Here is a 101,980-nt window from a genome sequence, read left to right on the forward strand (position 1 = left end):
ATCAGCGTGGAGCCTCACACAGGGCTTGAACTCAACAAACCGTGAGATCATGACCTGAGCCAAAACCAAGAGTCAGATGTTTAATTGAACCACCCAGGCACCCCTATTTTTGTTTTTTTTTTAAGTTTTATATTAATTCCAGTTAGTTAACACAGTGTAATATTAGTTTCAGGTGTACTAAAGAAACCATTTTAAAACGGTTAGAACTAATTACTGCTTTCAGCAAAGTTTCAGGATACAAAATCAACATGGAAAAATCAGTTGCATTTTAATATACTAACAATGACCAATTCAAAAAAAGAAATTAAGAAACCAATCCAGTTTACAGTAGCATCAGAGGATAAAATACTTAGGAGTAAACCTAATTAAGGAGGTGAAAGACTTGTACACTGAAATTTTCAAAACGTTACTAAAAATATCAGAGAAGATACAAAGAAATGGGAAGACATCCTGTGTTCTTGGATAGGAAGACAATATCATTAAAATCTTCATATTACCCAAAGCAATCTACAGATTCAGTACAATTTCTATCAAAATCCCAATGACATTTGTTTGCAGAAAAAGAAAAACAATGCTAAAATTCATACGGAATCTCAAGGGATCCCAAATAGCAAAAATAATCTTGAAAAAGAAGAACAAAGTTGGAGACCTCACAATTCCTGATTTCAAAACACACTACGAAGCAATAGTAATCAGGACAGTGTTATACTGACATAAAGACAGATATATAGACCAATGGAACAGAATAGAAAGCCCAGAAATAAACCCTTGCATGTATTGCCAAATGATTTGTGACAACGGTGCTATGACTACACGATTGGGAAAAGACAGTCTCTTCAACAGATGGTACTGGAGAAAACTGGAACTCCACATGCAAAAGAAGGAAAAATGACTCCTACACCATAAAAATTTTAACAAAAATTAACTCAAAGTGGATTTAAGACCTAAACATAAGACCTAAAACTAAAAGGGGAACATAGAGGGGAAACTTGAGGACATTGGATTTGGCAATGATTTCTTGGATATGACACCAAAAGCACAGGCAACAGAAGCAAAAATAGACAAATGGAACCCCATCAAATTTTGAAGAGTCCTTCTTTCAAAGGAAACAGTCAATGGAGTGAAAAGGCAACATATGAAATGGGAGAAAATATTTAGAAATCTTACATCTGACAAGGGATTAAAATCTGGAATTTATAAGGAACTTCCACAACTCAACAACAAAAAACCAGATAACCCAATTTAAAAATGGGCAAAAACTTGAATAGACAATTATCTGAAGAAGGTAACACAGATAACCAAGAAGCACATGAAAAGATGCTCAATATCACTAATCATAAATGAAATGCAAATCAAAACCATAATGAGATACCACTTCACATCCATTATGATGGCCACTATCAGAAGAACAGAAAATAACAACTGTTGGTAAGGATGCAATCAATATCTGACAAGGAACACTTGTCACTGTTAGTGGGAATGCAAAATGGTACAGCCACTATAGAAACTAGTATAATGGCTTCTCAAAGAATCAAAAATAGAATTACCATATGATCTGGCAATCCCACTTCTGTGTATATATCCAGTAGCATTCAAAGCAGGATCTCAAAGAGATATTTGCACACCCATGTTCATTACAGCATTATTCACAATAACCAAGAGGTGGAAGCAACCCAAATATCCATTGATGGATGAATAAATAAAGAAAACATGGTGCAAATACACAGTGCAATATTATGCAAACTTAAAAAAGAAGGAAATCCTGTTACATTCTACAACATGGATAAGTATCAACCATTGTCCAACACAAAATAAGCCCATTATAAAAGGATGAATACCGTATAATTCCACTCATGAAGTATCTGAAGTAGCTAAAACCAGAGACAGTAGAAACATGGTTACTAAGTGCAGAGGAGAGTGGGTAGGGGAAATTAGTGTTTAGCGGATATGGAGTTTCAGTTGTGCAGGACGAAAAAGTTCTAGAGATCTGTTGCCCAACAATGTAAATATACTTAACACTATGAACTGTACACCTGAAAATGATACAGGTGGTAAATTTAATGTAATGTGGTTTTTCGTACAATAAAAAATAGACAAGATTCCAAGCAATACACAGGGAGAAGTGAAAGTTTAACTATCAAAGGAAGTCCCTTTCCCATTAACTGTTCCCATTAGGAACTGCTGCTTTGTTTGCTATGGTCTGTGGGACTCGTGGACACAAGCCCTGTTGTGTTGTTCAGGGTTAGGTGTTTTGGGGACCTGTTCCTGGTGTGGGAGCCTTAACAGTTGGGGCACTAGATGTGTGGTCCAAACCCCTCACTCCTGAGGAAGAAGTTGGGAGTTAGGGGTTCCCTCCCAATGGTATGGCGCCATGCTGAGGATGAGCTTCATGGCAACAGTGTGTCTCAGCCTTTCCTACCTTGTTTTAGGTGAGTGTTTCCCATTTGCTTGATGTGTAATAGGCACTCAGCTAGTTTCTGGACTTCTCTCAGAAGGAATTGCTTTGTGTGTGCATTCTGTGTGTCCCTGGGAGGGGGGGAGTTCAGGAGCTTCTGATGTCAGCATTGTGGTCCTTCTCCATAATAAGGAAATTTTTTAATTATAGAAAAATGAAAAGAACTGCTCAAAAATTGATGGGAACTTATGCAAAGACACAGGAGCCAGCTTGAAAAAGCTCATGCTGGCCAAATTTGAGAGTTTAATTATCAAAATTAATAATGACAGTAATGGATTATCACATTGATTTTTAAACTATATTTGACATATAACATTGTGTAAATTTAAGATGTACAACATGTTGATACACACACTGAGTTTTAGTAAAGAATCTGTGAGTCCATAAGATATTAAGAATAGACAAATACAGGGGCGCCTGGGTGGCTCAGTCGGTTGAGCGTCCGACTTCAGCTCAGGTCATGATCTCACACTCCGTGAGTTCGAGCCCCACGTCGGGCTCTGTGCTGACAGCTCAGAGCCTGGAGCCCACTTCAGATTCTGTGTCTCCCCCTCTTTCTGCCCCTCCCCTGCTCATGCTCAGCCTCTCTCTGTCTCAAAAATAAATAAACACATTAAAAAATTAAAAAAAAAAGAATAGACAAATACAATGGAATTGGAGAGTTTTGTACATAGACATGTGACAACTATTAAGTAAAAGGAATGCTAGAAATATAAAATCACTGTTTAACAATCACCATTGTAATACTGTTTCAGGGAGGAATCATCAGTGGATGCTAGAACCACTGGTGAACAACTGTGGGGAACAAGATATTTCCAGAGCCTCAAAGTATCATGCCACAAATTAGTTATATATTTTTTTGCAATAGAGAAATTCAGCAGGCATTACCTTAACAAAATGATCATACTTGATGTTGCTGTGAAGGGGACAAACTGACATAATATACATCATGATGTGATAGATATAAAAGGATACATTACACATGTAATATTTCTCTCCCAAATTAAAATTATTTTACCTAAATCTAATTGTGAGGAAACTATCTGGCAAATCCAAAATTGAGGGACATTCCACAAAATAATTGACTTGGATTCTTAAAAAATGTCAATGTCATGACAGACCGACAAAAAAAGGCTGGTGAACTATTTTACATCAAAGGAGACTAACAAGGCATGACAACGAAATGCAACGTGTGATCCTTGATTGGACTCTGAGTTAAAAGAAAAAAAGAAGCCATAAGGGATATTGTTAGGACAATTGGGGAAATTTAAATATGGACTGATGGTTAGATAATACAATTATATTTATATTTCCTTATGAACATTATATAGTAGATACATGTAAGGATACCCTTGTTTTAGGAAATACACGTTGAATGTTTATGTATGAAGGGTCACAGTATCTTCAAGTATCTGAAGGTTTGGGGAAAGATGGATGGATGCATAGATAGATACAATAGATCATAAATAGATGAGAGAGAAAGAAGGAGGAAGAGGGAGAATGTACGAAAACACTAACCAATGTGTGCCTAGATGAAGGGTAGAGGGTGTTTATTTACTATTTACTATTCTTACTATTCTTACTATTTATTTACTATTCTTACTTATTTACTATTCTTAAAACTTTTCTGTAGGTTTGGCATTTTTCAAAATAAAAAGTAGTGAAAAAGATAAGTGACACATATAGTGGAGAGAAAAGGTAAGTGACGGAATAATATCGAGGGATGGAATCTCGAACATGAAGGCCAGCTTTAACTTGGGACAGGAGAAGAGCACTCAAAACTGGAGGAAGTACCTCCTACGTACTCTACCTGCTAAGATACCTAAGTACTTTAGTACCTCTGCCTAAGGAAGTAGATCCTCTCTTGGGGGAATTTAGGTCTCAAGACATGAAGAGTTGAACAGTTATAGCCAGAGTAGAAGCCATACATAAAAGCAGGGGTGCATCTAACACCAGTCCTGGGGTAGGAATTGATCAAGAACTTCCTAATGCCGAGGGAGTGACAGCTACATCTACTTTGGGTCCTAAGCACCATTCGTATCCTGATACACATTCCGATCTCTGTAAGGCCCACAGGTAGTAAGGCCCTTCTTGTAGCGCCTAGTGGAGTTTCTGAGTTTCCATGGGGCCCAACTGTGTATCTGACATTCTTGTTTCCATATGTGTCCTTAGAGTATATATCCGGGTTTCAGTTAGGGTGCTTTCAGTGCAAACAATAAGGAGATGCATCTTGAATAACAGGAATTTCAAAGGTAGTGCAGTTCTATGCGCAGTACAATCAGATCTGAAGCTCTACATCCCTCAGTTCCCAACTTTGCCTTCTGTTGGCTTTGTCATCAAAGCCCCCAGTTGGCTGCAAACAGCAATCACAGCCAGAAGCTCCTTGTTCGCATCCACTGGAAGGAAAGAGGGCTTCTTTCCCAATCACTTAATAAAAATCCTTTGCTTCAGCATGATTGTACCAACTTTGGGCAGATGCCAACCCTTGGGTGGCCAAAGAAATATCACGTGCTGATTAGGTTCCTACAGAACTTCCCAGTAAATGCCAATGGGATGATCTAATCACAATGGACTTAAACTAATTGGGACCTACTCTTACGGCTGGAGATGGTTGGCTTTTCTGAGTGACATGAGATACATAATGGGAGATGTGAACACCTGAACAACATTGGAATTTTATTAAGAAGGAAGAACGAAGGAAATGGATGTTCTGCAGGCAAACAGTAGTATTCACGACACCTAATTCTCAAACACTTGACTGAGGTGGGATTACACAACTTGAAGCTACGTTTTAGAGTATAGGACAAGTGTCTTAATAATTTTTTCTAATTTTTCCTCAATTAACCCACTTTAATATTTCTCCATTCTCCTTTAATTTTTCCACATTAAAATATATAATATATACATTTGAAGGTATAAGTTTATGTTAAATATTTAAATATATATGCCTTCAAATTATGAAATGTAATATAACATAAAATATGGCCTATATGGAGCATATTTAAGGCAAAAGATTATTAAGATGGAACCCCTTTGCACCCCATCCCAATTTAAGAAAAAGAACATTACCCATAACTTTGAAACTTTCTATGTAATCCTGCCTGATGACATTCACTTCTCCCAACTCCACCCCACCTCTGAGGTAACAGGATTTTGTGTTTGTATTTGTCATCCTCTTGATTTTCACTATAGTTTTACCCATCATTTGAATACCTTGGCAATATGTTTGTAAGGTGTATGTTTGTGAGCTGCCTATAAACGAAATCATTTGTAGTTTTTTTTAATGTGGTAAAATACACAAAATTACCACTTTAACCATTTGTAAGTATACAGTATGGCGACATGAAGTGCACCCGTGTTGTGCAACCATCACCGTCAACCAACTCCAGAATTGTTTTTCATTTTCCCAAACTGAAACTCTGTCCCCATCAAACAACTCCCCATTCTCCTCTTCCCCCAGCCCCTATCAATCATGATTCTATCTTTTGGGTCCATGAATTTTAGTACTCTAGGTACCTTATTTAAGTGGAATCATACAGTATTTGTACTTTTGTGACTGGCTTATTTCACTTAGCATAATGTTCAAGATCCATCTATGTTGTAATGTGTCAAAAATTTCCTTATTTTAAGGTTGAATAATGTTCCCCTGTGTGTATAAACCACAATTGTTTATCCATTCATCTGTCAGTGGACACTTGGGTTGCTCCCACATTTGGTTATCATGAATAATGCTGCTATGAACATGGGAATTCAAATATCTCTTCACATCTCTGCCTTAGTTCTTTTGGGTATATTCCTATTATGTATAGTCTTTTTTTTTCTGAATTAAGTTTGTGAGATTCATCCATGTTAATACATTTAGCTGTCCTTCATTTGCCTTAATTGCTGCATGAAATTTGTGTGAATATTAAACATTTTGTTTATCCATTCTCCTCTAGATAGTCTCCTCTAGATTTTGAGTTTCCAAGTTTTGCTATTACAAACAGGGCTGCGTTTTTTTTTTTTTTACATGCCTTCTTGTACATATGTATAAGAGTATCTCTAGTCCAAGATATATACTTAGAAGTGAAGTTGTGTCATAAGGCATTATGTGTCTTCAGTTCTGTTAGATACTGTTAAATTACTCTTTAAGTTCACATTTGTATTCCCATCAACAGTGTATGAGAGTTTCTGTTGCTCCACAGCCTTATTAGAACTTGGTGTCGTCAGTGTGGCAGATACTGCCAGTTGTCCCCAGTATTCACTCTTTCATCTTCCCTTAATAATATATCTAATGAGTTTTATCTGGTTTCCAAACCTTCCTGAGGCTAAGCAGAGCCAACCAACTAAGTTATAGCCAACAGGATGTAACTGAAAGTGATATGTATCACTTCTGGGTCATGACCTTAAAAGGCATGCTCCTTAAGCGTCTGCTTCCCTAATCCATCTACTTGCCTATTAGCTAGATGCAGATTTGATGGCAGGATCCAGAGCAGCCACTTTGAACCTAGAGGCAGAAGCTTTATGTTGAAGACCACAACTTTGGGCTGCTTACCTCTGAACTGTTGTATAAATGAAAAATAAACTTTTATTTTGTTTAAGCCACTATACCTCAGTGTCTCATTGTTACAGCAGCTTAGTCTGCATCCTAATTAATACATGAGTTATTCAGTTTTAAAGTCATTCGCAATTTTACCCTTGCTCAAAGTGCCTGTATTTGTTCTTAAGATCTTCTTGGTGATGTTCTTTTTGCATTTGATCTATACTGCCTAACTCCTTTTTATGCTCCTGTCTTTAAGAATATTTGCCTGAAAACAGAGGCCCAGGGTAGTGAATGCTTGTTGTTTTTGCTTGCCCACATCCACTCCTCCTTCCTAACAGCACCCAAACTTTTTTGTTTTGCTCTGTTTTTGGAGTGTTACATTCTCCCCAATTGTGTGCAGCTATGATGAGATCAAAGTACCCAGCCTTTTCACTATAGAAGATGAGGGGGGCACTGGAGGCTCTTTCTTCCAGATCTTTCCTCTCACCATCCCACATATCTGAAAAGGCACTGAATGGCTAAAGGTGTAAAAAAAAAAAAAAACAAAGAGTTGAACTTTATTTCTTATAGAATTCAGAGCTTTGATGGTAGAATAGCTCCTGCCTTGGTTTCTTCCTACTCCTAGATCTAGTTAAATGACCTTTTGGTCTACTTTGTGACTTCCACAGTATCTTTTCAATACATTTCTTTAAGTTGCAGCTGTTGCTATGGATAACATCCAAAGAACTGTAATGGACACAACCATCCTCAAGGTCCGGGCTCGCCTAAACTGTGATCCGTTGGGAATGGTTGAAAAGACTGTCTACATGGCAATTGGGATTCCATAGGAACACCTATGGGTTTCTTTAGGATAAAATGAGAACATGACTCCATGGTAATAGGGAGGGGAAGAAACACTAACGTTGCCTAGGTTACGCATGACCAGGTTACTCTAAGTCTAGACACCATCCAAAATCCTTATGAAATGCCTGCCGAAGGATGCATAGGTCCAATAGTAGGTGATCTGCCTCTAGATCTTGTTGTTTAGAACAGGACATGCTGCAAGAGCCAGCAGAGATTTTTATTCCTCAAAATGGCATGTAAGCCATCAGCCAATCAGAATATGACCTCAAACCACTAACCAATCAAGTGCTACCTCCCAGACCTCACTCAAGTCCCCCTAGCAACAGCAAGAATGAAACATAAAAGAGAGAAGTATAGCTGGGTTATAAAACTACTTCAGAGAAGACTCATGCAAGTTGACTATGACAGCATTGACAGTTAAGAGCTAACCCCCTCTGGAATCTCCTACACAAAACCTTCTGTGTGATTTGTGCTTTAATTCATCCCTTAGTTCATTTTGAATAAGAGCGCTCTCTCTCTCTCTCTCTCTCTCTCTCTCTCTCTCTCTCTCTCTCTCTCAGAGAGCACAGGGGTGGGGGGAGAAAAAGAGAGAGAGAGAGAATCCTAAGCAGGCTCCACACTGTCAGCACAGGGTTGAACTCATGAACGCTGAGATCATGACCTGAACCAAAATCGAGTCGGATTCTTAACCAACTGAGCCACCCAGATGCCCCAGAGCACTTTATATTTTTATTGTTATTTGCTTTTTTCATGCTAGATTAGTAAAAACTTATCTCTGGAAAATTGGCCTGGGGTTGGTCACGTAATGTGAAATCAGTGTTATTAAAATGTCACCAGGCGAGCATTACACAATGAAGTTTCTTTTACTGGTATAGATAGGGGTTCTGCATCATAAAGGCGGCTGTGATTTTTGAAAATCGTGCAGGCTTAGAAGGTTTGAGTAGCCAACTATATCTTTGTTCCCTGAGAGTAAGAATCTAGGGCATAGGATTTCTATCGCATCTCAAACAATGCCCAATTGGATCTTTATCTTGAAACAATGAGGAGAAAGAATGTGGAATGGGCTGTTTAAACAAAGGTGCTGTCTCCCAAGTAGGTGCTGAAAGACGAATGGTGGTTGAGAGATGGGATGGTGGTCACGACAGCTAGAACCTACTATCCCTGAAACCTTTCCACTTCCCTCCACCTAATCTCATCCTTCTCAGCTTTCTGCTAATATCACTTTTCTCCTTCCCACCTTTTTTTAAAAAAACCTTTTTTTAATGTTTATTTTTGAGAGAGAGAGACAGAGCACAGGCAGGGGAGGGCGGAGAGAGAGAGAGGGAGACACAGAATCTGAAGCAGGCTCCAGGCTCTGAGCTGTCAGGACAGAGCCCGACGCGAGGCTCAAACCCACGCACCGTGAGATCATGACCTGAGCCAGAGCTGGATGCTTAACTGACTGAGCCACCCAGGCACCTCTTTAACTTAAAAAAAAAAAAAAAAAAAAAAAAAGTGAAATACATCATACAAACAAGAAAGCACGAAGGATAAACACACAGCTAAATAAGTTTTAACAAAGCAAATATCTGTGTAATTACTATTTGGTTCAAGAAATAGAACATTGTTAGCACTTCAGAAACCCTACTTGTACCCCCTTCCAGTCACTACCCTTTTCCTTCTCCCCAAAGGCAACCACTGGTGTCACTTTTAACATTACAATTTCATTTTGCCTATTTTTGAACTATATGTAAAGCCAATTATACGGTCAATATTCTCTTGAACTTCCATCTTTCAGGGTTTTCTTAGGTACATTCATTGAATTATACAAACAGGAAAGTGCATAAATCCTAAGTGGCACAGCTTGATGAACCTTTCACAAACTAAACATACCCATGTAACGAGCACCCAGATCAAGACACCAAACGTTACCAGAAGACGTCTTCACGCCCCACTTCAGTCACTATCTCTTCACCCCAAGGGTCTATCCTGAATTCTAACGCTACATATCAATTTTGTATATTTTTGAATTTATATATGTGAACGCATACAGGACATAATCTTTTTTGCCTAGCTTCTTTTGTTCAACATTATGTTTGTGAGATTCACCTGAGTTGTCGCATGTGGTTATACTTCGTTCATTCTCACTGTTCTGTATTCCATTGTATAAATATACCACAATTCCATTATCCATTCTCATCTAGGTGGACATTTGGGTTGCTTTCCAGTTTTCAGGCATTACAAGGAGTGCTGCGGTGAACATGCCTTCTGTATAACATCTACATGCATTATTACGGCATTATATGCCTAGTAGTGGGATTCCTGGGTCATATATGTGTCTGTTCAGCTCTAGTAGATGCTGCCAAATAGTATTTCAGAATGGTCATCCTAGTTTGCACGTGCGCCGTCAGTGTCTGAGAATTCTATCTGTTCCACTTTTTGGCTTGCAGCTGCATAACTCCAATCTCTGCCTTCAGCATCACGTGGGCATATCTGTGTCTTCACATGGCCATCTTCTCATAAGGACACTAGTCATATTGGATTGACCCGACTATAGGATGATCTCATTTTAACTAATTACATCTTCAACGACTTTATTTCCAAGTAAAGTCACATTCCCAAGTCACATTTTTGGTGGGGAGAGGGTGGTACGCAATTCAGTCCACAGGAGATGTGATGGTCGTGGGCATCTGTTGTTGATCCTAGTGGGAAAACTCGCAGCGTTTCACACTTAAGTATGATGTTTGTCGTAGTGTTTAAAAATAAGTGCTCTTGGGGCACCTGGGTGGCTCAGTCCGTTGGGCGTCTGGATTTGGCTCGGGTCATGATCGCACGGTTTGTGGGTTGGAGCCCTGCAGCTCTCTGCTGTCAGTGTGGAGCCTGCTTGGGTTCCTCTGTCTCTCTCTCTCTCTCTCTCTCTCTCTCTCTCTGCCTCTCATACCACCCCCCTCCCACCCCGCTCTCTCAAAAATAAATAAACATTAGAAAAAATACTCTTGAGGCACTGCTGATGTCCAGCCCCAGCAGGTCCAGGGGTTCCCGAAGGATGAACGACGTCAGCGAAACTAACAAGTGGACACAGACAACAGCAATGTGTTAGACTGGACGCTTTATTGTGGCAAATGTGGCATTATATTTGTTAGCAATTTCCCTGTAGCGTGCGTCATCTATGTTTCTCGGCTTTACCTAATTCTAAAAATGTTCCTTTGTGTAATCACCCATTAAGGAACCTCGTGGTTATTTCTTTGTAACGTTCCCTCCTGCCTTTTGCTTACTGATTAATTTCTTCATATTATTTTCATTATGTATCTATGTTTGTCTATAAAGCATTTGCCCTGCTATTTTTCATGAAAGGTCATCTATCTCTCAACACCTCAAGTGGAACGTTTACAGGGATATGACTTCTTTTTTTTTTTTAATGTTTTTATTTATTTTTGAGACAGAGAGAGACAGAGCATGAACGGGGGAAGGTCAGAGAGAGAGGGAGACAGATAATCCGAAGCAGGCTCCAGACTCTGAGCTGTCAGCACAGAGCCCGACGTGGGGCTCGAACTCACGGACCGTGAGATCATGACCTGAGCCGAAGTCAGACGCTTAACCGACTGAGCCACCCAGGTGCCCTGGGATATGACTTCTTAATTGTTCCTTTGAACCATTTGCAGTACAAGGAACAAAGGTATGCGCTTTGGTCTGGGGTGCCGGGAGGGAGCCAAGAGGGCCCTGGGAACCCATGCCTTATGCGTTCCCAGAGAGACAATATATACCTAGGAACTAATGAACCATTCTGTACCTTAACCCACCAGGTCCAATCATCATCTGGAATGCCTCCTGGGGGCCACGTGGGCCTAGGGGTTGGAGTAACTTGTATCCATAGATACATTCCTTTGTTCCCAGAGTGGGGATTTTGAACCCATTTGTCCCCTCCTTGTCTGGGAAATGTATGGGGCTATCCTTCCTTTAGGTAGAGGAATCTTTATAGGGGGTGGCAAGGGCTGGATGTAGGGCCGCATAATTTCCCTGCGGAATCTTATTTCTTTCCCCAATGGTTCTTTTCCTGGGGGTCCTGTCGTGGGCAATTCCCCAACTGACAAATCCCCAGGTACTTTCATTGGTAGGGTGGCTGCCCCGACCAATGCTAAGGCCACATTACATAAAAGCAGGAGTACAAGAAGCTTCACTTTCAGTGGACCACCATGCAGTCCCAATCCGTCCACTGCCCAGGCCCTGCCATCAGGCTGGTTGGATAGCTTGGCTTTCGGCAAGGCGCATGAGTGGCTCAGTCAGTTAAGCATCAGATCCTTGATTTCAGTTCAGGTCATGATCTCATGGTTTGTGAGATCAAGCCCCATGTTGGGCTCTGTGCTGACAGCTCAGAGCCTGCTTGGGATTCTCTCCCTCTCTCTCTGCCCCTCCCCCCCCTGCCCTGTGTGTGTGTGTGTGTGTGTGTGTGTGTGTGTGTGAGCATGTGCACTCGCGCTATCTCTGTCTCTCTCAAAATAAATACACTTTAAAAATAAGTAAATACTCAGGGTTGCCTGGGTGGCTCAGGCGGTTGGGCATCCGACTTCGGCTCAGGTCATGATCTCGCGATTTGTGGGTTCGAGCCCCACGTCAGGCTCTGTGCTGACAGCTCAGAACCTGGAGCCTGTTTTGGATTCTGTGTCTCCCCCTCTCTCTACCCCTCCCATTCTCATGCTCTGTCTGTTTCTCTATAATAAATAAACGTTAACAATTTTTAAAAAATAAGTAAATATTCTTCATAAGATTTGGGTGTTCCCTTTTATTTCTGGTTTGCTAAGCTTTTTAAAAATCATGAATGCCGGGCGCCTGAGTCAGTTGAGCGTCCGACTTCAGCTCAGGTCATGATCTCACAGTTCGTGGGTTCAAGCACCGCATCGGGCTCTGTGCTGACAGCTTAGAGCCTGGAGCCTGCTTTGAATTCTGTGTCTCCCTCTCTCTCTGTTCCTCCCCCGTGCATGCTCTCTCTCTCTCCTTCAAAAACAGATAAAAACATTTGAAAAAAAATTAAAAAAAAATAAAAATCATGAATGGATGCTGAATTTTATCATATTCTTTTTCTTCATCTAATGCAATGATCATCTGATATTCTCCTTTAGGCTATTACTATGGTAAATAACTTGTATTTTTATATTTTTCAAAAGAGAATTTCAATAGCAAATATTAAAATTGCAAGTAAGTGGGGTTTATGAGTTGGATAATGTTTTCTTCCTTTCTTTCTTTCTTTCTTTCTTTCTTTCTTTCTTTCTTTCTTTCTTTCTTTCTTCCTTTTCTTCTTCTCTTTTTGAGAGATGAAGGGGCACAAGGGCAGGCATCTGACCTGGCCCTAATGTTCTGTTTCTTGATCTGGGTGCTAGTTACACAGTGTGATTGGTTTGTGAAAATTCACTAACCTGTACACTTATGATGTTTCATTTCATGTATATATGGTATACTTCAAAAAGGAAAAAGAGAATGAAAATCTCTCCCCTCTGAAAGATCCTTGGATGCCCCACTTTCTACTCACATCCACCTCCTAAGAGAGGTGAAGATCTGGGTTTGCTAACATGGAAGAAAGGTCGAATCTTTAAGTGGTGCACGACTGACACACTGACACACTTAGCATTCTCAGAGTTAGGTTCTTCTTTTCTTTCCAGAATTCAGGGTGTATCAGCCCAGTTTTTCAGTAATTCACTCAAGCCAAAGTTGAGTATTTTGCTGACAGATTGGATTATTTTCTAGGTCACCCTCTCTAGACAATCTTTGCATCTGGTTTTTGCTATCTTTGCTTTAGCTGAGATTCCCCAACGTGAATTTTTATGTGTTGAGTTATTCTAAGGAATTCTATTTCTCACCTTTTACAATAACTGCAGATGTTACCTTTCATGTAAGTGTGCACCATACATTGGTGTAGTCTTACGTTCTGTCTTCAGAATGTTTCTACTCTTCACAGATTCGTTCCTAATTGGAATTTTTGTTAGAACTGAACTGAATCTATTCATTGAATTTGAGAGGAACTGACATCTCTACAATTTTTCCTCTTTTCATTCAGGATCATGGTAAGCCTCTCCATTATTTCAAGTCTAACTTATCCCCGTCGGATATGATCCTGTATGGTTCTGTAGTTTTCTTCATATAAATTCTACATATTTCTTATGAGAGTTATTGCTACTTGTTTCATGGCATTTTTGTTGTTGTTGAGATTGTTGCTATTGTGAATGGAACCTTTTTTTTTTTCCATTCAAAAATGAACCCGTGGAGCGATACGATCTCTACCACCCCTTTCGGCTGTGAGACTCTATGGTTCCTCGATTCTATGAGAACATTCTACTCGCGCCTACATTATCCGAACCCGAAGGAAGATGGCAACCGAGAGTCTCCAAGCAAAGGGTCGCTCTATCTCGCCTTTGTTCTCCTCTCGGTGGCTACTGCGCAGGCGTAGTCGCCCCAGTGCCGTCCCCGCCTTCCCGGTCGCGGGCCCAGCTCGGTAGCGCCGGCGCACTGGCGCGCTCCGTTTACACGCTCCGGGGCCTGTAGGCACCGCGAGTTCCGGCTGTCGCCGTCGCCGCCGCAGCTCCTGGAGGTCGGTTGCGACGAGTAACGGCGCCGGGACGAGCCCTGCGCCGCCTTCTCCGATATGTACCCGAATTGGGGCCGGTATGGCGGGAGCAGCCACTATCCGCCGCCGCCGGTCCCGCCGCCGCCACCGCCGGTGGCGCTTCCTGAGGCCTCGCCGGGGCCCGGGTATTCGAGCTCGACGACTCCCGCGGCCCCCTCCTCCTCGGGCTTCATGAGCTTCCGCGAGCAGCACCTGGCGCAGCTCCAGCAGCTGCAGCAGATGCACCAGAAGCAAATGCAGTGCGTGCTCCAGCCCCATCACCTTCCTCCGCCCCCCCTGCCGCCCCCGCCGGTGATGCCGGGGGGCGGCTACGGGGACTGGCAGCCACCGCCGCCACCGATGCCCCCGCCACCTGGGCCGGCCCTCAGCTATCAGAAGCAGCAGCAGTACAAACACCAGATGCTCCACCACCAACGAGACGGGTCTCCTGGTTTGGTTCCCATGGAGCTGGATTCCCCCCCTGAATCTCCCCCTGTACCGCCGGGGTCATATATGCCCCCGTCTCAATCTTACATGCCCCCACCTCAGCCACCACCCTCGTACTATCCCCCGGCCTCGTCTCAGCCCTACCTGCCTCCCGCTCAGCCGTCCCCTTCTCAGTCCCCACCTTCCCAATCCTACCTGGCGCCCACCCCCTCTTATTCTTCCTCTTCCTCCTCCTCGCAATCCTATTTGAGCCATTCCCAGTCCTATTTGCCCCCTTCTCAGGCATCTCCTTCCCGCCCCTCCCAGGGCCATGCTAAATCCCAACTGTTAGCTCCACCACCACCGTCCGCCCCTTCTGGGAATAAGACAACTGTCCAGCAAGAGCCTTTGGAGAGTGGGGCCAAGAACAAGAGTGCTGAACAGCAGCAAGCTGCCCCTGAGCCAGATCCCTCAACAATGACTCCACAGGTAAGAAAGCATCTGCCTGAACTGCATCTTTCACCTAGAGGGCCCTAAGTGAGCAGGCCTCAGTGCTTTAACCAGTGCTTAGGCTAATTCCAGCACAATGAGTAGCTAATTTACACTCCAAAGGATTCCTTGAGAGTCAGAAGTCTGACATCCCAGCTTTTCAAGTAGCTAAATGTGGATTATTAAAAGAACAGTTCTTGAAGATGTTCCTAAACACCATGGAGTAGTGAGGTGGGTTAAGAGTTACTTCTCAGATGTATTCTTTGGTTTCCTCAGACTGACCTCCTAGGTTTTGTTGCTCTCGCAAAGCGCTTTGTTTTAAAATTGTATTTTAAGCTCAAATTTCCATTTGAGAGGCAGCATAAAAAAGAAGCTTCCCAAAGGGCTGATACCTGAAGTGCATATGAACCTTATGGCCAGTTAGCTTCTTTAAAAAGTTATTTAGGGGGCCACCGATAGCTCTCAGCTACGTGAATTACAAGGTGTTAGCAAATGAAGAATGAAGTCATGTTCTAACAGAAGCATCCTAATTATGCTTATGGATACATATGCAATCCATAGGAAGTCTCTTCACCTTTTACCCTTTTGGGAGTATCTTGGTTATTTGAGGAATGGACCCATACATCCTTTCCTCACATCACTTAAAGTTGTAAGATATAGCCAGTTTGCTGCATTGCACTGTTACCATTCACTCCAGAGTAACTGCTGTGGAAAGTGGCCAAGGTGGAAAAAAGTTAGTGATATCTCTTCCTTTATAGCTGTTCCTCTAAACTTCTTTAAGTGATTCTTCCTACAGAGCAAAGATATCTAGGATAGCAGTAATAAATGAGTTCCTCCCTTAAGAAAAAAGACAGAACTAAAGTAAATATAGATAGATAACTTGTAGATAAGAGTAGATAACTTGTTATGATAACTTGTTATAGATAAGAGTAGATAGCTTGTTATGATTCCTTGAAATAGACACTTTTCGCAATTACTAATCCACCTTAGATTCCCTAATGAAAAAGGAGTCTTTTAATCTACAAGCTGAGATTTACATATAAAAGATTACCAAAAAATAGGGATATGGTACTCTAATTTTGTGCTGGTTTGGCATTAGAAATTAAGAACATAAGTAAGTTGTTTTAAGTTAGCAAGATGTTGTGTTTGGCACATGATCAGGAGAAAACTCTTGTAATGCTGGAGTAAAATAGAAGAAGGGATTCTGTTGGCTTTTCCCAAATTAGTACCATCCCACCAGGTTATTTCCCTCAGATTCCTCTATAATAGAGACAACATTTCTGTCCCCCGTTCCCAACCCATTCTGAAATTACCAGTGCTTTTGTTGTCAAACACTCTCAGAGGTAGTCCAAGCCAAAGTACGACGTCTATATCCTCCTGTTTACTAGACAAACGAATTGTTTTTGGAGGGAAAGGAGGAGGAATCAGACCAGTCCTTAATACAAATACCATGAACACTGGTTTCCTGGTTTTGCTTTTCTGCCTTTGTACCCTTGTTTGTATTGAACTTCTTTCAATGCTTTCAGTATTCATTGCCTCCGGTTTTTTGTGGAGATCCGGGGAAAAAAGTGGAAGATGACTTGAGAAGTGTGGGGGTCAGACCAAGAAGGACCTTGTAAGCTTGTTTAGGCTTCCTTCCCTCTGTCTAGAATTCATCCCAACTTCCTCAACCCTCTCTCCCTGCTTATATAGTTGTATTGCTTTAAAGGTACATCTCAAATGTCAGGTCTCTTTGAAGCCATCCCTGAGCTCACCCACCTGGTTTGGTTCTGTTTTTCAGATTGTAAGTCCCTTGCAGACAGGGACTATCTCACTCATCTTTTAGTCTTCTGTAGCACCTAGGACAGTGCTACAAAGTTATCATGTTCTAGACTTAGGATACTTTGATTTATTAGATTATAAAGGTTTTCTTCATGCCAGTGCCAATCACTTACAATGAACCCTTCTGCACGTGTATTATTCTTTGCTTCATACTTTACTTTTGGAATATGTCATTGGAAATTTTTATGGTGAAAGATTATAAACATACACAAAAGTAGAGACGATGGCATGGTTCGCCCTATATACCCATCGTTCAGATTCACCAACTATCAAGATTTTATCATGTTTACTTCATCTATACTTTTTTATTATTGCTGCTGAAATGTTTTAAAACAAATCTTAGATCTCATGTTGTTTCATCCCTACATTCTTAGTCATCTTTCATAAAAAAAATGGACCTTTTCTTAGGTAAATACATCATAACACCTACTAAAAGTAGCAACAGTTTCTTTGTATCATCTAATACCTGACCCATTTAGATTTCCCCTATTATCTCATCATACTAATGGAATTTAAAATAATTCTCTGATATCATCCATGTTAAAATTCCCCAGTGGACTCAGTCATGTTTTATTGGTTTGTTCAAATCAGGATCCAATATAGACTCTGTGAAGCAGGATAATTCTTTGTTGTGGAGGGCAGTCTGTGTGTTGTAGGATGTGTAAGCAGCATCTCTGGCCTCTAACTACTAGATGTCGGTAGCAGGCCCCAGTGGGAAACAGAAATGTTTCCAGACATTACTAAATATCCCTTGGGGGTTAACATCACCCCCAGTTGAGAACTCCTGATCTAGACCAGTCTCTTCTATTCTCTTTTTCTATCCCATGCCATTGAATTTGAGAAATCTATCTCAGTGGTCCTGTAGAATGTCCTGCATTCTGGATTTGTCTGCTGTCTCATAGTTTTCCAATCATTTGAGTTGTTGCATTCTCTTTCACAGTTCTGGTAAACTCTGAAAACTTAGGTTTAAGTTCACCTTTCTTTTCGCAAGTGTACTTCATAACCAGAATGGTCCTGTGTGCTTCATTTGCATCCCATCAAGAGACACACAATGCCTGGTTGTCCCACTATTAGTGGTGCCAAGATTGATCGGGAGGAACAGTCTGGTCCCTCCATTGTAAACCTTCCCATCAGTTTTGCCTCTAATGTTTCATCCATTATAGTCTCTGCCTGAGTAAATTATTTCTCCATTAAAGATTATAATGTAATTTTTTTTCTGTCATTTCTTCATTTTCTATATGGAATTCTGTAAAGAAAAGCTTTCATAAATTAGGACTATTTAATTAGAAATACGGTTGGTATAGGAAAGACAGGATAAGTGCTTGATATGCTTCCATTTAATTTCTAGTTTTCAGAGTAAAGCATTGATGATTTAATGGAATGTATCTTTTTTGAAGCATTAACTTTTCTGTATGTTTAAAGGACTGGCTAGGTAAAGTGCATACTAGCCTTTATTTCATAAATTGTGACTTTATCCTTTTATTCTCAAAACTTATTTAGGTAAAGCTGTTGACTTTGATTAGAATTTTTAGTCATTTATTTAAAATTCAGCTATTTATTGAGTAGCAACTATGTACCAAGTACCTTCCTTAGTTTAGTACCAGAGATGAAATGGTGAAGAAAATTTACATAGCACCTGCCCTCATTGACTTGTCCCAATGGGAAGAACAAGCCATTTAATAGGTAATTCTGAGCAGCACAGGGTGCTGTGGAATTGTAAAATATGCCTAAAATATCACTAGACTGTTTGATGAGGAGTGGGAAAAGGTGAGGTTTTTTTGCTTTTTTGTTTTAAGCTCACCATTGTATTTACAGTGCCCTGCTCAGGGTCTAGCACAGAGTAGGTGAAGAGCAAATATTTTTGTAAATGATTGGATATAGCTGAGAGCTGTAACTGAGTTGAAGAAGTTTCCCTTTGTAAGTGATATTTAAGTGAAACCTGAAGAATGAGTGGGAATTATCCAGATAGCATTTAAAGTAAGGCTTACTGAAAGCTCAGGGTGTGAATGGTAGACACAAACCAGATCAGGGTGGGCCTACGAGGACTTTTGGGAAGTAGGACGACATTGAAGGATTTTATATAGTCAAATGTGACAGATTGGCATTTTTGAAAACTCACTGTGCTTACAGTGTGGAGAGTGCAATTGAAAAGATCAAGGGTGATTTAGAGAGAGCACTTAGAATAATCCAGACAAGAGATAATAGTGGCTTGGACTTGGATGGTAAATAGTGGAGATAGAGACAAGTGGAAAGACTGGAGAAGTATTTGTACACTAGAATCTAATTGGAGATTGAGTAGTAGTGGAAAGGGAGGTGGCAAGGATGATTCCTGAGTTTCTGGAATAGACTGCTAGGTACATGGTAGTCCCATTTACTAATAAAATAGGAAAACCTAGAAGAGGGGGAAGAGCAGGTCTGGGGAGGAGGGGAAAGCATGAGTTTGGTTTTAAACCTACTAAGTTTGATGTCCTTGAGACACATGATTCCAAATGGAGATGTCCAATTGGAAGTTAGATACAGGTCTAGAGTCTAGAATCGAGACCTTGGAGACATGATAGACTTGTGAGTCATCAGCATAAAAATGGTATTTGGGGCACAGAAATAGCATCATTCAGACATGTCCTCAGTGACTCCAAAAGAAGGGTGTTTTTCACTCTATTGTAGAAAGGAATGAAACCTGTCTGGACTTCCTAATGAAGCCAAAGCCAAACTAGTGGTCAGTTCTTCTGGTTGTTCCATCGTATCAGACAACTCCATCTCACATGGGATGTTAGTTCCTCCTGAGGTCTCCCGAGGAGTGTGTGTAGAGTAAGGATAGAGTTTAAAGGATATTGAGCCTAGCCCCGCAGAGTCTCAGTATCTAGGGGAACCAACAGAAGAAAGACCAAGTGGATAGATGGAAAGTCAGGACAGTGCAGTCCCACGGAAGTGCAAAGAAGACTGTTTCTAGGAGGAGGGAGTGGTCAGCTGTGTCACTACCACTGAGAGGTCAAGCAAGATAAAGACCGTGAGTTATCTTTTGCATTTACTGACATGTAGATTATTGTTGACCTTGGCAGGAGCAGTTTCATAGTGACTGAAGCCATATTGCATTGATTTGAGGAGTGATGGAAGGTGAGGAAATGGGGATGGTGAGTATAGACAACTCTTTCAAGAAGTTTGACTGAAGGAGAGAGAGAGAGAATGAGGGCAGGAGCTGGAGGAAGAGGTGAAGTAAAGGAGCATTATTTTTTAATTTTTAATTTTTTTAGATGGGACTAAGATTCCTGGAGTAGAATGTGCACTTCAAGAATACTGAAAATAAACACTTTAAATAAATCTAAAAGATGGAACACCAATTCATTATTTTACCAGATTTCTCCCCACCCCTTGCTTTAGGATGTAAGACATAGGACATTTAGTGTTACAGGCATTTATAATAACCTGGATAGGAAAGGCAACCTTCTAAAATTAATCTCTAAAACATCTCTCTCTCTCTCTTTCTCTCCCCCTTTCTCTCTCCCTCTCTGTGTCTCTCCTTCCCCTCCCCACCTCACACACTCTCTTGCTTTATACTTCCCTGCTTGGAAAATCATTTAGCACATAGTTCATTACTGTACCAGCAAGTGGTCAGTAAGTGTTGAATAAATTAGCATCTTTTTTGGTAATGATATTTGTGACAAATAGTTCTTACATCCTTTTTAATGGTCTTCGTTCAGTCTCTTCTTGAATGTGACATGTGCAATGATTTTCCTCTACCTATGAACTAACATCCCATGTGAGATGGAGTTGTCTGATACGATGGAACAACCAGAAGAACTGACCACTAGTTTGGCTTTGGCTTCATTAGGAAGTCCAGACAGGTTTCATTCCTTTCTACAATAGAGCGAAAAACACCCTTCTTTTGGAGTCACTGAGGACATGTCTGAATGATGCTCATTTGTAGAGCTTTAAAAATGTGCCAAAGCCTAGTCCTAAGATTGAATTAGATCTGGCTTCTGCTTATTGTGTTCATATGAAGTAGAAATTGAAATTGACCTACAATGCATGCTATCAGTACATCAACAACTACTCAAGGTCCAACAAGGTTCTTTTTTTTTTTTTTTTTTTTTTTAGGTTTATTTATATTGAGAGAGACCGTGAGTGGGGTGGGGGGGGGGGGGGGAGAGAGAGAGAGAGAGAGAGAGAGAGAGAGAAAGAATGAATCCCAAGCAGGCTCCATACTGACAGCACAGAGCCCAGAGTGGGGCTTGATCTTGCAAACTGAGATCATAACCAGAGCCAGAATCAAGAGTCAGATGCTTAAGTGACTGAACCACCAAGGTGCCCCTCCAACAAGGTTCTTCACCCTAGACTAGGTCTAGGAAACATTGATAATAAGATGGGTATAAATTGATTTAGAATCTAGGTCTTGTACAGTCTGTAGCTATTGGCTTCTAGTTGATGTAAGGTGGTTTGCGTCTTTGTATCTTTTAGCGATGCTTTCAAAGCAACTAAAAACTAAAGGAAACTTTTAACTTCTGCTTGAAAGAGACTGAGTTTATTAATATTTTTAAGCTGAAAGATAAGACTGTTGCTGTTTTCATCAAATAGTGGAAGAAAGTTGAAAATGTTTTAATGGTACATTATTGTCACCTGCATGGTCAGTGTCCTGTTTTTTTGTTTTGTTTTTATGTTTAATAGGAAGAGTAATTATATCCCTGGAGCTGATGATTATGTGCATGGTAATTAAAAACAGAAAGGCCCAATCATGACCCAGACTGCAAGATGTAGTTAGTGACATGGAATTTATTCTTCCCAATGGTTTGAAGCAAGGTTCAGGTCATAGAAAGGAGTGGCCTAGAAGATCAATGGTTATTGATCTTCATTTGATCAATAACCATTTATTGACGTTCTCCTGTGCTCCAGCAGTATGTGTAAGCACCAGATAGGATATAAGAAAAACATGAGACAACTCTCTCCCAAGAAAATTCTATTCTGTGAGTGAAAAAACAGATAACAAAACATTATGTTTAGTGAGAAAAGAGTCTATATTATGTATATATTTTATGCATCTTGTTTGCATGTGGGAAATTAAAGAGGATGTACAATAAAATATTAACAATGTAGGAAATCCTGGTTATCCAAAGATGATGAATTCCCCTGAATCTAAGGAAAATGAATCCATTTAACACAGGAACCAAAAGTTTATTGTAAAAAGTAAAAAATTTGACTTGGAACACAATCTTAAAAAACAAAGCCCAAAATCATAAGAAATAGCTGAGTCTTTTTTTTTTTTTATTGTTTATTTATTTTGAGAGAGAGGGAGAGAGAAAGTGTGAGCAGGGGAGGGGCAGAGAAAGGGAGAGAGAGAATCCCAAGCAGGCTCCACTCTCAGTGCGGAGCCTGATGCAGGGCTCAATCTCACAAACTGAAATCAAGAGTCAGACACCCAAATGACTGAGCCACCCAGGCACCCTAGGAATAGCTGAGTCTTACAATGAACAAAGACTGGTGTTGATTTGGTTTCTGTACTATAATTTTTGTGACAAAGTCGTATGGCAGTATTATATATCATCTTGTATTTTGGTTTTGGATATGTTGAAAAAAATGTAGGGGTTTATCAATTTTCCCAGGAGCTGTTTTCAACCTTTAATATTCATGTCCTTCTCTTTTGCAGTTCTTATTCTAAAAAATGTTTTGGTTGTAATTGACAGGACTTAGGCTAGATCCTCAACTATCAGTAATGAGTTCCAAAGTTCTCCAACATCACTTTCGTAAAATCCTGCACCTTTATAATTATAGTAGAAATGCATGCTGTTGTTAATTATGGAACTATAAAGGGTATTACATTAGTGAATATTTTAGTGTTATGACAACTTTTTTCCTTATGCAACCTTGTAACCATAGGGAGTTATATAATGAATACTGGGAAAATGAAGATCCTGTAGTTATGTCTGCGTGGTGAGATTTTTTATTGATTTTAATTCATCAGTTACTGCTTATTTGTACAGTTGATTCTCCTTATTTGTGTTGCCAGGAACACTGGCAAAAAAGTGACCAGGAACATTGAATTAATGAATACTAAACCACTGCTCCCAGGGGAAATACAGGGTTAGGTTCCTATGAGCTTTTGGTCTCATGTTCACCAACCAGTTAATACATAACCTTGTTTTATATGTGTTCCTGTTTAATGACACCTTATTTAATGTATATTGTTGATTAACATTGAACTCACAGCCAATAGCACTATAACACATGGGTGTGAATGAAGTTAGTATCTACAACAGATTTTCTGTATTAAACACATCAGTCACAGCTTTCTTGCACTTAGGAACACTAGACAGCACACCACACTATACTTGGGGCCATTTTAAACAGCAAAATCACCAACAAAAAGCACAGAAATCTGAAAAATGTGGTCCTCAATACACCATGAAAAGGACACTTATTTACAGTATGAGAGCCAAACAAAAAGGCAGAGCATGGCCTTGTTCTGTCACAGCAGGAAATGTGCAAGGCAGGCAACTCAGATTTTTCACTGCTCTGCCACGCATGTCCACAAATGACAGCCAAAGATTCCTGAGGATTGATTTTGGAGTTAGAAATAAATTTTAGCAAGTGGGCAAATTTGCAAATATGGAAGCCATGAATAATGAGGATCAGGTGTATTTTCTAATTATTTCTGCATTAAACTTGTTTTTGTTGTAACTTTTTTAAAGTGGAAGCATAAAACAAGCTTCCAGAAAATTGAATTATTGGAAGTATAATTTGGAAGACAAAGCTGAGACTTTTAAAATAAATAGCATTCTAAAACACAGTATATTCTCATTTATGTGTATATAACTGGGATATAACAGGTGTTTAAAAGAGAGAAGAGCACTGGAGAGAGAGAAGGCAGAGAAGAGACAGAACTACTTGGTTATATTCGTTAACTACAAGACTCCTTGATAAATCCACACCAAGTAATGGCAGATTAAAAACAAGCAGCTGTGAATATTGAAAGCATTTATCAAAAAGACTGCTCTCACTTCCAAAAGCGTATGTGTTGAGAGAGTGGAGAAGTATGTTGAATTAATATATTTGCTTAACTTAAATGTGTAAATTTAGAGGAGGAATGGAAAGATCTCGTGTACTTATGTGCCTTTCTCAGTCCAGCTTTGCCTTTTCTTACATATAGACCTGTGAACACAGATACCAACGCAGGTCTCTGTCAACACCGAGTTTCAGATATGTAGGATTGTTAATTACAATTCTTAAAAATGGCTTCTGTTGTAGGAACAGCAGCAGTATTGGTATCGACAGCACCTGCTTAGTTTGCAGCAGAGGACAAAAGTACATTTGCCAGGACACAAAAAAGGTCCTGTCCTAGCAAAGGATGCCCCCGAGCCAGTAAAAGAAGAAGTTACAGTACCTGCCACCAGTCAAGTACCAGAACCCCCTTCATCTGAGGAGCCCCCGTTACCACCTCCTAATGAGGAGGTACCACCTCCTCTCCCACCTGAGGAACCCCAGGTAACCATAAAATTAATTACTTGGTGTTTACTAAATTATTCAGCTTTTTTTCCTGATTCATTTATATATACCTTTGTCAAAACGGATATATGTTTTTATGTATTTTTTTTTTTTTCAGTACATGTAGAATTCTGTTACGGAATAATCAGATGAATGCCTGATCAAGTTTAGAAAAGGCATTTTTTTCATGGTTTCAGTGAATAAAGAATTAGACACTCTTCTGAACTGAGAGTCTCTAAGGACTAACGGGCTACCAGGGTGTTTTCATACTGGCAGCACAGGGCAGTGTGTAAGAGCTTCAGCTTCTGTTGTCAGACTGCCCAGGCTGTAGTCGAGGCACTGCCACTTGCTGGTGGTGACTCTGCACAAGCTAGTTAACTGTTCTGTGCTGTGATTTCCTCATCTGCAAAATGGGTGGTAGCTATCTTACAGAGCTGTTGAAGCATGAAATGTGATAATCCTTGTCACTTAACATATTAACTGACACATGGAAAGTTCTCACTTTGATCCAAAGGCACCTTTTCTCCCAGAGGCCATGTGGAAACTTTATTGAGCCATAATGAGTACCTTGTCGTCTATTGGTGAAAAGTGGCTAACGTGAAAAAGGTTTCTCCTAGAGGGCAAAGGACATAGCTGTAAATTTGCTTTTTGGGGGAAATGATCGCCCTACTTAGGGACAGCGGGATGGATTATTATTCCAGTGAAGACTGTGGAATTTATAAACTCCTTTGTATTAGTATTTGTAACCCGTAGTCTAAATAGAGCCAGGTCTTTTATCTAAACATAAAATAGCTTTTCTCAGTCAGCCAGGGTTGTAGGGGTTCTGGACTTTATAGGATACTACTTTGTAAAATATTCAGGTTTCTTGTTAGTTTGGTTGCTGATTTGTTACTTACATAAGACTATATTCTCTCTTAACTGTAGTCTGAAGACCCAGAAGAAGATGCCCGGTTGAAACAGTTGCAGGCCGCGGCAGCACACTGGCAGCAGCACCAACAACATCGAGTCGGCTTCCAGTATCAGGGAATAATGCAGAAGCACACTCAGTTACAGCAGATCCTGCAACAGTACCAGCAGATTATACAGCAGCCGCCGCACATGCAGGCAAGTGCTTCCTCCGCTGACACGTGGGAAGTTGCCCCAAGTCATTTAAAGGAGTTGTTATTCCTGAGAGAGATTTAAGTACGAAGAAGGAAGGAGGTTAAATACTGACAGATAGATGTTTCCAAGGAGGGCCCAGGTAGTTAGCTATCTGTCACATCACCAGGGATTTGGGAAGTATGGTTTTATGGAAATGCTCTTGGGGTGGGGCAGGTATAGTGGAGTCTCCTGGTCATGTCAGCTGAGGTGGATGTTAGAGCACTGTTGCTGAGGATCTTAAGAGCCAGAGATTCTTACCAGGTAGCTTCAGGTTGCCTACAAATCACTACAGTGACAGACAAGCCAAAATCCATCAGAAAGATCAAAGCAACCACCATAAAAACCTAAGGAAATACACCATAAAAGATACTTGTTTTTCTTGTATCTTGAAGATACAAACTTGTGTCTGTGTGTCTATAATAATGGATCATTTCTCAAGTTCTTAAAATGATCCACGGTAATATTAAAAACCTGAAAAGTAATTATTGCTGAGATAGGTATTTGCTTTGGTATTTAGTTGGTTTCTCCATCTCGGTGATAACTTACAGAAACGAGTCAAAGGAAGAAAGATCATCACTGAAGAGATGTAACAAGCTTATCTTTAGTGTCCCAAAGTCTCTAGGGTTTTAATTTCCTAAGACTTCAAATGCCCTGGATTCATTAATATTTTAACTTTTGATGAATTCTCCTCTATGAATGTCTTGAATAATTGTTACCCCTTTATTCGTAGACCATGTCTGTAGACGTGCAGCTGCGGCATTATGAGATGCAGCAGCAACAGTTTCAACATCTCTACCAAGAGTGGGAGCGGGAGTTTCAGCTGTGGGAGGAGCAGCTCCATTCTTATCCTCATAAAGATCAGCTTCAGGAGTATGAGAAGCAGTGGAAAACATGGCAGGGACATATGAAAGCGACTCAGACCTATCTCCAGGAGAAAGTCAATTCATTTCAGAACATGAAGAACCAGTATATGGGGAACATGTCAATGCCACCTCCTTTTGTTCCATATTCTCAGATGCCTCCACCTCTACCAACAATGCCCCCTCCGGTATTGCCTCCATCATTGCCACCACCAGTGATGCCCCCTGCCCTGCCTGCTTCAGTGCCCCCGCCTGGCATGCCCCCACCTGTGATGCCACCTTCTCTCCCAACCTCCGTGCCCCCACCTGTGATGCCTCCATCTCTCTCTTCTGCAGGGCCCCCACCGGTTCTTCCCCCACCTTCCCTCTCTTCTGCAGGGCCCCCACCGGTTCTTCCCCCACCATCTCTCTCCTCAGGGGCACCTCCACCTGTCCTGCCCCTCCCACCATTGTCTTTAGCCACACCTCCTCCAGGATTACCTCCCCCTGGGGTTCCACAAGGGATACCTCCTCAGTTAGCAACGGCCCCAGTTCCACCCGCCTCCAGTTCTCAGAGTTCACAGGTTCCAGAGAAACCTAGACCAGCACTGCTTCCCACTCCTGTGTCTTTTGGTTCAGCCCCACCCTCAACCTACCATCCTCCACTGCAATCAGCTATTAGCCCATCAGAACAAGTGAATTCTAAAGCCCCTCTGAGCAAGTCTACTCTGCCATATAGTTCGTTCTCATCTGAGCAAGGACTTGGGGAGTCTTCAGCTGCTCCATCTCAGCCAATCACTGCAGTCAAGGACATGCCAGTGAGGTCAGGTGGACTGCTTCCAGATCCTCCTAGAAGCAGTTACTTGGAAGGCCCAAGAGGCCCAAGGTAGGTCTGCCTTTGTTTGGATGGTTGGTTGGTTTGGCTTGGCTTTTTTGTTGATTTAGGCTGCGTAGGCCTTGGTATAAAAAGCTTTTTTTATATGATTTTTATGTTCTCTCTGTACTTTTATATATATTCCTGGTTTACAATTAATAATGTTAGTGTTGTTCACTTACTCGATGTGACATAATAAAATCTAGAAATAGTAACATGCCCCATTTCTTTGATGTCACTGCTTTTATTCTATATGTAAAGATTATAATTCAGGGTGAACGTCATGTTTCAGAGTAATGCTTACCAATTTTTTATTGACCTTTTAGCGATAAAAGTAATATTTATTAAATTTATCTTTTTTTTTTTAATTTGACAAATAACTGAATTGGTAACTTCTCTTTGTTAGATAATATGCTAGCTGTTGGAGATAAAAATGAATAAGCCAATATTCTAGTGAAATAAAGCAACAAAATTTAGTGTAAGGGTAAATAGGACTTTTATCCATTTGCTCAGCAAATATTGATTCCTGCTCTGTGCTTATGGCAGTGAATATAATAGAACAGACAAATCCCTGCCCCCATGGAGCTTATTTCCTGTATATTTCACTTAATCTGGGAGATATTTTCCTTTTGTCTGAACCACATTTTTATTTAGAAAAGCACACAGAAAAATTAACTAGTAGTTTCTGAGTTTCTTCTTTGCTTTTTAAAAAGTGTTAAATTCATTTTTTCAAGTTTATAGAAGTGTATTCTTCTACCCAAGTTGACCTAAATGTTAATTTTCCTATAGAAAAACATTTTTAATCGTATTTTTTCCAATTGAAAATTGTGATAGAAATACATATTCCTTATACTAAATCTAGATAGTACAGAAAAACATTTTAAAAAGGAAGTCCCCTAATTTCACCATTTAGAAACAATAATTTAAAAACATATACCTCAGAAAAATTTGATCGTACTGAGTAAGTTGTCTTGTAAACGTGCTCTTTCCACTTAGTATGTTGATTAATTTTTCACCTCAGGGTCAATGTATCTACATTATCATTTTTAATTTAAACTTAATTTCAGCCTTTGGAAACAAAATATATCATTTGTTCCCCAAATTTGTAACTCTGAAAACAACATGGTGCAAAACTCCATCCAAAGTCAAAGCTATTTAGAGGCGAGGCAACTCCACCGTATAAGGTGTTGACAGTTTTCTAGACAGTTTATTTCTTGCATTAAACCTAAATGTGTTGCTGTAACTACTACCTGTTCTAGATCTGCCACTTTGGTGCAACACATAATTAACACGAGTTCCTCTGGGTACCAGAAGCCTTGCCAGAGGCTTTACATATGTTATCTCATGGAATCTTCTCAGCAGCCTGTGAACTAGGCAGGTTCATACCCTACATTTACCCTTTACAGACTGGGACTGAGCAGTTTGAGTAATTTGTTCAATATCACGTAACTGGGAAAGTAGAGCCTGAGTCCACACCCAGTGGGAGCAGAGTCCGGAGAGTCCCCAAAGTGAAAGCACTATTAGTTAAGCACTGTGTTTCATGCCATGATTCAGTGATATTCATACTGTCAGTGATTACAAGTGCATTTTGTAGTCTTGATTTATTTGGAATGTGTAACTTTTTAATTTGTATTCTTACTTATCTCTTGGATTAAGCATTGCCTTTTAGATCTGGTGACTAATTTGCTATCAGAAAAGTACATTCTTAACACCTTGTGAAACAGATTTCCTGCTCTCTTTTTTTCTCTCATATTAATATTTTCTGTCTTGCCTACCAAATCTTGTGGTAAATTTAGCACCTATTTTAAGTTTTTTCTTGCCTTAAGGTACCTTAGTAATTTCAGTGCTAGGAGGATCTTAGCAACTATCTAGTGCAGTATCTCCTCTGTAGCAACTCGTCTATGTGCTGCATATGGTGCTGTCATCCTGGGTCTTGCACCTATTATTATTATTACTTTTTATTGCCTGATTTATTCTTCTCGGTGATCTCATGAAGTAAACATAGACAGGAAGCTGAGATTTGGAGAGGTTATAAATGAATTGCCTCAGATGACGTAGCTAGTAAACGGTTGAGATAGAATTAGAATCCAAGGCCTTCTGATCCACATTTAAGTTCATTTTACTTCCTGTGACAAGTGGTTGATGGCCTCTGATTAAACACTGGCACTGTGATCAGGCGTACCACTATATAAGGTGTTGACAGGTTTGGGGGAAGTTTATTTATATTGAGTGAACCTGAATGTGTTGCTGTCACTTCTGCCTGTTGATTCGATCTGCCTTTGTGTGCAACACATAATGAATTACCCTGTCCCCCTACTATAGTGTGTCCCTGCAGTTATTTAAATGCCACGCTCTTGTCTCCCCGATCCTGCCTTACCTGCTCTTCTCTGCCGTCACGTAAACTCAGATTCTTCCTTTCTTTTCACACTAACATTGGTTCTAGCCTCCTCCTGCTACGTTGTTCGTTGTCTTGTGAAGGGCCTTTGGTCAGTCTCCTTCAGAACAAACACTTCAGACGCAGGGAGCCATAGAACCCATTACCAACTTTGCTATGAAGAACATAAATGGATAACTAAACAAATTGCTTTTGTTGGTCCTCACTCTCACAGCGTCGGCTTATGTTGAGCTTAATTAACACCCATTTGGCTTCCCTGGTCTTTTTCACATTAGCTGTTATTAAACCAGGTCTCTCTCATCCTGAACTTGTGCAGTTTTTGTTTTGTTTTGTTTTTCTCTTTTTCTAAGATTTGGTTTTTACACGTCATCTGGTTAGGTTTGGGCCAACATTCTGGCCTGCTGAAATCTTAAGAAACGTTGATTACATTGCTTTTAGATGTATGTTCCGCTCCAGCTTTTTCGCCTGAAGCTTAGATAAGGATGGCTTTTTTTTGTTGTTGTTTTTGAATTGGATCCTGCTCACATCTACCCTGTTTTTAAAACCTTCCCCCAGTCTAGCTTATGTCATTTCCATTTCTATTATTCTTCTGCTTTTGCTCTCTGGGCTCATATTGAGTGTAGTTTGTGACTATTTCCCAAGCATAGTTCTTTTTTCTCTTGTGTAACTAAGTAAAAAAAACATATATCAGTGGACACTGGTGAATGAAAGAGAATGAGGTAGAAATAATCCACACTATTAAGGAAACTTGTGAATTTTTCTTACTAGTTGAATCCAGAGTTTGCTATAAACACATAACTGATATGGTAATCCACTCTGTTTTGCCTTGTTTTTTTTAACACAGCTGGGTAGAAAAACAAGAATTCAGAACACAGATAACTGATTTACCAATAACACACTAATGAAATAACACACGATTGAGGGGTGCCTGGGTGGCTCAGTCAGTTAAGTGTCTGGCTCTCAGTTTCAACTCAGGTCATGATCTCACGGTTTCGTGGGTTCGAGTCCCGCATCGGGCTCTGTGCTGGGAATACGGACCCTGCTTGGGATTCATTCTTTCTCTCTCTCTCTCTCTCTCTCTCTCTCTCTCTCTCCCCCCGTCTCTCTGTCTCTCTCTGCCCCTTCCCCACTCACACTGTCTCTGTCTCTCTCATAAATAAATAAACTTAAGAGAAGTTTTAAATAACACACTGTTAAGATAGAGTTTTTGCAAAATCCAGATTTAGGCTGCTGTTTAAAAAAACTGAAGGTTTCCAAAAGGCAAGTGATAGGCCTGCATCATGTGTAAATATCATACTACATTGTTGAGCATCTGGAGCAGCTATTTTGAAATTGTGTGTATGTGTGTGTATTGTTGGATTCATCAAGTCTTCTAGAAGACTGCCCTGCTCCAAGAATCTATTAGGTCAGTGGATGTTGGTTTCCTAGAACCTTTTATTTTTCAATCGTAAAACTTATTTATTGAAGAGTAACATACAGAGATGTGCACAATCCTGGGTGTGCAGCTTAGTGAATTTTGACAAAGGAAACACACTCATGTTACAGTACCGAGATCAAAAAATAAAAATTACTGGTGTCTGAAAAGTCCTCCTCATGCCCCTTCTGATTTTCCCTTGCCCCAAAGATAATCACTATACTGATTTTTTATGCCATAGATTAGTTTTGCGTATTTTTGAAGTTTCTATAAATGGAATCATACTGTACATACTCGGTGGAGTCTAGCATCTTTCACTCGACATTATGTTATTGTGAGGTTTATCCATGTTTGTGTAGCTGTAGTTTGTTCATTCCCATTGCTTTACAGTATTTTGTTGTATGAATTTACCACTGTCTATCTGTTTTCATAGTGATAGTCATTTAAGTTTTTTGGTTATTATGAAGAATGCTGCTTTGTGTCTTTTGGTGTTGTATGTGTCCCTTTAGGTGCATCTGTGTGTGTGTGTGTGTGTGTGTGTGTGTGTGTGTGTGTGTGTGTGTATTTAATTTTGTTTAGAAATGTACAAAGGATTGGAATTACTTGATCATGGGGTATGTGCGGTCCTGCTTTGGTAGATGTTGTCAGTTTTCCAAAGTGATTGTATCCATTTATATTCTCACCAGCAGGTTTTTTGTGTTCCAGTTTTTTGGGGTTTTTTGTTTGTTTTTTGCATCCTCATCAACACTTGGTATTATTAAAATTTTAAATTACAGTAATCTTGGTGGATGTCTAGTGGTATTGTACTATGGCTTTAATTTGTATTTCCCTGATGACAAATGAGGTTAACTTCTTTTTCCATTTGATTATTGTTAAGTTGGATTTCTTCTTTTACGAGATGCTTATTGAAATCTTTTCCCCATTTTTCTATCGGGTTATGATTTTTTCTTACTGATTTGTAGGAGTTCCTTATGTACACGAGATAGCATCCTGTGTCTAGATTGTCTTGACTGTTTTCTCATTGTGCAGTCCTTTTTCTTTCTTATCTTCAGTATGCCAAAAAAAGTATCACCTAGATCCAGTGGGCCATTTTTATTTTTGAAATTTTAAAGTAATTTTACAAATAATGTACAGAAGTAACAAAGGGATAGTGAAAAACTGCTTATTCAAAATTTTAATAAAAATTTTAGAAGAGCAAAACCCTGCATCAGGTAAATTTTGGCGTAAAACATAAACATAAAAGATGAAATAATCCTGTCACTTATTCTTCTGGCAAAGCAGAATGGTCCAGGTTCTTGGCACAAAATATTATGTGATGACATTCTTGCAGTTTAATAACTAAGTGGATGACAGTACTACATTTCCTTTCTGTCCTTAGAAATATATTGTTCATTTACCGAATCTTGAATTTGAGAATATTCATCTAGGATACTGTCATCTGAGGACTTACAGTTGGAGATTTTACTTACATGATCAGTGTCACATCTTTATTAGAGCTTAGAGTCCTTCTGTCTCTGTGTTTATTTCTTGATTTGGACACAGCTTTCTCTCTCCCTTTTCTCTGCTGTTATAGTCAGGAAATGAAAAATTTTTAATTCTCAATTGTACTCAGTGAAGCCCAAAAGTAGGCTGTAGTATTTTGGGCAATACAAAGCGGGGTGAGGTGACAGCTTATTTCACTTTTGCCTCATCTTTAGGCGAGTCCATCATTCCTTCATTGTCTTTGTATTTTCATCTTCTTTAGCATAGATGGGGATAATTGATAAGTAATGATGAGTAATGATTTTGAGGGTAAGGAAATTGCAGAATGCTTTAAGATTCAGAGAAAAAGTCACTTAGGATCCCATAATGTGTCTTAGATTTATGAAAGGTTCTAATGGACCCATACAGTAATTGCAAGATAATGTAAGTTTCATTCTGTTTTTTAAGGAGTAAATTTTCTTTGTTCTTGGGGAGGCCTATGAGAGAAAAGTCACAAAGTTTCAATCCTTATGATGGAGCTGTTTATTTTTTAAAAGTTTTTATTTAAATTCTAGTTAGTTAACATGCAGTATAATATTAGTTTCAGGTGTACAATGTGGTGATTCAACACTTTCATACACCACCCGGTGCTCATCACAAGTGCACTCCTTAATCCCCATCACCTATTTAACCCATTCCGCACCCACCTACCCTCTGGTAACCATCAGCTCGTTCTGTGTATTTGAGTCTGTTTCTTGGTTTGTCTTTCTTTTTTTCTTTCTGCTCGTCTGTTTTGTTTCTTAAATTCCACATATGAGTGAAATCATGGTATTTGTCTTTCTCGGGCTGACTTATTTTGCTTAGCATGGTACTCTGTAGCTCCATCCACTTCATTGCAAATGGCAAGATTTCATTCTTTTAATAGCTGAGTGATATTCTGTTATATGGACACACACACACTACAACTTCTGTATCCATCTATTGATGGACCTTTGGACATTTGGGCTCTCTCCATAGTTTGGCTATTATTGATAATGCTGCTATAAACATGGGGGTGCCTGTACCCCTTTGAATACGTTTCAGTATTTTTGTATTCTTTGGGTAAATACCTAGTAGTGCAATTGCTGGATCACAAAGTAGTTCTATTTTTAACTTTTTAAGGACCTGCCATACACTTTTCCACAGCGGTTGCACCAGTTTGCATTCCCACCAATAGTGTAAGAGGGTTGCCCTTTCTCTGCATCCTCACCAACACCTGTTGTTTCTTGTGTTGTTGAGTTTAGCCTCTCTGACAGGTATGAGTATAATAGAACTATTAAAAAACAAACAAACAGTTCTTGGGGCACCTGGGTGGCCCAGTTGGATAAGCATCTGACTCTTGATTTTGGCTCAGGTCATGATTTCATGATTCGTGGGTTTGAGCCCAGCACTGGGCTCTGCACTGACAGTGCAGAGCCTGCTTGGGATTATCTGTCTTTTCCTTGCTCTCTGCCTTCCCCCCCACCTTGTGTACACGTGCGTGTGATCTCTCAAAACAAACGAAACCTTAAAAAAAAAAACAAAACAGTTCTAAAACTAGGATCTGAACCCAGAGGGAACCCCAAGGGTTAATGGTGTCTTTTTTTTTTTTTTTTTTTTTTTTTTTTTGGTGAGAGAGTGTGCATGTGTGTGCACATGCAAGGTGGATGGGGGAGCAGAGTGAGAGAGAATCTTAAACAGGCTCCATGCCCAGCACCCAGCAAGGAGCCCAATGCAATGCAGGGCTCCAACTCATGACCCTGAGATCATAATTTCAGTCAGAATCAAGAGTCAGATGCTTAACGGCTTAACCAGCTGAGCACCCAGATGCCCCTGGTGTCTTTTTTATTTTTTATTTTTTTAATGTTTATTTAATTTTGAGAGACAGAGAGAGCAGGGGAGAGGCAGAGAGAGAGGGAAACACAGAATCCAAAGCAGAGCTTCAGCATCCGAATCTGAGCTGTCAGCACAGAGCCCATCGTGGGGCTTGAATGCATAAACTGTGCTTTCATGACCTGAGCTGAAGTCAGATGCTTAACCGAGACACCCAGCCGCCCGTGGTGTCTTTTGATTAATAGAAATTCTTGATTTTAATTTAGCAGTCCAATTTATCGATCCGTTTTTCTTTTATGGTTAGTACTTTTTTGTGTCCTGTTTAAGAAATCTTTGTTTACCCCAAGGCCATAAATATATTATCCTATTTTATCTTCTGTCTCGTTTTACCCTTTATTTTTAAATCAACAATCCATATAGAATTGATTTATTTGTTAATGAGGTATGAGGTAAGGATCATGGTTTATTATTTTTCATGTGGCTATCTAGTTGACCCCAGCCCATCTTTTCCTTACTACTTCGTGCTATCTTCTTCATCGTGAGTCAAATGGCCATATGTATGGATTTGTTTCTAGACTCTATCATTGTACCAGTGTCATACTGTTTTAATTACTGTAGCTTTAGGGGCGCCTGGGTGGCTGTCAGTTAGGTGTCTGACTCTTGATTTTGGCTTACGGTTCATGGGATCGAGCCCTGCATCAGGCTCTGGGCTGACAGCAGGGAGCCTGCTTGGGATTCTCTCTCCTCGTCTCCCTCTGCCCCTCCCCCACTCGTGCTCCCTCTCTCTCAAAATAAACACTTTTAAAAGATTTTTTAAAAAATTACTGTAGCTTTGTAATAAATCTTGATACCTCCTAGTGTAAGTCCTCCAGTTCTGTGTTTCTAGATCAGAGGTTGGCAAACTTTTTCTGTGAATGGCCAGATGGTAAGTATTTTTAGGCTTTGCAGGCCATGTTTGGTCTCTATCACTTATTTTTCTTTCTTCCTTTTGTTTTTCACATTTAAAAATGTAAAAGATCACTCTTAACTGGATTTGGCCCTGGGGCCATGGTCTACTGACCCCTGATCTAGATTGTCTTGATTATTCTTGGTCCTCTCTATTTCCCATGTAATGCTTAGAATCAGCTCGTCAGTTTTCAGAAACCTGCTGGAATTTTGATGAGCGTTGCATGGAATCTGTTGACCATTTTGTAGAAGAATTGACATCTTTGTAATATCTAGGCTCCTGATTGGTCATACATACTTTTTGATTGGTTTTCGGATTATAATTGTGGACCTCTTCTATTCTGTAGCTGTCTTATTTGGATTAGCAAGGGACTGTAAACAATACAATTTTACTCTGTGCTTCCATTTGCCATGGTTGTTCCTATTTATAGCAATTACTTTTTGGAGGGAGAGTTTTGACTTTAGGGTTTTAGTTATACATATTAGAAAATACTTAGAAAAATCATCTCGCATGAAAACTAAAAGGGCAGGAATTTGACTCCAGAATTTAATATTTTGTAATTCCCATGGTCAGCTGATTTGAGTATGTTTGTGTAAATATTGTGATAATAAGACATTTGTATTTCTGCGCATACCTCTTAAGTTTTTATACCCACTTGGGGTCTGTTTTTTATGTTAAATCGTGAAATTTTTATACATACCTCTAATGTTTTCATACCTAGCTTTAGGGTTTTTGTTTTTTAGAAGTTTATGAAATACCTAACTGTATACAAATTTTCTAAATATTTAAACACCAAATATTTGTTTTACTTTTCATCTAACCAATGGGCAATACATGTGTTTTTCTGTGATTGTATTTAGTGAAAATATGCTATGTTTGTATTTTATTTCAAATGTTTTTATATGTTAAAAAGGTCATAGCATTTCATTGTATTAATGTAAACATGGCTAATTTTTGTGCATATTTTAAAACTGAGTATCTCTTAATATATTTATTCCAAAGGCTTTAAAATTCTTTTATGAATACAAAAGGTTTTGATAGTCTAACATTTTGTTACATCCTTGAACTTTGAAAATTTGAAAGTGCAGTATTGATAAATAATTGCCATTTATATGTAGTGTTGAAAGTATATTTCAGTTGGTTTTTTTCTGACCCCCAAAATAAAAATAAAATGATGACCCTTGGCTGTTGATCAGCAATTTAATCTGAAAGCAAAGTGCCCTATCCTGTCATGGAAATTGCATATTGTATGTGTAGGCATGAGGCTTGCAGTAGTGAGTTAATTACCTTTTACAACCTTGTCACCATGTTCTCTTTTCCTTATCAGTCGTTTAGTGCCTCTTGCTTCCTTTATCTTTCCCTCTGGCCATTCTGTATATGTGCTCTTCTCTTTGTTCAGAGTTCCTTTCCTGCCAGTTTTTGCTTTACTAATTCCTAGTGCAGGGAGCACTTCAGTAATTATGTGTTGAAATCCTTTGGTGAGTCAGACAAAGGGGATACCTCTGTAAACAAGGCCAGCCATCGTGTTCCATTTTATCAAGTTATGTTCTAAGTTTTAAGTAAATCAAATCGTTGGTTTACCTGTCTCACTCTTCCCTTGGACTATGAACTCCTTGAGTTAAGTATCCATTTATTTCCAGCACTAACATAGTGCCTGACAGATGTTCAGTAACTGTTACTTATGCTGGAATGTCTCAGTTATGGATGAAATTCTCAAGGCATTCACAAATTGGTTAGGAAGGCAGTTTGTTTATATTCAAAATTTGATTATAATATTAGGTAACGAGTTGACAAGGGTTCTTACTGACTCTACCTTGTGGAGAATAGTCTCCTCTTAGCACTTCCATGAACTGATCATTGCTGAATTGAATCCAAAGCAGATGGTTTTACACAACTTTAATGATCTAAGGTGTTTTTCCAGGCACTTTGAATTAATAAATGGCACTTCAAGAAATGGAACGAAACCCTCACAAGCCCTGAAACAGTATCATATATAGCTAAATAAGTAAATAAGTGATCTCCCTCTTTAGTATTGTGGTGTGTCCTCTGATAAGTCTCTAGTCAGCTCCTGTCCCTGTGCCCAACAGTAGCTGTGCCAAGCCTTCACTGCTGTGCAGAGACCATCTGCACTGTTGTCTCCACAAACATTTTTCTTTCGCTTTGTATCTTTAATTTAGATTCCTGCCTCCCAGAGGAAATCGAGACTTTCAGGCCCAGTGAAACTCACTTCCCACCCTTGTGTTTACCTTACCTTATTATCCTCATCTTTCTTCTTCTAGTCTCAGAAGATGCTCTTCTTTCTCCCAGTTAGGGCTAATCTCTCTGTGTCACTTAAATTCATTTTACATTTTTTATCAAAGTGGTACATACATAGTTTTCAGAAATCAAGAAAAACAGCCAGCCACTGCCCCAAGCCACCCTAGTTGTGTTTTCTAATGACATCTTTTCGTTCTTTAGCTATTTCTTTTGGTAGTTACCTTCCTGTCACTAAAAAATATGCTGCTGCTTTCTTGAACTCCCACATTTTAAATGTTATATATTTACTCCCAGTTCTAACAGAGATTTGCTTCTTCCACTACTCTAACCCCGTATGTCTAATACGTGTCACTGTTTTTAGATAAGTAAACAATGTCCACTGTAGAGATAAGCAGTGTGTTATAATTATATTTCCTTTAGTGTAATGACTTTTCTAGAATTTCCAATTGCCTTCTTGAAAAATCTTTAAAATAATTCTCCAACCCTAGTCCCAAAAGCACCATCTCTTTTTCTCTTGAGGTGATCTCTCTCCCATATTTATGCATCTTCTTGCTTTTCACCTGGCTGGGTTGGCTGCTTGGTTGCTTTCAAGATCTGCCATATGGCTGTTACTCCAGCATTTCCCTTGATTACCCTCCTGGATTGGATTCACTGTTTACTGAATGTCATGGCTTCCTGTTTGTGGTTTAGTGCCTCGTTTTCCCAGAGTGCATGCTCAAGTAACTCAGTAAGAAATTGTGGTTTGGAGGCAAATTGTCTGCGTCTTGTGTGTCTGAAATGTTTTTATTCTAACCTCACACTTGATTATAATTTAGGTATAGAATTTAAAATCAAGGATTAAAATTTTTTAATTTATTTAAACTAAAAACAAAATTAGTTCACCCATTACTCCTATGCCCACCCCTGCCTCTGGCAACCACCAATCTGTTCTTCGTATCTATGAGTTTGGCTTTTATCTCTCTATCTATCTATCTATCTATCTATCTATCTATCTATCTATATATTTTTAGATTCCATGTATAAGAGAAATCAGTATTTGACTTATTTCACTTAGCATAGTACCCTTGAGGTTTATCCATATTGTCATAAGTGGCAAGATTTCATTCTTTTTTGTGGCTGAATAATATTCGTGTGTTTGTGTGTCTGTGTTACACATACATACATATGTATACACATACCACAGTTTTTTTTATCCATTCTTCCATTGATGGACCCTTAGGTTGTTTCCATATTTTGGCTATTGTAACTCATGTGCAGTGAACATGGGATGCATATATCTCTTCAAGTTAGTTTTCTTGTTTTCTTCAGATAAATATCCAGAAGTGTAATTGATGGATCATCTGAGGGTTCTACTTTTACTTTTTTGAGGAGCCTTCATACTGCTTTCCATGTGGCTGCACCTGTTTACATTCCCCTCAACAATATACAAGGTTTCTTCTTTCCATATCTTCGCCAACACTTATTATTTCTAACCTTTTTGAAAACAGCCATTCTCACAGGTGTGGGGTGATACTGTGGTTTCCATTTGTATTTCTTGGCTGATGAGTGATGATGAGTCTCTTTCCATGTGTCTCTTGACCATTTGTACATTGTCTTTGGGAAAATGTCTATTCAGGTCCTCTGCCCATTTTAAAATCAGATTATTTGTATTTTTGCTAGAGTTATAGGAGTTCTTTATATATTTTGATCAGTAGCCCCTTATCAGTTATAAGATTTGCAAGTATTTTCTCCCATTCGGTAGGTTGCCTTTTCGTTTTCTTGATGGTTTTCTTTGCTGTGCAGAAGCTTTATAGTTTGATGTCATCCCACCTGTTTATTTTTGCTTTTATTCTCCTTGCTTTTGATATCAGATTCAAAAAACCATTGCCAAGGCCTGTGTCAAGGAGCTTACACCTATGGTGTTTTTCTAGGTTTTGTCCTAGGAGTTTCATGGTTTCAGGCCTTACGTTCAAGTCTTTAGTCCATTTTGAGTTAATTTTTGTGTACAGTGTGAGATAACACTGTAGTTGCATTCTTTTCTACATGACTCTTCACTTTTCCGAGTATCATTTATTGAGAAAACTGTCCTTTCTCCATTTTATATTCTTGGCTCCTTTTCATAAATTAATTGACCATATACACATGGGTTTATTTGGGGTGCTCTGTTCTGTTCCATTGATCTGTGTGTCTGTTTGTATGCCAGTACCATACTGTTTAACACCATTTATGTACTGTATAGTAAAGTTGAACATAATTATTCCTCAAAAGTTTAGGATCACCGTTCTATTTTCTTCTGCCAGTCAATATAGGTGCTATACTGTTCTGCTTCTCTTCCTTTTTAGATGATGTCTCCCTATTGCTAGAAACTTTATTCCCTCCTGGTATTCCAAAATTTCATAGTGGTTTTTTTGTTTGTATAGTTTTAATAGTTATACTGATTATTTACCAAGCTAGACCTTTTCTGTCTGAAAATTAGTCTTTTAACTCTTAAATCTTTCTATTTCTTCATTAATTTTATTTTTCTTGTTTTCTGTTTTTCTGGAACTCCTCATTAGTAGGTTTTTGGACCTGCAGGATTGATTATATTTGTCTCTTTTTCATTTGATTGTACTTTCTGAGATACTTCTAATCTTTTTATTGCATTTTATTTGGAGAATTTTTAAATTTTTGTGCAGTTTTCTTGGTTCTGATCAAGTTTTATTCTTGATTTATATTTACAGTATCTCATTATGAATCTTTCTGAGGATACTACTTGAGGGTTTTTTAAAAGTTATCTTCTGTTTTTTGCATTATCTCTGTTTTTTCTCCAGATTTATGACCCGTTTACCTTTGGTCTCTTCCTTCCATTTTGGAGACATTCCTCAAGTTTCTAGTGATCCTTGGTTGTCCATTTATATTTAAGAGCGGGGGACACTGACAAGCTAATTGGAAGCTCTGTGTGCATATGAGGCGCTCATCAACTGTTGATGCGCCCAGTCAGCAGATTCAGGCCTTGCTCGTGTGGTAGGGCAGAGAACTGCCAATGTTAGAGGACCCTCGGATTCAAGAATATAGGGACATTCATCCCAGAGAAAGTCTGGTTGATGGTTCTGAATATAGATTTTAATTTACACATTTTTAGCCCCAAGTCTTACCCCTGTCCTTCCCCAGCACCTCTGGTATCTGAGAATTATGACTCTCCCTGGGTTTCTGTGGGCAGACCAGCCCCGTTTTGATTGTATCTCCTTCTACCAGCATTCTAAACTCCAGCTTCTTCTTGCATAGGTTACCACTCATGTTTGCCCTTTGTCTTCCAGAATTTAAAAACAATTTGCTGGTGGTCCCCTTTCTGTTTATAGTCAATTTATGTATATTGACATTCCTTGTGGTGACTCTGTGTGGTGTCAACTTGGCTAGCCTATAGTACCTTTCATAGAGTTCCCTTATGTGTTTCTGATTAGGGTGGGACACAAAGAGATTTTTTCATCTGATGTGAAATATTTATCCCTGAACAACTAAAAAAAAAAAAAAAAAAAAAAGATTCTTACCTGTTTCCCAGAAAAGGATATATAGTCCCTTTCATCTTTTTGTCTTTGGGAAAATCTTCATTCTTCTCCTAGCTGGTTCACATTCTCTCTTTGATACTCTGTAATTGAAATTCTGAGATATAGGGGCACCTGGGTGGCTCAGTTGGTTAAACATCCACCTTTGGCTCAAGTCATGATCTTGCAGTTTGTGAGTTCGAGCCCCTCATCAGGCTCTGTACTGACAGCTTGGAGCCTGGAGCCTGCTTCACACTGTGTCTCCCTCTCTCTCTCTCTGCCCCTCCCCTGTTTGTGTGCCGCACCTCTCTCTCTCTCTCTCTCTCTCTCTCTCTCTCTCTCTCTCTCTCTCTCTCTTTCTCTCTCTCTCTCTCTCAAAAATAAACATTAAAAAAAATTAAATTCTGAGATATAAAATTAACTATTATTAATACATCTAATGTTAGAGGATGACAAAGAACGATCAACCAAGGACATTTAACTAATACATGTGTATGTATTTAAACATATAGTATCAAATTAAGGAAGAAATACTTGTAACTATTACAGTCCTGCTTTCTGCAACTGGTCATGTAACCATAGTTGGTATTTATAACTATATTCTTCCACTACACATTTCATAGTCCCTTTGTTCTCAACATGCATTTCAGTTGGTCCTCGTTTTTTGCCTAGTGGAGTGACCCAAACCTTCATTCTTGAAAGGTCTGGGCTCTTGGCAGTCCTGCCTGGATTGAGTTATTGTAGTTTTCTGTTGACTTTGATCACAGGACATGAAAGCGCTAAGAGGTGTTCTAGAGGCTCTCCGTTCCAGACATCTTCCTCCGTACCCTCATTGTGTACTAGTGACCCAATTTCCCCTTGCAACTGAGGACCAATCACTACCAGCCAATGTAGTTACTTCTTTCTTGGCCTGTTTATTCAGAACCCAAGTAGCCAGGTGGCAGTCTCAAGTTGAATTTAATGGAGTTACTGTGGTGTTTCCTGATGGAAGCATTCTTCCTTTGAAACTAAGACTTCTAGACCAGCAGAAAGCCTAATGTCAATAGGGATAGGAAATAAATATTCTCCTGAAACTGAATTTAGCATTCTTCATTGATTTCCCAAACAAATGAAAGAAAAACTCTGTTTCTCATTAAAAACATGAAAGGCATCATCATCCATTTAGTCACCTAAGCCAGGAAACTTGGAATTGTCCTAAATTTTTCCCTTTCTATTATCATTTTAATTTCACTTGTTAGAAAGTCCTATCCATTTTACCTTTCTTCACATCTCTCACTTTTATCTCCTCTACATCCTCATATCAGTCACTGCCTTAGAACAGGCTTCACTTTAACTTACTCAAATTGTAGAAACAACCTACGGTAAACTTCTCCTACCTATCTGCTACTTTTCTGCTAGAGGAATCTTTTAAAAATCAGACCATCTATAGTGGCTCTAAGTCTTATTAGGTAATGCCTAACTTCTTACCCAGCTGAATTAATTCATTGGTGGTAACCGAGATCTGAAGTCCTACGCTTTAATAAGTTAAAGGCTTATTCTCTTTTAGCACTTATGTGATGACTCTACAGTGTCAAGAATCCAAGTTCCTTCTGATTTGTTACTTCTCATCCCCTAGTATATTGCCCTTATCTACATGGTCCAGGATGCTTCACCACCATGTCAGAGCCAGCACGAAAAGGAGATGGTGAAGAGGAGGACGTGCCCTTCCCTTTGAGGCTATAACCGGGAAGAAGCTGTTGGTCATTTTCACTCTCAGCCCAGCCAGAACATGTCTACAAGTTTTAGCTACAGGAGAGTTTGGGAAAGAGAATCTTTAGTCTCGCCAGCTTTGTGTCCAGCTAAGAATGAAGAAGCTCAGATACTTTAGGAAAAGGGTTAGGGTTACCAGTAGTCCCTGCCACACAGAGTGTACAAGGTCTTCCGGAGCTCGATTCTTGCCTGCTCTTTACCTTATCTCTTTGTTCCCTACCTTTCTACTCCTTTCCCAGGTTTCCTACTCTCTTTGCTTGAGCCATGTTTGCACTTCCAGACTGCTTTGCTGGTGTGTGTTTCTCTGCCTTTCCTCATAATGCTTCCTTAACCTTAGGTGTCCTTGCCACCCATTTCCCTTCTCTCCAATACACTCTGTTAGCCTGGCCTCAGAGAATTTGTCTTTCAAGACTTAATTTAAGCATCATCTATTACATAAAGCCTCTATTGGACAGCACCCCCTCCCCCCTTACCCTGGTAGAATTGACCATCCGCTCCTCTGTTGCCCTTGTTGTATGCAGATAGACTTCTGTCATTGCACCTTTGGGCATTTATTTATACTTAGATTCTCTTTCTCCTTGATTGTAAACCCTTTGAGGCACAGATGACATTTCATTTGTATATCCCCTAGGTGTAGTATAGCTAGACAGACAAGGAATGTAAATATTTTCTGAATGGGCGAGTGGGTCCGTAGCAAATTGTCAGGGCACTGTCCAGACTTTAAAATATCAGGGCACATTCTTAAGATATAGCTGGCTACTGGCTTTTTGAATTTTTGTCCAGTAGTCCAGGTGATAATGTTAGCTCCAACAATATTTATAATCATCCTATATTATCTTGTTAGTTGTTTCCTACTTAGATTTTAGTTATATTTTAATTCTGAAAGTACTCTCAGAGTTAGCCGTGGCACTTTTTCCCCCATTTAAGATGAGTGGGCTTTTCTGTCTACTAAGTCACAATACTTATGATTGCTTTTTAACAATTTAGTGTATCAGTGACTTGCTGCAGGAGTTGTTTTGGAGTGGATGATAATAATACTGACATGATTTCCAAAGCCTGTCCTAAGACCTTCTGAGCACTGCCACTTTAGCATACCGATTCTAAGATAGATACCTCAGGATTTATTTAATGACTGAAAGAGTCATTTTTGTAAACAGATTCTAAGGCAAGATTGCCTTAAATATTCTTACATGGAGAATATTTTTTTTTCTGCTTTACTGTCTTGAGTAATATCTTTTGTTTTACTTGTAGATTTGATGGTCCTCGAAGATTTGAGGATTTAGGGTCAAGGTGTGAAGGACCGAGACCCAAAGGGCCTCGTTTTGAAGGAAATCGCCCCGATGGGCCAAGACCCAGATATGAAGGTCACCCAACAGAGGGCACTAAAAGCAAATGGGGAATGATTCCCCGGGGGCCAGCATCTCAGTTTTATATTACCCCCAATACATCCCTCAGTCCTCGACAGAGTGGACCACAGTGGAAAGGCCCCAAGCCAGCTTTTGGACAGCAACATCAGCAGCAACCTAAGTCACAAGCAGAACCTCTTTCAGGAAACAAAGAACCATTAGCAGACACCAATAGTAACCAGCAGAAGAATTTTAAAATGCAGTCAGCTACATTTTCCATTGCTGCAGATATAAAGGATGCCAAGGCGGCTCAGTCAAATGAGAATCTAAGCGACTCTCAACAAGAGCCACCTAAAAGCGAAGTCTCGGAAGGGCCCATAGAGCCTTCTAATTGGGACCAGAATTCTCAAAGTATGGAGACTCAAATGGACAAAGCCCAAGCTGTTACTCAGCCTGTACCCCTTGCAAATAAACCTGTACCTACTCAATCTACTTTTCCCTCAAAACCAGGGGGGATGGAGGGAGGAGCAGCAGTGACAACATCATCATCATTAACTGCAGATAATGATTTTAAGCCTTTGGGTATTGGTCTGCCCCATTCAGAAAACAACCAAGATAAAGGGCTGCCTCGGCCAGATAACAGAGATAATAGGTTAGAAGGCAATCGAGGCAGCAGCTCATCTTACAGAGGTCCTGGGCAAAGCAGAATGGAAGACACACGGGATAAAGGACTAGTAAATAGAGGTCGAGGTCAGGCAATCAGCCGTGGCCCAGGGTTGGTCAAGCAAGAAGACTTTCGTGATAAGATGATGGGTAGACGAGAAGACAGTCGAGAGAAGATGAGCAGAGGAGAAGGCAGCCGGGACAGAGGGTTGGTGAGGCCAGGAGGCAGTCGGGAGAAAATGCCAGGTGGTCTGCAAGGCAGCCAGGACCGGGGTAGAGCTGGCAGCCGAGAAAGGGGACTACCTCGGAGGGCTGGCAGTCAGGAGAGAGGACCTCCTCGAAGGGCTGGGAGTAGGGAAAGAGTACCACCACGAAGAGCTGGGAGTAGGGAGAGGGGACCACCTCGAGGGCCTGGCAGTAGGGAAAGGGGACTGGGAAGACCAGATTTTGGTCGTGACAGAGGTCCATTTAGACCAGAACCAGGAGATGGTGGGGAAAAAATGTATCCATATCACCGAGATGAGCCTCCTAGAGCTCCATGGAATCATGGAGAAGAGAGAGGGCACGAAGAGTTCCCATTAGATGGTAGAAATGCTCCAATGGAACGAGAAAGACTTGATGATTGGGATAGAGAGAGATACTGGAGAGAATGCGAACGTGACTATCAAGATGATACACTAGACCCATATAACAGAGAGGACAGGTTCTCAGCACCACCATCTCGATCTCATGATGGAGATAGACGAGGCCCTTGGTGGGATGATTGGGAGAGAGATCAGGATATGGATGAGGACTACAACAGGGAAATGGACAGGGACTTGGACAGGGATGTGGATCGGATTGGAAGACCCATGGATATGTATGATAGAAATTTGGATAATGAGTGGGACAGAGATTATGGGAGACCACTGGATGAACAAGAATCACAGTTTCGTGAACGGGATATTCCATCTCTTCCACCTTTACCACCCCTCCCACCTCTTCCACCTTTGGATAGATATCGGGATGATAGATGGAGAGAAGAAAGAAATCGAGACCATGGGTATGATCGAGATTTTCGTGATAGGGGTGAGTTGAGGATCCGAGAGTATCCAGAAAGAGGAGATACATGGCGGGAAAAGCGAGATTATATCCCTGACAGAATGGACTGGGAAAGAGAACGGTTGTCAGACAGATGGTACCCATCTGATGTGGATAGACATTCCCCCATGGCGGAACATATGCCCTCCTCACATCATTCTTCTGAAATGATGGGGTCGGATACAAACTTAGACTCTGACCAAGGCCTTGGAGGGGTAATGGTTCTCAGTCAGAGGCAGCACGAAATCATTTTGAAAGCTGCACAAGAACTGAAAATGCTTCGGTAAGTTGACTACTTAAGATTTTCTTTTAGTCAAAACCGCATTCAGACTGCTCTTTTTTAAAGTGATGCGATGTATGTAAATGGAATCGTTTTGCTTCAAGTTCTTGTAAATTTTAATTTATATTTCTGGCCATTCAGTGCTGCTTTAGGGTTAGGAAATGTATTTTGGAACTGTGTTAATTGTAAGCTTATGTCCTGAAATGTGAAAGTTTGGTAGCCATTCTTGGCTTTTATAGATGTGTTGCTGACATATCATGCCTGTACATGTTTCAGTGTCAAACTTCAACTCTCCAGTGCTCTGGATTTCACAGAGCTCATATGTAACATCCTTTTTTTTTCCCCAGGAGGCATTTTGTTCTTTGGTATTAGATCTTATAGACTTCATATTCACGTATCTTTGATAAAACTTTGGAAAGTGCTGTAAGGTTTTTCCTCTGTTGAAGCTCAGAATGGTTTACCTGAAAGCGTCCTCAGATTTGGCTAACTGCTGATACTTTCTTTCTGGGGTGTTTTATCTTTTCCTTATAACTAAAAGCAGATATCTCTACTTGAGGATGTTACTTATTTCTACATAATCAAATATTTTCTTTGTGAAATGGAGAATAAAATTTGGATTTCTTGATTTAAAATCACCTCTGTATAAGTATCTATCTAATGCTTCCCAGGGAGTAACAATTAAAAAAAAAAGAAGAAGAAGAAGAAGAAGAAACATTGCATGCTTATTGTGTGCCAGGAACTGTATTGAATACTGAATACTTTGTGTATGTTCATTCAATCCCTAAACCAACTATGTCCTGAGATAAGAATTTAGCAGTCATTGATAGATTGTAAGCTTTTTGAGTAAGTTCTTAGGAATGAGCAATGTTTTGAGAAAATAAATTAATGGTTAGGTTTTGACATATTCCAGTGTATTGTGTTTCCTTCATTTTGCAATTTTGGTCTATGTTTGTGGATTGTACCAATTGAAATCATAACTGAAGCTTTATGACTAGAAAAGTACAACGAGGAAAAATCCCCGTAGGTAAAGATGAAACATCCGGTGCCTCGGGCAGCACAACAGATTTCTGTCTATAGAAGATACGCTCTGAGAGATTTTACTTTTCCAGATTACTCGTGAAGAAGATGTGGAAAGCATGATAGAGAACGTTTAGTTACCACACCATTCACTGTTAAATTACAGACGCCTTTAACTTAACACCCACCATGTGCTGGGCACTGTGCTAATAATTTAGCCTACATTGTCTCAGTCTTCCTGTCTCAGATCCTTTTATCTCAAAGGCCTGCAATGATAAGTAGACATACCCTACTTCACAGATGACACTAAAGCTCAGAGAGGTTAAGTCCACTTGGCTAATCAGTGGCAAACCCAGAATTTGAACCCAGTCTGTTCAGCTCTAAAATCTGTTTTGTTTATGGAGAACACCAAGCTGGTTAGTGTTCCCAAACTGCCAAGTTTTCTTTCCTTTTCTTTTTAAAATTTCCTTTTCATCCGTTATTACTTGGTATAGAAAACCTTTTGATAAAAGGTGCTTCTTCTTCATCATTCTTTTTTTAAGCTCTTTCTAGGCAACATAAGCATAACTAAAATATATGAAGTGATGGATAAGAATTATCATAGTTGAATACAAGTAAGCTATGTTGTATTGGTGTGAAGTCATAATACGATTTACATGAGGTAGAAAAGAAACTTTTTTGACCCTTAGTTTGTGTCCATTTGGGGCACTACATCCAGTGTAGGAAGAAAATTGTAAAAAGTCTAAAGAGGTTGTAGAAGATGTACACCTGTTTATGGTGGGCATTGTAAGGAAAACTCAAAAAAAAAAAAAAAAAAAAGGAAGGAAGGAAGGAATTGGACCAGAGAATTCAAGAAAAGCATGAAGAGTTCCATGAATCCTTTTTAGGAATATGAAGTGTTGTTTTTAAAGGTATAGACTGACATTAGCTCTCACTGGGCCATAAACTAAAGTACCCACAAGAACCAGACAGGTAACTATAATGAGTGAAAGTGGGCCAGGGTAACTCTACCGAGTGTGGTGAGGACTATAGCAACCCGCTTCATCTAAAGTGGACGGCCATCACTCCAGTCAGCTGATTGTTGGCATGTGGGGACATAGACCCATTGTTACCAAATCTCTTTACAATTTGAATTTATATGTGAAATATTTTGCTTCGTAAATAACAGCAGCTAATTCAGATTTTAAAAACTGATGGGAAAGCCAATTAAAAAACAAACAAACAAGAAACTTTGTAGGCCGTATTTGGCCACCAGTTTGCAACCTCTCATCTAGCGAGAGTATTGAACAAGGAAAATAGTGAGAGAACTTTTTGTTCAATGAAAGAAAAAGGTGACCAGTAGATGCTATTTTAGAATACAGTAATGAGGCAGGTTGTGGCACCTGTCCTTGAATAGGTTTAGTAATTTATAGTCATTTATAGGTTGTAGAAGACTAGTCAGTTAGCTACATAAAGGCAAGAGAGTGTTACCCTGGAGATGCCCTGGGGGCACCATAGAGGGTTTTGGAACAGGGTTCTTAAGATCTCTTTGTCTTTGATATCAGTTGTAGTCACTGGGTCTGGAGTAAACATGCCTTAATGTACAATGGCAATTTTATTTGTTCACAGGGAACAGAAAGAACAGCTTCAGAAGATGAAAGACTTTGGGTCTGAGCCACAGATGCCTGACCATCTGCCACCCCAGGACTCGAGGTTGCAGAATGCATCTTCAAGGCCTGGAATGTACCCGGTATGGAAAAACGTGTGCTCGGGAAATGAAATGATTCCTACTTTGTATGTTTGTATGTTGTTTGATTTTTTCCCATTGTAATAGGTATAAATTTCCTCTATAGAAAATGTAAATTTGCGGTGCCTGGGTGGCTCAGTCAGTTAAGTGTCCGACTTCAGCTTGGGTCAGGATTTCATGGTCAGTGAGTTCGAGCCGCATGTCGGGCTCTGTGCTGACAGCTCAGAGCCTGGAGCCTGCTTTGGATTCTGTGTCTCCCTCTCTGCCACCTCCCCCCACCCCCTGCCCCACTCATACTCTGTCTCTCTGTGTCTCTCAAAAATGAATAAACATTAAAAAAAATTTTTTTAATGTAAATTTGGGAAAAGTAAAAAGCTAATGGTAATTGGCCTTTGAAAATCTTTTAAATGCGGTCAAAAGTGTGACAGCCACTTTTTCCCCCTAGGTTTTGATAAATACACCAAGCACACCTGAGCTACATGGCTTCATGTTCATACAAGTTTAGAATTTTTCTAATAATCTCTTTTGTTGAAGTGGTCCTGTTTTTCATCTGGGCAGTGCAGAGGCCCCTTATGAGCCCGCCTCCTGTGAGCCTCAGAGTCTCCCCACTGCCTTGGGCTACTGGTTCCTCAGCTAGGGAAGGGACCAAACATCATGCTCTAGTTCAGGCAGTAAAGTTCTGTGAAAGGTTTGTGTGATCAGGTTCTCCCTATGTTTTGCGTTCATTGTTGTTGTTTGTTATTTTACCTTTAAGCCAGTGATGACCTTTAAAAATGTTGTCATGCAAATAACTTTATAACAACACAATGAGAGGGAAAACCCAAATCATTTCATGAAATTAACTCTTTACTTTTCAACGTGCCCTTTCATCATAACACATAGTCTAACACAAAACAGATTACATAGTTGTCACCAATGACCACCATGATGTTGCCTCCCCATATCATATCTCCTGACTTGTGTGTGCATCTGTCTGCCTCCAGCGTTTCTCTCTGGATGTGTCTCCTGTCAAACTCAGCATATTCAAAATGGACCTCAGTATCATTTTCCATTAACCTTGTTCTTTCTCCTCACCATCACCTGCTCACCCAAACTGGAAACCTGAAACTCAGCCTTAGCTGTTTACTGTGTCCTGCCCTTCCGTATCCAGTCATTCTTTTGATTGATTTTACTACCTTTTTAATATTGTTCAAATATACTGTCCTCCACTTCCCCACAACCTCAGTTTTGTCCTTCATCAGTTCTTGCCTAGATTATTTCAGAAACATCCCAATTCATCTCTCCATCTCATTCTCCTCTGATCCATTCTCCATTCTGCTAGAGTGATTATTTTATTGTATTTTTGAATCAGATTTTGAGGTATAGTTTACATATCTTAACTCACTTTAAGCCCACTCATTTCAAGCCTGCAGTTTGAGTTTTGACAAATATAAAGAAGAACAAAATTTCTATCACCCCAAAAAGTTCTCTAGTGCCACTTTGTACCCCTACACTTCACCTTAGGCAGCACTGATGGGACTTCTGGCCAAAGTGGACACTTAATTTTTTTTTTTTTTTTAACATTTATTATTGAGAGACAGAGAGACAGAGCGTGAACATGGGAGGGGCAGAGAGAGGGAGAGACACAGAATCTGAAGCAGGCTCCAGGCTCTGAGCTGTCAGCACAGAGCCCCACGTGGGGCTCGAACTCACAAACCATGAGATCATGACCTGAGCCGAAGTCAGATGCTTAACCGACTGAGCCACCCAGGCGCCCCAAAATGGACATTTAAAAACATAAATCTCACCATGTTGCGTGCACCCTCGCTTTAGAATGCTGTATCCCCGCTGCTTACGTGATAAAATCTAAAGTCTTTTGCATGACCCTTTATGTTTCTCCTGAGCTGGCTTGACCTCTGCTTACCATTACTTGCTCTTCTCCTCCCTTCCACTCTGCCTTCCTTCCACGTGGAGCTTCTTACAACTGTGCGAGTGTGCCAGACTCTTAACTTCCCCATGCCTTTGCACGTACATGTTGTTCTCTAAACCTAGAGTTTCTTTTCTTTCTCTTATCCTCTTCTCCAACTAGTTAATTCTTGTTCGTTTTTTAGAAGTCAGCTTTGTATCTTCTCTTCCCCTTGGGTAAGATGGTTGCCCTCACATGTACCCCTGTAACATCTTGTACAAGCTTCTGTCATAGCCATTATCCTATTGTATTTTGTCTGTTACCTTGTCTGTCTTTCCTTCTAAACAGAGCTCCTAATAATAGGAACTGTGTCTTTTATCTTTGTATCTCTTAGCAAATAGTTGAAACTCTAGATTATAGTTCCACATTTCTGCCTTATTCACTTAACAAATCAAAAACATTTTTCATATTCCTACATACGTTATTACTTTTGATGCATAATTTATTAAAACTATTCCACTTCTGTTGGACATTTGCTTCTAATCCTTCAGTCTTACTATTAGTATAACTTCAGTGAATGTCTTTGTATCAAGTTCTTACTCTAGGTAACTTATTTAAAAAAAAAATTTCATGTTTATTTATTTTTGAGAGAGAGAGACAGAGCGTGAGCTAGGGAGGGGCAGAGAGAGAGAGAGAGAGAGAGAGAGAGAGAGAGAGAGAGAGGGGGGGAGACATAGAATCTGAAGCAGGCTCTGGGCTCTGAACTGTCAACACAGAGTCTGACGCGGGGCTCAAACTTACAACCTATGAGATTATGACCTGAGCCAAAGTCAGATGCTTAACCAACTGAGCCACCCCGGGTCCCATAGATAACTTCTTAAATTTTAAGATCCCCAAAATCCCAAAGTAGGATATTTCAGTTACAGAATAAGGACATTTTTAATGATTCCTGGAATATAGCTAATGGCTCTCTAAAATAGTTGTATAAAGGGGCTCCTGGGTGGCTCAGTCTGTTAATCATCCAACTTTGGCTCAGGTCATGATCTTGTGGTTCGTGAGTTCGAGCCTCGCGTTGGGCTCTGAGCTGTCAGCACAGAGCCTGGATCCTGCTTCAGATTCTATGTGCCCCTTTCTCTCTGCCCCTCTCCTATTCACACTGTGTCTCTCTCTCTCTCTCTCTCTCTCTCTCTCTCTCTCTCTCTCTCTCTCACATAAACATAAAAAACATTTTTTTTAAATAGTTGTATAAAATGTATGCTAGAGCCTTGCAAGCACCAGCTACTTGATATTTTTGGTCAATTTAGTAGCTTTAATAAAATGTTTTAATATGCATTTTTGATAGTGAACACGAGTATTTTTCCATATTATATTTTTTCTTGTAAATATTCTATTTTTGTCCTTTATCCATTTGTCTGTTTGACTTGTAAGGTTTTTTTTTTCTTACCAATTTATATTACTCTTTTTCTTTTAAGTTTATTTATTTGGAGAGAGAGGGAGAGAGCACTCGCATGAATGGGGGAGGGGCAGAGAAAAAGGAGAGAAAGGACCCAAGCAGGCTCTGTGCTATCAGCACAATGCTGGGCTTGATCCCAGGACTGTCAGAGCATGACCTGAGCCGAAATCAAGAGTCAGATGTCCAACGAACTGAGCCACCCAGGCGCCCCATTCTTAATATACCGTAGATAGTAATTCTCATATAAATACTGTAGGGATTTTTTTTTTTTTAACAAATGTGTCTATTGCTTTCACTGTGTAGTGTAAAGAAAACACTTTTATTTATAGACATAATCTGAAGAGTTCTGAAGATATTTGGAACAGGTCTGGATAGCTGTACTCCAGACACCATAGTTTTTGTCCTATATTAGCAATTTTTTAGAGTGCTACAATCAAATGTTTACCCTTAGGTAGCAACCATTTGTCTTTTACTGTGGGTTGTAGTGACCTCTAGTTAAACAATGTTCCTTACATAATGGCCAAATCCATTTTGTTACCCAAAAAGTTTGTTCTTAAAGTACAGCCCATGCATGAGTAAATAGGTAAGTAACGTATGTTGTTGGGTCTCTAAGGTCTAAAATAGCTGTCAATGAAAAACCAGAAACAACGAACTAAGAGAAAAGGATAATGAGTGTTTGAATCAGGCTTGCAGAGATTAAAATAAAATTTGACAGTTGGGTTTCAGCATTGAGTAGATAGGACCTATCTGTCAAGAGATTCTACTGTCTCCTTAATACACATTTCTATTGACATTCGTTGATTGCTTTGGGAAGACAAATGCAAACATTGCACACGACAGTGGCACTTCCTCTTGGAGAGGTTACTAAATGTCCCATTCAGTTTCTTTGTTTTGTTGTTTCCTGGTGCTGATGTTGTGTGTTGGTACTAGTCTTGCCACAGACTACTGTTGTCAACCAGACAACAGAACTACTCATGGAGGTTTTGGTTTTTAATTAATGCCAGGATCTCCCCCTACAGAAATTCAGTAGATGTAGGGTGGGCCTGGGACATTTATATCTCAAGTGGCTAGCACCCTACTTTTTAAGTAAGGAGAAAAAAGAGAGGGTGATACATTGGTGGGAGGGTGATAGTGTTGAGGACAATTTTTTTAAGTGGGTATTTTATTTATTTGTACTTAAACCTATAAACCAACCAGCCAAACTGATACTATTACCATGATACATTAAAATACAAAACATCTTTCTACAAATAACTAGAATAACGAAGAAATTAGGAGTTGTAGTAAAATAACACAGGGGGCAGAGGAAACCGATGAAGCACATTATAGCTTGACCCTTCATCATAACATTTGAGGTTACTAATAAGTAAAGCCTCACAAACTCAGAAAATACAAGTAATCCTTCATCATTTGTCTTTGTATTTTTACTTCCTATTCGTGAAGTTGGATTCTAGAACCTAAAGATATCCAAATTAGTGTTATATCTAGTTACTTGTAGCCAGAAGCATCTTTTATCATGTTGTCCATAGCAGCCAATGCTACTGAAACCTCTTCGATTAGATTCCAATCGTACCTTCTCAGTTGAAACAATAAGCATAATGGGATACAATATCAAGGCAGAGATACAGGACCCTAAAAGACAAATGGTAAGAGAATACAGCCACTGCCCAAACTGAGATTGAATAATATACTCATCATGTCACACATCTTCAGGCTGTGTGTTCACAGAGTACTTTGGGAATAAACCTATTACTTGCTGGGTACTAAGATGCTTAGCACTTTAATAAAGTGCTAAATATTAAGTAACATTAATTAATATTTAATTAATTAATTAACTAATATCAAAAAATATTTAATAAAGCATTTTACACTATGGCTTTCCCCAGCAGTTTCTAAGATGGACTCCAAGTCACTGACAGAATTTTGCTGGAACTGGATCTGGGATTGCAGGGATTCCTCTCCACAGTTGTGGAACTGACTATTCCAGGCTTGGGGGCACCAGGTCTAACTGTTCCAGAAATGGTTGCTCCAAGACTGGCTGTTCCAGGTCTGGTTACTCCATATTGGAAGGTTTCCAGAAGTGTTCGTCAGGTATCCCCGGTGATAGGAAGAGAAGCCTGGGTATTCTGCAGTTGCGGAGCCATTCTGAGTCATACTGTTGCTGTTCTTTGGCCAGTTCTGCCACCTCTTACATTTCATTCTCTGGTTCTGGGACCAGGATTTAACCTGCTTATAGCTAAGGTTCGGGATGTTGGAAAGTTCTTGCATCTGCTGGAGACTGAGGTATTTCTGTCTCTGGGATCTGTCATTGAGTACATATAGCTGGGTCTGAGAGAACACGGTTCTGATCTTCTGTTTCTTGCCCCGGGCCATATCTTCCTTCTTCACTGTGCTCTCCTCTACAAAAGTGGGTAGTGGTTTTACTCTGGGACTGGTGGAAGAAACGAAGCTGTCCTGAATAAGCAGACCATGGAGGAAGGAAGAGGAGAGACGGCCTCCGTGTAGGGTATCTCAGCAGATGACCTGCAAGGATGCATAATTTTCTTCAGGCCCATAAATCTCGGGCATTGGAGAAGAGTCCCTAGAATTGGGTGCTTCAGGGCAAGGAGGGCACTGGGCCTGAACTGGATCCACATTCATGTTGCTGAACTGAAGGTAGAAGGAAAAAAAAAAGAGAGCAAGATTATAAGAAAGGCCCAGTTTACATATTGAGGTGGAAGAACTTAGAGAAATATGAAGATCTCCAGATGTGAGAGTGTCAGAAGGATGGGAATGAAGTGGGTCACCACCGCAATGGCAGGAGCCAGCCAGTCCAATCTAGCGAAAGGTCGAGGACAATTTTTGATAACCTAATTGGGGTATAATCTACATACCATATAGTTTGCCCATTTTAGGTGATTTTTAGTAAACGTACTGAGCTGTGCAACCATCATCTATTTCCCTAATGACTAATGATGTTGAGTGTCTTTTCAAGTGCTTATTGGCCATTCGTGTATCTTCTTTGGAGAAATCTCCAAATTTTTTGCTAATTTTTTTTCTATTATTTGTCTTACTATTAAATTATACTAATTTTTCAAATTTTAAATACAGTTCCTTTATTAGATACATGATTTGCATATTTCTCTCCAATGGTGTATTTTGTTTTATTTATTTTTTTTTTTTTTAATTTTTTTTTAACGTTTATTTGTTTTTGAAACAGAGAGAAACAGCATGAATGGGGGAGAGTCAGGGAGGGGGAGACACAGAATCTGAAACAGGCTCCAGGATCTGAGCTGTCAGCACAGAGCCCGACGCGGGGCTCGAACTCACGGACCGCGAGATCATGACCTGAGCTGAAGTCGGATGCTTAACCGACTGAGCCACCCAGGCGCCCCTGATTATTTTTTTTTTAAGTTTATTTATTTTGAGAGAGCTAGAAGGTGCACTAGTGGGAGAGGGGCAGAGAGAGAGGGAGAGAATCCCAAACAGGCTCAGTACTATCAGCACAGAACCCGATGTAGGGCTCAAACTCCCAAACTGGAAGATCACACCCTGAGCCAAAGTCAGACACTTAACTGACTGAGCTACCCAGGCACCCCTCCAATGGTGTATTTTAAGACACAAAAAGGTTTTAAAAAGAAAAAGAACTTTTTCTTGTATGGACGGAAAATCGGGTTTTAATTTCTACCGACGTGTGAGAACATGATGGTATGCTCCTCCACTAAACCATTTACCCTATTCTCCAGCCTCCAGGGGCCTATAGACCACCCCCTCCTATGGGTAAACCACCAGGAACAATTGTAAGACCCTCTGCTCCACCAGCAAGACCATCTGTTCCTGTGACCAGGCCACCTATCCCAATACCACCACCACCACCGCCTCCTCCTCCACCTCCACCTCCTCCGCCAGTAATAAAGCCACAGACTTCAGCTGTGGAACAGGAGCGCTGGGATGAAGATTCTTTCTATGGCCTCTGGGATACAAATGATGAACAAGGACTGAATTCAGAATTTAAACCAGAACCTGGAACAATCCCATCTGCTCCAGTGTTACCACCCCCACATGTTCACCCTCCCATCCCCCCTCCTGGCCCAATGCCTATGGGTCTGCCACCGATGTCCAAACCACCCCCAGTGCAGCAGACTGTTGATTATGGCCATGGCCGAGGTGAGTAATGGTGACAGCTTTGTATTTGGGATTCTCAGGAAATCGTGAGCTTCAGCTTTGTCTTCTTTAGGCTTCATTCTTACAGTGTTTTATCCCTGATTTGGTTCACCAGATATGTCCACTAATAAAGTTGAACAGATACCCTATGGAGAAAGAATAACTTTGCGCCCAGATCCACTACCTGAAAGATCAACTTTTGAGACAGGTAGGAGTCCCAGAGAGATCAGTATTTTTAAACCTTTTAGGACCTAATTATCATGTGATTTTGATAAGGTTATCTGGGCCTCCCTTTAATATAGCTGAAAGATTCATAAGTTGAATCTAGGACAATAATTTATACTAGCTCTAAAGTTAGATTTGCACCTTTCTGCTTTTATTTCAGAAAAGAGATATAGCTCTTACTTTGTACTGTTTTTGTAGAACATGCAGGCCAACGTGATCGTTATGATAGAGACAGAGACCGTGAGCCTTATTTTGATCGTCAAAGTAATGTCATGGCAGATCATCGAGATTTCAAAAGGGATCGAGAGACACACAGAGACCGAGAACGGGATCGTGGTGTTATTGACTATGACCGGGATCGATTTGATAGAGAACGCCGACCTCGAGATGATAGGTACGTGTTATGAAAAATACCTTTTTGCCAGATGTACAAATTACCATAGACTTAAGTTCAGCAAAAGTCATTGTATCTAAGGGAAATTTGGTAAATGATGTATACTTCTCATACATGTGTGTGTAATTTGGAGAAGGAAAAGCAGTTCCAGACCAATTTGCAGGAAACGAGATGCTTGAGTTTTATGAGCTTGAATTCCAGAGAATTAAATGGGAGATGGAGATAGCCTGTAAGGAAAGGGAATAGTATTGTCAATAAAGGTACAGTCATTACTTCATTAGTAGGTCAACAACGTATTTTTGCAGTTCATGAGCCCTTTAGACGTCTGTGTGCAAGACAGATCTAAATGGAAAAGTGGGGCACCTGGGTGGCTCAGTCGGTTAAGCATCTTGATTTCAGCCCAGGTCATGTCGTGAGATCATGGCTGAGCACAGAGCCTCCTTATGATTCTGTCTCTCCCTCTGTCTCTGCCCCTTCCCCCTCAAAAAAATAAAATAAAATAAAAGGAAAAGCAAAATAAAAATAAAAATATTGACTATGTGTAGTAGCTACCCATGGAGAAAATTGGGCAGATAGTGGTATTGCATTGTAATACAGAGACCTCCTTTTTTTTTTTTTTTTTTTTAATTTTCTAAAGTACTTCCTGTTACACCTCTAGGACTCAGTCATATCGAGACAAAAAGGACCATTCCTCATCTAGAAGAGGGGGATTTGATAGGCCATCCTATGACCGGAAGTCTGACCGACCAGCCTACGAAGGACCATCCATGTTTGGAGGTAGAACAAGTGCCTTATTAACTATGAGGATGTTGAGAATACAGACCACTGGAGATGTTTCCCCCTATAGCTGTGGATTTACACTTTCAGAATAAAATGAATGCACTGATTTATCAGAGATGGGAGCATTATCATCAAAAATAGCAATGTAATTAATGAAAGAAAACATAAATTGTTCTTTGGTATTATTAAAGAAGTTTTGGAAAATAGAAACAAAATCAGTTATAATCCCACCTCCTCCCATACCACAACAACTATAATTTTGTATGTTTCTTCTCATTCTCTTTTCACGTATGTATTAATGAAGTTGTAATCAAAGTGTAAATAGAATTTCTTTATCATGTTTATTCTCAGTGATACGTAACGTTTTTCTGTATGTAAACCTATTATAATAATGGTTCTATGATATACCATTGAGTGGATAAAGTAGAAGACTCTTATTATTGGACATTTAGGTTGCTTTTTGTTTTTCACTGTTATACACCTAAACCAAAAATGCATACCTATTTGTAAGAACAAGCTTTCCTAAGCTAGTAACTCTTGTTCTTAAAACTGTAAAACCAGAAGTTATAGACAGACCGTAAGTCATACTTGGGACTATCGGCAAAGTATGTATTATTCTCCTATGTCCTGTTGCTTAACTTTTTTCCTAAATTTAATACAAACAAAGATGAAGTCAGTATTTTTCAGAACATTCTATTTGCCCAAAATCATATACCTAAATCTTTTCATTTTCTTGATTTCAAGAAATGTAAATTTACATTACTTAAACTTTCTCTGATTAAAGTTTAGAAGTGGCCTCCAAATCATCATGAATTTTATTACCTTAGGATGACTGAAGAGAGTTAAAATTTTAAATAATTACCATATAAATAGTAATTTTGTTCAATTGCTGAAATCCTAGGAGAACGAAGAACTTATCCAGAGGAGCGAATGCCCCTGCCAGCTCCTTCACTAAGCCACCAGCCACCTCCAGCCCCACGGGTTGAGAAGAAACCCGAATCTAAGAACGTAGATGATATTTTGAAACCACCTGGCCGAGAGAGCAGACCTGAGAGAGTGAGTCCTGTGTAGTTGACTAGCTTTCTTGCAAATCAGAAGCTATCAGGAGATCTTTTTAATACCCTGAACGTAATTTCTCTACTTTTCTGTGACATGATAATAATATCAGATTCAAGGCATTTTATCATCTACAAGTCCTCATATAAATTCATAAATTGCCTACCCTATAGAATTTAAGAAATTAGAACTTAATTGCTTGGCAAAAAAAGATGCTGAAAATTTTAGAAAACAATTCATAAGAACTTCATTAATTGCATTTTGAAGAGGGGAGGAGGGGAAGTGGATTTGGTTCTATGGTATGTGGAACAAAAAAAGGGAGAATTAGGAGACTTGATTTATTTGGGCTCATTTTCCTTGTGACCCCCAAATATATATGTTCTTTATTTTGTTTTCTTTCGTTTTAATTTTAATTCCAGTTAGTTAATAGTGTTACATTAGTTTCAGATGTACAAGATAGTGATTCAACAATTCCATGCATCACCCGGTGCTCATCATAACACTTGCACTCCTTAATCCCCATCACCTATTTAACCTATCCCACCCAAGCCCCCTTCCCCTCTGGTAACTGTTAGTTTATTCTCTATACATAAGAGTCTGTTTCTTGATTTGTCTCTCTCTGTTTCTCTTTTCTTTTTCCCCTTGCTCGTTTGTTTCTTAAATTCCACATATGAGTGAAATCATAAGGTGTTAGTCTTTCTCTGACTTATTTCACTCAGCATTATACCTCTTGCTCCATCCATGTCATTGCAAATAGCAAGGTTTTATTCTTTTTTATGGTTAAATAATATTCCGTAATTTATATATGTATATAAAAATGTATGTGTGTGTATTTATATATATATATACACATATATATATAAATATAAATGTATGTTATATATATACCATATCTTATTTATACATTCATCTGTTGATGGACACTTGGGCTGCTTCCATATCTTGGCTATTGTAAATAATACTGCTATAAACATAGGGGTGCATGTATCCCTTTGAATTTATGTTTTTATATTCTTTGGGTAAATACCAGTAGTGTTATTGCTAGATCCTAGGGTAGTTCTATTTTTAACTTTTTGAGGAACCTGTATACTGTTGTCCACAGTGGCTGCACCAGCTTGCATTCGCATCAACCCTGCACGAGGGTTCCTTTTGCTCCACATTCTTGCCAACACCTGTTGATTCTTGTGTGGTTGATTTTAACCATTCTGACAAGTGTCACATGCATACGTTCTTAAATTTATATTGCAGAATATTTAGATTCTGTTTCAGTAAACTGATGCTAGAGATTTCCATCAAATATTTTGACTACATATGACTATATAAGTCATTGTTGTAAAGTCTATTTCATCTATTATTAGTATAGCTATTCTAGCTTTCCTATGGTTGCCTGTTTGTATGATTTCTTTTTTTGCATCCTTTAATTTTCAGTCTATTTGTCTTTGAATCTAAAGTATGTCTCCTTTAGGGAGGTGGGTGGGGGTGGGCTAAGTAGGCGTTGGTATTAAGGAGGGCACTGGTTATGATCAGCACTGGTATGATGAATCACTAAATTCTACTCCCGAAACCAATGTTACACTATATGTTAACTAACTGGAACTTCAGTAAAAAATTGAAAATACAAAATAAAGCATGTCTCCTTTAGAAAGCACAGCATATAGTTGGATCATGTTTTCCATTCACATTTTATTGTTATTATTGATATAGTTAGCTTAATTCCGTTTTTGTATTATTCAATTGTATAGAGCTAAAACTGACTTTTGTATATTGATCTTATATCCTGCAACATTGCTAAACTCTTTTATTCTAATTAATTTTTAGTGGATTCCCTAGGATTTTTTATATATGAGGTCATGTCATCTGCCAATAGAGAAGGTTTAACTTCTTCTTTTACAGTCTGAATCCTTTTTTTCTTTTTTTAACTCCCTCGTTGTCTGGCTAGAACCTCCAGTACAGTGTTGAATGGATGTGGTGAGAGTGGACATCTATATTTATTCTTGTTTTTAGAAAACTTTCAGTATTTCACCATTAAGTATGCTGTTGCTATGGGTTTTCAGTAGATGCCCTTTATCAGGTTGAAGAGGGTTCCCTTCCCTTCCTAGTTTGTTGAATGTTTTCATCATGAAATGATGTTGAATTTTGTTGAATGCTTTCCCTGCATTAATTGAGATTTTGTTTGTTTGCTTTTTAATGTGTGTGATTTTATTCTTTTATATGTGATTTTTGTTTTCTTTATTCTGTTGATAATGATATATTAATTACAGTAATTGGCTTTTGGATGTTAATTTGCATCCCTGGGATAAATCCCATTTAGTCATGGTGTATAATTCTTTTTATATGTTGCTGGATTCCTTTTGCCAGTATTTTTTTTAGGGATTTTTGCATCCATATTCATAAGAGATATCTATAGTTTTCTTGTGATGTTTTGTCTGCTTTTGGCATCAGGGTATCTGCTTGATTTGAGATGCTGGCCTCACAAAATGAGTAGGGAGTTCCTTCCTGTTCTATTTTTTGGAAGAGTTTGTAAAGAGTTCTTTAAATGTTTGTTGGAATTCAGTGATGTAGCCATCTGGGCCTCTGAGCTTTTTTGGTTACTCAATCAGTCTCTTCACTTGTCACAGATCTATTCAGATTGTCTGTGTTTTCTGGGGTCAGTTTCAGTTGCCCTTTGTCTTTCTAGGGATTTTCCCATTTCACCTGAGGTGTCTAATATGTCGCTGTACAATGGTTCCTAGTATCCCTTTAGAACCATTTTTTATTTCTATAAAGTTGGTAATCATGTCACTCCTTTAATTTCTGATTCTAGTAATTTGAATATTTTCTCTTTTTTTCTTAGACTAGCTAAAGGTTTGTCAATTACGTTGATCTTTTCAAAGAACCAGCTTTTGGTTCCATTGATTTTTCTTTATTGTTTTTCAGTTCTCTATTTTATTGACTTCTGCTCTAATATTATTTCCTTCTTTCTGCTTGCTCTAGTTTAGTTTATTCTTTTTCTAGTATCTGAAGGTTAGGTTATTGATTTGAGTCTTTCTTCTTATTAATATAGGCAGTTATAGCTATAAACTTCCTTATAGGCACTGCTTTGGTTGCATCCCGTTAAGTTTTGGCATTTTTATTTATCTCAAAGTATTTTCTGATTTTTAAATTTCTTCTTTGACCTATTGGTTATTTAGGAGTATGGTGTTTAATTTCCACATACTTGTGAATTTCTCAAATTTTTTCTTACTGTTCATTTCTAATTTCATTCCGTTATGTTCAGAGACATACTTTGTATTATTTCTACCCTTTCAAATTTGCTAAGGTTTGTTTCATGGTCTGTCATATGGTGTATCCGGAGAATGATAGGTCACTTAACTGTAAGACCTCATTGTAAAAAATATCTTCTCTGAGTGATTTTTTTGGTTTTTCATTGTGTTTCAGATTGTTGTTATAATGAGAGGATTGCCTGGCAGTGGAAAGACACATGTTGCAAAACTTATTCGAGTGAGTATGGGAAAGCCAGAGAATTGGTTGCTTTTGTTAGTCACTTGCCTTCATGCAAGCAGCATGGTGTCAATCCAGGTATTTCTCATTTGATCCATTCTTGTTGGCCCATATGGGAGATGCTATCCCATAAACATTTTGTTCTGCTTAAAAAGGTATTTTTGCCTCTGCTTGATTTGAATCCACGAGATTGCATATTATTTAGCCATGAGAAGGAACTTTGTTATTAACGTTCATTAATATATTCTATAAATGCTCTTTAACTCTCTTGACTGTATGATTCTTAGGATAAAGAGGTAGAATTTGGAGGACCTGCACCCAGAGTCCTAAGCTTGGATGATTACTTCATCACTGAAGTGGAAAAAGAAGAAAAAGACCCAGATTCTGGAAAGAAAGTGAAAAAGAAGGTATGGCATATTCCTCTCAGATTACATCTTGATTCATTAATCGTATTGGAAGGAAAACATGTTCAGAGAGTAATGTGGCTTTTTTTTTTTAATGTTTCTTTGTTTTTGAGAGAGAGAGAGAGAGAGGGAACAAGCCTGGGAGGGGCAGAGAGAGAGACGGGGAGACAGAATCCGAAGCAGGTTCCAGGCTCCTAGCTGTCAGCACAGAGCCTGATGCGGGACTTGAACTCATGAACCGCAAGATCATGACCTGAGTTGAAGTCAAACACTCAACTGACTGAGCCACCCACTCGCCCCAGTAATGTGGCTTTTTTGAAGACAAAGAAAGACTTCTCTTTTTTGAACACAAATTTTAGTACTTAGGTGTGAAGGAAAGACTACAAAGTTATCTCTATCCTGGTGGTAACTAGGGAAGAGGTTTAGGAAGATTCTTTGTCTTTGCTAACTCCATATCTCTTCTGGGGTATCTTAGGTAATGGAATATGAATATGAAGCTGAGATGGAGGAGACCTACCGGACCAGCATGTTCAAAACTTTCAAAAAGACTCTGGATGATGGCTTTTTCCCCTTTATCATCCTGGATGCCATCAACGACAGAGTTAGACATTTTGACCAGTTTTGGAGCGCAGCAAAAACCAAGGGATTTGAGGTAAAAGAACTGTAGAGTACTTTGTGTTACCATGTAAGTGCTACATTTGTTTGCTTAATCACTGTTCATTCTTGCTTAGGTATATTTGGCCGAAATGAGTGCAGATAACCAGACTTGTGGCAAGAGAAATATTCATGGAAGAAAGCTTAAAGAAATAAATAAGGTGATTTTTGAAAACATAGGAGGTGTTGTATTCCAAACTTCATTTTGTTTGTATGATCACTGTTGTCTGGAAATTATTGTTTATCTCCTTTACTTTCAGAAAATCTTTTCTACCTTCTTTAGTAAATGTTTCTTATCCTTTGTATCTAAGTGAAAGAGGTGTGGCCTACCTCTTCCTGGAAGTAGCCTGTTAGACTTCACAGTATCAGTTAAATTTGTCTTAGGTGCTCACTTGGTCTTTCTTTGAGTAGTTTTCCGAGATAACTTGACCTCCTGAATCTCTCAACAGATGGCTGACCACTGGGAAACTGCACCTCGTCATATGATGCGTCTGGACATTCGTTCTCTGCTGCAAGATGCTGCTATTGAAGAGGTAAGTGTCCTTTGCCTTGAAAGCAGTGCAAAAGGGACCTTTTTTACACATGCTTTATTTCAAAAAAATTTTTAATTACAGAAAAGTTGCATGAGTAATATAAGAACACCTATTCAACTTTCATTGAGATTTACTGATTGTTAATATTTTGCCACATTTTTCTCTACACAGAGAGATACGTCTTCTTACTTCTACTCTTATCACTGTTATTGTGAAACCGTTTAAGAATTAAGTTGTAAACCTCATAACCTTTAACCCCTTACCTCTAAATACAGTATTTGAGTAGGTATCTCCTGAGAACAAGGGCATTCTCTTAACAGAACTAGAAGTCTCAGTTATCAAATTCAGGAAATTTAATACTGATAAAGTACTGTATTAAGTAGTACAATTTTCCTAAATTAAATTTCTTGAATTATCTCATATATAGTCCATGTTCATATTTCACCAGATGTTCCCATAATGTGCTTTAGAGCTATTTTTAAAAATCTAGGACCTGGTCCTTTAATATAAAAAATACTTTCTCAGCCATGTCATCGTCAAGAAAAACAAAGAATTTTTGGAGAGTGTAGACCATTTGTTCTGTAGAATGAGCCCCAATTGGGTTTTGTCTGGGTGTTTCCACATGATCAGTTTTAAATTAAACATTACCAGGAATGCTACATAAGTGATGCGGGGTCCTTAGTGCATCATATTAAAAGCCATGTGATGTCAGTTTATTTCATTCCTGATGATTGAAATGTTGATCACTTGGTTCAGGTGGTATCCATCAAATTTTTCTACCTTTATCCCTTTGTAATAATCTGTAATTAGATACCTTGTTAATATCCTGTTCCTCAAAAGATTTATCACTCATTGATAATTTTTGCCTACATCAGTTATATCATGGAAGAAGAGAGAGGTTTGTTTGTTTTTTTTTTTAAATAAGTTGTGTACTTCTGTTTGGTTTGACAACCTGTGAATGAGGGTTTTCTATACTTAATGTTATCATTGTATTTTTATGTGTTTTTATCCCCCAAAGTCGTTCCTCAACCCATTTCCTCTGGTTTCTGCCCCAGCCATTCTCCAGAGACTTTCTCATGAAAGATTTCCATGACAGTAGATAATTCTCACTTCTGTTTCTTAATTTTGCAGCCACATATGACTTAGTTGACCCATGTCCACCTTCTTGACAACATATTTCTTTTGGCTGCTGTGAGTCCACCTTCTCCCAGTTTTCCTCCTGCCTCTCTGGCCGTCCGTTTCAGTCTCCTTTACTGGCTTTTCTTGCTACTCAGCCCTTAAATGTTGGAGTTCTTTAGGGCTCTGTCTTAGGCTTTTATCATTCTGCACATTTGATATAGATAATCTTTCTGGTAGCTTCGATTGCCACATATGTGCCCTTGATATTAAACTGAATTTTAGCAGTATTGTAACACTAATTATGTTTTGGTAGAGAGGTTATGGGTGATTTTTATAATTCTACCATTGTTTTCCAAATTCTCTACCAAAAAACATATACTACTTTAGTGCATCTCAAATGCAGCCTATCCAGTATGTAAATCATACAAACCTGTTCCTCTTCTGGTATTCTCTATCTTAGTAATTAGACCCACCAATCACTTGGTTGCCGAAACCTTGACTCTTAGTACCTGTGTTACCCTTTGCTCTTTATTCTCTGTCCTACCAACTTTCAACCTTATCCTTCCACCATATAGTCAGGCTCCAAGTTTTGTCAAGTTTACCTTATAAACACTTTTCTTATCCATTTCCTCTCTGTTTGCATTGCTTCCATTCTGGGCCAGGCTACTATCATCATACTTTTCACTATGTCCTTTCTTACATTTTGAAATTTGAATCATACACATGTTTTACTTGATTGGAAAAATGCCTGCTAAAGGTTTAGAAAGAAATCTTAGTAATCCATAGGCATTCAAAACAGGTAATCATCAGCTTAGAATAGATTATGATTCTCAAATTCATAGGGAATTATAAAGATGGATAGCCCGAGAAAACGAAAAGCAGGAATATCATTCTGTCTTTTATAAGTTCTGTTTCAAAGTTTAGGATTTAAGCTTCCTTGGGGTATAACAGTGAGTCTGTGCTGCCTTGCTCTGGGCACCTGTGCTTGTTTGAGATCTCAATAAGGAACTCAACATTTTCCTAAATGTTAACTCATTGCTTTTTATTGGGATAATGTAGGTAGAGATGGAAGATTTTGATGCAAATATTGAAGAACAGAAGGAAGAAAAGAAAGATGCAGAGGAAGAGGAAAGCGAACTGGTAGGAGACAGACCAACCACTTTGAACAAAGTGTCTCTATTAAAATCCTTAAGGGTTTAATCTCAGATCTGTGATCAGATTACTGCTGCTGATATGCACCTTAATGGTCAAAGTTTCCATAATCATCTTTAAGGAGATTTTTGGATACTTTTTATTTTTCCCCTGACCAAAAGAACCTTCTACTGTACTGTTACATGAAAATTTTAGAATGCTAAGAAACATACCCTCCTAGTCACTCATCTATTATGGGTGGCTTTAGGGGAGTATACTTTTCAAGAAAATCAATTACATATGAAAGGGCATTCTCACATTCCAGCAGATATGTGGTACAACCTACCCAACATATGCATAATTGTCTCGTCTTTGCTACAAGATTTCAAAATTGAGTTTCTGTCAACTGAGGCAGAAGATCTTCTAGAATGAGGAGGCAGAGGGTTGCCACTGACTGCTGGATTTGTTCTTCTGCATTTTATCCTATTGAGTGATGGGGAAAATGATTTGACTGTGTAGGCAATGCATTTTGCTTAGGCTGATTAGAGGCTTTGTAGTGTGAGTTCAAAGTTCCCGTGTACCTACTGTAAATGCTTTTGATCACACTTCTGTAGAGATGTTTGCCTTACCCTGTCATTGAAAAATATGCGACCTGTAGAGTTATGTTACTTTTCAGTGTTTGCTAATGAGACACAGAGATTAGCAATGCCTTGAAAGAGTGTTTCTTTTTTAATTCAAAACATTATTTGTTTTATTTAATACTTCAGCCCTTGCTAAAGCTGCTTCTCATATTCTTCTGAAAATGTACAAAGCGAGAACCCTGATTCCTACCCCTAGAGAATACAGACTCTCTAAGAAGTGGTCCCATCAAACCCATGTGTGATACAGAGGACTCTGAAAAGAAACTGTGTGTACATAGAGATGGTGTCAACCTCTACATTCCTAGATTTCATATGCGGATTAAAAAATAAGCTTTAAAGATAATGGCATTTGAGTCTCAGTATGTTTTTTTGTCTTTAAACAAAATATTTTTCTTAATTAGGTTGTTTTTTGACATCTATGATCTAAAATGTAGGCAGGAAGTTCATTTAAAGGTCCACGCTGTTCTGGAATATGGCTAATGACCTCGTTAGCTCCTTGCAGCGTGTGTACTAGGAAGTGATCATGTGAGAATTCTATAATGTTAGCTTTCTGAAGCTCCGTCTTCCTTTTGTGGAGATTTCAGTTCAGGACATGGTTCATAACATCTGATTTGTGTAGGTGTAGATCAAAGCTTGGAACTTTTCATTGAATGTGCTAATTATTTTGAAAAGTGAAACACGCTGTAAATACTCTATTTTTACACCAGAAACATGGCAAAGAAGCCTTAAAACTCTACCCTGCTGGACTATCTTTTATTTCCAAATGGCCTAACATTTCAAGCAGTGAGAAGATGATACAGTTGTAAGGAAGAACAGGGTGGTTCCAGCAGAAGGAAATTAATATACTCATTTTGCTTATCTTTATGTTATAAAACTTCTCTTAACCCATTCAAAAATGCAGAATCCAGATCTTCTACTATTGGGTTCTATTCCAACAGTAAAAGATTCTTGGAGAATTTTAACCAAAGGGTTAAGAGCAAGTCTCATGTCATTCAGACCATTTTCATTGAATTCTCAATAAACTTGGCATTTTCTACTCTGTGCTGATCAATGCAACTGGGTGAAATCCAAACTTTTCTTGGTTAAGAGAATCTTTTTTGGGGGTCATCGGTATGATATTTTTCCTTCTTTAGTGCTTTAGTGAATTTAGTAGATACGACTCAGAATTTATAGATATATTATTCTAGTGATGCTTAAGGTTTTCAGATGATTTTTGAGATATCACTTGTACAGATTTCATCAGTACTTTTAGCACCATCACTTCAGCATAGCTTTGTCTTGGTTTGTTCTAGAAATGTATTTGGGAAAGATGATATGACTCATAACCTGAAGTACTACCTAATAAGTTGAAAGTGAATTCTCAGTTTGACTTAAACACTAGAAATGTACAAAACCTATAGGTTTCCTAGAAGAATTCTGATGCTCCAGTACTCTAACACAACAGTTACTGTCATGAAACGTTCAACACACTTTCCACCTTACCTTTGTGGCAGTCTGTTCCATGACCTTGAATATTCCCAGTAGTAGATATATTAGTTCTTACAAGAAGATGCTGACACCTTTGATGAGTCTGTTCTGTACAGTAAGTCCTAATATTAAAGCTCTGTATGTTAGGGTTTGAGAACAGGGTCCAAATGAAGGAAAAGAGGAATCATCACCATACACTTGCTAGGTGAATAAACGAAAAGGATTACTACATAATTAAATAGGTACATTGGAAAACTTGAAAATCTTATGGGACTTTGTTTGAAATAAACTACCCAGTTATTTTATTAAATAAAATATAAATTGCCTGTGGAGATTTCTGGTTTTTCGTATAATAGGAAAATGTCATTTTAAAAGACATTGAAAATAATAATCTGGGTTCCAACTGACGCAGAAGAAGTGCTCTCACATTGATGCAGTGAAACCAGCCTTTGTAAGATCTAACTGGTAAATGGGTTGAGTCATTTTTAAATGAAGTTGGAACTTCATAGTTGTGTTCAGTGATACCATTGTTTTCTTCTTTCTTTTGAGTAAAGTTACACTGAAATATAAAGTAGCTGTCTTGAAGAACACTCTTTGTACCTCATGGCTACTATCACTTGAGAATTGCAGTTGTATTTAGAAAATAAGCTAGCTAGTTATTAGAAGTCTTCTGCTACTCTGAATGATATTAATACTAGCACAGAAACGACCGTACGTCCTCTCCATATTTACTGTTTACCTGTTGTTCAGACTACAGCCGGGTGTCCTGAACTGTAGCTGCCTCAAAGCGCCTTCATGATACTATTCTGAAGTGACTACTCTGAAATCTGGGCAGGGAAGTTTGGTGAATTGGTAATTCAGTTTCTTCAGAGATAATGAGACTGTGTTTTCCCTAAGGATATATATATATAGATATATATATATGTAACTAGTGAGTGGAAACTGAATCCGTTCCCAGTTTTAATGCTTTTCCAGTTCAACAGTGATATGCATGTATGTGTCTCTTTCTAACCCTTCGAGCTTCTCTCTGTGTGCGATTTAGGGTTACATTCCGAAAAGCAAATGGGAGATGGACACATCTGAGGCCAAGCTAGGTGGGTATTTCCTTTTTCCTGTTTTTATATGTGATACCTGATGGTAATGGTCATAGATCTTTCTGCTGTAAGAAGAACAAATTTCTCCCAAATTTCTGCTTTAAGCCAAGATTCTTGGCCTACCTTACGTCCTCAGTCTGTTGTGCTAGCTACATCTTGTTTGACTAGTTACTTCTTGGGACAGAGTGAAAGAAGAGTATTTTAGAGGGACTGCCTTCAGTACCACTTCAGGGTATTAGAGTAAGCGGAAGTATGATGCATTTAGCAACAAAATGCTGTCACTTGTAAAATCCGTTCTGTTATATTAATCAGAAATGTTGGTGCGATGAGATTTCTGCTTTTTTAAAAGAATATTTAACTGCAGGCCAAAGTTGAACCTGATTGTGAATACTTTGGGTAATAATAGTAGTAGGAATAATAAATATTGAAGTTTAAACATTAATTTAAAGGCAGTTATTTTCCTTGTGTAATAGATTAGAGTTTCTGGGTATGGGGAGGTAGATCTATAATTTAGGTTTTTGAGGAGCCTGCTTTGTAAGAGTCAAGTTTCCTTCAAGTTGTTTTTAGCGCCAGATTACAAGGTAAACTGGTTAAAATGATTGCCTAAATCAAAACTTGGAGTTGCTTAACGTGAGGTATCCCGTCAAGCAGAACATCCTACGTATCCAGTGGATTTTCCTCCCAATATTTCATGGTCATAACTGCAAAACTTTTTTTTTCGTTTACTTTTTTCACCTCACTTAGAGAATCCTTTAACACATCGATTTCAGATGTATTAATAAATAATCTAAGAAAATGAGATGAGGGCTTTCTAGAAGATTGACCTTACTAATGTACGTAGTATGACTGTCAGTCTCTGCGTTTCTCTTCCTGGTATCATGCTGTTACTCCAAAACTGAAGTAGCCTTCTAAATATCTTAAGTTCCTATAAGAAATCTGAGTCATTTAGCTGCTTCACTGTTGGGGACACATTGTGTTTCTGATGTAAGAGGAGTGCATTTTACACACAACCGCATAAGTTTTGCCTTTTATTTTGCTCGCGTGATCACGTGGGCAATTGAGGTTCACTAGGCCCCGTGTAAAAAGCAGTTCCATAAACTTCATTGTTACTACATTATTGGGAGAGGTACTTTGTTACACAGTCTAGAATTTTTTTCTACTGTATGATATGTGAAAGTTATATGTGGTTACTGACATATTCTGATGCTAGTCTTCCCTCCTTGGGAACTCCTAGTCAATGATCGCTTCCTCTAAACTTTCCAAGCATTTATAAATGTTTAAGTGCAATTACATATGTAGGAAAATAACAGGCACAAATTACTTTTTAAAGAATAATGCTTAGGTCTGCTTATTTTGATATTAGATTAAGTCTGTTTGAAGTTCTGTACTTTGAGAATAACTTGTAAGACTGTAAGATCATTTCTGGTTCTCTAAATAGCAGTTGTCTTTTGGGGCAAAAAGAGATCATAATAAAGAGACAACAGGATCGTAAAAGTGATAAATATTTTAGCCAAGCGTATAATGTTTGCAGGCATTACAAATACATGACCTAGGATAATACTTTTTTAAACTTGAGCTAGTCCATTTTCTATTTTCCTTTCTGATTTCTAAAGAGAAAGGAAAATGGAATTTAGCTCTGATGACTATTCAAGAATATATGATATTAAACTTGGTACTGATTTCTGGAAAAAATTCTGGCCTACCATTTGCTTCTCAGAAAATGTATTTTATACAAATTCACTCCAACTTAAAGAGAGAGTGTTAGGCAGTTAATTCCAGAAGTGGATTTGTTAAATCATTTTTATTTACTTATTCAGTTAAAGGCACTGAAGGTGTAGTAATGAATCTAGAAAATAAATCCTAACATGTTTGCTGCTGCTATTTTAGTAAGAGTGACAGTGATGTTTTATGTAATGACTGGCATCTTGCACCACGGTGTTATTTTGAGAGCTAATCTACCTGTGGAGGAAGGCAAATTGAGTGTGAGCATTCTTGAAAGTGCTTTTGCTTCTTTGAGATTGGTCCATGGAGCCAAATGAGAAGAAGATTCTTCTCTAAAACATGAGGCTCTTCACCCGAGAATCAGCCTATTTACAGTGCCCTTCCTTATCTTAACAAATTTAATAGATTTGATTACAGGGTACAATTTATTTTTCTAGGTACTTTACCAACATTCGTAAATTCCTTTTGGTAACATGACTATGCTGGATGGAAACATACTAAGCTTCATCAGTGTAACACACTGAGCCAGAAGTGATAAATCTGTGTAACTGAGGCGTTTTGATTTACAAATGAGTCTGCCAGTGAGAAAGTGCTCGTTTACCTTTCATGCAACTGGTTAAATCTCATTGCAGATTCTTGATCTGTGTTAATTAAGTACAGTATGCAGTTCAGCCAATGTCTGAGTGTTAAATTGGAAGTGGTGTAATTCTAGAAAGATTCAGAACTGGCCTGAAATACATCCGGCATCGGTGTCATGGAGTTGTTAAAGACCGCCTGTGGCCCACTTCACTTGCACCTGACTGGCTCCTTCTCAGCTGGGACACAGGCACCCTAATGCAAGGGTGGGTGTTACATGCCACGTCGGATGCTGGGGTTCAGCACTGAAGCTACTTAAATTCCAATGATGTGATTTTGGTTTCTCAAATTGTGAGAAACTGAAAGAAGGTTTGAGACTGTTACCCTAATTCAGGTTTCTCCATACCGAGTACTTTTACTTTTCTCATCTGTCATTTGTCTCTGCTTATGAGTTATTGTGTATTGGCCTTCTACATGTCAGGCAATATCATCTCTTCACAGTTGGAATGAAATTATTATTCATATAGGCACATAACCCTTGTGTGTTTACCATGAACAGATTTTCAGAAACACCATTTATGTTTAGAAAATGCATACGTGTATGTCTACAAAATTTTTCTGTTGTGCTATAATAATATATACTGTTCTGAAGATGTGGGAAAATTCTGTGACCTGCCAAGTTGGGTATTTAAACCTTCATCTTCATCGTAAAACTTCATTTTTGAAATTGAAACCTCTGAAAATCCTTAGTATGAGTGTATGGGATACCAGCCGTCTGCTGTAATTAACACCCCAGATTCCTCTTCCCTCACCTTATGCCATACGTCTGTGTGTTTGGGTTTCCAGGATGCCATGTGGAAGAGGTATGAACCTTTCTTCAGCCCCAAGAAGGAAGCTTTAAACATGTGTGCACAATGAAATTTCAAATTAAACATTACGAACAAGGGTGTTCAGACTAGTAGTTCATGTTCTTCTGATCTTCCATGTTACACATATGGGACTCCTGGTCTGTAACTCCTGTCACATACCCAGTGTATGAGGCACAGTTCTTACAGTTTTCACACTGCCCTTCTGCAATGCTGCCTGGCCATGCTCCATTCCAGGGGTTCAGATACGAAATTATTCCTTTGAAGTATGTTCACGTCAAAGTTGATCTTAAGTTTGGAAATCCTCTGAGGTGTATTTAATAAGTCTGTTGGAGCTTCCTACTCTTCTGGTAATACTGTAGACTGTTGAACTAGAACAGTTCTATTGTTTGTGAGACTTCATTGGGTTTATAATACCATAATCTACATCCCTGTGCAATCAAAAGGGTCACTTATTTAAGCATTTGTGTATCATGGCCTGTCATATACATGAAAATAGAGCCATTTGGTACAGCATGTGATTTGCAGAGGAGATTAGGAAACTGTTTCTGTTGAACTCATCCACGTTAAAAACTTTTCTAAAGCAATATGATAAAAATTTATTGAGTTTTGTACAGTGTTGTAGTTTGCCTTGCCGATTTTTCAGTAATACTGCTTTTATCGGGGAGGGTTTTAGGAAATAAAAGCTTTGCCAAGTATGTGGAATCTTACTGGTTTTTGAAGCCTGTATGGTATGGTACAGTTAGTTGTGTGTGAATCTTTTACATTTGAAGCATAAACTCCCCCTCCCTCCTCCTGCCACGGCTTCCACTGTGCTTTTCTTTTCATATCAAGTTCTCTCCAACTTGGTGCCTGAAAGACTTCTATTATATACACTCTGCACCCTTTTTGGAGTTTAATGAGGTGTGGTTATTGTGTATTTCTGACATCTTGTAGGTTTTCTTTTATTGACTTGCTTAATAATAGTGTGTGTGTGTAACCGCAGACGATTCCAAAGTTCAGCGCTTCAATGTAGTTAAAAATATATATAGCTCATGATATTCTACATACAGAATTCAAAATCAGTATTGATAACCAATGGAAAATACTACACATTTTCATCGCGTGTTCTTCTTGCAGACACCTAAACTCCTATCTCCTAATTTCTGAATCTGCAATCTCCGTTCATTTAAGTGGTTACAGTTTGGGCCCCTTAGGAAACCCAGCCCTCTCAGATTGAGGATTCAGAAAGAAAATTTAGATCTGGTCACTTTGGCTGACTAGTTCTTAGCCTCAGAATGGTCAACAGTATTTCATAATATAAACAAAGAAAAGGGCGATCTGTGCAGTCATCTTACTCAGAAACATTAACTTAACGGCAAATCCTCGTACAACCGTTCCCAAGGAACCGTTCATCTAAAACCTTCTTTAAACGTTAGCTTGGCTCATTAAGTTGTTGGTACTACCTGCTTTTCGTATGACACAGTATCACATGTGATTACCGATCAAATGGGTGGTGTTAATATTGTGCCAAAGAGGAAATAAAAAAAAAGGAGAAGAAAGAGTTTTTAGAAAAACCTGTCTTTGCATTTTCCTTCAGGACATGAGAGCTGAAGTGTGACTTGAGGGGGGGGGGGCAAGGAGGCCAGGAGACCAGTGACTTTTCTTACTCTGCCTGTATTTGTTACTTAAACCAACATCGTAACGTAATGCCTGCCAGTATGAACGTCAAATAAACGATGGAAATTGCACAGAACTTGGTGTTATCTCCGCCAAGAAGATAGTTGGATCTGCAAGTGATGCTGCCCTCAAAAATGTGGATGTCCCCTCTGACAGTGCTCCAGACTTCTTTTCCTTTAGTTGTGTGTTGTGTGCAGATTCACACTCTCCCTTAATGCTGCGGCTCTGTGTTTGTCCCTCAGACAAGTTGGATGGCTTGAGAACTGGTACTAAAAGGAAACGTGACTGGGAGGCAATTGCCAGCAGAATGGAGGATTATCTTCAGCTCCCTGATGATTATGACACTCGTGCTTCTGAGCCTGGGAAGAAGAGGGTAAGAGACTTTGTCAATAATTGCCAATAGGGGAAGGGCCCCGTTGGGCATCTGGTTTTGGAGAGTTATAGGCAGATAAGAATATGAATGCTATTTTTAGAGTGACTTAGTTTATATTCTACCATATTACAAATTTTTAAAAAATGAGTCAGACCTTACAAGTTACCAGATTAAAAATGTATAGGTACTTGAAAAAATGAAAAACAGAATCTCACGTGGCTAGCACGTTGTCAACCTTAAAGGAGTTTGAAGGGGCCGCTTGTGCTGTTTTGTCCGGGGCAGAAAAGCTAAGTGCAGAGTAAAGTGTGGAAGACGATCTGTGGAATATCTTAATGGATTAGATCTAGAGAGTCCAGGAGTGGATGGACTCAAAGGTGAATCTTCGGGGTTCTGGCCATGAGCACTCCATGTGTGTGGTGCCATTTACTGAGTCAGAGAAAACTGGGGAAGTCCAGTTAGAGAGTAAAACATGAGAAGTTCAGTGAGAGACCATTTAAGTTAGAAATGATAATAGAACTCAGGACTCCAGAATTTCGAAGTTCAGGTAGAGGTAAATGTTTCAAGAAGTAAAGAGTAGTCAATTGTTACATGATACAGAGAAGACAAGTAAATTGGGAGCAGAGAAGTGGCTATTGGATTTGGCAACATGGAGATTGCTGATGATTGATCAACAATCAGGCAGGTTTTCTTAGAGAGTTGAAGGGCACAAGCCAGTTTGGAGCTGACTGAAGAAGGAATGGGAAATGAAATATAGAACAGCAAAGGTAGACAACTTCTTGAAGTTTTGCTGTGAAAAGGAGCAGAGGAATGAAACCAGGATATTGCATAGGCTTTCCCCATAGACGTTTATGTATATCCTTTTAAAACAAAATAACGAAGCAAAAAATACCATATTATGTGTGATCCAGATAAGCCTTTTCTAGCTAATTTGTCTTGATTTTTGTATATAAGTGTATACAAACTACCATTCTTTTCAAATAGCTGCCCAATCTCCATTGTTTGGTTATTGAGGTATTTATCCAGCCCTTTATTGGTAGATACTTAGGCTATTTTCATTTTATTGTTAATATAAACACTATGGTGAAAGTCATAGTGCATATGCATATTGTTTTGAAAGTATATCCCTAGGGTAGATTTTTAGCACTAAAGCTGCAGTCTTATAGAGTGTGATTTATCATTTTGACAAATACTGTGAGGTTGTTTTCTAAAAAGGTTACACCTGTTTATATACCCACTGTAAGTAAATGCCTGTTTTTCCACACTTGCACCAAAGGTGCTGTTATCAAACTTTTAAACTTTTGACATCTGATGAGTAAAACAAAAATGGTATCTCAGTTTGCATTTCCTTAATTAAGATGAGGTTGTGTATCAGGGCTCCTGAATGGCTCAGTTGGTTGAGTATCTGACTCTTCATTTTGGCTCAGGTCATGATCCCAGGGTCATGGGATCAAGCCCCATGTCATCAGGCTCCACGCCAAGTGTGGAGCCTGCTTAAGATTTTCTCCCCCCCCCCCCCCGCCCCATACCCCCCCCTCTCTCTCTTCTGTCTCTCTACTAAACAAAAAAGATGAGGTTCTGTATCATTTATCTTTACACAGCATTTCTTTTTTATGAATTTCTTCAGTACTTTTAATATTAAAAGAGTATTTGTTGTAAGAAAATAAAAATGCCAGTAACACATCATGACATGGGATAACATTATGAAGCACCTCAGTTTTCACAAGCTCTTTTAAATACTTCATATAGTCCCTAGGCCCACCTCTGTGTATGTGGCTTGTGAGGAAGGGAAAGGGAGATTAGTGGCATTCTATATGTGCCTAGCTCCACCCAGGCACTACTTGCATGGATTCATCCTATTCCAGTTTTAAGGTTGGAGCAACAGAAGCAGAAACAGCTGCAGGCGCCTGGGTGTCTCATTCGGTTAATCATGGTCCATCTCTTGATTTCAGCTCAGGTGATGATCTCACAGTCGTGAGATTGAACCCTGTGTCAGTTCCATGCTGGGTTTGGAACCTGCTTAAGATTCATTCTCTCTCTCTCTCTCTCTCTCAAGATTCTCTCTCTCTCTCTCTCTCTCTCCCCCCTTCCCCCTGCTCGTATGCACAGGCTCTCAAAAAAAAAAAAAAAAAGAAATAGCTCTTCCTTGAGAATAATAATTTGGTATAGTACAGTAACAATGCATAATCTCAAATGAGAAATATTTTTCTCTAGTTTATTTTTCGTCAAATAACTATTACTCTACAGAGTAAGTGATCCCACGTTTACTTCATAAGCTGGGTGGACAAAGTGACGTAAGCTGTGCACATCCTAGTTCTTTAAGTTTTAATTTAAATTCCAGTTAGTTAGCATAACAGTATAATACTCGTTTCAAGTGTACAATATAGTGATTCAACACTTTCATACAACATCTGGTGCTCATCATGACAATTGCACTCCTTAATCCCCGTCACCTGTAATATACCCCCCCCACCCCCTCCCCTCTGGTAACCATCAGTTTCTTCTCTGTACTTAAGAGTCTGTTTCTTGATTGTCTTTCTTTTTTTTCCCCCTTTCATCTTTTGTTTCTTAAATTCACCACATGAGTGAAATCAGATGGTATTTGTCTTTTTCTGACTGACTTATTTCGCTTAGCATTACACTCTTTAGCTCTATCCATGTCTTTGCAAATGCAAGATTTCATTCCTTTTTATAATATTCCATTGTGTATGTGTGTGTGTGTGTGTGTGTGTGTGTGTGTATATATATATATATATATATATATATATACACACCACATCTTCTTTATCCAGTCATCAATCGCTGGACACTTGGGCTACTTCCATAATTTGGCTATTGTAAATAATGCTGCTATAAACATAGGGGTGCATGTATCCCTTTGAATTAATGTTCTTGTATTCTTTGGGTAAATACCCAGTAGTATGATTGCTAGATTGTAGGGTAATTCTATTTTTAGAATTTAGGTTTCTGAGGAACCTCCATACTATTTTCCACAGTGGCTGCACCAGCTTACATTCCCACCAACTGTACAGCTGTTCCTTTTTCTCTGCATCCTTGCCAACACCTGTTGTTTCTTGTGTTACTGATTTTAGCCATTTTGCCAGGTGTGAAGCGATAGCTCATTGTAGTTTTGATTTGCATTTCCCCAATGGTAAGTGATGATGAGCATCTTTTCATATGTCTGTTGGCCATCTGTATGTCTTTTGAGAAATGTCTGTTCATATCTTCTGCCCATGTTTTAATTGAATTCGTTTTTTGGGTGTCAAGTTTCTTATATATTTTGGATATTAACCCTTTACTGGATATGTCGTTCACAAATATCTTCTCCAATTCCATAGATTGCCTTATAGTTTGGTTGATTGTTTCCTTTGCTTGCAGAAGCTTTTTATTTTGATGTAGTCCCAATAGTTTATTTTTGCTTTTGTTACCCTGGCCTAAGGAGACCTATCTAGAAAGAGGTTGCTATGGCCTGTGTCAAAGCAGTTACTGCATGTGTTCTCTTTTAAGATTTTTATGGTTTCAGGTCTCACATTTAGGTCTTCAATCCATTTTGAATTTATTTTTGTGTGTGATGTAAAGAAAGTGGTCCAGTTTCTCTGTTTTATATGTTGCTGTCCAGTTTTCCCAACACTGTTTATTGAAGAGTCCGTCTTTTTACCACTGGATATTCTTTCCTGCCCTGTCGAAGATTAATTGACCATATAGTTGTGGGTTCATTTCTGGGTTTTCTATCCTGTCCCATTGATCTGTGCCTATTATTGTGCTGTTACCATACTGTTTTGATTACTGCAGCCTTGTAATATAACTTGAAGTCCAGGATTGTGATGCCTCCAGCTTTGGTTTTCTTTTTCAAGATTGCTTTGGCTATTTGGAGTCTTTTGTGGTTCCATACAAATTTTAGAATTGTTTGTCCTAGTTCTGTGAAAAATGCTGTTGGTATTTTGATAGGGATTACATTTAGATGTGTAAGTTACTTTGGATAATACAGACATTTTAACAATATTTTTTCTTCCAACTGATGAGAATGGAACGTCTTTCCATTTCTTTGTGTTGTCTTCAATTTCTTTCATCAGTGTTTTATTGTTTTCAGAGTACAAGTCTTTCACTGCTTTGGTTAGGCTTATTCCTAGGTATCTTATTATTTTTGGTGCAGTTGTAAATGGGATTGTTTTCTTAATTTCTCTCTCTGCACCTTTATTATTAGTCTAGAGAAATGCAACAGATTTCTGTACGTTGGTTTTATATCCTGAGACTTTAACTAACTTCATTTATTAGTTTAGCAGTTTTTTGGTGGAGTCTTTCTTTTCTTTTTCCTTTATAAGTTTATTTTATTTATTTTGAGAGAGAGAGAGAATGCATGAGTCAGGGAGGGGCAGAGAGAGAGAGAGAAGGAGAGAGAGAGAATCCCAAGCAGACTCCTCACTGTCAGCATGGAGCCCAGCACGAGGCTTGAACCCACAAACTGTGAGATTATGGCCTGAGCTGAAGTCAGATACTTAACTGACTAAGCCACCCAGGCGCCTGTGGGGGAGTCTTTCTGACTTTGGGTAGTAGCATGTTGTCTGCAAATAGTGAAAGTTTTACTGCTTCCTTACTGATTTGGATGCCCTGTATTTCTTTTTGTTGTTTGATTGCTGTGGCTAGGACTTCCAGTACTATGTTGAATAAAAGTGGTGAGAGTGTTACTGACCTTAGAGGAAAAACTCTGTTTTTCCCCATTAAGGATGATGTTAGCTGTGGGTTCTTCATGTATAGCCTTTATTATGTTGAGGTGTGTTCCCTTTAAAGCTACTTTGTTGAGTGTTTTTATCACAAATGGATGTTGTGCCTTGTCAAATGCTTTTTCTGTATCAGTTGAAATGATCATATGACTCTTATCCTTTCACTTATTGATGTGACATTGATTGATTTGTGACTATTGAACCACCCTGACAACCCAGTAATAAATCCTACTTGATCTTGGTGAATGCATTTTTTAATGTATTGTTGGATTTGGTTTGCTAGTATTTTGTTGAGGATTTTTGCATCTGTGTTCATCAGGGATATTGGCCTGTAGTTCTTTTTTTTTTTTTTTTTCAGTATATGAAATTTATTGTCACATTGGTTTCCATACAACACCCAGTGCTCATACCAAAAGGTGCCCTCCTCAATACCCATCATCCACCCTCCCCTCCCTCCCACCCCCCCCACCAACCATCAGTTTGTTCTCAGTTTTTTTTTTTTTTAATTTTTTTTTTTCAACGTTTATTTATTTTTGGGACACAGAGAGACAGAGCATGAACGGGGGAGGGGCAGAGAGAGAGGGAGACACAGAATCGGAAACAGGCTCCAGGCTCTGAGCCATCAGCCCAGAGCCCGATGCGGGGCTCAAACTCACGGACCGCGAGATCGTGACCTGGCTGAAGTCGGACGCTTAACCGACTGCGCCACCCAGGCGCCCCATGTTCTCAGTTTTTAAGAGTGTCTTATGCTTTGGCTCTCTCCCACTCTAACCTCTTTTTTTTTTTTTTTTTTCCTTCCCCTCCCCCATGGGTTTCTGTTAAGTTTCTCAGGATCCACATAAGAGTGAAAACATATGGTATCTTTCTTTCTCTGTATGGCTTATTTCACTTAGCATCACACTCTCCAGTTCCATCCCCGTTGCTACAAAGGGCCGTATTTCATTCTTTCTCATTGGCACGCAGTACTCCATTGTGTATATAAACCACAATTTCTTTATCCATTCATCAGTTGATGGACACTTAGGCTCTTTCCATAATTTGGCTATTGTTGAAGAGTGCTGCTATAAACATTGGGGTACAAGTGCCCCTATGCATAGTACTCCTGTATCCCTTGGGTAAATTCCTAGCAGTGCTATTGCTGGGTCATAGGGTAGGTCTATTTTTAATTTTTTGAGGAACCTCCACACTGTTTTCCAGAGCGGCTGTACCAGTTTGCATTCCCACCAACAGTGCAAGAGGGTTCCCGTTTCTCCACATCCTCTCCAGCATCTATAGTCTCCTGATTTGTTCATTTTGGCCACTCTGACTGGTGTGAGGTGATATCTGAGTGTGGTTTTGATTTGTATTTCCCTGGTGAGGAGCGACGTTGAGCATCTTTTCATGTGCCTGTTGGCCATCCGGATGTCTTCTTTAGAGAAATGTCTATTCATGTTTTCTGCCCATTTCTTCACTGTAGTTCTTTTTTTTAATGGTGTCTTTATCTGGTTTTGGTATTGGGGTAATGCTGGCCTCACCGAATGAATTTAGAAAATTTCCTTTCTTTTCTATTTTTTGGAATAGTTTGAGAAGAATAGGTATTAACTCTTTAAATGAATTTGCCTGTGAAGCCATCTGGTCCTGGACTTTTGTTCGTTGGACATTTTTTGATTACTGATTCAATTTCTTTGCTGGTTATCAGTCTGTTCAAATTTTCTGTTTTTTCCTGTTTCAGTTTTGGTAGTTTATATGTTTCTAAGAATTTATCCACTTCTAGCTTGTCCAATTTGTTGGCATACAGTTTTTCATAATATCCACTTATAATTGTTTGTATTTCTGTGGTGTTGGTTGTTATTTCTTTTCTCTCATTTGTGATTTTACTTATTTGACTCATCTCTCCCTTTTTTTTTTAATAAGTCTGGCTAGAGGTTTATCAATATAATTTATTGACTTTTTTTCAGAGAACCAGCTCCTGCTTTCATTGATCTGTTAGTTTCTATATCATTTATTTCTGCCTAATCTTTACCATTTATTTTCTTCTCCTGATTTTAGGTTTTGTTTGTTGTTCTTTTTCTAGCTCCTTTGGGTGTAAGATTAGGTTGTTTATTTGAGATTTTTCTTGCTTCTTGAGGTAGGCCTGTATTGCTATATACTTCCCTCTTAGAACCACTTTTGCTGCATCCCAGAGTTTTTGGACCATTGTGTTTTCATTTTCATTTGTTTCCATTTCCTTTTTATTTCTTCTTTTTTGTCCTGTTTGACCCATTCGCTATTTAGTAGCATGTTATTTAACCTCCATATATTTGTGCTCTTTCCAGTTTTTTTCTTGTGGTTGACTTTTAGTTTCATAGTGTTGTGGTTAGAAAAGATGCATTATATGACTTTGATCTGATTGAATTTCCTGAGGCTTGTTTGGTGGACTAATATGTGATCTATTCTGGAGAATATTCCATATGTACTTGAAAAGAATGTGCATTCTGCTGTTTTAGGATGGAATGTTCTGAATATATCTGTTAAATCCACCTGTTCCAGTGTGTCATTCAAAGCCATCGTTTTCTTGTTGATTTTCTGTGGATGATCTGTCCAATGATATAAGTAGGCTGTTAAAGTCCCTTACTATTATTGTATTATTATCAGTTAGTTCCTTTATATTTGTTATTAACTGTTTCACGAATTTAGGTGCTTTCTTGTTGTGTGCATAAATATTTACAATTGTTATATCTTCTTATTGGATTGTCCCTCTCATTATTATATAGTGTTTTTTGTCTCTTGTTACAGTCTTTTTTAAGTTTATTTTGTCTGATGTAAGTATTGCTACTTGTGCTTTCTTTTTTTTTTTTTTTTAATGCTTACTTATTTTTGAGAGAGAGAGACAGAATGTGAACGTGGGGGAAGGGGGCACAGAGAGAGAGGGAGACATGGAATCTGAAGCAGGGTTCAGGCTCTGAGCTGTCAGCACAGAGCCCAGTGCGAGGCTCAGACTCATGAATTGCAAGATCATGGCCTGAGCCGAAGTCAGATCTTAATTGACTGAGCCATCCAGATGCCCCTACTTGGTCTTTCTTTGGACATCCATTTGCATGATAGATGTTTCTACATCCCCTCACTTTTCAATCTGCAAGTGTCTACAATGAGTCTCTCGTAGGCAGCATATAGATGGGTCTCGTTTTTTTATCCATTTGGTCATCATATGTCTTTTGATTGGACCATTTAATGCATTTAAATTCAAAACAATTTTTTTGAGAGAGAGGAAGAATGTGTGCATGTGTGAGTAAGGGAGGGGCAGAAAGAGAAGGAGAGAGAATCTTAAGCAGGCTTCATGCCCAGCATGGACCCCAACATGGGACTCGATCTCACGATTGTGAGATCATGACCTGAGTTGGACACTTAACCTACTGAACCACCCAGGCACCCCCAAGGTAATTATTGATAAATATGTATTTGTCATTTTATTATTTGTTTTGTGGTTTTGTCTGGAGATTTTCTTTTATCCTTTCTTATCTTTCTCTCTTTTCTGATTTGCTGATTTTCTTTAGTGACATATTTGGATTTCTTTGTCTCTATTCTTTGCATATTTATTAATGGTTTTGATATATGGTTACCATTAGGTTTGTATATCATCTCTTTTGAATATAGCAGTCTATATTAAGTTGATGCTTATTTAAGTTTGAACCCATTCTTTTCTCCTCTCCTCCCCACATTTTTGGGATATGTTGTTATATTTTACATCCTTTTAGTTTGTGAGTTCCTTGACTGATATTTTATAGAAATTCATTGTTACTGCTTTTGTCTTTCCTACCTTTATACTGTCACTTCTGGTTTCTCCTTTCCACTCAGAATTCCCTTTAACATTTCTTACAGGCCTCGTTTAGTGATCATGAACTCCTTTAGTTTTTCGTTTGTCTGGGAAACTGCCTTTCCTCTTGGGAATGATAGCCTTTGCTGAATAAAGTATTCTCAGCTGCAGATTTTTCCCCTTCAGCGCTTTGAATATATTATGCCATTCCCTTCTGGCTTAGAAAGTTTCTGCTGAAAAATTTCCTGCTAGCCTTACAAGTTTTCCCTTGTAAGTTACTATCTTCTTTTGTCTTGCTCCTTTTAAAACTTTGTCACTACACTTTGCCAATTTAATTGCAATATGTCTTGGTGTAGATCTGCTTTTGTTGATTTTGATGTGCTTCCTGGTTCTGGATATGTTTCCTTCCCCAGATTAGGAAATTCTTCAGCTATTATTTCTTCAGATAAGTTTTCTGCTCCCTTTTCTCTCTCTTCTTGTAGGAGTCCTATAATATGAATGTTATTACATTTGATGAAGTCACTGAGTTCCCTAAGTCTGTTCTAATTTTGCATAATTCTTTTTCTCTCTTTTGTTCAGCTTGGTTACTTTCCATTACTCTGTCTTCTAGATTGCTAATTCATTCTTCTGCTTCTTCTAGCCTGCTGTTTATTCTATTAACCATGTTTCTCATTTCATTTATTTCATATCTTTGCTATGTTATTCCTTATCTTTGTGTTAAGAGTCTCACTCATGTGTTTCACTCTTTTCTCAAGTCCAGTAAGTATCCTTATTATCATTACTTTAAACGTTCTATCAGGCATGTTACTAATATTTGTTTTACTTAGCTCTCTGGCCAAGGCCTTGTCCTGTTCTTTCATTTGCGGTAAGTTTCTGTCTTCTCATTTTAAGTCTCTGTGCTTACTTCTGTGTGTTAGGAATGTCAACTATATCTCTTATTCTTAAGGGTAATGGCCTTATGAAGAAGAGGTCCTGTAGTGCTCTGCTTTGTGGTATCCTCTGTTCCCTAGGGCCTGGTGCTTCTGGAAGTGTGTCCAGTGTGTTTTGCGTATCTTCTGCTTTTTTGTCCTGGCCATTTTATCCTTCAGGCCAGTCATCTGCAGAGGCTTTCTTTGTCTGTTGTGGGCAATGTTTGGTCCCTAGCCCAAATGTGGTGTGTTTTAACTATATAATGTGGTGCATTTTAACTATATGTGCTCTGGTCTGTCTGTGACACGAGACCTGTCACCATCACTGCCAGAACCAAGGCTCCAGAAAGTTCCTACATGGGGAGATACAGTGTGAGCAAGGGTTTGGGCTGGTCTTCTGGAGGAGGGAGCCTACCATGCTGGGACTGAGGCAAGTGTGAGTGGGAGAGGCAGTTCTACCAGAGCACAGGGAGGTGGGGCTTGGTTTAAGCAAGTTAGGTAGCAAGTGTTGGCACTTTACACTGGTTCCCACGGGCAGTCCTATGCTTGTGCTGAGGGGTAGGATTGAGAAATGGTGCGGGCCAGTTTCTTTGTTCCCAGAGGGGTCTCTCAGTGAACTCTGTCTTTCTGGGACATACTCTGAGATGAGCGAGTAACCTCCCCAGTGCTCTTCAGATCGCTATTTCCATGCTGTATGTTTGCCTGCCTTCTCTTTAAGAGCAAGGCAGTGCCCTAAGGGCTCTCTTCCAGCCAAGCCTGCCGACCTTTAAAACTCCATGCTGGTTGCCATAAATCATGAAATTTGGCCCCTCTTGCTCTCTTACTGTGGGAATTTGTTTTCCCCGGATGCTCCCCAGTGTGTTAGTATGTCTCTCACCCTTCTCTCCCACTGCTCCCTGCCTACCATAGTGGCCACCATCCATTTCTCTCCCAAACTGTTGTCTCTGCACTTTCTGCCTTCTTTGATGTGGCCTTCTTTCTACCTTTAATTGTTGCAGTTGGTTCTGCCAGTCTTCAGATCAATATCTAGGTATTTAGGATGATTTGCTAGTTATCTAGTTGTGTTCATGAGCCGAGGTGAGCCTAGAGTCCTCCTACTTTGCTGCCATCTTCTTAACCCCACATCCCAGTTCTTTAAGTGGCTTATCATTGTCTTTCCTCCCCTGCTTCACATCCTCATTTCAAATAGTTTTTAACTCTCAAACCACTCATGAAAATCAGACTACAAGGAGATCCTTTGGGTAGCAACAAATGCAGAATTCATAATTTATTCATTTGCGGGGGTCTCTTGATTCCTTTAATTCAGCTTTTTACAAATACCAGATATGTTCCTAGGATTAATGTCCACTGTAACAAGTAATTATGTAGAGTTGATCATACTAGAGTTTTACCAAAATGGCTAGGTTTTTTAAATACAGTTTTTTAAAAATTTTGCTTGCTTAATTGGGCATAAAATGGCAGGTCAAGGCGACTTTGTGTTTCTTTGATATCTGTAGAAGGTGAACAAATCCCTTATTTGCTGGACATTTACATTTTATAGATATTTTTAGTGACAGTGGATAAAATATATGTGCCTCAAACCTTTGAGTGTTAGTCAAGATTTTTCTGTATTATAACATTTTTTTAGTGGCTAAGATAAGTGGCAAAAAAGATTATAAGTCTCAGTAAAAGTACCTCTAGGAAGATTAGGACGGACACTTGACATTTAAGAAACCATTTCTAATTGAAAGTCATTATTCTGCTTCTTATATATTTAGTGTTTTGGTAATCATTCACTCATTCTACAATGTTGAATGTCTGTCAGGTCTGTGGATGAGACCTCTTAAGCAGCGGACCTCCAGTGGAGGAGTCTACCATGTAAATAAATAATACAGCACCAGTATACATTAGCGATACGAATAAAACATTTTCATTTCAACTTAAAATTGTGGGCATTTGTGCTAAAACATATTGCTTATCTAAGAAATAATTACATACTTTTTCTTTTAATCCTGTGTTCTTTATTTTATCTGAGTTTTAAAGACTTAGAATTTATACTGCAGGCTTAAAAATTAGCTCTTAGTTTGTTCAGGGTGGCACTGACCAGTGTGTTTAACTCTGTGTCAAGGATGTACTATGGACTGGTTACAACATTTCTTTATTCACTGGCCAGTCTGTCCATCTGTCCATCCTTCATCCTCCTCAGCCATAGTCATCTTTTGCTAAACGTATCCCCCTGATCCCAAGGGCAACTGAGAGAGTGTATGAGTCCCTCAAAATAAATATAATCAGCATAAATACATAGTAGGAAGTCCAGAGACGTCTGTATAAAAAGCCCACATTAAGTAGCTTTTTTTTTCTTTTTTACTAAAATCCATGAAGGAAATTTAGGTTTTCCACGCACTAAATCTACTTTAAAAAGAGTTGGGTGGTATCAGTTTTTCCCCACTGCTATTACTACATATCCTCTCTTTGGCCAAGTGGTTGCTGTTTGGATTCATTACCAGTCCGGTAAATAGTAATACGGAAGGTCAGTGTGCCTCTAAGAGCCCTGATGCATTTCCATGTCCAGTGTGAAGAACATGAAGTATGCATGCTCTGGTTCCCATTCCTTGTCACAGAGAATAAATCACAAGCTATATTGAAAATACAGTCTCTGCAGACTTTGGTGTTATGTCCACAGTTTCATAGTTTCTCAGGTGTTTCAACTTTTGCAGAATGTGATATATCTGCTTGTTCTTTTAATTGTTAATATAAGAATCTATATTTGATATATTATTAAAATTTAAAATGTATCTCCTTACATTTTTAAATGTCAGAATACCTGCCAATGGGAAATATTCCTGATCTATGCATTTATAGTTATAATTTTTCCACAGTTATAATATTATAACTGATATCCAAATGATATCAGTTGAGTCCATCTCTTCATCTCTTTATCTCATGGATGAAAATGATAATACTCTCTCCCTGTTTTCTAAGATTAAATTTCAAGAAATAATTATTGTGTAGAGATAAATAAAACTCAGTTGACCTAGGGTATTCATAGTCTATTAGGGAATGCAGGTCTATAAGTAGATCATTGCAAAATAGTGTGAAAGTTCAAAAGTAAACGTGTCAAAACCCAGAAGTAGCTCTAAGGAAGCAATGGTTAATTATTTGATTGGCAAAGAACAAGAGAGACAAAGCAAGGATTGATGACTAGACTCAGGCCAGATGGACAGGGTTAGGGCAAAGACGTTTCAGGAAGGGAGGCTAGAATATGCAAGGTTACAGAGGTGGGAAGTGGCCCATTGTGCTCTGAGAGCCAGAAATAATTGTGTACTACTTATACAAAAGCTGTAGGCACTGCCCAGAAGTGCCACTGGAGAGTAGAAGGGCCAGATCCAGAGGGACCTATTGCTTGGATTTTATTCTTCAGGCAGGGGACGGATTTAAAGCCGGTGAGAGTCATGACTGTGTGTATTTGGGGATCATTCTGGCAGGATGGATTGGAGGGAGTGAGCATGTAAGGTAGGAAGACTAAGCAGAGGAAGAAGTGAGGTCAGTGAACCAGAAAGGAGCCACAGAGGATAATGGAGGGGCCAGGACTGAGCTGAGAGCTGAACTTTCCAGGGGCTGGAAGGGTTAGGACTTGGTGACTGACTAGAGAGTTTCCCTTCTGTAGCTTAAGACATGTGGCTTTCTCCACTTCTCCCCAGTTAATCTCCAATGTTTTTTTAATTCTTAGTTTCAAATTAGTTACCTACCCCTTAGACTATCCAGAGAGGGAAGAGGCCCTTTGCTTATTTATTTTTCCTAAAGCCCAGCCTAATGCTGTGTTCTTTTTAGGTGAGATGGGCAGACCTGGAAGAAAAGAAGGACGCAGATAGGAAAAGGGCCATAGGTTTTGTGGTCGGACAGACTGATTGGGAGAAGATCACAGATGAAAGTGGTCACCTGGCTGAAAAAGCCCTCAATCGAACCAAATATATATGAGACTTAGTTTTTGAACGGAGTCATTGTTCCTCTAAGGTAAGATTGCACACTCATATGAATAGCCTCTACTGTGTGGTTGTTTTGAAGGGTTTGAGATAAAGGAGACAGCATGCTTTGCTAAAAATGCTTCTCGTATTATTTTTTGGTTTTTAAGTATGTGCTAGTTACCAACATTTACAGTGCAAGGTATTGGAAAATGGAGCAGTTTTCTACAACTCAGCTCACTTAACGTAAGACTTGAGAAAAGCTTGGATTCTGTAGATTTGAGGAGTAGAGTGTTGAGATACTAAAGTCTACTGAACTTTTCTACCTGCTATCTCCTGGCATGACAGCCTTTTCTTTTCTTTCCAGGTGGTTCGCTTTGAGGTGATCTGAAGCCACGGCCTCATGGAGCTTCGTTGTGTGTCACCTTGCCTTCCACGTTTCAGTTTTTGTTTTGTTTCTACCACTTTAGTTTTTTAAAGTTCTCCAGTGTCCCCAAGAGGTATTAGAATCTTGCTGTACCCAAGCAAGACATTGATTTTTCTTTTTAACGATTTTGGGGAGGGAGGGAGTGATAGCTTAACTGCTGAAGCCAGGTGGGGGTCTGCTGGAAGATTCCAACAGAAAATATTTCCTCCACTGTACAATGTCACAGACTATCCCTATCATCATTGCTTTGTGGCTGTTTTTGTTTTTTACTGTATGTAACTGGTAGCTGATTGTACTAGGATTAAAAACAATAAACTTTCACGATAAAGCCGATGAGATTCATGGGCTATACAGCATGGGCCCCTTTCTCTCGTTTTCTTAATTTTATTTTTTTTTTGCTTTTTTAATATGGTGTGTTCTAATTACGTGCTAGCCGAACATCCCAAAACCTCTTTCCTATAGAATATTATATAGCTCAATATAATACATAGCACATATTGTAAACACAAGGAAGTCTCCGTAATCTTTGTTTTATAGCTTTCTTTATCTTTGCATCTTGAAGACTAGTAGAGACAACTGCAAATATTCATCAGTTCCCTGGAGCACATCAGTTCTGTAGCATGATGTTTTATTGTTTTTTATTATTATTATTACTTTGATCCTCTTGCTGTTGCCTCGTGCCCCGTTACGTTTTGATTTTTCCCTCATCTGGCTTTGACTCCTGGTGGACAAAACTGATGTACTCCATAGAACTCAGGAACTTGTTGCCTTATTGCTGAACTTGAATTAACTGATGTTTGCATCAAGATTTCAGGGAAGGAGTATGGAGATGCGCAGCCCTCTGGCAGGCAGCCTTTAAGCCCTTCAAGTTTTCAGGTTCTTGCCAGATTGCTCATGATTGGAAAGCATGGCCTTCTGCACAGAATTTCCCCTCTTGTGGATAGTACCAGGTGGAACCTAGAAATATATGGTGCTAAAACCCAAATATCACTCCAATTTAAAAACAGAAAAACATTCTTTTCCCTCTTCTATTCTGCAAAGCAAAAAAATATCATTTTCTAGCATGAGAAAAGACCTAGAGGAGTGCCTTCCTCCTCAAACACCGTTTCCACTTTGTAATCCAACTCTGCAAGTTCTAAATGTGTTCACAAAAGGCTTGAATATTTTGAAATACTCACTTTTGGGCTACAGACAAAAACCTTTTAGTTTTATGACCTACATTAAATACCGTGTGACCAGAGATGATATTTATTAGCATTCGAATAGTACTGCTTTGGGTGTCAAGAACGTGAAATTACAGTACTGAAGACCAACTTAACGGGAATCCTCACAACTTTCTGTTCTTTTTATCTTCTCTGAAATTCTGAATGTTTACATGTAAGAGGCTTTTAACAAGTCAATATTGAACGTGTAATTTGTTTCATTAAATAACACCTACTGTTTGTAGTATTTAGCAACTTTGATTGCTTATTGGCTGACAGTAGACTTCTATGTACTGATCTTTCTCAGCTGCGTTTATGACGTTGAGTGAAGGTCCATCACAAGATAGCCAATAGAATTATTGTTTGTACAGAGACTCACTTGAATCTACCAAATGCCTGTTCTTATCAAAGACAGTATTTCCAGAATGTGTTCTCTAGTTCAGAAGACAATGGAGATATATATGTTCTTACAGAGAATGTCTTACTTTAGTTTTCTTAACCATTTTATGTTCTAACAGTATTCAGAATGCCAATGAAATAAGAAGTGGTAATCACCTGTGAATCACCATAAACCTGCCATATTTTTGCCTTGCAGCCATGGCTTTGTGTCTATGATCTTATACCAAAGGGGATGAGGGGAGAGGAAACAATCTGTAGAAGATACAGAGTAACATGACCTTAGGGGATAAACATAGAATGTTGGCTACTTTCGGAAGTTGGTCTGACAAATAACTTCAATGAAAGAAGATTAATGAAAAAAAGATGAGGCCCCAAAAAGAAAGTAATAGAGACTGTCAGTTGATATTTGATTTTGCTAGTCTAAAGGACCATTACATTCTTGAATTTGCATTATCACTGGACTCAGAATAGAACACCCAAGAATATCTTGGAGAAATTTCGTGTTGGTAGAAAATACCTTGATAACACAAATATTTTAAGTTTATTAAGAGATGTCCTTGGAATACAGGGGACCAAACTTGGATTCCATTTATGTGCTAGCATTTTACTGTTGTTTTATTTACATAGTTCTCCTTATCTCCGAAAGCTGCTTGGTATGTGTCTTAAATTTTTTATTTTAATCCTATCAAGTTGATTTAAAATCTTTTGTGGTGTCTGGTGTCTTAATAATAATCTGATATTGGGGAGAGTTCCTCATATCTTTAATGTTTCAGACCTTTTAAATTGTGAAAAATCTCATTTCAGTGATTCAGCTCTGCTTGATGAGATGCAGAAATTTTTTCTATTTAGAAATCATTTATTTAGGGTTAAGTTGGCATATTCAAAATACATTGTAATTGATTACATGGATCAGAAGCCATCAGTTGCACACTCTCTGTTGGTTGCCACTGACTTGGATTCACATAATTTTTGAGAAGTTATATTTGAGTCAGATATCAGTGATTAATTCAGAAGTTTATTGACAGAGACAAAGGTCTTAAATTTTCTGGTTGGATTTACTTCCTTTGTGAAAGAATTCCAGTTGTTGATTGAGCAAACCAAGTATTAAATTCTGAGTTGGACTGGCTGAAACTTTCAAACTAGGTTTTCTATTAGGTATTTTATGTTAAGGTAGGCTTTTTCGTTAAGTATTTTGTCCTGCTGACTGTGCGAGTTTCAGGTATTTTTGGTAATAGTGGTGTCTACAGCCCGTCTTACTGGTGGGACCATAAAATCAACAGGTTGTCAGCTACAAAGAGACCATATAGTTGCTTCACATACAGTTTAGAAATACCAAAACTGAGGTGAATTTTACTAAGCCATACGAGAATGATTCCTCATTCTTAGTATCGACAGACCCTGGTACAAGTTCAAGTTCTTCTCTTAGAAGCCATGTGACCTTAAGCAACTCATTTAACCTATCTGAGCTTCCATTTCCTCATCCATAAAGTGACAGTAACAAAACTCACCTAGCAAAGGTTGCAGTGAGGAGTAAATGGATGATGCTTGTAAGCTGCTTGGCACAGTGCCAAGCACCTAGTAAAAGGTGAAAAAAAAATTGGTAGCTGTCATCATCGTCGTTAATTCGTTTTTGACTCGTACTTATATGTGCTTTAGAAATTTGACATTTTCGCTCGGCTTGAAGGTAATTGTCATCTTTTATAGCCAGCTCTTATAGACTGAGCTATGCCATGTGAAATGGTGTGGCGTGTGTGTGTCGGGAGAGTAATACTTCGGAAGCATTTTCAGGTAAGCAATGAAACTGATTTTCAGAACCAGTATGGAAGCTTAAGAAGTTAGGTGCAAAGGTTAGCTAATATGCACCAAGGAGGGGATAAGTAGTAACAGAAAGCAGTTACCAGACAACAGGTGTGCACAAAGGTGAAAGCGCTAAAGCATTGATTTGTCTTGATTTTCATATATTCAAAGAGAAAATAGTAATTTTATGAATAAGTAATACATCCATGTGGCATAAAATTCAGAAGGTTCAAGGGCAAGTGAATTAAAATCTCCCATCCCAACCCTCAGCCTCCTCCCATCCCATCTGTAGAAGCAACCAGTGTTGCCTGTTTCTTTTGTTTCGTTTCAGAAATAATTCTGTGGACAAGCGTTGATTATTAACATTTTTGTTTTTGTTTACTCAGATGGTAGAGTGCTACACAAAGCACCTTATTTTTGTGTTTTCTTTCTAATAGTATGTCTTAGAAGTCATTCAGATCATCTATAGAACACTCCCATTCTCAGTCTCCCTCCCCCTCTTCTCTCCCTCTCCCCCCCCTTTTCTCCTCTCTCTTTCTCTCTTTCCTTCTCTCACCCACTCCTTCCCTCCTTCCCGGTCTCTTTTCCTCCCTTTCTCCCCCCTCCCTCCCTCCCTCCCTCCCTCCCTCTCTCTCTCTCTCTCTCTCCCTTTCTGCCTCTCTCCCTCCTTCTCGCTCTCTTTCCCTCTCTCCCCCCCTATTTAGTTTCCCAAAGTTACCTTCTTATTTTAAGGAGCTTTGCTGAGAAATGTTAGCAATTGCTTCATTTATATTTCTGTTCTTTTCATGGCATGGGATATATATTGTATAGGTATATTTCTTTACAGTTTTATCACATGGGTGGGTTTGTGTGTCCACCCCCATCTTCCTCCCACCCCCATCTCTGATCCTTGGCAGCCTTTAATCTGTTCTCCATTTTTGTAATTGTATCATTTAAAGAATGTTATGTAAATGAAATTATATAAGATGTAACCTTTTGGGATTGGATTTGTGGCCTTGTTTTACTTGACGTAATTCTTTTGGCATTCATTCCAGTTATGATGTGTATCAGTAGTTTGTTCCTTTTTATTGCTTAGTAGCGTTCCATCCCTTTTCCCTTTTACAGCTGCAGAATATCGTATGTCTTTATCGTAATTTAATATACCAAGTTTTCGTTGATGGATATCCGTCCTGTCTTTGCTCTTATAAATTTTGAATTTCGTATATCATCATCACTCTGCCACTTCCTGTACTTGCCTGATTTCTAGCAATGAAGGAATACTACCAATGGCATCCTTTACATAGACATCTTCAGAGAGTGACAGGTGCTTGAGAGCCAGCACAGCATAATGGTGACCTGTCAAGAGAAATGACAATAATGAAATGACAAAAACAGACCTTGTTTCCTGGAAAGCCCTGCATGATAGGATTCTGACAAAGCAAAGAATCATGATGCATCTTAGAAGGCCAGAGACTCTGATGATTCCCTGGGCCACACATAACTGAGAGTTAAATCCTTATGCCTCTCTCCTCTGTACCTCTGGATATTTATGCTTTTCAGTGACTGATCTGATTCACTTCTTAGGCCCCAATGCTTTCACATTAGACCCTAGTCAACGAGCATTCCCATGGCTGGGGCTGAGCTGCAGTTAGGCACAGCCCTCTGCCCGCCAGCAGGACCTTGCATTTGTGATCCTATGAAGAGTTTGTAGATTTAATGGTTTATTATAGAAGAAAGGACTTGACTTTGAGTCTTCTACTTAAGAAGCTTAAACTGCCTACCAAATACTCACATTCTTGTTTTTGACAACGTTAAGCTAGATTACAGATCCCTCTTCTGTATTTCAAGAATTGAAATAATCTCTTCCACCATAACTTGAAATCCCCCTCACACCTATTACTTCTGACAGTGAATTCTAATTCTTGACTTAAGTATGTCTAATGTCTATTTCTTTTACAGCATCTAGCTAGCTTGGTGCATGGCTCATGTTTCTGTAGAGTGAACAGAGAGGCTATCTCCCGCGAGCATGGCAGTAGTCACACACTTACTCAGAGTCGGACAGGTAACTAAGGAGTGAGTCAGAGGGTGGAGACTGGCCAACTGGAGAACAAGGTAGGTCCAGTTACAGGGGAGGCAGCGCCTGCTTAGCCACAGCAGATTGTGGCCATCTAGGGACGTGGGCCATTGCCAGATTTTCTGGGTTTTCAAGAGAAGTGAAAAATCAGGGTTTTTATGTGAAATCGGCATTTGGGCACTAGGAACCTATTTTGGGTTCTGTTTAGTTCGGTAGGGGGTTTTTTGGCAAATGCTTTGGCCTGTGCAGTTCGCCTGCCATTTCAGACTTGAAGGCTGCCGGTTTGAAACTCTTGATGTTTAGAGAAGAGGTTGGAAAGACCTTAAGGTTCATTCCTGTCCAGTCCCTTCATTTTAGAGATGAAGTTTCTGAGGCCGAGAGAAGACCAATGACTTGGTCAAAGTCTTACAGTTACTTGATAGGGAAACAAGCCTAGAACTTGGGTTTCCTCATCCCTGACTCGGCACTTTCTTTTTTCCTTACTATGATACCTTCTTTTTGAGGGCCTTCATAAATGCTAAGGTGGTGAATGCTCCAGTATTGTGTGTGTTGTATGCACGTGCACATGTGCGTGTTTTCTAAATTCTGTGGACCTGAAAGTGCATTCTGATGTAAACATATCTATCAGGAACAATACAATTCAGTTGGTTACCTCTAAAATCATCTTCCTTGCACTCTCACAGGTATACCTATACACTTGGAGTCTCATTTATTATTTGTTAGATTGTTTAATGTTTTTAATCACAGAAGCTTAAAATTTTGACAAGTATTGAATTAATTATTATGTAAGAACAGAGTAGAGGAAATCATGTTTTGCTGTTCAGATGGCTCCTAGAAGTAATTTTGTGTTCTATAATTTGTGATTTCTTATGTAATATAACTAACCTGTTTGTTCCAGCTCCAGTGACAAGCATCGTAACCTACTTCACTTGGAAGTTCCCTATTACCCATCTTACTAAGGACAAACTCAGCAGCTTGGCAATTAAGTCTGTCAGTAACATGATCCCAACTACTTCTCCAGCTTCTTCTTCCACCCTTCTTACCACATGCACACTACACTGTAGGCGCTGTCCCTAAAATTTCCTGTTTCCTTTAGAAATTGTATCTTAAGGCCCGGCTCACATGCTACCCTCTACCTGAAGCTGTGTTCTTCCTGATCTTCCTGTTTTGCTCCCTCCTTCCAGCTCTCACAGGGTTTTGTTTGATTTGTCCTATGATCTCTCTCTCTCTCTCTCTCGCTCTCTTTTGCATGTAGCTTTGGTATATTTAATTTTTTTAAGCAGAATTAACATACAGTGTTAATATTAGTTTCAGGTGGGTAATATAATGATTCAACAGCTCACCACAATTAGTGTGATCACCATCTGTCACTAAACAGTGTTATTACTGTCTTATTGTTGATGAGGATGCTAATTGATGGAGCCACTGTGGAAAACAGGGAAGTTCCTCAAAAAATTAAAATAGAATTATCCTATGGCCCGGTAACTCTACTACTGGGTATTTACCCAAAGAAAATGGAAAAATAGATGCACCCCTGTGTTTATTGCAACATTATTTACAATAGCCAAGATACAGAAGCAATCTAGGTATCCATCCGTAGGTCTATGGTCTCCTCTCAATTTATCTTTCTAGTAGAGTAACTTATATGCCTGTCTGTTCTTTCTTCCCCATCCCATTCTTCCCATTCCCATATGCAAGCTCCTAGAGGGCAAGATCTATATTTTGCTCCGCTTCCATCCTTGTAACACCTAATATGCAATATCTGTCATGTGTAGTTGGTGCTCAACAAGCATATTTAGAGTTGATGTGATTAAATTTAAATATAAATTCATATGTATAATTCACAGAACTCTAATTCTTGAGTTTGCTTTTTCACTGCCTCTGTACCTTCCAGTTAGTGGTATATCCATAAGTATTCTATAAACCAGGCATTAAAATTCAAATACCTGCTATGGACAGGAAGATAAGTGAGAATTGGCTAATGGTTTCATAATGGCATGTTCTGTTCTTTTGTCAGGAACATACACGTTTGGTTCTTTCGTCAGGAACATACTTTGTTTACAAACTAGACATGTAGGAATATTCTTCATTCTCATGGAAAAATGTCCTCTTTCTAATTTTTCTTGAAACATTTTTCGCTGTGTATCTTTAGTTTTCCCACATTTAGTAGATGTATAAGTACAAGTGCTCATTTTCTTTATTGTGTGAAAAACAACAATGGAAGCAGAATGATAATGGTACCTGACTCTCAGCCTGGGGAGGCAGTAGGGCATGGCAGGGACTGGGATGATGCAGGGTACTTGCCCTATCTCAGTGAGACAGTTCTTCTCCAGCCATGGTTGCCATGAAGCAAGGTAGACCAAATGTTACCAGATGAAGATAAAGTTGAAAGCTGGATTTTTATGTGATGTAGCCTTTTCAAAATACTATGGAGACCACATATTACCAACAGGCCATCATTTTGGGACTTCTGACATACACCATAAAAGATGTCTGAAAGACAATTACTGTAAAGAAGATGTCCATAGGAGAAGAAACATCAGGTTTGCTACATACCTAGTATGTAAATATTTTGACCAGTACCTTGTAACTGATATTTTGGAACGAGCAATTCTGTTTCATTGAGGCAGATAGCAATACGTACATATACATAATACACTGATGCTGAATTTGCAGTAGGTTATTTTTTGTCCACTGCTTGCTGTTACATGGATGCATGTATTTTGCCTCCCCCTTGGGCACATCCTTTCTGTGCCTCCATTTATCAAGATGGTAGGTAAGCACCTTGTGTGTGCACAATTAAATAGTGTGCACACACCTATCCCAGAGAAAGAAGACAGCAAGAATTCCCTTTGGTTAAGTGGAGCAGCTGAGCAGCCATACTCAGATGTGAATTTAACCAGAATGTTCTGCTCACAACTCTCCATTGCTTCCTACTATTTCTACTGGGGAAAGAGGATGAATGTCATTAAAGCTTCTTTGTTGGCACCTGTCAGTGTCAAGGTGGGTATACTTTTGCTATGTTTGATTTCTTAAAGTATGTTTTTGGGCATTATCTTTTTCAAACCCATTTCAGCCATAAAGTACGAATTCGTTCATTCTTATCATTTAAAGAAATTAAAATACTACAGATAATACTAGAACCCCTATTGAGCAACAAACCTTTTGGAGGTAATTAGTGTTATCATTTTGGAGTGTGGCTTTCCAAACCTTTTTCTGTGCATTTATACACATATATATGTACCTATAAGGATATAGTTTTATTGTTTTTTTTTACATGAGTGATATTCTTGACATGTTGTCTGCAGACCTTTATGTCTGTGTATACATATATACACACACATACATATATATAAATATACATGTGTGTATGGGTATATTCCATAATATCTGTATAACATAGATTATTTCTCTTATTTGTGACAGTTTTTCACTGTCATGACAATGTTGCCTTGAACATTCTTGTACATGCCGTTTTGGGACATAGTTTGAAATTTTCCAGGAAAAATACAGAAGAATTTAATTATTAGGCCATAGGGAAACAATTCTTCCTTTTATGTCCTCCTAATAATTTTCTGTATATGTGTTTTAGAAAGAGTCCTAACTAATGGCTGGGATATCAAAAGAAGTTCTTTTCTTGGTATTTTAAAACCCAGGTTTTTATGCTGCTCTCATTTGAATTCAGTCTTTTGAATAAATTTAGAATTGATAAGGATAAGCAAAATAAGTTCAAAGTAGTAGACATACATAGATCAAAACCATTAAGCTTTTGGGAATAGGTGCTGTTTCAGTGGTGGGGAAATTGTCATTTGAGAAGATTATCTCTCTTAATCATGAAGTTCTTTTTTCCAACTCTTTCTCTTCTTCCTTTGGAATTATGACAACTGGATTCACAGGTGCTATGAAAATATCTTCTCACATTACACATCTTGTTTAATACTAGTTTGAAAAATCCTGGAAAATAACAGGTTTTGATACTGTACCCTTGCTTTAAAAAAAAAGTATTGGTTTGGTGAAATCTGGAATACCCACTTCTCATGAGAGTGTCTAGTTCATTTTTTAGGTATGAAAACTTTTACTAAAAGGACATTCTCTACATGAATAACTAATATCAGAAATGAAAGGGAGGGGCCATCACTAAAGAGCCCATAGACTTCAGACATTAAAAGAGTAACAAAGAAATACTGTGAACAACTCTTTGCCCACAGATCTGATAACCTAGATGAAACAGACCAGTTGCTTAGAAGACACAATCTTGCAAAACTCAAAAAAAGCAAAAATAGACAATTTGAATAAGCCTGTATCTGTTAAGGAAATAAAATCAATAATTATTAACCTTCAAAAACAAAAAGCACCAGACCTAGATGGGTTCACTGTATCCCAGGATACAGGAAGAAATTATACCAATTCTCTATGATCTCTTTCAGAAGATAGAAGCAAAGGGAATACTCCCTAGCTCATACTATGAGGCCAGCATTATCCTGACATCAAAACCAAAGACATAACAAGAAAAGAAAACTGCAGGCTACAGATTTCTCATGAATATCTATGTAAAATTCCCTAACAAAATATTAGCAAATTGAATCCAACAATGTATAAAAAGAATTAGGCACCATGGCCAAGTGGGAGGGTATGCAACATTCAAAAATTAGTTAATGTTGTCCTGCACATCAACAGGCTAAAGGAAAAAAAAAAAAAAAAACCACATCATATAAACAGATGTGGAAGAAGCATTTGACAAAATCTAATACTCATTCATGATAAAAACCCTCAGTAAACTAGGAATAGAGGGAAACTTCCTTAACTGGATAAAGTGTAACTACAAAAAGCCTACAGCTAACATATTTCATCATGTTTAATGTTCCTACTAAGATCAGGAACAGGCAAAGATGTCCCTTCTCACCATTGCTTTTGAAAATTGTATTGGAAATCCTGGATAATGCAATAAGACAAGTAAAGGAAAGAAAAGATACACAGATTGGGTCAGAAGAAATAAAACTGTCTTTGTTTGCAGAAGACAGTACTGTTTATATAGAAAATCCAAAAGAAACTCCTGGAGCTAATAAGTATAGCAGGGTTGCAGGATACAGGGTTAATATATAAAAGTCAATTGCTTTCCTATGCACCAGCAGTAAACAAGTGGAACTTAAAAACAATATCATTTATATTACCACCCCTAAAAATAAAATACGTAAGTATAAATCTAACAAAATGTGTGCAAGATCCATACGAAGAAAACTATGGAACTGTGATGAAAGAAAGAACTACATAAATGCAGAGATAGTCCATGTTCATGGATAGGAAGAGCCAATATTATCAAGATGTCAATTCTTCCCAAATTGATCTATAGATTCAATGCAATCCAAATCAAAATCTCAGCAAGTTTTTTTGTGGATATTGACAAACTGATTCTAAAGTTTATATGGAGAAGCAAGAGACCCAAGATAGCCAACACAGTACTGAAGAAGAACAAAATCGAAGAACTGATATTACCTGACTTCATGACTTACTTACAGAGCTACAATACTCAAGACAAAATAGACAACAGGCAGAAATAAATGGAACATAAATGAGATCCCAAAATAGACCCACATAAATATAATTAGCTGATCTTTGACGAAGGAGGAAAGGCAATACAGTGGAGCAAAGATGGTATTTTCAACAAATGGTGTCAGAACACCTGGACATCGATATGCAAATAAGTTGAATCTAGATACAGACCTTACACCCTTTACAAAAATTAACTCAAAATGGGTCATAGAACTAAATGTAAAACATAAAACTATAAAACTCTTAGAAGATAACATAGGAGGGGTGCCTGGGTGGCTTAGTCAGCTAAGTGTCTGACTTTAGCTCAGGTCACGATCTCATGGTTCATGGGTTTGAGCCCCATCAGGCTCTGTGCAGATAGCTCAGAGCTACTTCAGATTCTGTATCTCCCTCTCTCTCCGCCCCTCCCATGCTCACACTATCTCTTTCAGATAAACATTTTTTAAAAAAGGAGAAAAAAGTAGAAGAAAGAAGGAGGAGGAGAAGGAGGAAGGAGTGAGGAAGCAAGAAGAAGAAGAAGAAAGGAGGAGGAGGAGAAGGAGGAAGGAAGGAGAAGGAGAAGAAGAAAACATAGGAGTAAACCTAAATGACTTTGAGTTTGGCGATGACTTTTTAGATCACCAGAGACACAACCCATGAAAGAAAGAATTGATAAGTTGGACTTCATTCAAATTAAATTTTCTGCTCTATGAGCGACACTGCCAAGAAAATTAAAAGGCATGCCACAGACTGGGAGAAAATATGTGCAAAATGCATATCTGATAAAAGACTATTCTCCAAAATACTCAAAGAACTCTTAAAATTCAAGAATAAGAAAACAGCCAATTTAAAATTGGGCCAAAGACTTTACCAGGTAGGTCACCAAAAAGATATACAGTTGGAAAATAAGCATATGAAAAGATGCTTCATATCATATGTCATCAGGGCAATGCAAATGAAAACAACAGTTTATCCTCACATACCGTTAGAATGGCCAAAATCTAGATCACTGACACCACCAAATGCTGATGAGGATGTGGAGCAACAGGAACTCTTCTTTGTTGCTGGTGAGAATGCAGCATGATGCAGCCACTTTGGAAACCAGTTTGGCACTTTCTTAGAAAAGTAAACATACTCTTACCATATAACTCAGCAGTCATGCTCCTTGGTATTTACTCAAAGGACTCAAATACTATGGCCAATAATAATCTGAGCATGGATATTTATAGTAGCTCTATTCATAATTGCCAAAATTTGGAAGTAATCAAGATGCCTTTCAGTAGGTGAATGGATAAATAAACTGTGGTACATCCAAACAATGGAATATTATTCAACACTAAAAAGAAATGAGCTGTGAAGCCATCAAAAGTCATGGAGGAAACATAAATGCATATTAATAAATGAAAGAAGAATCATATACTACACACTATGTAATTCCAACTATATGATGTTCTGGAAAAGGTAACAATGTGAGGACAGTAGAGATTAATGGTTGCTAGGGTTTAGTGAGCAGAGAGGTTTTCCAGGACAATGAAACTATTCTGTATGATACTATAATGATGGATACATGTCATTTCCACCTGTCAAAACTCATAGAATGCACAACGCCAAGGATGAAACCTAATGAACACTATGGATTTTAAGTGATGCTGATGTGTCAATGTAGTTTTATCAGTTTGTAACAAATGTACCACTCTGATGGGGATGTTAATAATGAGGGGGCCTGTGCTTTTATGAAGGCAAGTAATTTTATGGGAAATCTGTGTATCTTCTGCTCAATTTTGCTATGAGCCCAATATGGCTAAGTCGGTTTTTAAAAAACCAAAAAAAAAAAAAAAAAGTACTTCGGGGAGGTTTTATTTTTCATAAGAGTCTTCTGCTTTCATTACATGTGAATCTGAGTGTGTCAGTAAGGCCTCTACAGGATTTGAAAGGCATTCCTAAAAGTTTATTGTCAGGGAAGCATGCTGACATTGGAGGCCTTGAACCAAGAATTGGTAAGGTTCTGGTTGAATAATTGTGTAGATTCCATAAGGATAGGATTACTCTTTATGTGTGCATGTTTGGAAGAATTACAAAATACGAATAGTGCTCCATGTGAAGAGTCATATGCTAGAGCAGTTAGTTATAAAACTTGACATGTAAGAATTACCTGGGGATCTGTTAAAACTCCAAAGGCTCAAGCTATATACACCTCATAACAATTAGAGTCTAGAGGTGGGACTGGGGCACCAGTAATTTTTTTAAATTTTTTAAAGTTTATTTTTTTAGTAGTCTCTACACCCAGTGTGGGACTTTGAAATCACAATCCCGAGATCAAGAGTTAGATGTTCTTCCAACTGAGCCAGCCAAGCACCCCAGCACTGGTCATTTTTAAAGCCCACCAGGGAGTTTCAGTGTGCAGCAAAGTTTGAGAACCAGAGTTCTAAAGGAAGTGTT

General features: G+C 38.8%; 1 protein-coding gene, 1 long non-coding RNA gene and 1 pseudogene across 5 annotated transcripts; 1 reads left to right on the plus strand and 2 right to left on the minus strand.

Moving 5' to 3' along the window:
• The first annotated feature begins 14,257 nt into the window (after positions 1 to 14,257).
• YLPM1 (YLP motif containing 1) lies at positions 14,258 to 88,917 on the plus strand. 4 transcript variants are annotated; one of them, XM_011283407.4, is made up of 21 exons: positions 14,259 to 15,309; positions 24,367 to 24,603; positions 25,528 to 25,707; positions 26,474 to 27,468; positions 44,280 to 46,400; positions 49,023 to 49,143; positions 56,204 to 56,624; positions 56,737 to 56,829; positions 57,045 to 57,240; positions 57,899 to 58,017; positions 58,922 to 59,076; positions 62,494 to 62,556; positions 62,844 to 62,963; positions 63,436 to 63,612; positions 63,692 to 63,775; positions 64,064 to 64,147; positions 66,326 to 66,406; positions 69,548 to 69,599; positions 74,665 to 74,795; positions 88,004 to 88,186; positions 88,502 to 88,917. In XM_011283407.4, the coding sequence occupies exons 1-20, from the start codon at positions 14,434 to 14,436 to the stop codon at positions 88,148 to 88,150; spliced, it is 6,453 nt and encodes a 2,150-aa protein (XP_011281709.3). In that variant the 5' UTR covers positions 14,259 to 14,433; the 3' UTR covers positions 88,151 to 88,186; positions 88,502 to 88,917. The 4 variants fall into 4 exon arrangements, 3 of the variants coding, with proteins under 3 accessions (XP_023111632.1, XP_011281709.3, XP_044916172.1); XM_045060237.1 differs by lacking the exon at positions 14,259 to 15,309 and adding an exon at positions 22,587 to 23,052; XR_006599799.1 differs by lacking the exons at positions 69,548 to 69,599; positions 88,502 to 88,917 and having other exon boundaries at positions 14,258 to 15,309; positions 88,004 to 88,142.
• Positions 24,765 to 25,638, minus strand: LOC123386147. The gene is made up of 2 exons (XR_006599800.1): positions 25,500 to 25,638; positions 24,765 to 25,216 (listed from the first exon to the last, which is right to left on the minus strand). It is a non-coding gene; the product is annotated as an uncharacterized LOC123386147 (long non-coding RNA).
• On the minus strand, positions 54,178 to 55,118 carry LOC123386146 (annotated as a pseudogene).
• Positions 88,918 to 101,980: the final 13,063 nt, after the last annotated feature.

The sequence above is a fragment of the Felis catus genome, chromosome B3 (genome assembly GCF_018350175.1).
Source record: "Felis catus isolate Fca126 chromosome B3, F.catus_Fca126_mat1.0, whole genome shotgun sequence".
Taxonomy (NCBI): Eukaryota; Metazoa; Chordata; class Mammalia; order Carnivora; family Felidae; genus Felis; species Felis catus.

Excerpts from the sequence above, each read along its gene's own strand:
- YLPM1 (XM_011283407.4), top strand. The coding sequence starts at position 14,434 with ATGTACCCGAATTGGGGCCGGTATGGCGGGAGCAGCCACTATCCGCCG. Across the intron at positions 62,557-62,843 it reads ATGTTGCAAAACTTATTCGA|GATAAAGAGGTAGAATTTGG; the intron begins GTGAGTATGGGA and ends TATGATTCTTAG. Across the intron at positions 63,776-64,063 it reads AGCTTAAAGAAATAAATAAG|ATGGCTGACCACTGGGAAAC; the intron begins GTGATTTTTGAA and ends ATCTCTCAACAG.